Source organism: Strongylocentrotus purpuratus, unplaced genomic scaffold (genome assembly GCF_000002235.5).
Source record: "Strongylocentrotus purpuratus isolate Spur 01 unplaced genomic scaffold, Spur_5.0 spur5_scaffold_16, whole genome shotgun sequence".
NCBI lineage: Eukaryota > Metazoa > Echinodermata > Echinoidea > Camarodonta > Strongylocentrotidae > Strongylocentrotus > Strongylocentrotus purpuratus.
The window spans coordinates 3,681,858-3,824,299 of NW_022145601.1; the positions used below are offsets into that span (position 1 = coordinate 3,681,858).

Genomic DNA, 142,442 nt, shown 5'->3' on the forward strand with positions numbered 1-142,442 from the left:
CGATAATGGCGTGATCAAGGACGCCCGGCGAAAAATAGGTCCTCAGGCTGGAATTAAAAAAAAGATTGAAAGTGATTCCAGGAAATAAGAGATGCAATATACTTCCAAATTTGTGTAGATTATACAATAGAAGTATCCCCCGGATATTTTCATTTGATAGTTTATAAAAATACACCAATATATTATTCTTAGAAAAATACGATGTAATGAAATTTGTGTCCGATGTTTTAAGCGTCAGCACATCAAAATTACAAAACTTCAGCATTCCAAACGTTAAAAAATATGTTTAAACTATTCAGTTTACACATTTGAAGACAGAACTTACCTCAAAATTAATGTAGGTCTGAAAACTAGAGAATACACTTCTAACTATGACTTGCCTACCATGGCAGATTAGCCACTCCTTTGGGGATTTCACAATGTGGAAATAAAAGCGTATGATCGGTTAAGTAAAGTGGGTAAAGCCTTAGATATAAACAAGACATATTTTCAAAAGGTTAACATGACCAAAGTGTTTTATTTTCTCTCCTTAACCCTATAAGGCCGGGGGCCATTATGCCCCCCCCCCCCCCTCCACGATTTTCCTGATTGTTCTGGAACGCATATGGATGGCGCCCCGCCGCTCGCTGACTTTTTTCTTTCGAGTCTTGCGCATCTTTTAAAAGATTTCTTTTGAAAACCGGACCTACAGTTACAAGGTCATGTGACATTTTGTCTTCGCATGTCAGCCCGAAAATCGCTCATTTTTTGTGATTTGTGTACAAAACATATGGAAATATCATTTTTCCTATAAAAAAAATAGATCAAACATTGGTTATTGGGTCTTGTTTAAAGTTTAGGTGGTTGTTTTGGGAGTCAAAATAGTTGAAATGTAGTAAGAAATGAAATAAAACAACAAAAACAATAAAATACATAAGTTGATAAAAACAATTAAATACATAAGAAATATGAAAACAAGAGATAACATAAGGAATAAGCTAGCTCTTCATAATTTTGTTATCGTATTGTTATTCCAAATGGTGTAATGAATATATGAAGTGAAAAAGAATTGTTAAATATGAATAATGTATGATTTATGGGTAAAAATGTAATTTTATGACCATATTTGCATAGATTACCATAAATATGCAAATGAGTGAATTTTTCAGAAAATTTGAACTATCATATTATTCTATACACTTCACTTGACACGCATGCACATTTCACGGCCGAGATCTGTTACACCCACAAATGTAATAACGCCCACAAATGTAATAACACTTTACCCACAAATGTAATAACACCCACAAATATAATAACACTTTACCCACAAATGTAATAATTTCACCCACAAATGTAATAATTTTGAATCACCCACAAATGTAATAATGACCTTAGTAAGGTCATTATTGGTAATACCAACAAATACCAACAAATGTAATAAATTTGAAGGGATATTTTGTCGAATTTGTTCAAAACTAAAACCCTGAAATAAAGCATGGGTATAGTGCGCAGTCTTTACTCCAGACCCGGTTATTTCAAAAATTTAAAAAATCTTCAAAACTAAGACCCCATAATCCTTTTCCTGTGGAATAGCACGAGAATCGAGCGTAGTCTTTCCTCCAGACCCGGTTATTCAAAAGTTAAAAAAAAAAAAAAAAAACCTTTTAAACTAAGACCCCACCATCTTCCAAACTAAGACCCGGTAATAAAGCATGGGTTTAGAGCGTAGTCTTTACTTCAGACTCGGTTATTTAAAAAAAAATCTTCAAACTAAGACCTCACCATCTCATTCCTGTGGAATAACATGGTTATAGGGTGTAGTCTTTCCTCCAGACCCGGTTATTTCAAAAGAAATATAAATTTAAACAAATCTTCGAAACTAAGACCCACCATCTTATTCCTCTTTTTTTCATTAAAAAATAAATCACATTATTACATATGTGGATACAACACGTCACAATCATACGAACACTAATCATATACACATAGAGCTGTTTATTGTCGTGTATTTTCACTGTATACCGACAGGTTAAGTACACTTTTCGTGATAACATTAATAAACAAGGTATTTTTGTGGGCATTTCAAATGTTCACTTGTTAATTCAAGTGGGTGTACATCTCTCTAGATATGTGATATGGGTCTGTTACTCCTTTATATCTAAAATCCTTGGATTATTTCTGTCTAAACTGTGTCAATGTGTATAATTTGGCTCCCAAGAGAACGGAATTAAATTGATCTGTATTCTATTCGAACTTATAATAAAGATAATTATTTTTCAGTGCTTCCAGAGTTGTAGAGTCATATCAAGTGATTTGTTATATGAAAGTATGCGTTGTTATTTGCTTGTTAACCGATTATCATTTCAGACTTGTTCTTGTTTATATAGCTGCTTGAGTGTTTCAGAAGTAGGGAAAACTGTAATATAAATGTGTTTTGTTTGTATTTGCCTTTGAATAAATGTCGTTCTCATGAATTCACACCGTGTACCGTGTACCGCGTACCAATTGGTAGTCTTCAGTATAAGTAATTGATACGTTCATCACATGAAGAAAGGTAATTCATTCACGCACTCATAAAAATATAACATCGCAATCCAACGTTTCAATGTCACTAATAGCGTACATATATATATATATATATATATATATATATATATATGTTACATATCGTGAACATATTTCATAATCACATGCATAAAACAATCAGCGTCAATATTTAAATACATTTAAGGTCACTTATTCGATTACTTTTTTTTCTACGAACATTGAATTCCAGGATATTTGTGGGCGTTAGAATATTTACATGATTACAAAAAAATCGTCGACGGTCAACGAACCATCGAATCGGTCCCTCCTCTCCCAATAAACAAAATCACGTGAAAATCACGTCAATATCAAGGTATCGACTTGAGGAGAGTTACGTTCTTCAAACACCGGACATTTACGTAAATGTGTTAATACGTTTACTGCACTAGGTCACTTAAAACACACGTACAGTAAATCACGCAATTGTCACTGCAATATCACCATTATAATAACGTGATTATCCCTACCTTGGAGATCATGGTTTGGAAACCTAATACTCCCGTGTTTTTTGGTTATGAAATTACATCTTCATAAACGAAATTATCGCGTCACAGAAACACGTGAAGCGTTAGTGATAGTTTTAGTCAAAATACCTGCGTGAAATTCACGTGAATATTACGTCGAAGAGGAAATATATTACTGTAACCCGCGTTCAACCCAATAATTACGCAAATGTTACACAATAAATAAACCAAAATAATGACGTTCTCATCCCGTTTCTGAACATCGTGTTTTGGATCTTCCATAATTACGTCCAGGCGCGCCGGAAGCAGTTTGGGATTAGAGGGGGGGGGGGGGGGGGGGGGTCGGGGTGGTTGCAAACATCCCAAAGGAGAAAGCTAGTTGCAACTGGTCCAGTTGATGAACCAGTTAATGCCAACTGGTAACCCCGGAAATTGAAATGGGCTAAATGATCCAGTTGGTCCAGACCAGTTAGAATTCAACTGGTCTAGCTGAGCCATTAAAACCATTTGGTAAAACTTCCAACCAGTTGAACGACAACAACACTTCAATACTGGTACGTCTGTATTTCCAATGTAAAGGCATTGGTAATAAGTAGACTTACATAATTTAATTAATCGAAATTTTTTCATATACTTGTATTTTATTGAAATTATTTTAGTTCTAGTTAATGTTTTTCTTATTCATGTTTAATTAAATGTAATTTATACGAAGTAGCGAAATGTGCTAATAACTGGTAATTTATATTTGTAGTATTTTCGAAATGAATTGCATATAACTAAATCATCAGTAATTAAGAAATATGCTGTAAATTCAGATAAACTGTTTAAAAAACATAGATCTGCACGCACCCCATATCCAATATGCAAATTAATTTGTGTCAGCTGGTTCAACTGGAAACATGCCAACAGTCAGCCAGCAGTCATCAACTGGTGCAACTGGAAATATGCACACAGACCGGTTATCAACTGGTGCAATGAAAAGATGCCAACAGTCAGTTATCAACTGGTGAAAATAGAAATATGCCAACAGACACGGGATTATCACCACGGAACTTAAATGGTAACTGTGAAACCATCAAGACACCCAGAAATAACTCATTTTTCACACCTGGAAACCACGGAATACCCAGCTTAGATTAATAATCCGTTTGAGTCACGAGATCATCACAGCGGAACTGCTGGCAACTTTGACTACCATTTACATAGGTGTTTTAAGACACCTAATAATTACTAATTTTTCACACCTAAATATCACGGATACAGAGCTTAGATTAGGAATCAGTTTTAGCTACGTGATCATCACCAATAAAGTTATGGTAACTTTGAAACCATTTAAAAGGGTGTTTTAAGACACCTAGTAATTACTAATTTTTCACACCTAAAAGTCACTTATGCCCAGCTTAGATTAATAATCCGTTTGAGTCACGAGATCATCACCGCGGAACTGCTGGCAACTTTGACTACCATTTAAATAGGTGTTTTAAGACACCTAATAATTACTATTTTTTCACACCTAAACATCACGGATACACAACTTAGATTAGTAATCAGTTTTAGCTACGTGATCATAACCAAGAAAGTTATGGTAACTTTGAAACCATTTAAAGAGGTGTGTAAGACACCTCAGAATTACTAATTTAATATAACCAGAGATTCACGGACAGAACAATAAGACGATTAGCCGGTGTAAGTAACGTGATTATTACCATCAACCTTGGTTAACCTGTGAAACCAATCGATTAAGGTGCTTACAAGACCAAATAATTACTTATTTATCACCACCATCGGTTAACGGACAAAAAACTCGTTGCTTGGTCAAGTGGTTATTTGGTCATAAACACTTGATTTACAGAGGTAAGTGGAATCACGTTACTCCAGTCGCGTGATAAATTGGTGGTTTTTAGGTTAGATGAAAACGTGAACAGGAGTACCTTTTTTTTTTAAATGAAAGCACGTGTCGATAACGTTTAAATTTAGTTCAAAGGGCACCATACTTTAAAATCACTTAAAATACACTCCCAAAAGAGGTTACTTTTTAGTGTTTTGTTTATTGGGCTGTGTGTTATATATATGGACCATTTTGACTGATTCGTCAGTTCGTGTGACCGCCCACCAATCATTTATTTGTGACGTGTTGTATCCACATATGTTATAATGTAATTTATTTTTAAATGAAAAAAAAAGAGGAATAAGATGGTGGTTCTTAGTTTCGAAGATTTGTTTAAATTTCTATTTCTTTTGAAATAACCGGGTCTGGAGGAAAGACTACGCTCTATACCCATGTTATTCCACAGGAATGAGATGGTGAGGTCTTAGTTTGAAGATTTTTTTTTTTTTAAATAACCGAGTCTGAAGTAAAGACTACGCTCTAATCCCATGCTTTATTACCGGGTCTTAATTTGGAAGATGGAGGGGTCTTAGTTTAAAAGGTTTTTTTGTTGTTTTGTTTTGTTTTGTTTGTTTTTTGTTTTTTTAAACTTTTGAATAATCGGGTCTGGAGGAAAGACTACGCTCAATACTCATGGGTGGGGGTACATGTACATGTACGTGCGAAGTACACATGTGCATAGAGAGGTGGTATGTGAACGCGCACGTACGTGCGCGAAAACACAAGTACGTACAACTCGCTAGGCTAGGCCATCTCTTTCCAAATTTATTAATTTATTGAATTTTCTCTAAAAAAAACAAAAAACAAATATATATAGGGTCTAAAAAGAAAATAAGCGGAAGGAAAGGGGATGGAAAGAGAAAGAATCCTAAAAATAGTCATTTATGACATGAAATTGTACATATAATGTATATATATAAATAATTCATAAAATAGTGTGTGGCAAAAATAGTCAACTGTGACTGATTGCCAAACAAAATCAAATCAAGAAGAAGAAGAAGAAGTTAATCCACAGGAAAAGGATTATGGGGTCTTAGTTTTGAAGATTTTTTAAATTTTTGAAATAACCGGGTCTGGAGTAAAGACTGCGCGCTATACCCATTCTTTATTACAGGGTTTTAGTTTTGAACAAATTCGACAAAATATCCCTTCAAATTTATTACATTTGTGGGTAAAGTCATTATTACATTTGTGGGTGATTCAAAATTATTACATTTGTGGGTAAAGTGGTTATTACATTTGTGGGTGAAATTATTACATTTGTGGGTACGGTGTTATTACATTTGTGGGTGTTATTACATTTGTGGGTAAAGTGTTATTACATTTGTGGGCGTTATTACATTTGTGGGCGTTATTACATTTGTGGGTGTAACAGGGCCATTTATAGGTGATTCAAAATTATTACATTTGTGGGTAAAGTGGTTATTACATTTGTGGGTGATATTATTACATTTGTGGGTAAAGTGTTATTACATTTGTGGGTGTTATTACATTTGTGGGTAAAGTGTTATTACATTTGTGGGCGTTATTACATTTGTGGGTGTAACACCCCCCCCCCCCGGCCGTACTAAGACCTCAAATAGCCCGGCATTTTTAGGGTTAACTAATCCTACTAGTGCAATTTGTTTACGCCCTGCCATGTGCAATATCTCTTTGTTGGTTTTCATTCGTTTCCAGCATATTTTCATCATTCATCTGTAGATCCTCATTTCAAAAGATGTTATTCTATTTTCCATGGCCTTGTTTATCGTCCATATTTCTGCTCCATACAATAGAACAGACCATACATAACAGTTTACTAGTCTCAACCTAAGCGCAAATTTTACCTTTCTATTATTTTGTGAATAATCCTTTCATTGCCAGAAATGTATTCCTAGCAATTTCTATTCTTCTTTTTATTTCTGCTTCGCATCTGTCATCATCTGTGATATTTTGTCCTAAGTAGATGTAATTACTGACTTGCTCAATGATATGTCCATCGAGTTTCAAACATATTCTAGGCTTATTCTCTGTTTTACTAAAAATGATTGACTTAGTTTTCTTGACATTCATGCTTAGACCAAGCTCTTCACTTTTGACTTTTACAATATCCAATACATGTTTTAAATCTGCTTCATTCTCTGCGCAAAGTATAGTGTCATCAGCATATCGAAAATTATTAATATTTACACCCCCAATACTAACACCTTTCATATCTGAAATTTCCCTGAATACCAACCCTGTGCATGTTTCCTTTGCTCTTCATAAATACCAACAAAATGATAGTACACACTCAGGTGGTGTGTTTTCCCTTTGCAGGCTGAAAATATAATTTTGTGTGAATCCCATCACAAACAAGAGGTACTGAAAAATCCCCTGAAAAGATTAGAACTGGCAATTGCCTTTTTGATATGTGGAATTATATCGACCGTTAGGAATTTTCGCAACAGTTTTGAAAATTATGAAAGAAAAATAATCTGGTTTTAGACCCTTGTACCGTATGGTCGTACGTTTCGTGCTGCGCAAATATTCAATCAGCTTAATTTTGGCCATTAAAAGAAGTTGGTTAATGAGGTGTACAGAAAATGCTCATGTATCCTTCATATATACAGTTCATTTTATGTATGTTATTACCAAAGAAAAACAGAAGTCAGTCAGTCACTCAATAGTGTCTGAAAGTCAAGTCTAGAAACTAAAACGGGTTTCCTCGCATTATTTGAATACTAGGACACTGCTAACGTATACATTTCACATACAGGACGCACGTGACATATTCATAATTCCTGCAAAGTTCTACATAATTTGTTTTTGGCCGCAAAAGGGACACATTATCTTTAAGAGCAACAAAATGACTTTTCTATCTTGTACTAAATCTCTCAATTTTTTTTCTTCGACTCAAGTCTTTATTCATTTTGTCTCAAAGCATAAAACAGTATAAGCAAATGAACAAAACTGATGGATCAATACATTTGACAAAGAAAGGTACAATGAAAAACAAGATTCTAGTATTTAGATAAATTGGATATACATCTATTTGCGCATAGATTGTTAACTTAATGTCATTTTCAGGGTATATTTCTCATCTTCTGAACAAAACGTACATAAATCAGAATGGGATATACCAACAGCCTTTGAATACTTATTGACACTTATTGTGAGTTATTTTAAACTGAAAATACCTTATTTTTGTCGAAAAAATAACATTTACAAGGAATGATGTAAATTTGATTCCAATTTAATAACAACTGACTTTGAAAGAATACCTTTCCATTTCTTTTGGGAAATTGGAACACACAATTTATGAAATAGTTTACCTACTTTAGTAACTTTGCTCATGCTGCAATAATTCCTTCTTTGTGTTTTTCTTAGATGGGTCTTAGCAAATATGCTTCCATTTCAAAGATATGACCGCTATGATTTAATAAAATTATAGAAAATTACAACGAAGATTGAATTTATCGACAAACTCAAAATATGTGAGAAAAATTACCATCCGCCTGCAGTAATGATGAATGATGACTAGTTTTTTTTTCGTGATTATTTTTTCTTCTTCAGGGAATAGGGGCAAAAATTGTCCCCTCGCCCGCTAAAAACCAATAAATAATTTTTAGATTTTACACAGATAAAGCAGATATTGTGATAAAATCTAGTCTGTTTAAAGCAGAATGGAGTATTGCGTAAATGCGACCATGGACGATGTAGAAATCAACTAATAACGACCCGCCACCCCCAAACGTGTTATATGCCTGTACAATTATGTTGGGGTCGTTTGCACCTCCCAAACCACTAAGGTTTTAAGGGCCTATATTATATAGTCATTCCATAAATGACAAGCTGATATTAAGATATTGTTGTTCTCATACAGGCTGGTCAACCTGTACCTGAACAGGATACCGCAATGTACATCCATCACAAGGAAAGGTTCGAGATGTAGCAGAGATTCCCGATTCGCGGGCGACGCTCCAAAGTGTACCCAGCATCGTAAGTTTATAATTTGTTTATTATATCTTTCTCCACTTGTGGAATTGAAAGACTTTATCCGCATGATACATTTTTTCTTCTTTGGGTTTCCTCACATTAAAAATATCCTGCAATCATGGATACAAGAAGAATAAAATATTGGATGGCTTTAGAGTCAATACAAGGAAATATTGGACGAAATATTTCTGAATATTGAGTTCGATATTTCATGTATTGGCCAAAATAAGCCATTCAATAGTATGACTATTATTTCAAAATAAAAAATATAACAATTTGGAGCCATTTTTCATTACGGCTTCGCATGGTCTATTATGCAAAGTTAACACACCTTGAAAGCCGCAGAAATATAGTGTTTGATCCATCTTGGCCTGCTGCTTACTCCATACCATGTTCATCTTGTTATCAAAATTTAAATGAAATTAGTGTTAGGCTATTGGCGACATTAAATTCAATATTATGGGAAATATCTCCATGTATCTTTTACATGAGATAGCTGGAGAAAATTTCATTCCATGATTTGTCAACGTCAAAATATAAGGAACAGGGCTCTGTTTATGTGCGTATCATAAGTGTATATCTATGCTGTCCCTGTATTAACCCTTACTGTACTGGGGCCTAGGAGCCCCCCCCCCCCCCCATGGAATTTTAAATTGTCGTTTCTACGCAACTACGCACCGAGGTCCTACTCATTATGTTGAAACCATTTTCGTCGAAATCAGATATACTTGTAAGGTGTCACATTATTAGTATGCGCATGTCATCAAAGAGTGCTATAATTGCATATTCATGTACAAGCAAAAATGTGAACACATGTTTAGATTTCTTCAAACAAGTGTGAGATATAAATTGATATCAACTTGCTTTGATATGTTCCCAAGCAAATACATTAGAAATAAAACAATATATATAATAAGAAATATAAAACATTAAAATACATAAGAAAATAAAATGATGAAATATGCGTATTCATAATTTATGCAAATTAACCTTTGCATTTCCAAATATAAAAATGATGAAATGTCATGAATTTGAAATGAAGGAAACGTTTATTCAATGCATTTTCAAGATTCTTCGAAAGTCTTGAGACAAATATGTACATTTTTTTCTGTAAAATGTATGACATTAGCATTTGCATAATCAATTAGGGTTTAATGACAACAACTTGCATATTAGGAAAAACGAATTATACCATCTTGTTTCTTACGTGAATATCTTCAAACATGCAAATTTTCGTGTTCATCGGACATTCGACGGCCGAGATCATAGAAAGGGAGGGAGCCCCAGCCCCCCCCCCTCCCCAGTCAGATGTTTAAAAAAAGCCCAGTGCAGTAAGGGTTAAAAGGGTAACCCAATTTTATCAAAAAATAAACGCAAATAATGTTTTCATTTAATGCATACATTATTGAAAAGATAATTTTTCTCTTCTAGCGTACGGCATCAAAATAATGATTACTAAATCATGCATGGCTGTATTAAGACAGTAGGAGCTCAGGCAGAAAAAAACATTAATTATCAAAAACAAGTCGAGAGCTGCTACATTTGGTTCATAATGATTTTGAAAAGACAGAGAATGAGTTATGATCATTAATGATTAAAAGAATACATCAAATAAAAGTTCATTCTTGGCTTTCATAATGATGACACCATAACGCCTGACTTTGCAGAAACAAGTTGCTATTGGTAAGGCATATCATTAACATGAATTCAACTACCATATTTAATTCCTTAAACGAAATTTCGACGCCCCGCGTGATTTAATATTGAACAAAAAATAACTGATAATGATTAATAATCCCAATTCATTTCGTTTCTTCGCACTCTTTTCCATCGTGGTCTTCAATGTCCGGATCGTTTTTAGATTACGTATGCGGGAAAATATATCTAAAAAGTTGTAAGGGATCCGGGCCTTGTTTGACTGAATTCACATAAATCCTGTGCTTTCATTTATTCGGACTGGACTTTTTTTCCAGATAACATGACCCTGTTTTTAGAAGAAGAGGAAGCTGAATTAGCGGCGCTTGAGGCGCTGGCGGCGGTGGATGCTGATCAGGCCGTAGAAGAGGTGCTTGAGGCTGAGGCAGAGGAGGTGCTGGAGGTTGAGGCCGTAGAGGAGGTGCTGGGGGCTGAGGAGTTCGAGGAGATCGAGTTCGAGGAGATCGAGGTTCACCGGATGGATGGAGAAGAAGAAGGAGAGTGGGGGCACCCCAACGATGACTGGAGACTTCATTGGACGGCTAGCGAGGCGACTGAGGATGAGGAGGAGGAGGAGGTGAATGTGGAGGAGTTTGAGATGATCGAGGTTATGCAGAGGGATGAGGAAGGAGAATGGGGACAGCAAGACGATGTCTGGAGACTGCACTGGACAGCTGACGAGGAGACGGAGGAGGAGGAGGAGGAGGAGAGGGTAGAGTAAGGGTAGGGGGAGTGGTGGCGGTGGGGGAACAGGGGTAGAGTATAGGGTAGAGGGAGGGGTGGGGGTGGGGGAACAGAGGTAGAGTAAGGGTAGAGGGAGGAGTGGCGGTGGGGGAACAGGGGTAGAGTAAGGGTAGAGGGAGGGGTGGGGGTGGGGGAACAGAGGTAGAGTAAGGGTAGAGGGAGGGGTGGCGGTGGGGGAACAGGGGTAGAGTATGGTGTAGAGGGAGGTGGTGGTGGGGGAACAGGGGTAGAGTATGGGGTGGAGGGAGGGGTGGCGGTGGGGGAACAGGGGTAGTTATACATTTATTTTACCCATGTGAGCAATATGTTTTGTTTTATTTTTCTTTACTTTTGTTATTTTGTATTCATGTTATCCACAGTATTATTGCTGGCATTGCAATCATGCTTCATTATTACTATTATTACTTTTGTTCCTATGATTTATTCATGAGAGACAATAGACACACTAATGACAAAGTTTTATCCCACTCAGTTGAGCTTTAAAGGTAAACCACAGTGTTTGACTGATCGCGACGCCGTGGTGTAGTGGTTCAGTCGCTCAACTTCAATGGAGAGGTTGAGAAATTTGAATCCTAGCCTGGCTCTACAGTCCTTTGGCAAGATGTTCAAATCTCTGGTATAGTCATGTCAAGTCATGATGTAGTGGTTCAATCAATGAATTACCCAGTCTGGCATGAATACCGCTTGGCAAATTATTTAATCTGCATATTGCCATTCTTCATCCGGTGTAGGTTGACATTGTCTTGTTCTGCTAGAGTGCTAAATAATTATGGTTTACTCAATTTAATAATAGTTTTATAGAACACATGCTCAGGCATAATATTGTTTCTACGTCCAACTAATTTAGAACACTGTGGTTTACTTTTAAAATGGGGGTAACTACTATATCTAGATATTCAGGAGCACAAAGTGTGAAAACCCGATGTTTACAGATCTTCCCCTAAAATACTACAACAAGTCGCTCTCTCTCCAGTTTATTACGGAATTTATGGCTAAAACAATAATATACCGTGGCAGCGCCTGAAGAAGTATTTGGGACATCCAGATACCCAAAAGCATTAAACGATTTTAAAATTTAAAAAAGAAAATATATTATACTTTCATTTTCCTCCAACATGGAGGAAATTTTCTCCATCAGATGCTCTTAGCTATTTTGCCCCAAACCCTCAGAAAAACTTTTCCACAAAATGCTGAAACGTATTTTAACAGAATAACCTGAAAGCCCTAACCTTTTTATTATTTAGAAATTAGCAAAATAATGTAGTTTTCGAGGACTCGAGGAGAAGACATCTTACGACAAAATATGCTAAATAGAAAAAGAAAGAAAAAATAGCATAAGAAAAGAAATTACAGATAGCATTGGCCCTTTCGGGCAGTTCATTTTAAAAAGGAAATCTACAGCCTGCCCCCAGTGCAAAATGTACGTCAGTTTTTAATCAACAAAAATAGTTTTGCCTTGCCCCTTCCCACAAATCCTTGAAGACCATAATAAAAATCACATTTTCATGGTCGCAGCTACCATTGTATGGCCGTAAGCGCTATTTAATTTTTTTCCAAAATTTAAAATTTATCAGAATTTTCCGGGAGCACCGGTAAGTTTTGATATTCAATTTTTCTCGAATGCAGAAGTTTTCTTGAGGCTAATTTTTTAGTGCTTATAATACATCCACAGGAGCATCCAAAATATCAAAATTGTAAAGAATCACTATCCAGCAAATTTTCAAAATTTCCCAAAACTTTGTGCGAATTGTGCGAAATAATGCAACACTCCTCTTCCGCCTCCTAATGGACTCCCGCATCGTGGAGGTTCCCCTGTGATAACGGGACACCAGGCGTCTCACCCTGGATGTTAAGATCACGTAATCTCACACTGACTTCACCTTTTCCACTCACCTTCATCCATTGGTCAGCGGGTTTAACTTCTTTCTTTTCTTGCTCCCAACCTCCAGGGGCGTCTCCGGCCATTTCATGTGAAGATGGTGCAGAAGGGAATCTGTGTTTGGAGCCATCAACTGTTCTCCTGGATCATGCTTGTCACTTATCTGTGATGACCCAAACATCAGGTTTCGACACTGGATGGATGAGAAGCAGATTTCATTGGATCATGGTGGTAAGAAAGTCATGTGTAGCATTTGCTTCTCATTTTAAGGGTGTTTTAGGGATGGGCCAAATACAGAATACCCCATTTTAGGGGGGGGGGGGGATATTTCGAACCGATTTGCATTTCTTTGGCAGTGTTTGCATCATGCAAACCTTCGTTGGCTGTTCAAAATAAACAAGATAAAAACGAAGGAAAAATGAGAGGAAGGGGGTATTCTATATGTAGGTAGATAAGAATTTTGAATAAGTACTCTCCTTAATTTTTAAAATTCCTGTTACTGTCCTTTTCCGTATATATTCCATTCCTTTGGGATTTTAGGATTCCAGTCATGAAGCCGATATTAGGGGTTTATTAGGTTACTAGCTTTATATGCCTCTTGTCCAACTGCATTGCACGTTTGACACACATACAAGTTAATGTAAAGATATTTCTTCGAGGAAAAGGTACATGAGTAACGCCTGACCGGCTGACTGAGTTTCGCTTTGTATCAAGAGTAGACTATCCCTTTCAGAGGCCTATTGGTATATGCCTTGCTGGAGATAGTGACTTACGAATAATGAGGCTTCGGTTATTATATAGGAATTGTCTTTCGTATATTTACTTTTGATTTTAAGATCCATGATCTTTGACATATTGATATTCTTCGTAATTTCAGGTTTTCTGTTTTTTCTGTAAGTAGTCAAGGTGCTCGATCGTTTATGTAGTTAATTTCTGTCTGGGAGACAGGCGCGTACGCAGGATTTTTTCAAGGGGGGGGTTTTAACATTTATAAATCGGTCCGAAAATTTCGCAACGACTCAGCCAGCCGCTGAATAAGCGGGGGGGGGGGGGGGGGGGGGGGGGGGGGGGGGGGGGTAAGAGGACACATTTTTTTTTTTTTTTGGTCCCAAAAAAAAATCGCAACGACTCAGCCGACCGCTGAATAAGCGGGGGGGGGGGGGGGGGGGGGTAAGAGGACACTTTTTTTTTTTTTTTTTGGTCTCGAAATTTGGAAATTTGACATTTTGCTCCGTTGGGGGGGGGGGTAAGGTCACCTTTTTTAGGTCGGCCATGGGAATATTTTTTTTTTTTTTTTTTTTTTTTAATAATTAAAAAAAAAAAAAAAAAAAAAATCCAAAAGGGGGGGGGGGGGGTTTTAGGTTTTTTTTAGGGGGGTTTACACACAAAAAATTTCAAAAGGGGGGGGTTTAACCCCCCAAACCCCCCCCCTGCGTACGCGCCTGCTGGGAGATGTTCGCCTATCGGCACCCCGGCCCAATCAAGTGGTCTGTCATCCATTATTATTTATAGGGCTACCATTATAGGTTTCCCTGGAATACATAACCCCGAAAATTTCATATAATTATTGAATATTTGTGGACACAGTTTATATTGTTATATTGATAGATAAGTTAGTATTTCGCATGATGTTTAGATGTCCTTTTTCTCAGGTGTTTGTTATTGGGTCTTGAACTGTAGGTCTATGGCACGCCCGATCAGGGACTCTTTATTGACTTTTGCATTTTTGTATTTTTTACAATATGTAAGGCTTTGCAAAAGAATTTAAGGTAGGCAATGCTTGTCTGTGAGATGGTGGGCTGTAAATGACGAACCTACCGGGCCATACCCCTTAAATAAATTGTAGGTGATCAGCAAGCCTAGCCAGTTGCTATTTTTTAAATGTTTTCTATGCTTTCCCTGACACTAACGCGTGGTAACTACATTTTCTTGTAATACATAGTTGAAGCTTGTACCTTCCTTTGTTTCTAATTGATGGTAAGGATCTGGTGTGATGTGAATAATAATTAGCCTACTGTTAAAGGTACGCCCTATCATTTGCCATTTTTGTTTATACGTTGAGCGTGGTTCAGTCATGTACTCGATTCCCTTTTATTCTTTTTTTCTGTAAGGCTCATTAGAACTTAGTGTAGTTAGACACTGGCTGGGGACTGGGAGACGGTGTTCTATGAAAACTGAGCCTACCGGGCCACGCCCTTTAGACTGTAGGTGAACGGCACGCCCAGTCAGTAGCTCTCTTTTTCTTCTCTTATATGCAGAGCTTAGTTCTGTAAGAAACTTCCTTTTTTTCCCTTCTTTTTCTGTAAGGCTAATTAGGGTAGTTAATTACTGGCTGGGAGACGTTATCCAGTGAATAACGAGCCTACCGGGCCCGTCCCATTAACTGTAGGTGAAAGGCAGACCCAGTCAGTTGCTTTTTTATACTTTTATTTATGTAGACCTTTTTTCTGTCAGAAACTTAATCATTTTTTGATGTTGTAAGGCTAACTAAAATATAGGATAGTTTTACTGGCTGGGATACGGTATCCTGTGAATAATGAGCCTACCGGGCCCCGCCCCTTAAACTGTACGTGAACGGTACGCCAGGCCAGTAGCTTTTTTCTTTTCTTCTCTTATTTATTCAGAGCTTTGTTCTGTAAGAGACTTAACTTTTCTTCTTTTTCTGTGAGGCGAATTAGAAGTTAGTGTAGATAACTCTTAGCTCTGACGGTGACCCTTGAATAATAAGCCTACCGGGCCCCGTCCCTTCAACTGTAGGTGAACGGCGCGCCCAGACTGACTGTTCACAAAATAATCGAAAGGCTCACCAGAATTTAGTTTAGTTAGAGTTTAGTCTGGCCAATTTTGAGCAAGATCAGGCATTTTTTCCTTCTTTTGTTTCTTCTTTTTTGTTTCCTTCTTTTTTCTCGCGGTAGGGCTAGTTCGTAGTTTAAGGTGCTTGCTATGTGTCATCATGCCATTCTCTTCATGCTCGTGATGGCTCACTGTATTTGCTTTTTTGTATATTTTTATTTATGTAGAGTTTCGTTCTGTCAGGAACTTAATTTGCTTTTTTATTGCTGTAAGGCTAACTAGAATGTAGGGTAGTTAATCATTTGATAGGAGGCGGTGTCCTGTGAAGAATGAGTGTTTCGCTGACGAAACTGATTTTCATTATGTTTTTTGATTCGCAGATACCGTTACGTAATTCAGTGGTCAACGTGTACGTATGTGCTAATTAATGTAAAAACCGGCAGAGCACTATTGGGGTTTCATAGAGGTGACATCTTGCGATGTTCGCCTACTAATTTTTCGTGCAGAATGCCTCATTCACAATGAGATAATTCGTATTTCAACAGTATATCCTGCCAAGAAGTGAGTACAGCTTGGTGTGAATGTGTTTTTAGAATGTTTTATGCAGACATGAAATTATGGATGTTTTCTTATTTGTTTGAAACGAAATGGAATTTCGCTCAGTGAAAGTGTACACGTGTAAAGTTGATAGTCTTGTGTGCAGAGCATTTGATATAAAGTAGATATTTGACATGTATTTGATACATTGCTAAGAATAAGCTGTATATAAATATTAAAGGGCATTATTTTCAGGGTTTATTGTAGCACTCTTGTATTTACAATTTACAGGGAAAAGGCTGATTTGGTGGTTTATTTATGGTCGTTTTGATAGACTTTCAATTAATCATTGGTCTGAATTAAGACTAGCTTTTGGTATTGCACACGGAGCTTGTTGTTGGCTTTTCAACTACACTAAGTCTTACAAAAGGGAATTTTAGGATATCTGTTATATTCTGGTGAAGCTATTTTATGACATTCGATGAAGTCATTTAAAGGGATTTCTGTATGGGTTTTAATATGAATATTAGTGACTTGAAAAGTGTGTCACATTTGTTATGAAGGTCAAGTGGAATTATTTGACCTTGTGGTGTCATTCATAAAACCTGAATGTTGAAGAGGGATATTTGTAGAAATGTTATGAAAGATATAAGATGCCATTTTGGTCATTTAGTAGTTATATCTATATTTAAATTAGAATAGTGCTTAATTATTCATGAGAAAAAGGATATTCAGGCAGATTTGCTTGTTCTGTTATAGAGGCGACATTATACTTGAAATGATATGAATGAGTCCAGTTGACTTATATACTTATGAATTCTTCAATTGTTCTTTCAGATTGAATAAAATCAGACTACGGTCTTATACGATTCCAAGCGGGATATTCTGTGTGGCTGAGTCATCTTTCTTACGAGCAATCCAATGAGCCTTCAGGGCCCGTCCGCTAAACTGTATGTGAACAGCGCACCCAGTCACTTGCTATTTTGGTGAAGAGGTTAGTTTTGTCAGGTGCTGACTGTTCACAAAATAATCGAAAGGCTCACCAGAATTTAGTTTAGTTAGTTTTTAGTCTGGCCAATTTTGAGTACTTCTTGTCTCGCAATTGTTACTGTAATGCCGTAGACAGTACAGCCAGCGACGTGCAGGGTGATGGATAGTTGTGGGTGCCTTGAGAGTTATGGAAGATCAGGTTGGATGATACATGGTCTAGCTGTAACTAGTAAATAGGGTATAACCTGTCTTACTAGAGCACCTGTGAATGATGTTCTAGCCGGTCTCGTACCTTAAATTGCTGGAGAACGGTGCAGCAAGATCAGGCATTTTTTTCCTTCTTTTGTTTCCTTCTTTTTGTTTCCTCCTTTTTTTCTCACGGTAGGGCTAGTTCGTAGTTTAAGGTGCTTGCTATGTGTCATCATGCCATTCTCTGCATGCTCGTGACGGCTCAACGGCTCGCCGAATCAGTTGCTTTGTTTCATTTATTCATGTGGAGTTTTTATCTGTCAGAAACTTTTTTATTTTTTGTTCTTGTAAGGCTACTTAGAATATAGGGTAGTTAATTACTGGCTGAGAGGCGGTGACCTGTGAAAAATGAGCCTACCTGCCCCGCTCCTTAAACTGTAGGTTTAAACTGTAGCACGCCCAGGCAGTAGCTTTATATCTTTTCCTCTCTCATGTATGTAGAGCCTTGTTCTGTAAGAAACTTTACTTTTCTTCTTTTTCTGTAGGGCTATTTAAAGTTTAGAGTAGTTAACTCTTAGTTGGGAGACGGTGACCTGTGAACAATGAGCCTACCGGGCCCCGCCCCTTTCACTGTATTTGCTTTTTTGTATGTTATTATTTATGTAGAGTTTCGTTCTGTCAGGAACTTAATTTGCTTTTTTATTGCTGTAAGGCTAACTAGAATGTAGGGTAGTTAATCATTTGATAGGAGGCGGTGTCCTGTGAAGAATGAGCCTTCAGGGCCCGTCCGCTAAACTGTATGTGAACAGCGCACCCAGTCACTTGCTATTTTGGTGAAGAGGTTAGTTTAATTTGTCAGGTGCTGACTGTTCACAAAATAATCGAAAGGCTCACCAGAATTGAGTTTAGTTAGTTTTTAGTCTGGCCAATTTTGAGTACTTCTTGTCTCGCAATTGTTACTGTAATGCCGTAGACAGTACAGCCAGCGACGTGCAGGGTGATGGATAGTTGTGGGTGCCTTGAGAGTTATGGGAGATCAGGTTGGATGATACATGGGCTAGCTGTAACTAGTAAATAGGGTATAACCTGTCTTACTAGAGCACCTGTGAATGATGTTCTAGCCGGTCTCGTACCTTAAATTGCTGGAGAACGGTGCAGCAAGATCAGGCATTTTTTCCTTCTTTTGTTTCCTTCTTTTTTGTTTCCTTTTTTTTTCTCACGGTAGTGCTAGTTCGTAGTTTAAGGTGCTTGCTATGTGTCATCATGCCATTCTCTGCATGCTCGTGACGGCTCAACGGCTCGCCGAATCAGTTGCTTTGTTTCATTTATTCATGTGGAGTTTTTATCTGTCAGAAACTTTTTTATTTTTGTTCTTGTAAGGCTACTTAGAATATAGGGTAGTTAATTACTGGCTGAGAGGCGGTGGCCTGTGAAAAATGAGCCGTCCTGCCCCGCTCCTTAAACTGTAGGTTTAAACTGTAGCACGCCCAGGCAGTAGCTTTATATCTTTTCCTCTCTCATGTATGTAGAGCCTTGTTCTGTAAGAAACTTTACTTTTCTTCTTTTTCTGTAGGGCTATTTAAAGTTTAGAGTAGTTAACTCTTAGTTGGGAGACGGTGACCTGTGAACAATGAGCCTACCGGGCCCCGCCCCTTTCACTGTATTTGCTTTTTTGTATGTTATTATTTATGTAGAGTTTCGTTCTGTCAGGAACTTAATTTGCTTTTTTATTGCTGTAAGGCTAACTAGAATGTAGGGTAGTTAATCATTTGATAGGAGGCGGTGTCCTGTGAAGAATGAGCCTTCAGGGCCCGTCCCCTAAACTGTATGTGAGCAGCGCACCCAGTCACTTGCTATTTTGGTGAAGAGGTTAGTTTTGTCAGGTGCTGACTGTTCACAAAATAATCGAAAGGCTCACCAGAATTGAGTTTAGTTAGTTTTTAGTCTGGCCAATTTTGAGTACTTCTTGTCTCGCAATTGTTACTGTAATGCCGTAGACAGTACAGCCAGCGACGTGCAGGGTGATGGATAGTTGTGGGTGCCTTGAGAGTTATGGGAGATCAGGTTGGATGATACATGGGCTAGCTGTAACTAGTAAATAGGGTATAACCTGTCTTACTAGAGCACCTGTGAATGATGTTCTAGCCGGTCTCGTACCTTAAATTGCTGGAGAACGGTGCAGCAAGATCAGGCATTTTTTTCCTTCTTTTGTTTCCTTCTTTTTTGTTTCCTTTTTTTTCTCACGGTAGTGCTAGTTCGTAGTTTAAGGTGCTTGCTATGTGTCATCATGCCATTCTCTGCATGCTCGTGACGGCTCAACGGCTCGCCGAATCAGTTGCTTTGTTTCATTTATTCATGTGGAGTTTTTATCTGTCAGAAACTTTTTTATTTTTTGTTCTTGTAAGGCTACTTAGAATATAGGGTAGTTAATTACTGGCTGAGAGGCGGTGGCCTGTGAAAAATGAGCCGTCCTGCCCCGCTCCTTAAACTGTAGGTTTAAACTGTAGCACGCCCAGGCAGTAGCTTTATATCTTTTCCTCTCTCATGTATGTAGAGCCTTGTTCTGTAAGAAACTTTACTTTTCTTCTTTTTCTGTAGGGCTATTTAAAGTTTAGAGTAGTTAACTCTTAGTTGGGAGACGGTGACCTGTGAACAATGAGCCTACCGGGCCCCGCCCCTTTCACTGTATTTGCTTTTTTGTATGTTATTATTTATGTAGAGTTTCGTTCTGTCAGGAACTTAATTTGCTTTTTTATTGCTGTAAGGCTAACTAGAATGTAGAGTAGTTAATCATTTGATAGGAGGCGGTGTCCTGTGAAGAATGAGCCTTCAGGGCCCGTCCCCTAAACTGTATGTGAACAGCGCACCCAGTCACTTGCTATTTTGGTGAAGAGGTTAGTTTTGTCAGGTGCTGACTGTTTACAAAATAATCGAAAGGCTCACCAGAATTGAGTTTAGTTAGTTTTTAGTCTGGCCAATTTTGAGTACTTCTTATCTTCCAATTGTTACTGTAATGCCGTAGACAGTACAGCCAGCGACGTGCAGGGTGATGGATAGTTGTGGGTGCCTTGAGAGTTATGGAAGATCAGGTTGGATGATACATGGGCTAGCTGTAACTAGTAAATAGGGTATAACCTGTCTTACTAGAGCACCTGTGAATGATGTTCTAGCCGGTCTCGTACCTTAAATTGCTGGAGAACGGTGCAGCAAGATCAGGCATTTTTCCTTCTTTTGTTTCCTTCTTTTTTGTTTCCTTTTTTTTTCTCACGGTAGGGCTAGTTCGTAGTTTAAGGTGCTTGCTATGTGTCATCATGCCATTCTCTGCATGCTCGTGACGGCTCAACGGCTCGCCGAATCAGTTGCTTTGTTCCATTTATTCATGTGGAGTTTTTATCTGTCAGAAACTTTTTATTTTTTGTTCTTGTAAGGCTACTTAGAATATAGGGTAGTTAATTACTGGCTGAGAGGCGGTGACCTGTGAAAATGAGCCTACCTGCCCCGCTCCTTAAACTGTAGGTGAATAGCACGCCCAGGCAGTAGCTTTATATCTTTTCCTCTCTCATGTATGTAGAGCCTTGTTCTGTAAGAAACTTTATTTTTCTTCTTTTTCTGTAAAGCTAATCAAAGTTTAGAGTATTTAACTCTTAGTTGGGAGACGGTGACCTGTGAACAATGAGCCTACCGGGCCCCGCCCCTGAAACTGTAGATGCTTTTTTGTATATTTTTTTTTACGTAGAGTTTGTTTCTTTCATAAACTTCATTATGTTTTTATTGCTGTAAGGCTAACTAGAATATAGGGTAGTTAATCATTTGATGGGAGGCGGTGTCCTGTGAGGAACGAGCCTACCGGGCCCCGCCCCTAAACTATAGGTGAACAGCGCACCCAGTCACTTGCTATTTTGGTGAAGAGGTTAGTTTTGTCAGGTACTTACTGTTCACAAAATAATCGAAAGGCTCACCAGAATTTAGTTTAGTTAGTTTTTAGTCTGGCCAATTTTGAGTACTTCTTGTCTCGCAATTGTTACTGTAATGCCGTAGACAGTACAGCCAGCGACGTGCAGGCCCCGTGCAGGGTGATGGATAGTTGTGGGTGCCTTGAGAGTTATGGAAGATCAGGTTGGATGATACATGGGCTAGCTGTAACTAGTAAATAGGGTATAACCTGTCTTACTAGAGCACCTGTGAATGATGTTCTAGCCGGTCTCGTACCTTAAATTGCTGGAGAACGGTGCAGCAAGATCAGGCATTTTTCCTTCTTTTGTTTCCTTCTTTTTTGTTTCCTTTTTTTTTCTCACGGTAGGGCTAGTTCGTAGTTTAAGGTGCTTGCTATGTGTCATCATGCCATTCTCTTCATGCTCGTGATGGCTCAACGGCTCGCCCAATCAGTCGCTTTGTTTCATTTATTCATGTGGAGTTTTTTTCTGTCAGAAACTTTTTTATTTTTTGTTCTTGTAAGCCTGCTTAGAATATAGGGTAGTTAATTACTGGCTGAGAGGCGGTGACCTGTGAAAAATGAGCCTACGTGGCCCCGCTCCTTAAACTGTAGGTGAATAGCACGCCCATGCAGTAGCTTTATTCCTTTTCCTCTCTCATGTACTGTATGTAGAGCCTTGTTCTGTAAGAAACTTTATTTTTCTTCTCTTTCTGAAGGGCTATTTAAAGTTTAGAGTAGTTAACTCTTAGTTGGGAGACGGTGACCTGTGAATAATGAGCCTACCGGGCCCCGCCCCTTACACTGTATTTGCTTTTTTGTATATTTTTATTTATGTAGAGTTTCGTTCTGTCAGGAACTTAATTTGCTTTTTTATTGCTGTAAGGCTAACTAGAATATAGGGTAGTTAATCATTTGATAGGAGGCGGTGTCCTGTGAAGAATGAGCCTTCAGGGCCCGTCCCCTAAACTGTATAGGTGAACAGCGCACCCAGTCACTTGCTATTTTGGTGAAGAGGTTAGTTTCGTCAGGTACTGACTGTTCACAAAATAATCGAAAGGCTCACCAGAATTTAGTTTATTTGGTTTTTAGTCTGGCCAATTTTGAGTACTTCTTGTCTCGCAATTGTTACTGCAATGTTGTAGACAGTACCGCCAGCGACGTGCAGGGTGATGGATAGTTGTGGGTGCCTTGAGAGTTATGGAAGATCAGGTTGGATGATACATGGGCTAGCTGTAACTAGTAAATAGGGTATAACCTGTCTTACTAGAGCACCTGTGAATGATGTTCTAGCCGGTCTCGTACCTTAAATTGCTGGAGAACGGTGCAGCAAGATTAGGCATTTTTTCCTTCTTTTGTTTCCTTCTTTTTTCTCACGGTAGGGCTAGTTCGTAGTTTAAGGTGCTTGCTATGTGTCATCATGCCATTCTCTGCATGCTCGTGACGGCTCAACGGCTCGCCGAATCAGTTGCTTTGTTCCATTTATTCATGTGGAGTTTTTATCTGTCAGAAACTTTTTTATTTTTTGTTCTTGTAAGGCTACTTAGAATATAGGGTAGTTAATTACTGGCTGAGAGGCGGTGACCTGTGAAAATGAGCCTACCTGCCCCGCTCCTTAAACTGTAGGTGAATAGCACGCCCAGGCAGTAGCTTTATATCTTCTCCTCTCTCATGTATGTAGAGCCTTGTTCTGTAAGAAACTTTACTTTTCTTCTTTTTCTGTAGGGCTATTTAAAGTTTAGAGTAGTTAACTCTTAGTTGGGAGACGGTGACCTGTGAACAATGAGCCTACCGGGCCCCTCCCCTTTCACTGTATTTGCTTTTTTGTATGTTATTATTTATGTAGAGTTTCGTTCTGTCAGGAACTTAATTTGCTTTTTTATTGCTGTAAGGCTAACTAGAATGTAGGGTAGTTAATCATTTTGATAGGAGGCGGTGTCCTGTGAAGAATGAGCCTTCAGGGCCCGTCCGCTTAACTGTATGTGAACAGCGCACCCAGTCACTTGCTATTTTGGTGAAGAGGTTAGTTTTGTCAGGTGCTGACTGTTCACAAAATAATCGAAAGGCTCACCAGAATTGAGTTTAGTTAGTTTTTAGTCTGGCCAATTTTAAGTATTTCTTGTCTCGCAATTGTTACTGTAATGCCGTAGACAGTACAGCCAGCGACGTGCAGGGTGATGGATAGTTGTGGGTGCCTTGAGAGTTATGGGAGATCAGGTTGGATGATACATGGGCTAGCTGTAACTAGTAAATAGGGTATAACCTGTCTTACTAGAGCACCTGTGAATGATGTTCTAGCCGGTCTCGTACCTTAAATTGCTGGAGAACGGTGCAGCAAGATCAGGCATTTTTTCCTTCTTTTGTTTCCTTCTTTTTTCTCACGGTAGGGCTAGTTCGTAGTTTAAGGTGCTTGCTATGTGTCATCATGCCATTCTCTTCATGCTCGTGACGGCTCAACGACTCTCCCAATCAGTTGCTTTGTTTCATTTATTCATGTGGAGTTTTTTTCATGTCAGAAACTTTTTTAGTTTTTTGTTCTTGTAAGCCTGCTTAGAATATAGGGTAGTTAATTACTGGCTGAGAGGCGGTGACCTGTGAAAAATGAGCCTACCTGGCCCCGCTCCTTAAACTGTAGGTGAATAGCACGCCCAGGCAGTAGCTTTATTTCTTTTCCTCTCTCATGTATGTAGAGCCTTGTTCTGTAAGAAACTTTATTTTTCTTCTCTTTCTGAAGGGCTATTTAAAGTTTAGAGTAGTTAACTCTTAGTTGGGAGACGGTGACCTGTGAATAATGAGCCTACCGGGCCCCGCCCCTTACACTGTATTTGCTTTTTTGTATATTTTTATTTATGTAGAGTTTCGTTCTGTCAGGAACTTAATTTGCTTTTTTATTGCTGTAAGGCTAACTAGAATATAGGGTAGTTAATCATTTGATAGGAGGCGGTGTCCTGTGAAGAATGAGCCTTCAGGGCCCGTCCCCTAAACTGTATAGGTAAACAGCGCACCCAGTCACTTGTTTTTTTGGTGAAGAGGTTAGTTTCATCAGGTACTGACTGTTCACAAAATAATCGAAAGGCTCACCAGAATTTAGTTTAGTTGGTTTTTAGTCTGGCCAATCTTGAGTACTTCTTGTCTCGCAATTGTTACTGTAATGCCGTAGACAGTACAGCCAGCGACGTGCAGGGTGATGGATAGTTGTGGGTGCCTTGAGAGTTATGGGAGATCAGGTTGGATGATACATGGGCTAGCTGTAACTAGTAAATAGGGTATAACCTGTCTTACTAGAGCACATGTGAATGATGTTCTAGCCGGTCTCGTACCTTAAATTGCTGGAGAACGGTGCAGCAAGATCAGGCATTTTTTCCTTCTTTTGTTTCCTTCTTTTTTCTCACGGTAGGGCTAGTTCGTAGTTTAAGGTGCTTGCTATGTGTCATCATGCCATTCTCTTCATGCTCGTGACGGCTCAACGACTCTCCCAATCAGTTGCTTTGTTTCATTTATTCATGTGGAGTTTTTTTCATGTCAGAAACTTTTTTAGTTTTTTGTTCTTGTAAGCCTGCTTAGAATATAGGGTAGTTAATTACTGGCTGAGAGGCGGTGACCTGTGAAAAATGAGCCTACCTGGCCCCGCTCCTTAAACTGTAGGTGAATAGCACGCCCAGGCAGTAGCTTTATTTCTTTTCCTCTCTCATGTATGTAGAGCCTTGTTCTGTAAGAAACTTTATTTTTCTTCTCTTTCTGAAGGGCTATTTAAAGTTTAGAGTAGTTAACTCTTAGTTGGGAGACGGTGACCTGTGAATAATGAGCCTACCGGGCCCCGCCCCTTACACTGTATTTGCTTTTTTGTATATTTTTATTTATGTAGAGTTTCGTTCTGTCAGGAACTTAATTTGCTTTTTTATTGCTGTAAGGCTAACTAGAATATAGGGTAGTTAATCATTTGATAGGAGGCGGTGTCCTGTGAAGAATGAGCCTTCAGGGCCCGTCCCCTAAACTGTATAGGTAAACAGCGCACCCAGTCACTTGTTTTTTTGGTGAAGAGGTTAGTTTCATCAGGTACTGACTGTTCACAAAATAATCGAAAGGCTCACCAGAATTTAGTTTAGTTGGTTTTTAGTCTGGCCAATCTTGAGTACTTCTTGTCTCGCAATTGTTACTGTAATGCCGTAGACAGTACAGCCAGCGACGTGCAGGGTGATGGATAGTTGTGGGTGCCTTGAGAGTTATGGGAGATCAGGTTGGATGATACATGGGCTAGCTGTAACTAGTAAATAGGGTATAACCTGTCTTACTAGAGCACCTGTGAATGATGTTCTAGCCGGTCTCGTACCTTAAATTGCTGGAGAACGGTGCAGCAAGATCAGGCATTTTTTCCTTCTTTTGTTTCCTTCTTTTTTCTCACGGTAGGGCTAGTTCGTAGTTTAAGGTGCTTGCTATGTGTCATCATGCCATTCTCTTCATGCTCGTGACGGCTCAACGACTCCCAATCAGTTGCTTTGTTTCATTTATTCATGTGGAGTTTTTTTCATGTCAGAAACTTTTTTAGTTTTTTGTTCTTGTAAGCCTGCTTAGAATATAGGGTAGTTAATTACTGGCTGAGAGGCGGTGACCTGTGAAAAATGAGCCTACCTGGCCCCGCTCCTTAAACTGTAGGTGAATAGCACGCCCAGGCAGTAGCTTTATTTCTTTTCCTCTCTCATGTATGTAGAGCCTTGTTCTGTAAGAAACTTTATTTTTCTTCTCTTTCTGAAGGGCTATTTAAAGTTTAGAGTAGTTAACTCTTAGTTGGGAGACGGTGACCTGTGAATAATGAGCCTACCGGGCCCCGCCCCTTACACTGTATTTGCTTTTTTGTATATTTTTATTTATGTAGAGTTTCGTTCTGTCAGGAACTTAATTTGCTTTTTTATTGCTGTAAGGCTAACTAGAATATAGGGTAGTTAATCATTTGATAGGAGGCGGTGTCCTGTGAAGAATGAGCCTTCAGGGCCCGTCCCCTAAACTGTATAGGTAAACAGCGCACCCAGTCACTTGTTTTTTTGGTGAAGAGGTTAGTTTCATCAGGTACTGACTGTTCACAAAATAATCGAAAGGCTCACCAGAATTTAGTTTAGTTGGTTTTTAGTCTGGCCAATCTTGAGTACTTCTTGTCTCGCAATTGTTACTGTAATGCCGTAGACAGTACAGCCAGCGACGTGCAGGGTGATGGATAGTTGTGGGTGCCTTGAGAGTTATGGGAGATCAGGTTGGATGATACATGGGCTAGCTGTAACTAGTAAATAGGGTATAACCTGTCTTACTAGAGCACCTGTGAATGATGTTCTAGCCGGTCTCGTACCTTAAATTGCTGGAGAACGGTGCAGCAAGATCAGGCATTTTTTCCTTCTTTTGTTTCCTTCTTTTTTCTCACGGTAGGGCTAGTTCGTAGTTTAAGGTGCTTGCTATGTGTCATCATGCCATTCTCTTCATGCTCGTGACGGCTCAACGACTCTCCCAATCAGTTGCTTTGTTTCATTTATTCATGTGGAGTTTTTTCATGTCAGAAACTTTTTTAGTTTTTTGTTCTTGTAAGCCTGCTTAGAATATAGGGTAGTTAATTACTGGCTGAGAGGCGGTGACCTGTGAAAAATGAGCCTACCTGGCCCCGCTCCTTAAACTGTAGGTGAATAGCACGCCCAGGCAGTAGCTTTATTTCTTTTCCTCTCTCATGTATGTAGAGCCTTGTTCTGTAAGAAACTTTATTTTTCTTCTCTTTCTGAAGGGCTATTTAAAGTTTAGAGTAGTTAACTCTTAGTTGGGAGACGGTGACCTGTGAATAATGAGCCTACCGGGCCCCGCCCCTTACACTGTATTTGCTTTTTTGTATATTTTTATTTATGTAGAGTTTCGTTCTGTCAGGAACTTAATTTGCTTTTTTATTGCTGTAAGGCTAACTAGAATATAGGGTAGTTAATCATTTGATAGGAGGCGGTGTCCTGTGAAGAATGAGCCTTCAGGGCCCGTCCGCGAATTTTTTTCCCAAACAGGTTTACCTATGAGAGTAAAATCCTGCCTCCTGATTGGTTCAGAGGTATACGCATCATGAATATTCATGACTGAGCTGAAAGATACTAGTAGTATTACGCATGCTCATCGAAATCCAAGTTTGAGTTCGTTGATGCAGCGCAGCTATAGTACGTAGGCTATACACTGCATGCATGGATATTCATGCGCAGTGATTGGCTCTAAGTTATAACTTTTACATGAGCTATTACTATTAGTATTATGGCGGAGTCTACAAGTAGGCCTACAACTCTCTGCAATTTTGGTATGCATATCAATAATAAAAGCTTGTCTTTGACATGTGTAGAGCCTGTATATATTACTTTATGTCCTTTGTTTTCTTTGGCCAGGTTCATCTGTCACAAAGGAACCAGAACCACTGATATGTTTGTTTGTTTTGTTTTATTTCCACTTTTTCATATCAATACAAAGAAACATACAAATAAATATAATGAATAACATGTAAGTTTGACAAAATTTGTTTCTAGTTAAAATAAAAGTTTCATACAAAAGGAAAAAGCAGGAGACCACATGTCGTAAGCGTAAATGCTTGAACATGACCGTGGCATCTGCTGAGTTAACAAAATAAAAGAACAACCCATGCAACTGCATTGTATTCAATGTTAAATAAGATATAAGTGAAGTGATTAAAAGTGAGCATGGCTAAATTAATTTTGAGTGAAAATAACAAAACAAATTTAGTGAAATATTTCGTGTTGAGAAGTGCATTTGTGCAAGGTGCAAAAATTAGCTTGGTGGAACAAAAAAGAGACTAATACCGTGATATTAATTGTGTGTTGGTTTCAGTTACGGGTGATAATATTAAATGTTTGTCAAGATATCATGCTCAGAGCAACACAGTGACTTTGACCCACTCCAACCATCTCATGTCGGACCATCCTGATAAGATAATTCATACCCTTGTGTGTGTCTATTGTGTATTCTTGACAGCTAGTGTGTGCATTTGTTGCTTATGTGTTTGTAAATACATGAGGGGGGTGGGTGTGTGTTTATAGAGAGAGAGAGAGAGAGAGAGAGAGAGAGAGAGAGCGAGAGAGAGAAAGAGAGAGAGAGAGAGAGAAAGATAGTGTTTGTATGTATAGCCTATGTGTGAAATTGGAATATTAGTGTGTGTACTGTAAGTGAACTCTTTGAGAAAAAAAATCCGCAGTGTAAAACTATATAAACCAAGCACCAGAATAACCAGAAATGTTCACAAACAAACAGACCCCCCCCCCCCTTCCCCCAATAAAAATCCCCTCGCACCACAGCTAGCTCACATACATTTTGTACACCTAAATGGCCAGCAAAACTGAAGTCCACGCGCATGCGTAATACATATACTGGTACTGCAGCTCAGCCACAGTGCTGTGAACTCAGCTCGTGAATATTCATGACGCGTATACCTCTGAACCAATCAGGAGGCAGGATTTTACTCTCATAGGTAAACCTGTTTGGGAAAAAAAAATTCGCGGCCCGTCCCCTAAACTGTATAGGTAAACAGCGCACCCAGTCACTTGTTTTTTTGGTGAAGAGGTTAGTTTCATCAGGTACTGACTGTTCACAAAATAATCGAAAGGCTCACCAGAATTTAGTTTAGTTGGTTTTTAGTCTGGCCAATCTTGAGTACTTCTTGTCTCGCAATTGTTACTGTAATGCCGTAGACAGTACAGCCAGCGACGTGCAGGGTGATGGATAGTTGTGGGTGCCTTGAGAGTTATGGGAGATCAGGTTGGATGATACATGGGCTAGCTGTAACTAGTAAATAGGGTATAACCTGTCTTACTAGAGCACCTGTGAATGATGTTCTAGCCGGTCTCGTACCTTAAATTGCTGGAGAACGGTGCAGCAAGATCAGGCATTTTTTCCTTCTTTTGTTTCCTTCTTTTTTCTCACGGTAGGGCTAGTTCGTAGTTTAAGGTGCTTGCTATGTGTCATCATGCCATTCTCTTCATGCTCGTGACGGCTCAACGACTCTCCCAATCAGTTGCTTTGTTTCATTTATTCATGTGGAGTTTTTTTCATGTCAGAAACTTTTTTAGTTTTTGTTCTTGTAAGCCTGCTTAGAATATAGGGTAGTTAATTACTGGCTGAGAGGCGGTGACCTGTGAAAAATGAGCCTACCTGGCCCCGCTCCTTAAACTGTAGGTGAATAGCACGCCCAGGCAGTAGCTTTATTTCTTTTCCTCTCTCATGTATGTAGAGCCTTGTTCTGTAAGAAACTTTATTTTTCTTCTCTTTCTGAAGGGCTATTTAAAGTTTAGAGTAGTTAACTCTTAGTTGGGAGACGGTGACCTGTGAATAATGAGCCTACCGGGCCCCGCCCCTTACACTGTATTTGCTTTTTTGTATATTTTTATTTATGTAGAGTTTCGTTCTGTCAGGAACTTAATTTGCTTTTTTATTGCTGTAAGGCTAACTAGAATATAGGGTAGTTAATCATTTGATAGGAGGCGGTGTCCTGTGAAGAATGAGCCTTCAGGGCCCGTCCCCTAAACTGTATAGGTAAACAGCGCACCCAGTCACTTGTTTTTTTGGTGAAGAGGTTAGTTTCATCAGGTACTGACTGTTCACAAAATAATCGAAAGGCTCACCAGAATTTAGTTTAGTTGGTTTTTAGTCTGGCCAATCTTGAGTACTTCTTGTCTAGCAATTGTTACTGTAATGCCGTAGACAGTACAGCCAGCGACGTGCAGGGTGATGGATAGTTGTGGGTGCCTTGAGAGTTATGGGAGATCAGGTTGGATGATACATGGGCTAGCTGTAACTAGTAAATAGGGTATAACCTGTCTTACTAGAGCACCTGTGAATGATGTTCTAGCCGGTCTCGTACCTTAAATTGCTGGAGAACGGTGCAGCAAGATCAGGCATTTTTTCCTTCTTTTGTTTCCTTCTTTTTTCTCACGGTAGGGCTAGTTCGTAGTTTAAGGTGCTTGCTATGTGTCATCATGCCATTCTCTTCATGCTCGTGACGGCTCAACGACTCTCCCAATCAGTTGCTTTGTTTCATTTATTCATGTGGAGTTTTTTTCATGTCAGAAACTTTTTTAGTTTTTTGTTCTTGTAAGCCTGCTTAGAATATAGGGTAGTTAATTACTGGCTGAGAGGCGGTGACCTGTGAAAAATGAGCCTACCTGGCCCCGCTCCTTAAACTGTAGGTGAATAGCACGCCCAGGCAGTAGCTTTATTTCTTTTCCTCTCTCATGTATGTAGAGCCTTGTTCTGTAAGAAACTTTATTTTTCTTCTCTTTCTGAAGGGCTATTTAAAGTTTAGAGTAGTTAACTCTTAGTTGGGAGACGGTGACCTGTGAATAATGAGCCTACCGGGCCCCGCCCCTTACACTGTATTTGCTTTTTTGTATATTTTTATTTATGTAGAGTTTCGTTCTGTCAGGAACTTAATTTGCTTTTTTATTGCTGTAAGGCTAACTAGAATATAGGGTAGTTAATCATTTGATAGGAGGCGGTGTCCTGTGAAGAATGAGCCTTCAGGGCCCGTCCCCTAAACTGTATAGGTAAACAGCGCACCCAGTCACTTGTTTTTTTGGTGAAGAGGTTAGTTTCATCAGGTACTGACTGTTCACAAAATAATCGAAAGGCTCACCAGAATTTAGTTTAGTTGGTTTTTAGTCTGGCCAATCTTGAGTACTTCTTGTCTCGCAATTGTTACTGTAATGCCGTAGACAGTACAGCCAGCGACGTGCAGGGTGATGGATAGTTGTGGGTGCCTTGAGAGTTATGGGAGATCAGGTTGGATGATACATGGGCTAGCTGTAACTAGTAAATAGGGTATAACCTGTCTTACTAGAGCACCTGTGAATGATGTTCTAGCCGGTCTCGTACCTTAAATTGCTGGAGAACGGTGCAGCAAGATCAGGCATTTTTTCCTTCTTTTGTTTCCTTCTTTTTTCTCACGGTAGGGCTAGTTCGTAGTTTAAGGTGCTTGCTATGTGTCATCATGCCATTCTCTTCATGCTCGTGACGGCTCAACGACTCGCCCAATCAGTTGCTTTGTTTCATTTATTCATGTGGAGTTTTTTTCATGTCAGAAACTTTTTTAGTTTTTTGTTCTTGTAAGCCTGCTTAGAATATAGGGTAGTTAATTACTGGCTGAGAGGCGGTGACCTGTGAAAAATGAGCCTACCTGGCCCCGCTCCTTAAACTGTAGGTGAATAGCACGCCCAGGCAGTAGCTTTATTTCTTTTCCTCTCTCATGTATGTAGAGCCTTGTTCTGTAAGAAACTTTATTTTTCTTCTCTTTCTGAAGGGCTATTTAAAGTTTAGAGTAGTTAACTCTTAGTTGGGAGACGGTGACCTGTGAATAATGAGCCTACCGGGCCCCGCCCCTTACACTGTATTTGCTTTTTTGTATATTTTTATTTATGTAGAGTTTCGTTCTGTCAGGAACTTAATTTGCTTTTTTATTGCTGTAAGGCTAACTAGAATATAGGGTAGTTAATCATTTGATAGGAGGCGGTGTCCTGTGAAGAATGAGCCTTCAGGGCCCGTCCCCTAAACTGTATAGGTGAACAGCGCACCCAGTCACTTGCTTTTTTGGTGAAGAGGTTAGTTTCATCAGGTACTGACTGTTCACAAAATAATCGAAAGGCTCACCAGAATTTAGTTTAGTTGGTTTTTAGTCTGGCCAATCTTGAGTACTTCTTGTCTCGCAATTGTTACTGTAATGCCGTAGACAGTACAGCCAGCGACGTGCAGGGTGATGGATAGTTGTGGGTGCCTTGAGAGTTATGGGAGATCAGGTTGGATGATACATGGGCTAGCTGTAACTAGTAAATAGGGTATAACCTGTCTTACTAGAGCACCTGTGAATGATGTTCTAGCCGGTCTCGTACCTTAAATTGCTGGAGAACGGTGCAGCAAGATCAGGCATTTTTTCCTTCTTTTGTTTCCTTCTTTTTTCTCACGGTAGGGCTAGTTCGTAGTTTAAGGTGCTTGCTATGTGTCATCATGCCATTCTCTTCATGCTCGTGACGGCTCAACGACTCGCCCAATCAGTTGCTTTGTTTCATTTATTCATGTGGAGTTTTTTTCATGTCAGAAACTTTTTTAGTTTTTTGTTCTTGTAAGCCTGCTTAGAATATAGGGTAGTTAATTACTGGCTGAGAGGCGGTGACCTGTGAAAAATGAGCCTACCTGGCCCCGCTCCTTAAACTGTAGGTGAATAGCACGCCCAGGCAGTAGCTTTATTTCTTTTCCTCTCTCATGTATGTAGAGCCTTGTTCTGTAAGAAACTTTATTTTTCTTCTCTTTCTGAAGGGCTATTTAAAGTTTAGAGTAGTTAACTCTTAGTTGGGAGACGGTGACCTGTGAATAATGAGCCTACCGGGCCCCGCCCCTTACACTGTATTTGCTTTTTTGTATATTTTTATTTATGTAGAGTTTCGTTCTGTCAGGAACTTAATTTGCCTTTTTATTGCTGTAAGGCTAACTAGAATATAGGGTAGTTAATCATTTGATAGGAGGCGGTGTCCTGTGAAGAATGAGCCTTCAGGGCCCGTCCCCTAAACTGTATAGGTGAACAGCGCACCCAGTCACTTGCTATTTTGGTGAAGAGGTTAGTGTTTGTCAGGTGCTGACTGTTCACAAAATAATCGAAAGGCTCACCAGAATTTAGTTTAGTTAGTTTTTAGTCTGGCCAATTTTGAGTACTTCTTGTCTAGCAATTGTTACTGTAATGCCGTAGACAGTACAGCCAGCGACGTGCAGGGTGATGGATAGTTGTTGGTGCCTTGAGAGTTATGGAAGATCAGGTTGGATGATACATGGGCTAGCTGTAACTAGTAAATAGGGTATAACCTGTCTTACTAGAGCACCTGTGAATGATGTTCTAGCCGGTCTCGTACCTTAAATTGCTGGAGAACGGTGCAGCAAGATCAGGCATTTTTCCTTCTTTTGTTTCCTTCTTTTTTGTATCCTTTTTTTTTCTCACGGTAGGGCTAGTTCGTAGTTTAAGGTGCTTGCTATGTGTCATCATGCCATTCTCTTCATGCTCGTGACGGCTCAACGGCTCGCCCAATCAGTTGCTTTGTTTCATTTATTCATGTGGAGTTTTTTTCTGTCAGAAACTTTTTTAGTTTTTTGTTCTTGTAAGGCTACTTAGAATATAGGGTAGTTAATTACTGGCTGAGAGGCGGTGACCTGTGAATAATGAGCCTACCTGGCCCCGCTCCTTAAACTGTAGGTGAATAGCACGCCCAGGCAGTAGCTTTATTTCTTTTCCTCTCTCATGTATGTAGAGCCTTGTTCTGTAAGAAACTTTATTTTTCTTCTTTTTATGTAGGGCTATTTAAAGTTTAGAGTAGTTAACTCTTAGTTGGGAGACGGTGACCTGTGAATAATGAGCCTACCGGGCCCCGCCCCTTACACTGTATTTGCTTGTTTGTATTTTTTATTATGTAGAGTTTCGTTCTGTCAGGAACTTAATTTGCTTTTTATTGCTGTAAGGCTAACTAGAATATAGGGTAGTTAATCATTTGATAGGAGGCGGTGTCCTGTGAGAATGAGCCTACCGGGCCCCGTCCCCTAAACTGTATAGGTGAACAGCGCACCCAGTCAATTGCTATTTTGGTGAAGAGGTTAGTTTTGTCAGGTGCTGACTGTTCACAAAATAATCGAAAGGCTCACCAGAATTTAGTTTAGTTAGTTTTTAGTCTGGCCAATTTTGAGTACTTCTTGTCTCGCAATTGTTACTGTAATGCCGTAGACAGTACAGCCAGCGACGTGCAGGGTGATGGATAGTTGTGGGTGCCTTGAGAGTTATGGAAGATCAGGTTGGATGATACATGGGCTAGCTGTAACTAGTAAATAGGGTATAACCTGTCTTACTAGAGCACCTGTGAATGATGTTCTAGCCGGTCTCGTACCTTAAATTGCTGGAGAACGGTACAGCAAGATCAGGTATTTTTTCCTTCTTTTTTTCCCCGGTAGGGCTAGTTTGTAGTTTAAGGTGCTTGCTATGTGTCATCATGTCATTCTCTTCATGCTCGTGACAGCTCAACGGCTCGCCCAATCAGTTGCTTTGTTTCATTTATTCATGTGGAGTTTTGTTCTGTCAGAAACTATTATTTTTTGGCCCCACCAAATTAAGGGGGACCAAGTCTCATGCACAGGTTTTCCTACAAACAGACACCAGAAATACCATGTCTGTATTGTTTGATCGTGTATATTTTCAATGGGTATCCCTATTGTATACCATGTTCGTCTTTTGCATGATTTCCGGATTTTATTCTATGTAATCGGTCATGAGGTTCGATAGTGTAGATACAGTAGTTCCTGGCTGGGGGATGGTGAGCTGTGAATGATGAGCATACTCAGCTCTACCCTTAAACTATAGGTGAACAGCACGCTCAATTATACACTGGTTTGTTTGTTTGTTTTTATTTTTGTTTTCTTTCTGTAGACCTTTGCATAGTTTTTCGTATATTCAATGACACTACAATGTCTTTATGTATTATTTTGTTCGTGTGAACATAGTTTACCTTTTATCATTCATATTTTGGGATGTAAGCCTTTTGAATGATTCACTTCATCTCTGGAAATAGTCATAGTGCTCCATGGATTGCGTATACACCACAGATATTATTGGCCCCTTCCATCCTGTTTGTAGAGGCATGCATTTCACAATGCTTGTGTCCCATTTTCTTTGTCCCCTTTAGTATTACTCAAGTTTCATACTTTACGATGGCTTGGTACTGTAGGTTTCCAAACGTTTTGAAGTAATGTCATTCTTTCTATTGGGGGCGGGAAGGGGTGAGAGATGGGAATAGGGGAAGGGGAAGGAGGGGAGAGAGTGGTGAGGGTATTTCCGGGGGAGGGCTATTGTACGGATCAGAAAAGTGAGCCCGTTTTATTTTTAGGTTATAGGGTAGAATTTTTACAGCAGTAAATTCGGGAGTAAAACGGGAAAGGGTTGCAAATGCTTTTACACATGACTTTCTTATCTCGTTGGTTCATTGAAATTTGTACCATCCATGCCGTGCCTAACCTTTTGTTTGAGTCTGATCAGTTAAGGTGACAAGCATGATTCTTGAGTGCCGCTGGTGACTTCAAAAGCAGGTTCCCCTCTCTACCACCGGATCATGGAATGGCAGAGACACCCCTAGAGCCGGAGAACAAGCAGAGAACGATGTCAAATCCCCGCTGATGATGGTCATGTTTGTGAGCGTATGATCTATTGAAATAAAGATTTGTGAGGCAAGTGCTTGCTTAGTATGTGCACTGTTTACAGTGCTGATATTCGACAGGCATAGCTTCACATGTCCTTGTTTCAGTCGTAGTCAATGTAGTCACTGTGATGGTCTTAGCTCTAATAACCTAGGTGGAGGATGGCTGGTCCGATCATAGGGGAATGATTAGGGGTTTGGGCTTGATTGAAGGAGGGGCCCAAGCCATCTGAAAAAAATCTTCACATGCTGGGGGCAGGCTGGGGCATTTCATTCATCATTCAGGCAAAGATTCAACCTGGGAATTAATTTCAGTAGATTTCGATTTAAAAAAAAAAATTAATTTTGTGAAAATGAGAATATAATTATAGACTATGTGTTTTTCAAGCAGTCATTTTCATTGTTTATATATATGTTGAACAAGTCAAATTGTATATAAATTCATTTCAGGATCATAAAGAAAAAGATCTTGATAGTTTTGAAATAAATTATCAACATTCTGTTATATACAAGAAAAACTAATTATTTTGACTTATACGCTTTACGTGCGTTACATACCCCCTTTTTACACTTTGATTTGTTTTCAAAATTAAAAAAGTACATTGATAGGACCAAGAATTATTTTTGAACATTTTTTTATCTCTTATAAAACCTTTGATTTGTTATACAAGATGCTAGAATTCTTCATCGATTAATAATGGACGCAATATCAAAATTTCCGCAGATTCATGAATTCACTTAGCTCTGTCTAATAAGATACAGAACTGTGAAGCGTATTGCACCTTACGGCGTCATAAAAGAACCGCCGCGGGTATCTGATCGAGGCTTTAGTGCAGGGCGTTAAATTTGCTCCTTCTGGCTAGAGAGAGCGGGAAGAGTCCTTGATAGAATACTCCTGAAACTCCTGAAACTCCTGAAACTCCTGATTCCTAATCTAGGGGCAGTTTACAGGCCTGGGAATGAAATGACACATATTGTCTTGTTTTCACACTTTGGTATCCAGTAGTTACCCCTCCTCCTCAATCTCTATTAAAGATTAAAGGTCAAACATCTCTAAACATGGTTGATTAGTCAGATATATGATACATTTGGGACTTTGCACTGGAAAACGTAATGATAATGGAGGCTTGTTTTCTTTGCAGGTCTTTCTGAAAGGCACTTTTCTTTCATGTTTGTTTCATATCAAGTCATAGGGTTGCTTACTTCAAATACAAATGGTGATACGTGCTTGTTGCAATTAAGGCAAAAATTTCATTTCAGGAAGTTGGCTTTCTAGCCAAAATGTTATTCTATGTCTTTGGTCATATATCTAATTTTCAGTTTCCCATTTGTAAATGTTAAACTGCCACCCCCCCCCCCCCAAAAAAAAAACAACAACAGACATCAAAACGGTAGAAACTTTTTCGTAGTATACATTATCATTGGAATGATACAGGTGGATGTACTCGTAATGGTAAAAAATGAGCAATACGCATATTTCTTATTCTAAAATACTTTTTCTTTTTTCTTTTTGACCTTTGATAAAAGTGTTTTGCACTTTATTATAGGTAACTACTGTTGCAATTTAATAAAAATCCATTAAAACGTCAAACATTATGTTAGCTTCTGGCTCCAGTAGCAGAAGTTATTTATACATTTTTAAATATGTCTTAAATATAGTAGGTTCTGGGGGCTGGCCACTTTGGCCATTAATGTTCAAGTTTGCACAACACACCTTATGCGACGAGAAATGCCATGGCTAAAATAGCACTAATCTTGTGTTTTGAGATGGGATATATCATGTCCATGGCTTCTCGGTTAATCTATTCCTGTGCTTTAGTCTTTCTTTGGGATGCAATATTATTGTGCACCAGTAACTGAAGTAGGCAACCCGATGACGATCTTTTAACATCAGATTTCTCTACCCCTCCCCCTCACTTTCTTAATCGGAGCTTCGCTGGTTCTTTCTCCCCCGGCTAAACCCTCTTGGATGTTGACCTCTGGTCATCCCCTTATTCGCACTGCATATCACTCTCATACATCCATGGGTTAGCAGGCTAAACATTTTTCTCTTCTTGTTCCCAACCTCCAGGGGCGTCTCCTGCCATTTCATGGGAAGATGGTGTAGAAGGGAATCTGTGTTTGGAACCATCAACTGTTCTCCTGGATCATGCTTGTCACCTGAACTGTGATGACCCAAACATCAGGTTTCGACACTGGATGGATGAGAAGCAGATTTCATGGAATCAAGGTAGTAAGAAAGTCACGTTTAAAAGCATTTGCCATTAATTTTAAGGTTTTTTAAAGGGTTGGTCCAAAATATGTAGAATACATCCTTTCTGTCATGATTGGTCTAACATGACAATTTTCGGCATGGCTGTACATTGTCAAATTTCCCAAATGGTATTCTACATACATTAGTTAGGATTTTGGGGCTTTGTGGACTGATGTAAGGTGGGAGGGGAGGTATTCATACTTTAAAGGGATGGCTTGTTTGCGTAAGTTACTTATAGTATGTCAGTTAGATTCTTCATGGAGGAGGGGGCGCGGGTCGGTTTCACCCTTCAATATCCTAGTGGTTTTAATGATTAGATATTTATATTTGTATGCTTTGAGAGAATGTCCTAGATTCATTCCCTTTGTGCATGGTGTGTATATATTTAGGGTATTCCCGTTGGTTTTTTAAAAGGAGAGAAGGCGGGCCTGCCGTGTCCTTAACTTCGCGAGTCTTATTGATGTAATATCCTTTCTGTTTGCTGGCTTCTTTATGGATATGGTCTAGATTTATTTTCTCCCCTTTTGTTGTTGTATTCTAGATGAAACGCATTGATGGGCCACGCCTGTTAATTTTTTGTTGTTGTATATGTCTGGCCAATTTTGAGCACACCTTGTGTCATAATTGATACTGCAATACCGTAAACAGTACAGCCAGCGACGTGCTTAATAATCAGAGTTGATTATAAATGGTCATTGAGGCAATTATGACTTAAGATCATTATAGTGTCAGCGGCATGTCTTCGAGCTGGAAGACTTTGACTAGCAGTGCCGCAAGGCTTGTGTTTTCACTTCGGACTCACACACAACCTCTTGGACTCAATATGCATTGGTTGCCTGTGCGACATATAATAGCTTTCAAAATCTACGGCTCAGTAAACAAGTCTATTAATGTCCGGAGTGAATAAATGACTGCCTGGTTCGTTGTCCTCAGGTCCATCATTAGAGACTTTTAGATTTGCGTGGACTGATACGTGTGACGTCCATTAAAGACAGTGCATTAAAAGGACGTTGATCGTAGCAATCCACCTTTGTCTTCGTGCAAATCTAAAAGTCCCTATTTACATGCTTACTAATCGTCTCTCTAAGAAAAGTGTGGGAGAATTTCTTACCCACTGATGACATTCTACATAGAGCCGATCGAGTGAGGGACTAGGGACAGACAACCAAACCAATTTGGCCTCTTTCCTCGTTATGACACGCCACATAGAGCCGATCGAGTGAGGAACTAGGAACGGACAAGCAAACCCGTTTAGACCTTTTCCTTGTGATGACATCCTACATAGAGCCAACTGAGTGAGGGACTAGGGACAGACAACTAAACCAGTTTAGACTCTCTCTTTGTGATGACACGCCACCGTCATAGAGCCGACTGAGTTAGGAACTAGGAATGGACAACAAAACAAATTTTACCTCTTTCCTTGTGATGACATCCTACATAGAGCCAACCGAGTGAAGAACTAGGAACGGACAACCAAACCCGTTTAGACCTTTTCCTTGTGATGACATCCTACATAGTGCCGACTGAGTGAGGGACTAGGGACAGACAACCAAACCAATTTCACCTCTTTCCTTGTGATGACATCCAACATAGAGCCGACCAAGTGAGGGATTAGGAACGGACAACCCAACCCGTATATACTTTTTCCTTGTGATGCACGCCACATAGAGCCGACTGAGTGAGGGACTAGGGACAGACAACCACACCAATTTGGCCTCTTTCCTTGTGATGACATTCTACATAGAGCCGATCGATTGAGGGACTAGGGACAGACAACCAAACCAATTTGGCCTCTTTCCTCGTTATGACACGCCACATAGAGCCGACTGAGTGGGGAACTAGGAACGGACAACCAAACCAATTTGGCCTCTTTCCTTGTGATGACATCCAACATAGAGCCGACTGAGTGAGGGATTAGGAACGGACAACCAAACCCGTTTAGACGTTTTCCTTGTGATGCACGCCACATAGAGCCGACTGAGTGAGGGACTAGGAACAGACAACCACACCTCTTGGCCGATCGAGTGAAGAACTAGGGACAGACAACTAAACCAGTTTAGACTCTCTCTTTGTGATGACACGCCACATAGAGCCGACTGAGTGAGGAATTAGGAACGGACAACCAAACCAATTTGACCTCTTTCCTTGTGATGACACGCCACATAGAGCCGACTGAGTGAGGGACTAGGGACAGACAACCAAATCAATTTGAACTCTTTTCTTGTGATGCACGCCACATAGAGCCGACTGAGTGAGGAATTAGGAACGGACAACCAAACCAATAAGAGCCAATCGAGTGAGGAACTAGGAACGGACAACAAAACCCGTTTAAACCTTTTCCTTTTGATGACACGCCATATAGAGCCGACTGAATGAGGGAATACGGCCCAACAACCAAACCAGTTTGGCCTCTTTCCTTGTAATGACACGCCACATAGAGCCGACTGAGTGAGGAACTGGGAACGGACAACCAAATCAATTTGACCTCTTTCCTTGTGATGCACGCCACCACATAGAGCCGACTGAGTAAGGGACTAGGGACAGACAACCAAATCAATTTGAACTCTTTCCTTGTGATGACATCCTACATATAGAGCCGACTGAGTGAGGGACTAGGAACAGACTACCAAACCAGTTTAGACCCTCTCTTTGTGATGATACCCTGCATATAAGAGCCGATGGTGGGACAAATCCTCAGGGAAAACATCAGAACTGGCATATGAAATGTATGGACACTCTTTTAAGCAGCCTCACTGAATTGTTCATAATGAATGTAAATGGACCGTTGTAAAGTTCAGCATAGTCACATCTCTGAAAATACGACAGCCTCGAAGCGTGGAAGTACTGCCGACAGAGAATGCTAGAGTCTGAGGGATGAAAAACAGTATGATCGTCAAAGCCCGATAGATGGCACCTAGAGTATACATCTCAAGTTGATAGTACATGCAGCTTGGCAGGAGACCCTGGTATTGACGCCCTACCGGAATGAGTTCTAAGAAAGACTGCTTAATACGGAATACAGATAATACATACATTGCATGACATAGTGATCAGGGACATCCTGCAATGATTTAGCACTCAACATCCTGGCCGGAGAGAATGAAAAACTTCAGCACTCTGCCAAAGATTGTGTAATGTGGTTGAATGCATGAACTACCAGACTATTGTCTTTATTCACCATACAAGGAAGTATTTGCTACATAATTCAATGGGGGGGGGGGCTAGGCTTTTTACTTGAACCTGAGCTTCCTACAAAGATTAAGCTAGATTCGGAGAGGCTGTGGAGCCCGTGATGATTTTGCAAGCATCCGGCACACTAAACGATGAGATTGTTGAGACAATGTCATTTTGATCCAGCTCATAAATGGTGGAAGCAAGCATATCTTTGCATTGGCAGAGGAGTCAGTGGCTGATTTTACCCGGGAGTGAAGTGATTCAAGTGATACTGTACACTGCCCCATCCCATCTTATCCCTATGCAGGCTTGATGAGACATGACTACATAGACGATGGGGAATCCCATGCCATTTGATTCAGCTCATGAAGATCTTTATGATTGAAGCACACTTAAATTATAGAGGAGACGGTTACTGGTTAGGACAATGCCTAGGACAATGACGAGGGAGGCAATGGTGTATACCATCTCCATCTCATTTCAACCTCTCTCTATACTGCATCAATTGAGAAGAGCAACTGATGGTTTGTTAACAGAAGTCCTGGCTGGAGTCTGAACAACCTAAGATATGCAGAAAACAGCACCCTTCATGCCACACGCATGGAAAAGTTGAAGAACTGTTGGAAACAGTAAATAGAGAAAGCCAAGCTCTTGGGTCGCGTTTCAATGTCGCCCAAACCAATCTGATTCACCAAATGAGTCACATTACAACTTATGCCCGATTTTCGTCAACTTTGTTTCAAAAAGACTGCAAAGAACGCGCGGAAAATTATTCCTGCCTTGTGGATGTGGAAAAATTCGCGAAATTTTCAGTTGGAGGGAGAGGGTGAGAGAGAGGAAAGGGGGTGAGAGGGAAGTGGGAGGGGAAAGGTGAAAGAAGGGGAGAGTAGATTGGGGAGGGAGGGGATCTGGGAGACAGAGAGGGAGAGGAGAGGGGTATCGGGTGGGCGACTGAGACGGAGAGAAGAGGGGAGGGAGGGGATCGGGGGATTGGGGACGGAGAGGGAGAGGAGAGGGGTGGGGATGAGGGACTTAGACGGAGAGAGGAGGAAAGGGAGGGAGTCGGGGGATGGGGACAGAGAGGAAGATGAGAGTTTTTTTTCTCTCTTCATTTTTGGGTGGGGGTGGGTACTGTGTATTTTTTTTTATAATATAGTTTAGTTTAGTTTAGAGCCACATACTTTAGGGAACCAAATATTGGGCAAAAAGGGGGCAAATGCGTTTTTACGTGACTCTTTTACTATGTTGGTTCCTTGAAATCTGCATCATCCATGCAGTGCCTAACCTTTTGGTTGAGTCTGATCAGTTTTAGGTGACAAGCATGATACAGGAGAGCTTTTGGTGGCTTCAAATGCAGATTACCTTCTGCATCATCGGCTCATGAATGGTATTGAGACAACCCTAGAGGAGCAGAGCAGAAAAAGAGAGAGATGTGGCGCACTGTTAACCTGAAAGATGTGTGAGTTTTGAGGCCCAGCGCATACTACATGATCTCACCACGACCTGGTCTCGGGAGAAAAGGCAAAGGGTTTGGTCTTAATTCTTGTTCATGCTAATCTTCCTCATCAAGGTTCTTCACTTTTCAAGAGCAGTTGGAACCTTGATGAGGAAGATTTGACATTGTTAGATATTGCACACCGGGACCCTTTGCATATTCTTCCAAAATCAGGCCGTTGTTGGATCATGTATTGTGGGCTGGGGTAGTGTGAATGGAAGGCTGGAGGTACACAGGATGAGGGAAAGTCATCGGGGAAGGATACCCAATAATCCTTGCAAAGTCTCAAACATGTATTTTTTTTTTAAATTGTGTTTTCCTCTTAGCAGCAACATGATTAGGCAAGGGGAAACCCTCCTTCCGGAGATTTTCTGTTTGACCGTACTTTAATAGGGATTCAAGGTAATGCACAGTGTCATTGGTTTTAAAAACTTAGGGTCAAGTAATGAACAGTTATCTGAAGTGAGCAGCTTGAGATCAAAGGCTAGGCAAATATGACCATCTCATTCAATAGTTAATTGATGTCTCATTGAAAGTATGGTCTGTGCTACTCAAAGCCGGGAAGCTGCATTTTCATTTCTAGACATTGTAGGTAGTCATGTCATGTAGATCGAGTGCGGATCCACCGCATCTCCCTTAAGATTGAGCTAGTATAGGTGGTGAGGTATTCAACAAGCCTCGATGATAGTCCCTCACTTAGCTTGCTCCTCGGCCCCAGCCAGGAGCGGAGGGAGGGAGGGGTGTAATTGTATTTGCCCGTCAAATTGGTGGCTGATACTGACACTGTGCATTACCTTTAGCTGAGTGGGATGAAACTTTTATCATTAATAGTGTTTTATGACGATGATGATGATGGTTTTATTTTAATTAAGATTATTATAATTACTATTAGTTATCATTAGTATTTACATTATTATTGTTGTTGCTTTTATTATTATTATTTTCCATTATCCTTTAAATAATTATTATCATTGTTAAGACCATAATTAATATTTTAATATAATTATTATTATTGTTAAAATTATTTTAATTAATATTTTAATATAATTATTCCATTATCCTTTAAATAATTATTATTATTGTTAAGAGTATTTTAATTAATATTTTAATATAATTATTCCATTATCCTTTAAATAATTATTGTTAAGATTATTATAATTAATATTAGTTATTATTAGTAGTAGTATTATTATCATCATCATCATCATCGTCATAAACATTGATATTATTATTGATATTAACTACGTTGGGTTGCATTCTCATTTGAACCAAACAGCTTTAAGATCAAATCATGTTCTCCGATATCTCTGGGACAGGCGTCTCCTTCAGAATGGCAGAAGAACAAACTCTGCATTTGATCACAACTAGATAAATCTTTGTTGATGCGTCTGGTTGTGACCAAACGCAGAGCTGTTTACTTCCTCTTTCCTGAAGATGCCTGTGCTAGTGACATCGAACTCCATGATTTGGTAAGAGGGGTCTGTTGGGTTGAGATGAGAAGAACTCTAACATCTATAGGGTATTAAGCCCTTGTCATGATAGTGTCTATTGTCTCTCATAGCTTTATTTTATTTACCATAATTAATCATATGTATCTACCTATTATTGCTTAGTATTATAGTACTCTAATTATAATTATTCTTTATTGATTAATTTATATGTTAGTATAATTTACATGTTAGTATAATTTATATGATAGTATAATTTAGTTTATCCCACATACTTAATTAAATTTAATTATCGTTATTATTATATTAGTTTCATTATTTTTATTTTTATTATTATTTATAATGAGTAAAGGATTATTTCGTGACATTGTTACCACTCCCGTCAGATTGCGTGTGTGTAGAGCAGTCATGGAGTGATTTATCTCCTAGCAATTGGTGACGTAGGATACATGGGAGGCGCTCGGTTTGGGAAACTTTCAGCTTCTTTCATTCGTCAGTTATCCTGCACTTGTTCGGTTTGTTGGAGAGAGATAGCAGTGCGAGTGAGTGTGTGGTGGTGCTACGTCTGACATAACACCGCCACACACCCACACGCACTCCTCTTTCTCCTCAACTAGCCGAATTTGTGCATTTTAACCGACGGATGGTAGAGGCTGATCGTGACTCGGATCGGGCGTTCCTGCGTCATCTTTTGTTTGGGGATACAATCACACCATGGCTTGTCTATACACATGCAATGAGATGGGAATGGTAACAATGTGACAAAACTCATCCTTTATCCTTTATCAACAAAACAATTGCTCACATGGGTATTATATGAAGTTATATTATTGTACATATGTTATTTTTGTTATTGTTGTTCATGTAACGAAAAAAAAGAAAAAACCACGAGAAGCAAACAGTAGCTGAACAACAAATAAACCGTGTCTTGAGTCTTTATTTACCTGTTGATGTTCACGTGCTGGTGTCGAGAACGAATGAGAGATTGAGAGAGGGTGATACCGATTCCGATGTAAAACAATGGGAGTGAAAGCAGGGGTGTCGCTAGACATTTTTTCAGTGTGTGTGTGTGTGTGTGGGGGGGGGGGGGTTGGGCCACCAATTACCAACAAAACTAGCCACCGATCACCGACAAATACGGTCTACAAATGTAATCCCATAAACCCGGAGCCGAAAGCTCAGTAAATAATTTTTCCTATGCACTATCTACAATACGTGCGTATGCGCACATTATCATTTTCCTCGACGACATAAATATACGATTTATTTCGTCAACTTAGTCAGCATATTAGCCAGGCACGAAATATTTAAAAAAATATATATATACATATACATGTGTATATATTCTTTTATTTTTTTAATGAAAAAATAAAAAATAAATTAATGAACAAAAAATGGGGGAAAATAATTTTAAGACACAAATTAAAATAACTTTTAAAAAAATCCGCCCGCCTTCCCCTACTCCAGAAAAGTTTGATGGAGATTCCGAACATGATAATGATTTTTCTTAGAAATCATCAATAATTCTGGAATCTAGCTTTAAAAATGACCGACTCAGAACGCTTGAGGAAAAGCCCAGTTTCGGAGCTGTATCGCGCAATAGCACATGACGTCACTGCAGGAGCCTCTTCGGTGAAAAGGAGGGTGATTTAGGCATTACAAAATTTCCCTCCCCTTTTATTCATTTTTCCTGAGAGCAGCGCATTTTATCGACAATATCCTGACAGGTGTGGGATGTCGCACCCCCCATCCACCCCCCCCCCCCCCCCCTGTAGCGACGTCCCTGAGTAAAATGGAAATAAGTTGAAATGCTGATTTAAAAGACTGAAATGGGAGAGAAAATGGAGAGTGAGATAAAAAGCAACAAAGAAAAGGATTGGAGGAGGAGGAATGGTGTAAAAGGTATGCAGCGAGGGGAATGAACTGGGAGGGGGGGGGGGGGGGGGAGGGGGGCACTCGTTTTCCCGAAGGTTCGTTTTCCCGAAGGTTCATAATTCCGAAACACAAATTTCCCATACCTATAGGGGTTCATAATTCCGAACATGAAATAGGGTTCGTAATTCCGAAAATGGAAATGGAAAAAGATACCTGCATGTAAACAACAAACGAAACGTAAAAGGAATTCAGGAGGCCTAGACAGCCCATCCACCCTCTCCAAATAAGAAAGGAAGGAAGAGAGGAAAGTTAGAAAGAGCATGGACTTAATACGGATGGACATTCAACGTGATTCTTTCTTTGATCCAATCATAGTCGGCTCCTTCTGATCATGTGCATCTTAATGAGAACATTCAGCTATTTTAACAATAACGACTGCGTAAGCATTTTCGGTCATTGACAAAGGAGCAGTTTCCCTCTCTTGGGTTTTGTTTGGATGGTGTGCTCTGTAAAAGTGTGTCTTAAATAAAAGCGTCCTCAATGGAGAGCAGCAAAGTTGAAAAGCAGACGATTTTGGTGATATGAAATGTATTATTACTGATTCGCAAACTTTCGCACACACCTATGACCTTATAAAACAATTAGAAGGCCATGATCTGTATCAGCCCTGTGCGTTGTAACTCTGGAATATTATGAGGAAATAGGGGGAAACGGGATTTTAAATCACAACCAAAATATCCAAAAATAACCTCTATCTGGTAATATCAACATGTTTTTCAAAAAAAAATACATGTACAGTACACGGAACAACAATTTCCGATTATAAGCCAGAACTGCACGTCTATTTTCCATGATTTAGGCGAGTAATTATCTTCTGCGCATGTAGATTAACATTTGTAAAATCACTATCTTGATTTTGTCCCGGCTTTTTGCCGGCGACCATGATGAGACCAAAGGGAAGAAACATGTACGGAATGTTATTGAGACGACATTGACGGAGACAATCACAATGAATTCGTTAAGAAAACGATGAATGTCCATCCGTAATAGGTTCATGGAAAGAGGGAATAAGATTGAAATCGGTGACAGAGAGTGAAAGATAGAAGGGGGTATCATGATTGATTAATAAGGTGATATAGGTGATTTTTTTTTTTTTGGGGGGGGGGGGGGGGGCGGGGGGGGGCACGTCCCCCTTGGATCCGCCACTGTCAGTATATCACTTTTATACTGGTTCACTCTTTAATATATGGTGTTTCTTTAAGTGGGCTCTCTATCGTAGGCGTCATAATCATTTCGATAATGGCATCGTAATCAGTCCAACCACTTTCCTAGAATTTAATTAGAATTCTCCACTTGCTTGAATACATTTTGATTGATGAGAATGCATTGCAATTTATTATGAACTACATCTTTCATGCTGCCACGCTTTATATGCTTCGATGCATGTACATTACATCATCATAATTATAATATCAAATACGGAGAGTGGTTGCTGTATAAAATGATTTTCCTCATGCTCCAGCAAACCCTCGCTATTAGGCTAATGAATGTTTATGACATGATCACTGTGAATCATAGGGATTACATGCTGTACCCCCCCCCCCCCCCCACGGTAAACTAACAAAAGCTTACCATAATGCTAAAACTCCAATACAGTTATTAAAAAAATTTAAAAATGCATTGACCCCGCAAGATCAACCATGTAAAATGACAATTAACATGGCCATCTATAAAAAAAACAAAACATGCATTGTAAAATGTAAACAATGCCATTTGTATGATGAATTTCTATTTATTTATCCTTTATCCTTACGTTTACAAATTTTGCACGATCATTGTATCAACAAGTTCTGAATTTATTATTTAAAAAATTCACAACTCGTTAGTGTAATTAATTTTTTTTTTTTTTACACCAAAACAAATTTCTTTTTGTCAGATTTTTTAAAAGTAACAATATATTCGCAAAATAAAAATTATTGGGATACTTCATAAATACTCTCTTAAAACCATAAAATTCCCTTTATAAAGTTCAATATAAACAAAGCAATCCATTTACAAATAAATCAAACATTTAGGTCTAAACAAATTATATGCATAGACTTATATTCATCGATCATTCGTTGAAACACCATCATAAAAATTGTGCAGTACCTCTGCAAATCCACAATACATACAAATCAAACTGACATGAGACAAGACTGAAATAAGGTAAAATTCACAAATTATACAGGATTTCCCGGCCAAATTTGCAAGTTTGTCATTCAAATTAATATGTCTTGCGTTCAAATTCGACGGTTTAAGTGCAATCAGGTATATATCGGGTTTATATTCCTTTTTCTAGTTTTCAAATCTATGGAATTTTCGTTAGAATCTACATATGTTTCATTCAAATTAATGAACAATGTGCTTCTTTCGCTATTTGGTCATTCGATTTGGCGCAACACGATTTTCTGACAACGCGACGATGTACTTTTATCATTCTAATTAATTTGTAGCATTCAAATTAGCACTTTGTGCACTTAAATTGATGATGATGATGATGATGATGAACAGCATTTGTATAGCGCCATTTATCTGCAAAAGCATTCAAAGGCGCCTGGCTCCCTCAATATGTCACATATTATTCGCAATGTTGCCGGAAAAGATAGGTTTTGAGTTCAGATTTAAAGGTATCAATGTTGTTACAATTGATGGTCAATATACATTTCTCGTTTATTACACACTTTTTGTAGCTCATTCTTTTTCTTTTAAGATTGTTTTTCATGTGTATTTCATCATATTTCATTTTCTTGCATTTATATACTTATACTTATTAGATTTATCTGATATTCAGCAGCATTTAAGTTTGATTGTTAAGAAGGAAAAAACGACTTGCATCTACGGACCTGATGGTCTCAATATATTTGTAAATGTTCATGTAAGGAAGTTGTTTGTCTTATGTTTCATCATAAAGTTATCATAATTTCATTATGGACGAAGGGTACAATATTGTGACTAGGGTAGGGACTAGAGTCAGCAATTTGAACATGAGTCATTATTTAGCCAAGTCTTTACCCATCGATCTGCTGGCGGGCAAGTTAACTATGAAACTCTTAAAGAAAAACAGAGGGGTGTGCTGGGTATAAGATACGATGTGAATTACTTTTGTAAAATTCTGAGTCTGTAGTAAAAAGGGGCCGCGGATTGAGGGTACCCCCACTTTTCCCGGGTATATGAACATGTCCGTGCAGAAATGCCACATCCTTGATTTCGCCCCTTCTCTACTTTGTGTCTGACTACGCCCATCTGCATTGTCCTGAAAATGAATAAATGGAATAACAGCTTAGAACCCAATGGCAAATCATGCATTTTAACTGCATAATTTAAAAACTGTAAAAGTTTGTTGCAATTCTTCCCCCTAACATTCCTAACTTGAATAAAAATATTACGAATACGAATGACAGGTGTTAATTTGAATTATAAAAATTACGCTTCGACAAGTGAATATTAATTTGAATGCTAGTTGAGCAGTTTCTAAATTGAATGACAGATCTATGAAACCCTTCGACCAAAATCCTAAATTAAATACAAAAACTGGAAAATTGAATGATAATTGGCATGGCAAAGCCGATCTGCGCTAACTTAAATGCAAAGTAAATGAATTCGAATGAAAAACACGCGAATTTGGCCGGGAAATCCTATATTTAAATGAAATATTGGTCAAAAGTCATTTATTGCACCGGATCAGTTGTAACGATTTTAGAAAATAGGTAAAAATGTGTACTGAGTTTCATATGTTATGTAATCACATAATATACACTGATGCATTTTTAGTGTCATATTATTCTTTATGAGATAAGTCAGTATTGCTTACCGGTACATCATTCCTTTTATACGTGAGCAAAAAATCTTTCTTTCTACATTTTTTTCTAAACAAAGAACTACCTAAATCTTGAAATCTATGGTCGGCTTTTTAAAAAAGTTTTTTTTTTACCGTTTTTTAGAGAAAAAAAAATATCAAAGCATTCAAGCTGAGAAATATCAGCCCAAAGAGGGAGGAAAAAAAAGTTTTAAATTTTTTTTTCTGACCGACCGATCTATGTTTTGGCATCTAAAGGGAAATACAACATTTTTTTTTAGGCCTAACATACTGTCTAAGTCTGATTAATGAGCGTATACACAAATATAACTTCTATAAAATCAAATATGCACTATACAATAAAATACCTGAAATGAATTGGAGAACAATGCAAGACAAGATAAAAGAAAGACCCATGGTAAGGATGAAAAATAATTAGTAAAAGCACACAATACATTATATAGTATCTGATGTGAAATGTACAAATCTTGGAGGTAAAAAAAAACCATACAGACGATCCTCAATGAACTACACATTTTACATAGCAAGGCTTTAAATCGGTCCTATCCTGTATTATTTCATCATTTAAAATAATTTAGAATTAAGTGTTTTTGGCTGGTCTTGTATCTTTGTTGTGTCTTTGCTGTTAAAGAAAAGAGAGAGAAATTTCACTTTTTCCAAATAAATGGGAACAATTTACTTACATTGGTGTAAAACATATTATTATTCACAGTTCACTGAATATTCAAATGGTGATATAAACATGATTATGAAGATCATCTAACATAATACATTCGTTTGGTTCTCCCCAGGTACTCCTACTAGTGACATACTAATTAATGCATCATCACATGAAGGGATATGAACATGTTGAAAAATAATAAAATAAAGTCTTGTTCATGTGGAGTTGGCAAGACAAACTATCTGGCCACACTGTTCACAATTTAAAGAGAAAGGGAATTCTGACACAACAAGAGATTGATAATATTTATCTAGCTGTCTATCTGTCTTTCTATCTTTTTCTCTCTCCTTCTCTTTTTTTTTTTCTCTCTCTCTCTCTCTATATCTAATTGTACCTTCTCTGCCCCCCTTCCTCTCCTCATTTTTCTTCATCTAACTCCCTTTTGCCCTGTTTTCCTTAAATCTATTCTTTCAAGTCTATTGTAGTTGGAATATCATCCATCTCATAATACTGGTGTGTGATACCCTCTTCTTTGACCTTTACAATCCTGATGCCTGGTGTGTCTGTTGCCCTCTGTTGCCAGCCCATCGCAGAGGTCACAACCTGCTCCAATCCCTTGTAGAATCCACCATCATTCTGGTGCTGGTGACCCGAGAAGACCACTTTTACTCCTAACATTCAAACAGAAAAAGAAAAAAATTAGTAAAAAGACTAAATAAGCATCTAACAATGTTCGATGTGTCGACTTAAAGTGGATACTCATTGATTTTAAAAACTAACTTTATTTTCATTAGTGCAAGGTTGAAACTTTGATTCGACAAGGTTATCAAAATTCAATGCTTGGAAACATTTGAATTAATGATTATTATAAATTATAAAACGCTTAAATACAGCTCCGGCATAGCACCTGAAGAGCTCTCCGAAAGCTGCTGAGATGTGTGAGATCACAGTATGGACATGATTCGCACAAGCAGACGATGTCCCATGACATCTCACACATTTTCAGTGCCTGTGTTTTCATCTTCTCTTACTTCACTACCGTCAGGCTAAATGTATGGTGGCCCTGAAGGGACATCGCGAATAGACTAAATCGTTAAAAATATGCGATAAAATTCACGATATCGTCAATTTTATCGCATATTTTTCACGAAGAAATTCACGAAATTGACGATATCGTCAATTTTTTTCTTGAAAAGTTCACGATAAAGTTCACGATAACGTTCACGATAACACCATATCGTCAATTTTTTCGTGAAAAGTTCACGATAAAATTCACGATATTCGTCCATTTTATCGTGTACTCTATCGTGCACTCTCCTGGTGAACGCTTCGTAAACATAACCAACCCTAGCTTGATTGAAGACGATTATTATGACGAGACGTTTTTACGATGATTTCTGTGAAAATGGTAGGTTTAACTTCATATTATGCTCTAGATCTAGACTATTTGTATTTTATGTTTGACAAGATAGTATGGTGGCCCTGAAGGGACATCGCCAATTTTCACGACGAAATTGACGATAATATTATCGTGAATTTCGTCGTGAAAAATTGGCGATAAAATCGACGATATCGTCAATTTTATCGCCAATTTTTCGCGATTTAGTCTATTCGCGATGTCCCTTCAGGGCCACCATAGTTATTCATGCAACAAGCTCTTCAATTGACTCATTTCAATTTAAATAAGGAACATACGATTTAACGAATGGTCATTCCATTCAATTTTTTTCTCGTTTTGACGAATTTTTGCGAAATATTTAAATGAGTCTATTGAATTAACATAAAGAGCATTCAATTTAAGAGATTTGAAATAAGTTCCCTCGTTCGAATTCATTATTTTTGCAACAAATGTTTCAGACGAGTCATTCACATTTCAACAATAGGAGCATTAAATTTTAGAAATGGACATTTGAAATCAGATGCCGATTGCTTCGTCGGCTTTTCTTCAGTCATATGAATTCATGAAAGGGCAAACATGTTTTAACTCCGTGCATTAGATATAAGCATCCGTCTATTACATGTCAGTTAAACATAATAATAATGATAGAAACATGCAAAAGGTCATGCATTTGGTTTAAAACAGACAATCCAGAATATATAAGAACACTGATGGAAATAAACAAGAAATTTAACAATCATAATATACTGTCAGTGTAATTATCGTTAAAAATGTAAAAGTTTTGAAATCGCCTTAGGAATCGATTTAGGAGACAACAAGAAATCCCATCATAAACACAAATGCTCTGGTATTCTGCTAAAATTTGTGTTTACGCTTTTGTACAAAATCGGGTTTAACAAAGGAAGTTTTTTTCTTCCTTTTTCCAGATTCCCTTTTGTTAGACGGGATTTTAGACAAAGGGTCGGGAAAAACTCGGGTTTAACTGTTATTTGTAAATATACGGATCAAAGATAGCTCATTAAGCCTTTGCAAGTATGTATCTATACACGAAAAGGCATATAATTTATATAGAGAGACAAAACACAAACACGCACTATACACTACACTTCACCTCACTACACTACACTACACTACACAACACATACAAACATACGAAATCCATGAAACTAAAATTTAATGAATGAAACGATAAATTGAATTTCCCAAAATGAAAATGAAAGCCAAAACAGGCTTCTCGGGTATATTGTGTTAATTTGAATGCACGGTCCTCGAAATTCAAGGCAGGAAATTCGAAATCCAAATGTTACGACTTCATTATACGTCAACGATTTTTTTTTTAGCCCTAAATTAAATTGATTGGGCGGGTAACAAAAATGGAAATGCCCTGAACAGGAATGATTTTACTGACGAATATATTTGGATGCTCATAAATTAATTCGCGTGTCTCCCCAAGGAATTCCATTGTCAGGATTGTAAATTTTAAAGACCATAGTACAATACAGACCAAAGAGTCGGCCTACTTAAATAATGTTGATGCGATAATGCCATAAGGGTGCGCTGATAAAATGACCAAGTCTTCTAGACCGTGTAAGATCTCTCACTGAGAGAGAGAGAGAGAGAGAGAGGGAGAGAGAGAGAGAGAGAGAGAGAGAGAATGAGAGAGAAGGGAGATTGCTCGACTCGGGAAAAATTATAATACCAACATTTTCTACTTTCCGATTTTCTCTATAGTACAAAATATGGGTGCAATTTATTTTCTGACTAATCAGGCCCTGCCTCTTTACTAAGTTCCCTCATAATGACCTCATATGTTGTCTTTTGTCATGTTTTACTTTAAGTATCCTGCGATGTTTTAAAATTATATTACTTGTAGTTGTCGAACATTATTATACACAATCATGTACAATCATATTTCTTCAATCGTTGTATGGTGTATGCTTTATTAACATAATTATGTTCCTTCTTTTCTATTTTTCTCGAAGGTTTTATGATTCGTGTTTATCTGACTGTTTAGAAAGCATGTGTATGCTTGTAAGTAAGCAGCCAGGGGACCGGCGGTTTTAAGTCCTCTCCGAGGAACTTGTTAATGAGGATAAACGGCACTAGTGCATTGACTTGGTATCGAAACATGGACCACCCGGTTACGAAAATGCTTCTCTATAGGGTTGTTTTAACAATCAGCCTTATCGCGCCTTTTTATGTATGATTATGTCATAAAAGTCAGATGTGGAAATTTGAAATAAACTAAACTGAGATTAAGAATCTCGACTTACCTGGGATTAAGCCCTTTCCCTTGGTAAATCTGATTGTCAGATAACTGCAAAATGATTTTTCCTTTGTCCAGAATTAAATTCGACTTGTGATCAAAGATGGTTTAATACCGTTGACTCTCTTGATACGAATTATCAGGATTGAACTGTGCCAATCAAAACAAAAGCGCGCGAGTGTATTCTAGTTGCCATATGGAGCGATTTCATTTATAATTATACCCGATAATTATTATCGTCGTATTGTGAAGACTATTACGACGAACATGAAGTTCAATCTTGTCTGTACGGCCCGTTGCTGTGGGTCTATACATACTCGGAGATGCTAGTAATTCCATTTGACCTCCCCCCCCCCCCCCCACCCCATTTTTCGCCCTCACGACTATATAGGGCAGCGTTTCATGAAATATTGTCGTAATTACAAATTCACCGACATCTGTGTTGTCATTAACATGCGTTTAAATTCAAGATAATTTAACATCTGATTTAAAAATACAGAAATTCGTCCTCCACTGGCGAGTGACATACATAAACAAGCAACACAAACAATATATAAATACACTCGGGGATACAAAGAAAATACAACAATAATGATAATAATAATAATAAAACTGACATGTAACTTTGAAAACGGACATTAAAAATTGAATCTCGACAAAGCACAGAATGCATGAAATAAAAGTGCTCTGAACATTCACCCCTTCTCTCCTAGAAATGGAGTATGAGGAAAAAACACAGAAAAGAACAAATGAGAGAGAGAGAGAGAGAAAGAGAGAGAGAGAGAGAGAGAGAGAGAGAGAGGGAGGAGTCGCATGGAGTAGAACAGAAATGAAGAGTGAGGGAGAAAGAGAAGGTGACAGAAAACGAGGAGCTCTGAGAGGAATGTCGGTGATCTTGTACTTAAGACGGTTTCACGAAACTATGCCTTAACCATAAAGAAAATGAAACAATTAAGGTCAGTTATGAAAATGTCAGCCAGTACAAAAAATATTTCTGATTAAGATCCCTTATTGTCATATGAACTGAAATATCGAACAGATGGCAAGATGATTCTTGTCGGAGAAGAAACCCGGCCGACTACGAATCGTGGTGACGTATACGCGTCCATGATTTCAGAATTCTGACTCATAATGAAATTAGATAAACTATATTGTGCCCTCTCATGCATATCTCCTTTCTAATGCGCATTTTCTCCTTCCTCATCTTCTTCTCAACCCCTCATGCAGCTCATCCTTTTGCATTATTTTCTGTACCCCGATCTCTTACTTCTTATTTGCAGGCGCGTAGCCAGAGTTTGATGCTTGGGGGGGGGGGGGGGGGCACATACATGTAATCGATCGAGGTAAAAAAAAGGGGTCTCCAGAATTTTAACCGATCCTGGAAATTTTAGGGGGGGCACGTGCCCCCCCCCCCCCGTGCCCCCCGTGGCTACGCGCCTGCTTATTTGGCATTGTCTATTATACTTTTTGTATTGTGACCGTATTCTCCAATAATTTATTGGCCTTAAAGTACTCTCTCTTGTCCAATTCTCGTCTCCCCTTCATTTCCTATTTTAGTTCCTTTTTGTAGTTACAATTTTGTTAATTTAATTTATCATTATTCCCAACTATCATTTGAGGGGACTACAATAATTGTACAAGCAATGCTTTATTTTAGTGGACCCCTCTGTTTCCTTATAGTAAACGAATTATTGATTTGTAATGTTTTGTTGGAGATAGGCATACAACTATATTTTGAATACATTGGACATTATTAACCTTCTAATTTTTTATTCGCTCACTTTTTCTTCTCTCTCTCTCTCTCTCTCTCTCTCTCTCTCTCTCTCTCTCATCCTCTATTCCTCCCCTTTCTCTCTCTCTTTCTCTCTCTCTCTCTTTCTTTTCCTCTCTCTAATCCCCCTTTACCCTGTACCAGTGTTTATTAAATAAGACAGGACAAATGAAATATTATCATTTTTATTTCATCGTTTTATTAAACATCAACCTGCGTGTTTCTTCAACTAAATCAACCCTATATAGAGACCTAAGATAGTATGCCAATTTTTTTTTTTAAAGCAACAATCGACAATACTTAGCAATGAAATTGTACATGACTGTGCCCTCTGGAATTAATTCACTAAGACGGTGAAAGCGAAGGAATCGAGCGTTAGAAAATGTATATTTCTGTGGCTCGTTTATTATCTACATTTGCATATATTTCTAACATGACTGTGTTTCCATGTTCAAATTAGTATCAAAGTATACTCCTAAATTCCTTGCTGTAACAAAGGGTTTCACATTGGAGGATCCAACTCTTATTTTGAAATTTGTTGTGAAGTTCCGATAACCCAAAATGCACGCTCACTATCGTTTAGCTTAAGATTATTATTAAGCATCCATATATGAATGACATTTTTACACTTTTCCAACATTCATTCTTTTATTCATCAATTCATCCATCCATTAATTTATTCATCAGTCATTCATCAATTTATTCATTTATTCATCAGTCATTCATCAATTTATTCATTTATTCATTTTATCCATTCACCAATGCCTTTGTTTTTGATTTTCCTAAATTTCGTGTTTCTATTTTGATCCTTATTACCCTGAAAATATGTTTAAATTATAATTTGAAACAACTTTCAATTACATCTAAATCATTCAAATTTACGTATCCAAAGTTTTGTATGTTTATTTTTTAATGACAGTTAGGCTGAATGGTTTTACTTACACACAGGTTTCGTTCTACCGTTGAGGCTCTAACTCTGACTCGAAGGAAAACATAAAGAAAATGATAATGGTGATAAAAAGAAGAAGAAAATGATCAATTATTACAAAAGATACACTGACTACACTTGACATATTTAAAACTGTATTTTCACATTAACCTATTGACAGCTAAATTTATTCATTACTATAGGCTTAATATAGGGGCCACTCGGTTCCAGTGTAGGCAACGGGTTAAATGAAATATGTTGAGGTAGCAGTTTAACAGAAAAAAAAAACACACAAAAAATGTGTTATAATAATGATAATAATTTGATTTGATTTTGGCTAGATTGATTGATTTCTACATTTTTCATACAATAATAATCAGTAACAATCTGAATATTTTGTACATAGTGGTAATTTTTTTCTTCAAATCACCGTCAATGAATATTATTTGTGCAACAAAGTGTTGGGAACGATTGACATAGCAAAATGCAGAAGAGTTGAAGCGTAAGCCTGCACTTGAAGTGCATGCAGCTCTTTAACTTATAATTGCAGCAACAGCAAAATATGATAATATAAACAGGCAAAAAACAATAGGAATTCACGGCAAAAAATGACAAAAAATAATGATAATAACAATAAAAAGAAATAATAATAGCAATAATGATAATAATTGTAATAATGATAACAACAACATTCAATATATATGTATAAAGCACTTTACAATAAAGTTATTATCAGAAGAGGTGAGCTTTTGGGATATTTTTGGAATGCATTTAGAGATTGCTGGTCGCGTAAAAATCTGGGTAGATTATTCCGTAGTTTTGATGCAGGAGTTGTGAATGCTCTGTCACCAAGGGTTGGTAGAATGATGCCTTGAGAGGAGCGAAGGGAGCACCGGGAAGGCTGCCTGGTATTTACATGTATGCAGGGGGCGTTTCACAAAACTTGTCGTCGGAGACAAATGACATTTTTTGTTATAACCTACTGAAATCCTTGCTTCTGATTGGCTATTAACAGATTTGTCACTGATTTTTGTAATTTGTCATTGAAAAAGGCTTTGTAAAACGGGTCCCAGGAGTTCAGATAATAATGACGGAGCGAGACCGAGGATACATTCGAAGGTGAAAAGAAGTAAGAATAACTTTAATATGTACATAATGTATCTGTTATCATATAGTAGGCATCTACAGGGCACCGTCTTACAAAGAGTTGCGATTGATCCAAATCAATTGGAAGTCCTCCAATCAATCGCAAGTTTGCAATCTCTTATCTCTTATGTACATAGTTGCGATTGATATCAACTCTTTGTAATACACGGCCCATATCTTCATCACACCGTTTAAAAAATGTAAATAACAGTTTTGATGTTTCTTTCGTATTTCCATTTTGTGGTCATTTTCCTGAAATCGCCTATCACCCTTGACAGAAGGGATAATATTTATTTGTTTTGAGATAAAACACGCCTTCGTCATGAATGGGACTTGCAGTGTAACCCATATCGGGACGAGCCATTTTCCGACAGTCCCGGGTCTGTATTCCCTTCTTGTAGTTGTCCCATTTAGGTGCCCACGTGGTGGGCCTGAAGCGGCATGGGGTACTTTTGGAGATGCTCTCGGTGTAGTATGCAATGGCTTTCATATGGTCGCAGATGATGCTGAAGTAGCAATTGGGCATGTCCGTCCCTCCATTTGGGTAGAAATCTTGGTTGCCAAGCTGTAAAAAGATTTAGGACAAAGAATTAAGCGACTGAGTGTTCAGAGAATATAGGGAAATACTGGCAAACTTAGGAGACCACAAGTCCACAACTCGCCCTTGTTTCTACCCTTGAAAATCCCAGGGAATACACTAAAGATTCCTTTCAATTTGAGACCTGAATAATGACTCATCACGGATTTTAAAAAAAGATGTGAAAAAAATATGTCGGTCTGTTGGTTAGTCAATAAATATCCTGAAAACCCCCTTTTCCCCCGGAAATGTGCCCCCCCCCCCCCGCCAAAGTTTTGGAAGTTTTGGGGAAGGCGTAGAACGTGGAATAGTAGGACAGAGGGGAAAAGAAAGAAAAAAGAGAGAGAGAGAGAGAGAGAGAGAGAGACAGACAGAGAGAGGCAGAAAGAAACAGACAGAGAGACATACATAGACAGAGGTAGAGAGAGAGAGATAAAGAGAGGGGATGGGCGGGAGGGGGAAGGTGAAAATGAGGGGGGGGGGTAGAGATAGTACCCCTGTATTACCAAATTAGATTAGAAATTAGTAGGCCTACGTTTAACGTCATGTAGCCCTTGTCTGATTTCCCCCTTCTTTAATCACAAAAAAGAGGAATATCTTTTACAATAGTTTCCATAGTTACCTCATCCATGAGCCCAAGCCCTCCCATTGCAATCAGTTCACCGTCAGTGTGTATGACGTCAACAAAAGTTGCATCGGATTTGTCCAGACGACAGAAGTTCCTCACCCGTTTCCCGCCAAACCCTGGGCCTGCAGGGTCCAAACCTGGTATGAAGATAGAGAGAGAGAGAGAGAGAGAGAGAGAGAGAGAGAGAGAAGAGAGAGAGAGAAACAGGAGAGACACAGACAGAGAGAGACAGACAGAGACAAAGACAGAGAGAGAGAGAGAAGGCGGGGGAGAGATTGGGTCAGTTAATAATGTCAAATTAATGAAGGCCCCATTTCCCATTTTCTTTCATTAGGGGCCTACGTGTATGAGGCTGAAACATCTGTTTGTCATATTGATATACAAAGTGGAGAGCGCCGCCGACATCGGAGGATGTTACAAATGTATACTATATACTAGCAATACCGCTTCAACAAAGACGAAGTTCACTAGTACTCTATTGCATCAGGAAACAGATGTGCATAATTACGTAACAAGAAAATGGAATGTAAAAATAGCTCTAAGTAATTCAAGCTATATGCCCCCCCCCGCAAGTATTATTATATTTTTAATTTAGGGCATTTACTCAGCACTGCGCAAATTAAATGACAAAAATACCCCCCCCCCCCTTTCTTGGGCCCGCAAACTCGGTGGGAAGTACGCCTTATGCCAGACAAGAACCTCAAGTGTACAGCTGCTTATACATTAGTGAGAACAGTGCATGAACACAATTTTAAGGAATGTTGTCACTTTGCCAATAGACCTACTGTTTGATCAATATTTGATCTGCCATATATTCAAAATAGTTTGTATATTGTACTAAACAATTAGAATACACGTAATGTTCTTGGGGAAATATTATTGATATAAAAGTAATCGAATCCAAGACACCTTTCGCCAGAGTGTACATCTTATGGGCGAAGGAAGCGTGCAAGGACCGGAATAGGCTTGAAAAAAATAATGCTCAGTTACGTATTTTATTAAGGGTCCAATTTTACATTGGTCTAATTGGGTGACTATTTCGGGACAGGTTCTTATGGAGCTCTCACACTCTGCCGTGTAGGCCTACCGTCCACCTGCCGGGCTATTAAAAAACAACAGAGTCCAGAACGTTGGGTTTTGAGCGAACTTGTCCCCGGCCGCAAAAAAAAAAAATCATAAAATTAATCTTTCCACCGTTTCGTTGCCATCTTCTGACCGTTCTCACCGGGCGCATACCGGGTGTTGAACGTGCTTCTACCGTCTTCACCGCCCAGATTGACTTTTGTAGAAAATTTTAGCGGTTTCCATACCGGGTCTCGAACGTGTGCACCGGGTTTGTAGCAGCCACCTACCAGTCACTTAGCGTCCCCTCACCGCTCGGAGCGTCCTGTGAGCGAGTCCCCGGACTGCTGACGTCATGACACGACTGCCATAAATACCCCGATTTGAACGGCAACGTTCACAACCCGCTTACAACCCGTTGCAGACGGTGGATTTTTTTTGCCCGTTAATCACCGTTCTGTAACGGGTTATGAGCGTGTTGTGAACGTGTTCATACAGTGTGACCGTTTTCATAACGTATTCATACCGTCCTCATACCGTTCAACACCGTCCTCTTGCCGCTTACTTGCGGCCGGTGCCAGCCGGCCAAAGTTTTGAACATGCCCAAAACTTTCGCCGGGTCCCACCAGGTGTAAATAAGCGCCAACGCCCTATTAACGTGTTGCCCGCTTTAATAACGAACCACCGTGTGCCCTCGCCGTTCTCCACCGTCCGCAGACATTTTCGCGCACGGTGGCACACGGTAGGCCTACACGGCAGAGTGTGAGAGTCACTTTAGACTATGTCAGTACTTTCCTGATAAACTCACCTTTTTCCCCAATGATCTATGTGATATACTCCCTGTACTGTACTTTTTTGTCCTCTTTTCATATATTTGTATTGTAAGCGCTATGGTACTTATTGTTTTTAGCGCTCCTAAATATTCGATATTATTATTATTATTATTATTATAAAGAAAATGGTATCAAAATGATGAACGGACCGGGAAAATGTTGAGTGTCAGGTATGCAAACCGTTTTCCAAAAATCAACTCAAGGGCATTATCAATACGCTATTGACTCCTACAGAAATCATGTTGAGATTACGTAATAATGCGTCATTGTCATGATCAAACATTTTAATTGGTGACTCACAAGGCTCTTGAAACTTGTTTTCATGATGGTGCATCTTATTTTTTTACCAGAATGTCGGTAAGCCCACTATCATTCTTATTATCTTTTTAGGGGGGGGGGGCGCCACTCTTTGCTTGATTTAATGTACAAACATTATACATATAACAATTGTATTGTACATAACTACTCTTACTTATTTATTACATATTAATAGGCTCACAGATAATATAGACATTCTTTCTTCAGGCCTATATAACACTTATATTCTCTTTATACTTGTATTTTACATCATTTATACACTTTCATTTTGATACTAGACCCCTTGCATACCGTAAGCTTTATATCCTGCGTCTTTACTAGATGCATTATGTGATTTTTCTCAACCCTGTTGAAGATACCAGATTCCTGTTTAATTCCTCATTACTCTAATATAATGCTGCTTGTATCATAATGATTTATAATTGTCTTGGTACATCTGAATTATATCCTTATTTGTAGGAATATGCGATATGTAATAAATGTGTCATTTTAGTCTTAGTTTTTGGAGGGAGGGAGGAGTTAAGATTTTTTTTCAAACAATGTGCAATATTATGTATGTGACAATGTTATGTTTATATTTAAGTTGATTTGGGAGCAACATTGAGGGCTCACATACCTCCGGGTAATAGTGTTGAATTTCACTTTTGTGAGCCCTGGCCCACACGCTGCTCCCTCCCTTTTCCTCTTGTATTTTGTATGTATTGCATGATCTGTCAAAATGTAATTGTATTGTGCTTTTATGATTGGCCGAATAAATAATAACAATAATTTTTAAAAAAATCACGTACCTGATATTCTTCCGATCATTTCATGGGTGGATGACCCTGCGTAGCCCCCAATGTGGGCGCCCAAGCTGTGCCCAATGATATGGACGTCGATATAAAGAGCCCCGCCGTGTACATTGAGGGCTTCGATTAACCTGGCGACCTGGCGACCGACCACGCGAGAGTTGGCTCTCGACGTCGGGTATTGTCTTCGAGCACCCAAAGACCAGTCGACCATGATCACGTTGACGTCTTCCTTTGTGTTTTTATAAAGGTAAAAGTGGCGAAAAGTGTCAAAATACCGAAATATCAGCCCTTATTAACATTCAGGGCTGAATTGCTTTAAAAAGAACACATGACGCAACCATGGAAACTTTACACAAGATCGCAAATTATTTATTTTTAAAATTCAATAGCCTGATTGTGATGCTTCAACTGTTAAATGTTAAAAATAAAGATTATGACACATCTTCTTGTCATCCGAACTTTATTTCTGTTGGTTGTAAAAGAAGGTATAGAAATAACCGATAAAGTTAATTACTTATATAGTTTGCGATCGTGTATATCTACAAATAAATTCAAATTAATGGGAAATAATGAATTAAGGAGAGACTGGCAGTTAAAGAGGGAGTGGGAAAGGATGGTACCAAGAAAGAAATTATATTAGAGGTGAAAGAGAAGAGGAAGAGGGACGAAGATCGAGAGTGGGAATAAGAGGAGAGAGAGAGAGAGAGAGAGAGAGAGCGACAGAGACAGAGAGAGCAAGGGAGAGGGGGAGGGAGAGAGGTGAGGGAGAAATAGCGAGATAGAAAGAGAGAGTGGGGGGGGGGAGATATTATGGAGGGGAAGCAATGTATTACTTCTGCACATGACAGTATTACAATTTCTCATAACAACTTCTGTTAAAATAATATTCTCTTGTCTTCCACATACCCTCAAAAGCAGAGCGTCCCTCATACCAGTCCACCTGTATCCCTCCATACTTCCCTTCCAGCCGTGTATCAGAATCTTCGTACCCCTCCTCGCATCGAACTTCGACGCTGTAATCGTTGACGGAATTTTCCTGTCCATCGACTCTCCAACTCCGACGTCGCCGGCAGTCGAGCGGGTGAAGAGAGTGAACGTCGTGCCGATCTTGGCCGGCGAGTCCGGGTGTCGATGATGGCAGGTAAAAAAGACTCGACTAAAGCAACCCACATCGTCGTAGCAAACTTTACAGAGCGCTAGAAAGAGGGACAGCAGGATAATATTTCTTTTATAAGTATTACATCTGTAAATAAAGATTACTCAAGGGTGACAAGAAATGTGGTCTGTATAAAAGCAGGTGATCTATATGCACATGCAGATGTACCTTTTGTGCATTTCAGAGGGGAACACTTCTCAGAACGACCTGTTTAGACAGGTGGTCTTTCTTTACAGGTGGTCACAAATTGGGTTCCATTGTAATCCGCAAGGGAAAATACCTGCTTCATGGTAAGACATTGGGAAAAACAAAATACGTGAAGATTGTTGCATTCATGAGCTCCAAAAAGGTCTAAGCATAAATTTCAATACTTCAATCTGTAAGAATAGCTCAAAACCATTAATGACCCATTAACCCAGAATCGGACTGTCTCGAACTGACCAACAGGCTGACGCCACTTGCCCGAATATCATCTTTTCTTTCGCGAAAGAGTAAGAGTTTTGATCATTTATAACAGTACGAAAATTTGTACTCACAATCAAATGGAATCTGCAATCATCTAATAACTCTTCTATTTAAATTATATAGGAATAACAGTAAGGTTAGACATAGTGCTAAATGAATAATGAGATATAATTGGGTTTCGTTGGCCGAGGGGGAGCCACATCTGTATTTCCCGCAGGCCCTGCAATAGACCAGTTCACGGTTAGCACATTACTGCAATGACCCCGAATATCCACAGATCTTCAAAACATGAAGAGGTCCCACTTTGTACATTGTGAAATAATCATTCCTACAGCGACGAAGGTGCTATATAACATAGCCTTTGTTTTCCCCTTTGAAAGAATACATCCACCTGTGTATCATGGATTGCACTGAATGTGCAAGAATGAATAACGATTACATAACTTTCATGAGCACGTATCCAGTATTTCGTCTCCGTGTATTTCACAATTTGTTCTGCAATGACCTTGATCTGCTCATGCTCAGACTGCAACCGTGAACTCGCTTATTAGCACTGTCCCAGCCAGGGGCGTACGCAGGATTTTTTCAAGGGGGGGGGGGGGGGGGGGTTTAAAATATTTTGCTCCCGAAAATTTGAAAATCGCGCCGGCCGAAAAGTCGCTCAGTGGGGGGGGGGGGGACACTTTTTTTTTTTTTTTTTGTCTCTAAATTTCAAAATTGGACATTTTTCTTCGTTTTTTTAGGGGGGTTTACATACATAAAAATACCAAAGGGGGGTGTTTGATCCCCCAAACCCCACCCCCCTCTGCGTACGCCCCTGATTTGATGTATAAAACCCCTAAACTTCTATTTTTTTTGGAAGAAAAACAAATTATAGCTCACTACCCCCCCCCCCCCCCCCCCCCCACTGAGCTAAATATTTGTCGGCACGACTAATCCTAAATAATCCACCCCTAATTAATCCTGGATCCGCGCCTTTAATGAAACGTCCATTGCAGCAATGGGGCGATGGAAGAACTTAATTTAATTTAACTTAATTTAATTAAGGAACTTTACATAACTGACACGAACGAACGATTCGTATGTTGTTCGCTGCCAAAGATTTTCTTGTTTTTAAAGATTTTCTGTGTTTTTTTTAAATATCATTTTTGAACATTTCTTCCATTCCCCAGAAGGGGCCGTTAAAGAAATACAAATCATTGTCATTGTCATTGCTGCAATATAATTATGTACGATTTCTGTTGCCCTCCAGGGAGGTAGGATTTACATTTAAACCTAAACTTAAAGGTGAAGATGATGTTCTATGGCAATGTGGAACACATATTACGGCTGACTACTAAAAAAACAATTATTCTAAAAATGAACAGGTGACTGAAATAATTTGTAACTGATAAACATGGTATCAAATTGTTCGGGGAAACATGAGGAATACTGTGTCCCAAAAAAAAATCCAGGATGAATTATTTTGCGTTCGGCCGTGACAAACGAAAACGCGCGCGCGATTCTTTATGAAATGCTGTTGCTAATAATGGCGTACGCTCGCGTTTTTTGACGTGAAATTGACCGGACTGATATTGACCTTGATCCTGGTAAATATGAATGAGAAATGTCTTTTCGTTATGAAGATATGATCATATTTTGATTTTCACAAAATTGCGCCTGGGTGACGTTATCAATCAAGGTCAAGGTTGAAAACCTGTGCTCTTTCCTCATGCCTATACAAATTTCAAGGCATTTGATTGAGCCATTTTCAAGTTATCGTGCTAACAAAAAAGTGGTTAGAAATAAGAAAAATATTCTAACGAAAACACAAGATGATCTGTATTATATACAGCCCACCTGATAATACATTACATTAATAATGCGCTTCATACAATGTTTCTAAACGCAAGAGAAAGAATAAAGGATAATGATGTGGGAGGAAAAAGGAGTTACCTAGAAGTCATTTCGAATATACTGAAATAACTTTCCATTTATCACTGTACGTCCCACACTGAACACTCATTCCATGTCGTGGGAAGTTTTTTTTTTTAAGTAGAGCAGCAGCAAGCCACATTCCCCAATACGCGCATACCTCCTAGTTAGCTCAGTCAATATGTAAGACCTGAAATGACCTCAATGCAATCAAGCACATGCATCTTACTAGGTAAACCATCTGCAAGTAAAGCATTACAGGGGCGTCGCCAAAGGGGGGGTGTGGGGTGTGGGGGTGCGACACCCCCCCCACCTCTCAGGATATTATCGGTAAAATTGCGCTGCCGTCGGAAAAAAAGAGAAAAGGGGGAGGGAAAAAAGAGGGCAAGGGAAAGAAAAGAAAAAAGAAAAGAAAAAGAAAAGAAAGTAAGGAAAAGAAAGGAAAGAAAGGAAAAGAAAGGAAAGAAAAGAGAAGAAAGAAAGGGAAGGAAAAAAAGAGGGAGGAGAGGAAAGAAAGGAAAAGAAAGAAAAGGAAAAAAAAGGAAAACAGAGAAAAGGGAAACAAAAGAAACGTGGGGGTGTGAAAGAGAGGAGGGGGAAGGTAAGAGCCTGAGAAAGCAGGAGTGGGGGTAAAAGAAAGGGGGGTCGTTGGGTGGAGTCGTTTCGTCAAGGAATAAAAAAAGACACGGGTAAATATGTTGCTGTGTCGTGTCAGCTGTGTCGGTATTTTTGCTCGATCCTCGTGTACTATATCAATGCAGAAGTTTGAAGTCGGTGAGATGTATATTGTCGGTCGGCCGACAATTTTTTTTCCCCTACGAACTGTGACTTTGTATCCGCTGTGACGACTTCGAGAGTGACTACAACTACAATACTTGTATTTTCTCGAAGTTTCACTTTCCTATAATTATCAGCTAAAGAAATCAGAGATTTAACATTTTCAGGGAAACTAAATCCAAACAAGGATTTAAGAGTCAACAACGATACAACGAATCGTCTTCCTTTCTCTATATTTTGATAAAACGCCAAAATTTCCGCGCTTCGCGCGGGAGGGGAAAACTTCATTTAGACGGGTCGAGAACGGTACAATAAATCGTCTTCTTTTTACTAATAATTTAGGGAAACGTCTAAGCTTCCGCGCTTCGCGCGGAAGGCCTAACACCGACACCCCCTAACGAGCGCGCTTCGCTTGCTCACTAAAATAAAATAAAATAAGATCCTAGCTCCGCGCCTGCATTAAAATATATAGCTATGATGTTGACTAAGTTGACAAAATAATTAATAATAATATTTGTGTCGTCGAGGAAATTGATCATTTGCGCATACGCAAGCACTATAGATAGTCCATAGGAAAAACAATTTAGCCTTCGGCCCCGGGTTTATAGGGTTATTTGTAGATATTGAGACACTTAATTTTGTCGGTAATTGGTGGCTAGTTTTGTCGGTAATCGTTGGCCTCTACACCAACCCAACCCCCCCCCCCCCCCTGAAAAAGGTCTAGCGACGCCCCTGATACAATGTATTAGGTCATCGTGGAAGTTCTAGAAAGCAACAGGGGAGGGATCAAAATAAGCTTCGAAGGGCACTTATACGTAAAGAAGAGAACCCTTTCAGACGGGAAAATTAGATGGCAGCCTTTCTGCTTATTCCTATTTATACAAATCATTTTGTTGCAGTTTGATGTCAGTTCTTCACGATAAGCCAATTGCTCTTCTTCCGGTGGTTCCGTGAGCCCCTTAAAGTCAGTGAAAACAAAATACTCGAATGAGGCGGGTGTTTTACACACTAATATAAAGCTACATGCACTTAACTGAAGGAAAGAAACCTATACTATAGAAAACGGACTGGATATTATTGAAAATACTATTGTAAACAAGAATGTACTACATGTACCAGTGGCGTAGACAGGTTCGTACACCTGGGGGATGACTCAGGGACGGATCTAGCTTTTTGACGCAGAGCATCGTCCACGAGCCGCGAAGCGGCGAGCCGATTTTTTTGGGGGGTGTTTATTTGAACCCCGTAAGTGATGTTTTCCTGGCATCTACATGTATTAACACAATAGAGACCATAAAAAGCAGTGCATGATAACGTCTTTTTAAATCAAGTAACAGTTAAATACACAGTTATATCCAGAGTTATCATGTGTTTGGTTAAGTACCAGATGAGCTGAATATCTTCTCACAATATTTGCACTTGAAAGGGTTTCTCTCCAGCGTTTTTTTTTTTTTTTTTTTTTTCTTCTTTTTTTTCCCTTTTTTTGTTTGTTTGTTTTTTGGGCCGCCCAAGGGGGGGGGGGGGGGGGGGTTTAAACCCCCTAAACCACCCCCCCCCGTAGATCCGTTCCTGTTTAATCTTGTGGTTATCTTGTGGTTTCCAAACCACAAGATAACCACAAAATACTTGTAAGATTTTCTTTTTTTTTACCGTCTGAATTGGCTTTCACCGTGTGAATGCGGCTAATAACAATAAACACAATTACAATAATGATGAGGATTATTATTATCATCATCATAATTATTATTATTATTAATATTATAATTGTTATCATTATTATTATTACTATTATTATCATCATTATGACTTATTAAGTAAGCAAATATCATTCCCCAAAACCTGGGGGGGGATGATTGTACATGCCATCCCCCCCCCCCCCCACCTTGTGAGGTGGGGGGATGCATCCCCCTCATCCCCCCGTTGTCTACGCCCCTGACATGTACTACATTACGTTAGAATTTCACGAGAGAAATAGAACTCGAGAGGGGAAAAAAAGAAGAAGTGATGAAAATGAAAGAAGACTAATAGCACGAGAGGAAAGAAAAGAGCTAAGAAGACAAGAAAAGGGTATAAAAAGGAAAAGGAAGAGCAAGAGAGAGAGAGAGAGATAACCTTGAGCTTTGGATCGGCTAATGAGTAATAAATGAAACAGATTTTGAGCGGAGTAATTATCTTTCTCCGGAGAACTTGCATAAGGAGCTAAAACTTGATGTTTTTTTTAAATCAAACATTATGGGGAATAGCACAAAACTGTTGAGCATTTATTGCACTAATTGCCAAAGGAGCATTCATGTCTTCCACGAGGCCGCACTTTTGGATCAGAGAGCAATTTAATTGTCGGCGGAGCATTGTCTTTTGCGGGGTACTTCTGGGGAGGAGCAACAATAATATTGTCGTAGTAGCATTTGTATTTTACGGGGCACTTTTTTAGCGGAGCAAATGTCGGCGGAGCAATTGTCGGCGGAGCAACTGTTGTCCGAGGAGCATTTGTCACCGGAGCAATTGTCGCGTTTTGCGGAGCAATTGTCGGCGGAGCAATTGTCGGCGGAGCAAATGTCGGCGGAGCAATTGTCGGCGGAGCAATTGTCGGCAGAGCAAATGTCACCGGAGCAATTGTCGCGTTTTGCGGAGCAATTGTCGGCGGAGCAATTGTCGGCGGAGCAACTGTCGTTCGAGGATCATTTGTCACCGGAGCAATTGTCGCGTTTTGCGGAGCAATTGTCGGCGGAGAAATTGTCGGCGGAGCAAATGTCGGCGGAGCAATTGTCGGCGGAGCAATTGTCGGCGGAGCAAATGTCGGCGGAGCAATTGTCGGCGGAGCAAATGTCGGCGGAGCAAATGTCGGCGGAGCAAATGTCGCGGAGCAATTGTCGCGTTTTGCGGAGTAAATGTCGCCGGAGCAATCGTCGGCGGAGCATGTGTCATGGAACCCCTAACAGCTATGAAGGAAACCAGGACTGCGCCGAATTTCACGCGTCCAACAAATATACGTGGAATGATCTCGCTTGTGATACGGACGGTGACAGTCAATTAGTTGCGACAGCTTATGTGTGTAAATTACCACAGTGGTAATGTGTGTAACGACCACGGTGGCAATGTGTGTTAGTGACCACAAATTGAATTTGAAATGGAAATTGAAATTAATTATATATCGTCCATTCGGAAATTTGTTAAAATTGTTAAAAGTTAATACAGAGATCAATAAATAATCATAATCATAAACAGTTGAAGTAATGGTAAACTTAATTCACAATATCTTTAGTTGGATAAATTACATGAAATACGTTTCGGCATCACGATTCCGACAGAGCGAGAGAGTTGAAGAGGACCAAACGAAGTTATGCAGAGGAGATGGGAAGAGCTGTGAAAAAAAAGATATAAAGAGAGATAGTCAACATCAGATCGTGGATGATAATAAACAGGGAAAAAGGATATATGGATATACTGTATGTGGATATATGTTTTCAAATTACCACAGTGGCAATGTGTGTATTGTTTAAAGCCACCATACTGTTGATGTGTTTAAAGTATTACAGTGGTGATATGGGTAAACTACCATAGTTGGAATGTGTGTAAACGACCACAATTGGAATATGTGTAAACTACCACAGTGTTGATGTGTGTAAACTACAACAGTGGTTATATGTGAACACGATTACATTAGTAATGTGTGTTAACGACCACAGCAGTAATATGTGTAAACTACCCCAGTGGGAATGGGTTTAAAGTATGACAGTGGTGATATGTGTACACGGCCACAGTGGTGATATGTGCAAACTACCACATTATTATTACGTGTAACCTACCACGGTGGTAATGCGTGTAAACTACCATAGTGGTGATATGTATAAACTACCACAGTGGTGTAACGACCACAATGTTGGAGTGTTTAAGGTACTACAATGGTAATACTAGATATGAACGACCACAGTAGTTACGTGTGTAATCGACCACACTAGTAATTTGTTTAAAATACCATAGTGGCAATGTGTGTTAATCGACCATATTCGTGAAGTATATAGAATACCATATTGGTAATGTGCGTAAACTACTACTTTGGTAACAGTCATTTGTAAACGACCCCGTTTTATATCCTTCACAAAGTTGACATAAAAAACAAAATTGCCTGTAAGATTACAAAATGTTTGGCTAATCAGATGTATCATTTTAAGAATCCAATCAAAGTAGAAAAATAGTTTGACCTAAATTATGAATAGGTAAGAAAGATATAGGGATATCTAATAGACGAGAGGAAGAGAGATAGAACGATAGGCAGATAGAGAGAGTGTATGTATGTATGAGAGAGAGAGAGAGAGAGAGAGAAAGAAAGGAAATTAGTCTATTTAACTGGAGCGGATTTCCTACATTTCGTTATCTTAGTGCCAACATCCGTCATATTAAAAACTTTTTTTTAAATGTAAAAACTTACGCTTTATGGGCGTATACATTAAAAACAACGAAACAAGCTCAGCCTTCTATAGATTCTGAGTATCGGGATACATTTTCTCATTATAGGGGCAACATCCATCATATTAAAAACATATATTTTGTTATATTCTTGTGAACAGTTGCTAAAGAACAGACGTTTATTTGTAGCCAAAATGTTCATCAAGATAGTCACGATCTTGGTCATCGCATCGTCAGCTGTGATGCTGCCGGTCCTACCGGGCTGCCAAGCCGGAGGGTGTGGGTGTCCTCCTCTGTGGACAGCCTTCCAGAATAACTGCTACAGGTAAGCATACATAAAAAAAAAATAAAAAAAAAGATTTTATAAATAACGATTATGATAATAATGATAGTAACAATAATAATAATAATAATGATGATATAAATAATGATAATAATGATGGTGATAATGGTAATAATAATAATTATTTAAAACAAAATAGTACTAAATGATAAAAGTCACATTAGTATTGCGCCCAATACTGTGTTTCTATACAGTGTGAGTCAAAAACAAGTTTACACCTTGAACATTGCTAATTATTTAAAAAAATCATCTATGAACAGTAAATTATTATTATGAAAGAGTGTTTTATCCCAAATCCTTTAGTATCATTTTTGCGTGGTATGTGTTCACGCTTGGATGAACAGGAGGCATTTTTTGCGAGAGTGATGTTTGAATTATACAATTGGTAATTGGGTATTAATTCGCCCTTTGCGGATCCAAATAACAGCCCTAACATAATTAATCATGCCACACATATCAAATATCGAATATTAAATATCAACGACATTTGTGCGCGCGTGTGTGTGTTTGTGTGACTTTGCTTCTGCAAAAAGCATATGCGTTTGCATTTCATTCGATACATTCAATTCATTCTCCCACTCCGCTAATCCGCACGTAATACATGCTGTGGGCATCACTTTGGCGCAAGTCGATTTGTGCACTCTCGCAAACGATGCCTCCTGTTCATCGAAGCGTGAACACATACCACACAAAAGTGATACCAAATGATTTGGGATAAAACACTCTTTCATAAGATGTATAATGATATACTGTTTACAGATGATTTTTAAAATAATTAGCAGTTTTCTACATGTAGGTGTAAACTTTTTTTTGACTCACACGGTAGTGAATGTGGATATTCAAAGCGTTTACATTGTAATGATTACCCCGGTCATTGGATTCATTTGCTAATCTGCACATGATAGTGCACACGTTCAACTTCGGGGGGGGGGGGGGGGGGGGGGGGTAATCCGGCAGGCGCCATTTTACAAGCGCACACTTGCCAATCAAACCACATTAACATTCGCCTCCTACCGGGTACTCACCCATTTAAAGGGACTTGGTAACATTGTTCAGATGAGAGATAGTGGTGCTAAGGTATTGACTTCAATGCTAGATGTACAATTCATGATAATCTGAAAATTTGAGTGAAAAACGGACCATTATTCATTGTATAAATTGGGAAAAACTGATCTGATCGATTCCTTAATTCTCCCAACTATATTATTACAATTTAATTACATTTTAGGTGAATGTAAATTGTCACAAAGCAATAAAATGGCTCTACATTCCATTCCAGACATTTAAGTGTTGACAGATTTTTTAAAGCCTGTTTTATGTCTTTTTTTCATGGAAAAACGGTTGGGAAAATTCAAAAATGGTTGGGAGAATTTACTGTTAATCAGTGTTAGAGGGTGTCATACATTGACGCCTTCAAAGAAAACCATAGATATCTTCGTGGTTTGAGAATTTTTTCAGGATTTTTTGCTTGTCAGAGGGTTAGTACAGTAAAAGGAATATAGTATGTAACATTTTATACAAAAATTAAGCAATTTTTTCATCAACCTTCAACAATGTTACCGAGTCACTTTAATACCTGGTAAATGTAGATCATTGTCTTGTCAAAGGACATTAGTACCGTGGTGGGACTCGAACCGCGAACCAGGGGGATCTACATTGACGTATCCACTAGACCACGACACCTCTATAGATCAGGAGACTATAAATTTTCAGTTTTCAAGAGAAAGTTGAGTTCTTGTAATATCGAAGAATAATTTTTGGCTTTGTCATTCTTTTTATGTCTGTTTGGAAAACACAGAAATGTGTATGAAAAGGATTGCTCTCGCTCTCATATTCAAAATGACACGAAATGGCTTACTCGGCCAAGCAGTGTTGCCACCAGCGTAGCACTTACGTGTACAGTGCATTTGCTTTTCCTGCTTTTAGATATGGCTAATTTATGAATGTGTTGATTCCAAAACCCCTGTGGGGTATTTGTCATGGGGATGATATCGGATCAGGGGCGTACGCAGGATTTTTTTCAAGGGGGGGGGGGGGGGGGGTTTTGCTCAAGCGGACACTTTTTTTTTTTTTTGGGTCTCGAAATTTCAAAATTTGACATTTTTCTTCGTTGGGGGGGGGGTGAGGTCACCTTTTTTAGGTTAACCGTGGGTATAATTTTTTTTTTTTTTTTTTTTTTTTTTTAAATAATAAAAAAAAAAAAAAAAAAAAAAAAAAAACCCTAAGGGAGTGGGGGGGTTTGGTTTTTTTTTAGGGGGGGTTTACACACATAAAAATACCAAAGGGGGGGGGGGGGGTTTGAACCCCCAAACCCCCCCCCCCCCCCCTGCGTACGCCCCTGTATCGGGCATAATCAGGAATACCTGTCCAGATTCGTTGGTGCTGAATCTTACATAAACACTCACTACATCATTTTACGTGTTTTTATTCATTTTTTTTTACCTCCTCAACCATTTTATCGATGTATTTCTTTGTTTCCTATCTCGTTTTTTTATGACCATGTATCTTGTTATATATGATTACTGTAAGAAAGGTGGAGCAAGCTTGCCAATAAGTGCGTAGAGTTCTGGCACTATAATTTTTTTTTTTTTTTTTTTTTTAAACTTAAGTGTTTTCGTGATTCTTGCCGAGCAGGCGTGATAACGATTCAGTTTAGGAGAATATGAGCAAGTGAAGCGAGTGAACTATTCTATTCTATTCTTCTGGCACTGCTTCAAATTGACATTTTTTTAAGTTTAGAACAAAAATCTTTCAGATTCGTTTGAAATATTGTCATCTTCCTAATTATCTTCCTAATTTCTCGCTAGGTATTTCTCGGTGAAAAACATTACTTGGCTTGGAGCTGAGATGCACTGCTCTGGTTTCTCCGTTCCTTGTTCTGATGTTGACTCTACCATCAGCCTTGGACATCTCACTTCTATCCATTCGAAAGAAGAGATGACCTTCCTTTCAGTGCTTTATGAAAGCATCCGCAGTAAAGTGGTACGCTTTTAACTTCCCTTTTCTGTTCAAAGTAGCCTTTAATTTCTTCCATTTTATCACATTAAACGGTACTCAAATATTAAATACATAATGATATACATGTAAGATGGGTTGGGAACTGATGCATAACAACTGTTAAAAGGAAGAGGGCGTAAATCCCATTAAGAATAAGCTCGTTAGGGTACTCATAATATGGAAATGAAGGGCTAAGAAATAAGGGAAAGAAAAGGAGATGGAATATGAATAATATAACATTTGATAATGAAATGGCAAGATTTAAACAACGAAGAATACTAGAATGATACTGTTTCATAAATTGGATGCTCGAACGATTTAAAAGGGAGGTCTGAATTGGGAGACTAGCCCAATTTGGGCAGGGGTTTTGGAAGTGTGTATAAAGTTTGGAGCTGAGGTAGTTTTGGGGTGAGAACGGTTTTCGAACTTAGAAGGAGCTGGGAAGATGTTGCTCGAGAGCTTTTAAAGCCAAAGGGCAAGAACCAGTATAAATGTGAGTTAAAGGTATTACAAAGTTTTGGTATGGGGTCATGAATTTGGTTCAAATTAACAATTTAGGAATACATATGCGTTCCTAAAATATACATTGATCGTTGTCGCGGTTGAAATCGAGTCTAAAGATATGAAATTATAAATGATAAACTCTTTATGTTGTATAGCTCCCTCTCAAGGTCAATATATTAATTTAGCTATAAAACAATGTTTCTTGACTAAAATTGACCGATTAGCTATTCCTGTTTGGAAATTCTATATCACAACTACATATTCTGAGATTTTCATGGTCGCAGCTACCATTGTACGGCCATAGGCGCTATTTGAAATTTATCAAAATTTACCGGGAGCACCGGTAAATTTTTATATTCAATTTTTCTTGGAACCAGACTCGTTTTAGGGGCTAAATTTTCTAGTGATTATAATACATCCACAGGGGCATCTAAATATTAAAAAATTGTAAAGAATCCCTATCCACCCAATTTTCAAAATTTCCCAAAACGTTGTATTACCTTTAAATGTAACTGTAATTAGGTTGTGGCAAGTAAATACACTGTTGGTCATAATGGTAAAATATTTGTTTTATCATACTTAAGGGCGTAGGTTCCCTAGTTGATAAGCATATTGCATACCCATGCTTTAGCAGTCACGCAAACACACATTGGCAAATTATTATTCAATAAAATCTGAGAATGTATACTACACTGTTGGTCATAATGGTGGAATAATTATTTTTACCCCAGTTTAGGGAAGGATTTAAAAAATGATTTTTTTTTTAGAGCCATTTTTTTTAACCATAATGCATGGCCACACAGAGGATTTTTTCCTGTGGGGGACTGGGGGAATGTGCAATTAATTTTTGATAATTAATTGCATTTTTTCGTTTTGGGGGATTTATGGGGGCGGCCGCGTACCCTAGCATCCGCTGCGTGCAGTCATGATTCATCGGCTAAGCAATGGCCTCCTAACTGTGAGGTCCCAGGATCAAAATCGTGTCGATCAGCCATATTATTGCTCTTTTATGAGGCATTAATCCTCATTACTGTCAATCATGAATTAAGGACGTAGTTTCCCTAGTTGATTATCATAGTAGCACATAAATGATTTAGCACTCACACAAAACAAACACTCGCAAATTATTATTCAATAAAATCTAAGAATGTATGCCATTATCTAGATCTATTAAAAATAAATCATTTTTTAAATCCTTCCCTAAACTGGGGTAAAAATAATTATTCCACCATTATGACCAACAGTGTATTATCTATAGATCTATTATTTTTAAATTATTTTTAAGATAATTCCATAAATTGGGGTAAAACAAAAATATTCCAACTATATGAGCGACAGTGTGATTTTTTTTTGCATTATAAGGCTCTCGGTAAAATAAGTTTTTATGTGATCACCGTATGTAGAATGAAACCCCCCCCCCTCCCTCACTCTCTCTCTCTCTCTCTCTTGTATACTCTACCTTTCCACGTTTTCCCACCCTTTTCCTTGCTTTATCCCCTTTTAAATAAGTGCTACACACTTTTTTGTTAATAGGTTACATCCACTACCTATGTATGGATCGGTCTGCATGACAAGACTACGGAAGCCAGCTGGGAATGGAGTGACGGCTCGAGTCAAGACTATGAGATATGGGCGAGTGGACAGCCTAACAACTATGGTGGAAACCAGGACTGCACCGTGTTCAGTTCGACTTCAGAATATAAGTGGAATGATTTCGCTTGTGATTCTGACGGTGACAGTCCACACCATGCGACAGCTTATGTGTGTAAACTACCACAGTGGTAATGCGTGTAAACATCCACGGTGGTAATGTGTGTAAATTACCACAAATTGAAATTGAAATTAACATTGAAATTAAGTATATATCGTCCATTCTGAAACTTCTTTTTCATTGGTAAAAGTTTACAGAGATCAATTTACTAAAAGAAATACTCATAATCATAAACAGTTACAGTAAAGGTAAACTAAATTCATAACAGCTTTAATTGGGTAAGTTACATGAAGTAAGTTTCGTATGATGAGGATGCCGTCAGAGCAAGATAGTTGAAGAGGACCAAAGGTAGGTCTAGACAGAGAATATGGGTAGAGCAGTGAAGAAAAGATAGATAGAAAAAGAGATCGTAGATGATAATAAAAAAGGAAAAGGATAAATGGATATATGGATATTATGTGGATATAAAATTATGTGTAAATTACTACAGTGGCAATGTACGTCATCTACAACAATGTAGAAATGTTTTAAGCACTACAGTGGTAAAAGTGTGTAAACGATCACAATGTTAAAGGTAAAGACCAGTTTTGGAAACGCCCCAATTTCAAAAAATGAAATGGAAGCTCTCATTACCAATCATGTGAAAGAATATGTTTTGACTAATACATGATGATAAAAAAATTGCCGGGAAACCGCCTACTAATTCATATATTTGGTAAATTTGTTTCTCTCATGGTCTGTGAGAGATATAGGGTAGTCCCATATACATCTTTCTGTGTATAGTGCTTGTAACTTTACGAAGAATGGGCCAAATTTCTTATCATTTTGATGATTCCAGAACCTTGCAGATGCTAGATGCTAGATGATCCACCTTTTCTGATCGATTCCACAACGTTTCTTTCACAATGCAATCGCATGACCATAACTGGTCTTTACCTTTAATATGTGTAAGCGACCACAGTGGGAATATATGTAATCGACCACAATGTTGATGTTTTGTAAGAACTATAGTGGTAAATATGTGTAAATGACCACTGTGGTAATGTGTATAAACTATCACAGCGGTAATATGTGTAAACGAACTAAATTTTGATGTGTTTTAAATACTACAGTTGTAATGTGTGTACGTGACCACAGTAGATTATCACAGTGGTGATGTGTGTAAGCAAGTGTGTGCTAACGACCAGAGTGGTCGTTGACATAATCAATAACAGTTGCCTTTAAGGTAAATCAGATGTAACATTTTAAGAATCGTGTACAACAACAAAATATCATGCATATTTTGAGAGTAGCTAAATATATAGTTTGACCTGAACGTGAGAAGGTAAGAGAGATAGTTAGAGAGAGAAAGAGCGGTATTAGAGGGAAGCAGAGAGCAAAGGGTAGTGAGCAACAAAGACAAACAAAGATAGAAAAGGATCTATTAATGAAAGAATGGAAGAAAGGATGATGAAATGGGAGAGATAGAAAAGTAGGAGAAGGGTCGGAGAGTTAGAGAGAGAGAGAGAGAGAAAAAGGAGAGTGAGTGCGAGAAGGTAAGAGAGATGGTAAGAGAGAGAAATAGCGGTATTAGAGGGAAGGAGAGAGCGAAGGGTAGTGAGCAACAAAGAGAAACAAAGATAGTAAAGGATCTATTAATGAAACAATGGAAGAAAGGATGATGAAATGGGAGAGATAGAAAAGTAGGAGAAGGGGCGGAGAGTTAGAGACAGAGCGAGAGAGAAAGAGAGAGAAAGCAAGATATATAAAGAGAAAGATGGGAGAGAGAGAGAGAGAGAGAGGGGTGGGAGAGAGACAGATGAAAAAGATATATGACAGAAGAAAAAGAGATAGAGAGAGAGAGAGAGAGAGAGAGAGATAGAAAAGGAGAGTGAGTGCGAGAAGGTGAGAGAGATAGTTAGAGAGAGAAAGAGCGGTATTAGAGGGAAGGAGAAAGCGAAGGGTAGTGAGCAACAAAGACAAACAAAGATAGAAAAGGATCTATTAATGAAAGAATGGAAGAAAGGATGATGAAATGGGAGAGATAGAAATGTAGGAGAAGGAGAGGAGAGTTAGAGAGAGAGAGAGAGAACGATTAGGGGGGAGAGAGAAAGGTGGGAAAGAGAGAGATGAAAAGAGATATATGACAGAAGAATAAGAGAGAGAGAGAGAGAGGGAGAGAGAGAAAGATCAACCTAACGATGACGTTCGATTATATTTCGGAACCTGGTATAAAAAGTATTCCTACAGCGTCAAAGTGTAAAGCTGGAATATTGAACCTTAAATCCAAATATTGCAGATGAAACCCTGTCGTAAGCAATTAATATATATAATATAACAATGACATGTTTAAATCAAGGATTAGGGAGTCTCAGTATCCACACATAATGGATGTGATAATGCTATGTTATGTTGCTTGGTACAACGCACTGTTGGTTTTAAATGCTTTACATGAGGTCGGATGAGTAGGAGGAGCCTATCGAGGCCAAAAAATGGAAGCCTGCAAAAAACTAAGAAAACTGACCCGAATATCATCAGTTCATTTATGCAACAATAGATTAAACAATTATTAACAAGAGAGAAACATGATAGCGGGTGGACATTTTCTTTGGTACAACTAAATGTAAACGACCTTCATCAATTATTGGTGATTATTATACATCCCAGTAAAATTATACAAGAACACGGAGCTACCCTACAGCTTCACGTGCACATGGTTAAGCCTATGAAAAGCACTATTTGCATTGTATTTGAATAATTCTGTATTAGCTTCTGTGGGTGGCCGCTGTCTATAAAGCTCGTCATAGCCTTATTAGGCCAATTTGGTAGCATCGGGTTTTTTTTTTTTAGCAATAGGTATGTATATATCCACGGTTTTGGTATACTGCAGTGATTCGACACCTAGCGGCATAATATAGCGCTCAGGTAGTTGCTGAGCACGGAGAGATGCAACATCGGTAAGTAAATCACGCGTGAATAATTACTTTGTATAGAGAATTTCAATTGTAAATACCTACTGAATTTCCAATCCATTTATGACAGTAGTTTCAGGTCACTATTGACTAATCTAATTCAAGGTACAGTCACACTTGTCTCAGTGGCCACCTGTATATAAAGGCCATCTGTCTATAGCAGGCTAGTCACCTATAATATCTTCTCCCATGAGAAACCTGGATTATAGAATCCACATCGCCCTCTTGAATTGGGCCCAACGCTAGAAAATCTCTGATTTCTATCCGGTACCTAAGTGCAAACGATGCTCAATGTCAGGAGGAGATCTGATAACCGTTCGATCTTGCAATATAACTATATATATGAACATTAGTATTTCCTCCCAAAGCAGGGGCAGCAATTTCGAGACGGGGGAACACCCCCTAGAATTTGTTTGGGGAAAAGATTGACCCATAAATATTGCGTGCTATTTCACCCTGGTAAATAATCACTATTCCGAAATGGAATATTCTCACTCTAAATAAGCAAAACGTTTCCGCTAGTGAAGAGTATATTATTCCGCATTGTCACGATCATTAAAGTAGATTGAGATTAATACACTGGTTCACTTAGCTTGTCATCCATACCAGCGATTGGTTTAATAATGCAGTCACACCATGTTTAAGTGAGTATTATACAATCAGCCAATTGAGAGAGCTGTCTACAGAAAGTTGATTGTTCTATGCAATCCCCAGGCATTAGTTGATGGTTTCTTTTCTTTTGTTATTGTATTTGTTTAATTGTACATCATTTTCCCGTATTTTTGTTATTAATATACTCCTTTATGTTCCTCAAAATGACAAAATATGAATACATATATATGAGATGGGCGCGGGGTTAGGAGGATATAATGGGGTAACTGTGTGGGGTATTTGTCATGGGATGATATCGGGTATATTTGTCGGCATAATCAGGAATAGCTGTCCAGATTCGTTGGTGCTGAATCTTACATGAACATCATTTCAAGTTAATGAAGTTACATCATTTTGTGACAGTACTCATTTATCTTTTAAATGATGAAGGATGAGAAAATTCACACTCTATAATACTGATGATTTGCAACCTTATTCTATTTCCACAGATGAACGTGTTCTGATGTGAGTGCATGCCACAGACGTAGACCGGCTACAAGGAAATACAGGCAACCTTTCCTGAAAGCAAAGTTCCGTATGATAATGATAGTGATTTGCAGAGAGTCATGGTGTAACGTGCCGAGGTGACAGGTCATTTAGAGCTTAGCAAAAGCACTCACCGTTTTTTTTTAAATCTCGCAAACTGCTGTTAACCTTAAATCATCATGGACTATGACAGCTCAAACTACTCGTACACTTTTCTCTCTAATGACTGGCTAGATTACGACACTAAAGGCCCCATTAGTATTTTCGCGATCATTTTCTTCGTGCTTGTCATCTTTTTCGGAACCACTGGAAATATTCTGGTCGTCGTAGCTGTCTGGATGAATCCTCCGCTCCGGGCGCACTCGATTAATATATACATGGTCCAGACGAGCATCGTCAACCTTATCATGTCCGCTCTTATCAACCCTGTCTATATCATTACCATCTTTCTCAATTTTAATGATGATAAAACATTGATTGCCGTCGACTATGCCAACCTGGCCGTCATGCACCTTGGAAATACTCTGTCGATGTACAGCCTTTCCGCCGTTGCGACCAACCGGTATCTCCTTATAGCGCGTCCACAAACAACTTTTCAGAGCTGGTGTGTCCCTCGCCGAAGAATAGCCGTTGTGGTTGCTGGTCTCTGGTCAGCAGCGATCCTGACATCCTTACCTTACTGGGCGTTCCTCTACTACGACCTTTATGTTGTCATCGACTCATATGAAGTATACGGAAGACTCGAAATCGCAGGGTACGTGCTTAATTCCATTTGGTATGTACCTGTTATCATTGTTCTCATCATGCATTTGGCAACCCTTCGCGTAATAAGATCAAGCAGAATGCGCATTGAAGGGCATAGGAGCGAAGCAGTGATGAATATGGAGAGAAATGACGTCGTTGTTGATGTTGATCCAGCTCACCAACAGCATAATGGGCTCCACGAAACAATCGCCGTCACCGATGATCATGATGATACCGAATCATCTCGAAGGATAGAGACAGGGATAGGTCATGCAGAAACACCTACAGTGCAGGCTACAACCAGGGCTGCAATCACGGACGATGCAGATTTGCCACATGGGGAACACCGCGCCCCAACCTGCTGCTCACGATTCTGTTGGACAACGCACGGCGCCCTCAACGTACAACCTCAACGAAATCGTGGCCTGGCCACAAGTGAGATGCGACTGTTGAAGATGATGTTTCTCATGTACATCATTCTCCTTATCTCCTTTTTACCAGCCATTTTATCCTTCACTCCGATCATTCAAAATGGACCTGCAATTTACCTCGGTTACTTCGGGTTTTTGATTCCGATCTACCCGGCCACAATGCCCTACATTTTTCTTTGGAGCAACAAAAACTTTCGCTCAGCTGCTGCTAAAGTCATCCTGAGTGTTAGAAGGCATTTTAGAGGACAAGTTGAGCCACACTAAACGAAGAACAATGCTCCTCATAATAATTGATTTACATATAATTTATGTGCATCTTTATTTTGCGCAAGTTCGCATCGCTGTATTCAAATACAGTTAACAACTAAATTATTCATACCCTTAATTACTAAGTTTTGTTATTCTTTAAGTACGTTTCATAAGAATGTGACATAATGAAGCTTACGGTTACGTTTAAGTATTCAACGAAGGCCCCAATTCGATCAGTACACCTCTCATTCTTGAGTTACGAAAACACACACAAAATATACAATTTACAAGGGCTATGAATAATTAAGTTGTTAGCTTTACGTGTACTTGTACCACTTTGAAATGCGATATGAATTGCACGAAAAAGGCTTATGATGGATCAGGATCCCTTAACAGACTTTTTCTTTTCTTTCTTCATTTTTATGAAAAATAATTTCAATCGGTTATATTTTGCATTCAGCTGCAGCTATATATAAATATTATACAAATATACACTGCCTTGAGAGGTTCCGGTTAAAACTATGCGCAAGAGGTTACTCCAATAGTACTATTTGCTGAGGGGCGCAAATGGTACTTTTGGAGTCACCGAGGCCAATAGTTTAACAAGTACCTCGAATAGAAGGCATGGTATATTTGTTTTATATCCTGCATCAAAAATTTATTTTAAAAAAATTATTAAAAAAAACATTTTTGGGAGAAAAAAAATTTAGAACAAAAAAAAATCTAAAGATATTTTGTTTTCATTAACCCATATCCTGCCATGAGGCTGCATGCACGCTACCTATTGAGTGCCATGTGCGTGCAAGGGCGCTTTCGTAAGAGCAGTTATTGTTCATGCTCATTGGGCTGTGCTGTGTGTTTTGCACTCACCATTCATAGAACCTTCGCGTTAATCAGATTATCTCCAAAACAACCTGGCACAATGGGGATTGTACTTGTGGCACGATAAGAGTTAAATTAAGATTTGAAAAAAAAAAAATTGATTCAATTAAAAAAAAAAAATTCACATTTTTTTTTCAACTCCCAAATAGGAAACCAAAATAGTACTCTCATATAGTACTTTCTAAAAATAGGTCAAATATTTCTGGTCATGTGACGAGCTCTCAACCAATCAAAAGCCAACAAATTTTTGATGCAGGATATAATGATTAATAATATTGATTTAACGGGGCAAATATTTATTTAGACAAACGTATTCTATTAGGATGGCTTTATCAAGATTTACTTTTTAATCGATGCTGAGTAAAGAGCTGGCAGCTTTTATTTATTGTCGTTTATCAATTCATACATAAACATGTAAACATAGAAAACGCGTTTTGTCATAAATGGTGATTGACTGATTTATTGATTGATTGATTGACAACATCTGACGAAATAAATTGACTTTTCAGGAATCGAAGAAAGCATTTGGGAACGGGATTCATTTTCCATTAATGGGACTGGTCTATTCTGAATGTAACCATAATAAAATCTAAGGAATATTTTAAAAGGTAAGCGCGTACATGCCATGTTTCGTAACGCAGCATTACAATTACACGTTCAATATAAATTCAGTATATTCATTATTTCATATTGCTGAATGTAGCCATGTCATTATATGTAACAATTTGTTCTGATATCATACTCATAGTTACATTAAAAATATTATGGATTCATGTTTTTAAGGTAACGGTAGGGCGTAGGCGATATAATTCTTTCGAACGTTTGGAAACATGTGTCATACTGATCTCTTCCTTATCTCCACCATTGACTGGCCAAAGACTACGAGACCGACGGGCCACGAGACGCCAATTGATCTGCTGAAAATGTTTTCCCCACTGTTCACTAGACCAATGGCCAGCGAGACCGACAATTTATGTCTCGTCAACCTTGTAACAACCTTTGTTTAATGGTTCACAAGACTGATAGCTCTTGAGGATGCCAGTTTTACCCACGAGAACTACCATTGGTAACATAAGCTGTTGGCTTGCTGGGATGACCATACCAGGGCCAGTACTGTCACATTGATTGAGTCCACAAATACTTTTTATCTTGCAGTAACTGCGCTAGATCTTCATTGAAAGGTTTGTAGAATTCGTCAAGTAACTGTTGTGATGCCGGGAGCAATTTTCCCAGTGATCTGTCCTCTTGCTTTCTCTGATTCTCTCTGAAGGATGATGTGATGTTGAAGAGTGCTTCTTGAGAGAGTGAATCTAGCGAAAATAGAATTAAAGGGGGATGAGAAGATGATGTTCATATGAATATGGATTACGATACCAAGTAAAGGAGATATAATTTATAGTTGAAGGTAGGAAGAGAGGGAGACGGGAATTATATGCTGTGGGGGTCAGAACGGTGGAAATTGGTAGTGTAGATGTTTAAACATCGTACACCCTTTGGGTTTTGTATTTTTGGATAATCCGACATTTGTTCGGCGATATTTTGTCAAGTTTTTTAAAAATATATTTCGTTTAAGTGAGAGGCTTACACACGAGTTGCAATCGTGTTTTGGGTTAGGTTTGGAGCTACCATGAGGGTTTCGTGTGAAGCCAACGATTGATACGGTCAATATTAACAATTGAAAACGGAGCAATTGCCGCCGGATTTGACTGTGTGTCGTCCAATCTTTAAAGAGCAAATTCACCGCACCTACCTATTTCCAAGAAAATGAATATCCTGCTCAGTTCTTTTGCCGGATCTTTAGCCCAGTCTTCGGTTCTTAGGATGTGGATCTGTTCCCGTGGGTACCTCTTCAACCAGTCTCGTATGAAGACAGAATACATTCCTACTCTTAATCTCTGTGAATGGAAAAAGGAGATGTATGCAGTCTTTCATCCATTGCTGCATTGTACACAGCGCACTAAAAACTATACAGTACAGTCATCTTGGTCATAATTATGCACTACGAAAATCATACAACTGGTGAAATATCAAACGAATGAAATGTTCTGATGATACAGTTGGCACCCTGATCGTTGGGTATCTTTCCGGGCTCATGTATTTAGCTTCTTCTTTTTTTCTTCAAAATTGCTGCCAAGGGTTGTCGATGAAGAGGGGGGGGGGGGGGATCCCTTCATTCTGTCAGCACATGTGTAACATTGTTAAATGATTTAGTGTAAATTTGATGACTGACTGTGTTGAAAAATGACAAATCTCGGGACCACGTTAAGGTATCTTGAGTTTGTATGAATATTCGGTAAAGTTGTTTACAAATCGGCCATTAATAAGTATCTGACAAAGTTGTGAGCCACTTACCATATTAAATTTGAAATTAGCACACGTCTCCAGTGGATATTTCTTCATACAGCGGCCGAAATCTTGAAGCGACTGTACAAGACGATGGTGAAAGTCCTGTGGTGATTTGACCCCATGCCACTCCAAGTCAAACGCCATATAACCCGAGTACAGTCTCTCCGTCGGTTCCCTGAGAAGCAGAAGGAAGCGGGATTCAGGTAGAACTGCTCTGAGGACGTCGGCGTGGGTCCACCGAGGAGGCTGGTGGATGGAACCGAATTTACCAAGCGAGTAAGTATTATCCCAGAGTGTACTGGCGGAAGCATCCACTGTAACATTGAAGGTTGATATCTTGTAAATGTTAAGCATAATTCATGAGCTCTCACATTTAATTTTTGTTATTACGTTGTGGAAGAATATCGTTAGATTTGTCACCTGGAAAGAATAATCTTGGAGTGACCCCGTGTTCTATATTTGAAAATAAGAAATATTCAAGATATTATTCCTATTCTTGTATAATACATAATCAATCGTTAAAAAACGACTTCTAGACAGTCTCATTTAAAATGTAATAGCACTATAGGACGATCCAATCCTTATAATAAGTTCATTTGTATGAAAGTAGAAAAATAAGATAAACAAAAGAGATCAAGTTTTACATGAATCGGACTAATAAGAAGAGAGTTATGAATGTTTGAAATATAAGATCACTAAGTCTATGCGAATCTCAAATTAGCAGTTGGTTAGTAAATTGTGACGTAGTCGCGGATTACTCTCCCGTATGTCGAGTACACAATTATCATTAATTTATGTTTTTCTCCTAAGTGCATTCTCCCTTGGGGCACTACCTGTTATATATATAATGGATAGCATATCATTATAGGACCTCTAAAGAGAAAAGAACCTCCTGAGTCATACATGTTTTAATGTCTACTTATCTGACTTTTCTCGAGTCTCGGAGTAGATTTTTTTTGCTATCAAGGTTGGATTACTTTTTAAACATAAGGCCATTCTCTTGAAAAATAAGGCCATATGGCGTATATTTTAAATCATTCATTTTTTTCTAAATTTCTTCCTGAACATGATTGCCAAAAATCCCGCTGGGAGAGATGTTTCTGGCATGATTTGTTTCCTTCGGGGGGGGGGGGGCACCCTGGATATCCTATGCTAATGCTAGGAATCATAATGACCTAATTAAAACCGAACGGTAGATTAATGGAAAAATCTCCTTAAGAGAATTAGTTTAATTAATGCTTCCATCGGTTTGTTATTTTAGGGTATATTATTAGGGATTTACATTGTATTTGTGATGTTAATTGAACTCAGGGAGTCACGCTTTATAACCATGTCGAGGTCATCTATTGATGTATCGACTTCCAGGTAGAGGGGAGCATTTCACAAAACATATCATCAATGACAGTTTTTGTTATGAGCTACTGAAATCCTTGCTTCTGATTGGTTATCAACAGATTTGTTATTGATTTTTGACATTTGTCATTGAACAAAGGCTTTGTGAAACGGGTTCCAGAACGGTGATTTCAACTATTGCAATGAGTAGGATCATCCAGTCGCGTCAAAGGGAAATCCAATTTTAAGCAAACAACGAAAAACAGTTAAAAGAAAGCAGAAAAGTCAGAGACGTAGACTGGTAACAGTTTTAACGAAATCGGACCCCCCCCCCCACACACACACACACACACAAAAAGAAGAGGAAGAAGAAGAAAGTTATGGCATTTTGAACGTTGTAATTACTATACCTTTGGAATCGAGAATATCACTGTGATAATAGTGCCGGACAATTTTTCTATTCGTTCCAACACAAAAGTCACTAATTTTTTTTTTCAAACTCGAGAGTGTCCTTTCTCTTTAGAGGACCTATAATAATATACTATTTATAATACATGTTGGATAGTGCCCCAAGGGAGGTGGCAATTGGGAGAAAAACAGAAATTAATGACATGTTTGCGCGAGTCAAACGGTATAGTAGTCCGTGTCTACGTCACAACTCACTGACAGAATTGATCATTTGAGATACGCTTAGATTTAGCGATGTTATATTTTAAACACTCTTAACTTTCTTTATATTGGTTCCATCTTCTTCAAAATATTCTCCCTTTTGTTTCCTCTTTATTTCTGCTTTTATACAAATTAAATCATTGCAAAAACGGATTCGCCTTTAATTTAAACTGTTCAAGATAAGTCGTGAGTGCTACTAATGGATTTGTTTTTTTGGATGGAAAATGTAAACCAACCACGACTCTGAAAAACACAACACAAATTGGCATATAGGAGATCTTCACGGAACTACACTTTTGATTTGTGATATTGATGAGTTTCAATATAAAGGGGAGTAGCCTTGACAGGGCAATGACCTTTTCTACTCCCTCACCACTTGATCACACCACCTTCATCACTGTGCACTCATTTGATGAATTTGAATTTGAATGTAGAGTTGTAGTATAATGTCGATTTCACTGGAGATAACATTATGTCTAATAAACCGTTTTTTACAAATCGTTTTGCTGATTATCTTGTTTTTTGTTTCGTCTTGAACAATCAATGTACAAGTGTTGTTAGTTCTATTAAAACTTATTGATCGTTGTTATCAGTTTCGTCGTTTTTGCTGCCATAGTTGATATTATTACTGATGTGGGTGTGTGTGTGTGTGTGTGTGCGTGTGTGTGTGTGTGTGTGTGGGTGTGTGTGTATCGGGGGGGGGGGGTAGTTGATAAGTAAAGGGGAAAATACACACATAGCGTACTGCTAGTACAAGGTTCATCGATGTTTTTAATGTAGTGGGTGTGGTAATAGTGGTGGTGGTGGTGGTGGTGGTGGTGGTGGTGGTGGTGGTGGTGGTGGTGGTGATGGTGATGGTGATGGATATGGTGATGGAGGAGATGATGGTGAAATGGTGCTTGTGGAGATGATGATGATGGTGGTATTATTGTTGGTGATGATGATGATGGTGTTGCTGATGGTTATGGTAGTGATGGTGATAGTGAAACTGCCGATGATGATGGAGGTGGCGGTGGTGGTAGTGGTGCTGATGGTTTTGTAGTGGTTTAGGTGATGAGCGTGTGTATGTTGAAACAATGCGCTCAAATCACTCGAAAGAAAAATTCAGAAGAGGTCAAATAAAAAATCTACCTCAGAGGAAAGATATTGAAATACATTCAGACCTGAAACAGATTGATCTTGGAGTAGCTTCTATATCAAAGCGACTAGTGCATACTTTAGTACATGTACTTACGAGTGATTAATCGTCTGTTACCGGTGTCTCGCATCTGTCTCACGAGGTTGGTCTGGTGTTTCAAATAGTGCAGCACACTTTCTCCTTTTCAACAACAAAACATGCAGAAAACAACGTTATAGACAAACAACCTCACTGCAAATATATGATATTCATCATTCTCACTGAAAGTCTTTATCTGACTAGACCGTGCTCTCACATCTTTCAAAAATACTTTTTCGTACTAAATTTTCAAAGAAGTAAAAAAAAAAAAATTCTCGGAGGATCTCGTTATTCTTAAACCACTTTTAAAGGGATCGCCTAATTTGCTGCATGGTAATTGCTGTGACTTATTTGAAATAAAAATCGACATGTTAAAATCAAAAAGTGTATACTAGAGAGGGATAATGGCCAGCATCGCCCACGCCACCCATGGCCATCGGACACTCATGAGTGTCCGGTTGATAACTCGAATCGTTGATGGGAGTATATGCTGAGCATAGACACGTTCCTCTTCCCAATTTTGTCTTGTCTTTTTTATTTTCTTCTTTTGTTTTGTTCTATTTTTAGCCGTTCGAGTGCCGGGAGCGGGGGGGGGGGGGGGAGGGAGAGAGGGGGGTTACCCCGATAATCTACCCCCTTCCTACGTAGCCCACATCAATGGAATCTTACTTGTGAATCTTGTGCGGGTCCACCAGTGTGGTTCTTTGGACGTTGGCACGACGTCAGGATGACGAATCAATTTCTTGAACAGGTCGGTGGTGGCGCACTTTGGAAATCCGGCAAGAAATACATTAGGGAGACATGCCAGGCTCGACCTATCTTCTTCGTGTAAATTAAAACAAGGACTGCGGTATTCGGGTAAAAAGTTTTCGGGGACAACTCGGAAGATCTGTAATGAGTTTAAACAAAATTTAAAAAAACATGCACCACGTTCAGAACGTTCGGAATTATAAAACAATTGATGCAGAATTTTGACGGGAAACTGAAAACCATTCGAAATTCCTGATTTTAATTTAAACATGTTTCAAACACAAAAAAGGGAAAAGAAAAGTTTACGTATTGTTAACCCATTCACACACACACAACAGAAGACATAAATCCTCATCGAATTTGTTCCTGTCTGAATACTTATGATACTTATTGCTTGAAATATTTTCTACCCCCTAATATATTTCTGGAGATCTTAAAGATCAACCAGTACCTACCACCTTAACATTTTTACCCCCTACAAAAAAAAACACGGTTTCCAGGACCCGTCGATCTATGGTCTTTAAACATTTGAATCGGGGGATTCAAGCAGAAGAATATTACTGACACTTACTGCTTTGCCGAGGAGAGTCAGGTTTCTAGGAAGATTAGCTCGATCAAAGACCAGAACTGACTTCCGTTCGAAGTCTTCCCTCATCTCTCTCAGCTGATTCCGTATACTGCCCATCAGATCTGCTGGCAGAACTGGACTATCCTCTTGAATAGCATGTCTCCAGTTTGTTTCATTCAGATATGAGAAATTGTCCATCGTTTTCATAATTCCAGGGGGACTGTAACTGTCTGCTTTTTTCTTGAGTTTCCACAATTCAAGGTCCTTAGAGTGTGAAGGAGCAGAAATTGTAGTTTCGTATTTCTTCCTATCGCGGAAATCCAAGGGCCGAACTTTTAGAGACATTACCTTCTGGAGATCGCCTCCCATATAACCATCCGCGCCTTGTGGAACAACATCGACAGGATCCGCTCCGGAATTCATGACGCCGTTACCATGGTTACGTGATGATGAGGGTCCAGTAGAGTGTCGAAACGTCAAGGACTGCTCTCTACCGGTATCGATCTCTCGAAGATCCTCTCTTCTCAAGCGATCTTCGGCATTGTCAGCTGGTTCTTGACCTGAAATCACGATGTCTAAGTAAGATGCCCTCGGTAGTGATTGGCCCTTTGAAACCTGTCCGTACATCAGCGAAAAGATGCCAGATAATACAATCACCAGACAGATTATTTGTACCTAGTCGATAAAAAAGAATTACAACAGTCACATCATTGCCGTCAGTCTTAAAGGTACTATGTCCCTTTTGCAGCCAACCTCAAATGCTGTAGAACTTTGCAGGAATTATTAATATGTCATGTATGTCCTATCTGTAAAATTTAAACGTTAGCAGTGTCCTCATATTCAAATTATACAAGGAAACCCGTTTACTTGATAGACTTCACTGTCAGACACTATTTAGTGACTGACTGGCTTTTTTTTCTTCTTTGGTAATGACATACATAAACAGAGTTGTAAAGGGTACATGAGCATTTGTCTACATCAATAACCCACTTCTTGTGATAGCCAAGATTAAACTGATTGAATTTTGGCGCAGCATAAAATGTATGACTATTCGGTACAATTGTCTGAAAATCAAGACTATTACTTTTGGGCTCTATAGCCCTAAAGTCGATTCGACAACTAATAGTCGTTATTTTCGCACTTGAAGACATTTTCAAGCCCCACCTTTTTTAGGGAAGTTCTAAATTAGTATAGGATTTCCCGGCCAAATTCGCGAGTTTGTCATTCGAATTCATTTACTTTGCATTTAAGTTAGCGCAGATCAGCTTTGCCATGCTAATTATCATTCATTTTTCCCGATTTTGTACTTAATTTAGGATTTTGGTCGAAGGATTTCATAGATCTGTCATTCAATTTAGAAACTGCTCAACTAGCATTCAAATTAATCGTCACTTGTCGAGGCGTCATTTTTATCATTCAAATTAACACCTGTCATTCGTATTCGAATTATGTTTATTCAAGTTAGGAATGTTAGGGGGAAGAAATGCAACACACGTTTACAGTTTAAAAAAAATGCAATTAAATACATGATTTGCCATTGGGGTCTTTTCTGTTATTCAATTTATTAATTTTGAGGACAAAGCATATGTGTGTAGTCAGACATTAGGTAAAGAAGGGGCGAAATCAAGGGATATGGCATTTCTGAACGGACATGTTCATATACCCCGGAAAAGTGGGGATACAAAAACACCTACCCCAGTCACAATATTGTACCCTGCCTCCATAATGAAATTGTGATAAATTTATGATGAAACACAAGACAAGCAACTTCCTTACATGAAAATTTACACAAATATTGAGACCATCAAGTCCATAGATGTAAGTCTTCTTTTTTTAATCAAACTTAAAGGCTGATGAATATCTGATAAATCTAAAATTATATAACGAGTATAAATGCAAGAAAATAAAATAGGATGAAATACACATGAAAAAACGATCTTGAAAGAAAAAGAATGAGCTATAAAAAGTGTGTAATAAACGAGAAATGTATATTGACCATTAATTTTAGTGCACAAAGTGCTAATTTGAATGCTACAAATGAATTAGAATGCTAGAAGTACACCGTCGCGATGTCAGAAAATCGTGTTGCGCTAAATCGAATGACCAAATAGCGAAAGAAGCACTTTGTTCATTAATTTGAATGAAACATACATAGATTCTAACGAAAACTTCAGAGATTTGAAATCTAGAAAAAGGAATATAAACCCGAGATATACCCGACAGCACTAAAACCGTCGAAATTGAACGCAAGACAAATTAATCGTAATGACAAACTCGCGAATTTGGCCGGGAAATCCTATATTATCTTTCAAATGCAGTTGGAATTCAACGTTTTCATTTTTTTGGCCTGCAAATGGGACATAGTACCTTTAATGAAAAAATGAGGAAAGTGATTATCATATATTTTCATGAAGCCGGGGTAAAAAAAAAAAAAAAGCCATCGTTGTTTGTCAAAAAAATTGGGTTATCACTTGCCGATTGTAATATTTTCACTCATATATATATATATTTATTTATATATAGCAGTTTATCATTTTTACATATTTTAACATGATGTAAGTAAAAAGATGAATTATAGGCAATCGTACCAAACGTAGTGGAGAAGATGTGGGGGGGGGGGGGGGAGGTCATTCCCATCTGATACCCTAACCGCTGATGAACCCAGTATAAATTCGTATAAATTACATTAAACTCAAGGCCCGTAATACACGGCTTTTCGATCGTGACCTACCCTTCCAAATTCGGAAATCCTCGCTCTCTACGTTTCCCATCCCTTCCCCCATTGTCCCGTGGTTACGTGGCATTCTTTCGTCTAACCCACCTGTTCATGACGATTACACTGAGCACGCGAATAATGCTCAGGAATTTCACTTGAACGCAAAAAAAAGATTATGACCTTAATAAAAGAAAAATTCTCTAGCAGCTGTGTACTGTGAATGTATGCTCAACATTGCATACAATTTGATATCCTACCATGCCATTCATCGAAACATTTCTCCAGCTTTTTGTTTTGTGAATGTCATATTGGAGGTTTAAGGTTCAGTCCGATATTTTGCCCGACTGTGCTACATGTACGTTCCCTGATTTCTTATATTACCTGACAGCATTGACTGTTATACAAAAACGTACACTACCATGCAACCACCATCACTCCTATTCCTGTTACTACTAGTAGTAGTACTTTAACTACTACTTTAGTTACTACTACTACTACTACTACTACTACTACTACAACTTCTACCATATTTATGTATTCTGTATCAATACTACCTCTACTGTTATTTCAGGTAAACTATTAGCTTACCAAGAGTTTGAAGAAACGTCGCCTGAGCTCCATCATGAATTTCTTCCCAGGAGCTACCGGAAGCTAGATCTGCTTCAGTCTTTATTTCAATGTAGGACGGCGATTATTCCCTTTAAAGAAATGATTAAAACATTATGAGGATAGTATAGCTAGATAGATCTAAAGGATAATAATAATATCACATTCTTTGAGATGAGCCAATTCAGAATTTAAACGGGGGAACCTAAAATCCCATCAATAGAAACCCATGAAAATTTGGTTCGTAGGGTTTGACACAATAGAAGAGCGATTTCCGGAATACAGTCATTACAGGATCTTAAACGATTTGCTAGAATACACATACAAGTCTGTCACATCCCGTTTACCTACACAACAAGTTCCGGTCTGAGACGCGGAGACAATGCCAAAGATATATTTATATATTTGTTTCAAATGAAATCATAGAAAATGATCAGACAATATATATGGTTTTGAAATAAACAAATCTTTCTTATTATTTTGCTGATGATCTTTTTGTGTCTTGACCACAATCATTAGCTTCTTCTTCTTTTCCTTCTTCTTGTTCTCCTCTTCTTCTTCTTCTCCTTTCCTTTCTTTTTCTTCTTCTTCTCCTTTCCTTTCTTTTTCTTCTTGTTCTCCCCTTTCCTTCTCTTTTTATTTTCTTATCCTTCTTCTTTCTCTTCGCTCTCCTTTTCTTCTTTTACCTTTTCTTCTTCTTTTTCTTTCTTTTTTCTTTTTCTTCTCCTTCTTCTTCTTCTTCTTCTTCTTCTTCTTCTTCTTCTTCTTCTATTTGTTCTCTTCTTCTTCTCCTTCTTCCTCTTCTATTTCTTTGGTTCTTGTTCTTCCGCTTTTGCTTAATAGTCATGATATTAATCTTCTTCCATTTCTTCTTCTTTTTCTTTCTTTTTTCTTTTTCTTCTCCTTCTTCTTCTTCTTCTTCTTCTTCTTCTTCTTCTTCTATTTGTTCTCTTCTTCTTCTCCTTCTTCCTCTTCTATTTCTTTGGTTCTTGTTCTTCCGCTTTTTCTTAATAGTCATGATATTAATCTTCTTCCATTTCTTCTTCTTTTTTTTTCTTTTTTCTTTTTCTTCTCCTTCTTCTTCTTCTTCTTCTTCTATTTCTTCTCTTCTTCTTCTCCTTCTTCCTCTTCTATTTCTTTGGTTCTTGTTCTTCCGCTTTTTCTTAATAGTCATGATATTAATCTTCTTCCATATCTTCTTTTTCTGCTTCTTTTTCTCCTAGATCATCACCATTTTCTTCTTCTTATTCCTCTTCTACTACTACTACTACTACTACTACTACTACTACTACTACTACTACTACTACTACTACTACTACTACTACGAGAGAGAGAAGAGAGAGAAAGAAAGGAAATTAGTCCATTTAACTGGAGCAGATTTACTTCTTATAGGTGTTTACAAACAACGAAACGAGCTCAGCCTTCTATGATTTATGAGTATCGGGATATATTTCGTTATCATAGTGCCAACATCCATCATATTAAAAACTTCTTTTTTTTTAAATGTGAAAACTTACACTTTATGGGTGTATACATTACAAACAACGAAACAAGCTCAGCCTTCTATAGATTCTGAGAATTGGGATCCATTTCGTTATCATAGTGCCAACATCCGTCATAATAAAAACTTTTTTTTTTTAATGTGAAAACTTACACTGTATGGGTGTATACATTACAAACAACAAAACAAGCTCAGCCTTCTATAGATTCTGAGTATCGGGATACATTTCCTTATCATAGTGCCAGAATCCATCATATTCAAAACATATATTTTTTCATATTGCTGTGAACAGTTGCTAAAAGACAGACGTTTATTTGTAGCCAAAATGTTCAACAAGATAGTCACGATCTTGGTCATCGCATCGTCAGCTGTGATGCTGCCGGTCCTACCGGGCTGCCAAGCCGGAGGGTGTGGGTGTCCTCCCCTGTGGACAGCCTTCCAGAATAACTGCTACAGGTAAGCATACATAATTTAAAAAAAGATTATGCAAATAACGATTATGATAATAATGATAGTAATAATAATAATAATAATGATGATATTAATAATGATAATAATGATGATGATAATGGTAATAATAATAATTAACAAAAATCATTATAGTACTAATGATAATAGTCATATTGGTAAAGCGCCTAATACTGCGTTTCTATAGTGAATGTGGATATTCAAAGCGTTTACATTGTAATGATTACCCCGGTCATTGGATTCATTTGCTAATCTGCACATGATAGTGCACACGTTCAACTTCGGGGGGGGGGGGGGGATAATCCGGCGTGCGCCATTTTACAAGCGCACACTTGCCAATCAAATCACATTAATGTTCGCATCCTACCGGGTACCTACCTATTAAATACTTGGTAAATGTAGATAATTGTCTTGTCAAAGGACATTAGTACCGTGGTGGGATTCGAACCGCCAACTACGGGATCTACATTGATGTATCCACTAGACCACGACACCTCTATAGATCAGGAGACTAACACATTTCAGTTTTCAAAAGAACCTTGAGTTCTTGTAAAATCGAAGAATAATTTGTGGGATTTGTCATTCATGTTACGTCCGTTTGGAAAATATAGAATGTGTATGAAAAGGAGTGCTCTTGCCCTCATATTCAAAATGACATGAAATGGCTCAGGTGTTTGGACCAAACAGTCTTGCCACCAGTGTGAGAAGACCTATATAACCACTTACGTGTACATTATATTTGCCCCCCCCCCCTCCTCGAGCGTGCGCAAAACAAAATTTATGAAAATAGAAATACGGCAAAACCATAAACATGGGCTGCGTTTTGAATGGAAGTCCCTAATAATGGGTAATATTTTCTGCCAAAATGACCTTTATAATAATAATAATGATATTGGATATTTATATAGCGCACATATCCACCATGCATGGTGCTCAAGACCCTTATAAATAGGTATGGGTTTAGACGCTTCAGCCGCACACCCCCGTCCAAATTAAATCTGAGTACCCCGCCCTCGGGTGGCTTTTTCCTGCATATGGATATGGCTAATTTCTTATGAATTCGGTGATTCCGTAACCCTTAAGAACACTCACTACATCATTTTTTTGTTTTTATTCGTATTTAATATTTTACCTATTTGACCTATGTATTTCTGTGTTTCCTACCTCGATTTGTGTGTAAGAGGGTTGATCTACTTTGCCGATAAATGGGTAAAGTTCTCGCACTATAGATTTCTAGAGTTATTTTTACTATTTAAATGTATTCCTGAACATTGCCGCGCCGGCATGATAATTATAGATACAGTTTTGGGAGAATACGAACAATTGAAGCAAGTTAACTTCTTTAAAGGCAGTGTAGTCTTCTGACACTACTTCAGATTTACATCTTTAAGGTAAACAAAAAATCTTTCAGATTCATTTGGAATATTGTCATGTTCCTAATTTCTCGCTAGGTATTTCTCGGTGAAAAACATTACTTGGCATGGAGCTGAGATGCACTGCTCTGGTTTCTCCGTTCCTTGTTCTGATGTTGACTCTACCATCAGCCTTGGACATCTCACTTCTATCCATTCGAAAGAAGAGATGACCTTTCTTTCAGTGCTTTATGAAAGTATCCGCAGTAAAGTGGTACGCCTTTTCCTGTCCAAAGCAGCATATCATTATTTTCTTCTCTATGTTCATACTAACAAAGTACTCAAATAATGAGTACATATAATTATGTAAATGGGTTTAAAATGCAAAGTAACTAAAGGAAGAGGGCATAAATCTCATTAAGAATAAGTTTGTGTAGGGTTCTCTTGTATATAGAAGAGAAAGGCGAAGAAATTACGAGAAGAAAGGGAAATGGATCATGAGTAAAGATAAAGGAAACGTTTTGCAACAAATTTCATGTTAGGCACTGATCTGCATGGATTCATTATTGATAATGAAATGGCAAGATTGAAACAAATACGACTTCTAGAATGATCCTATAAACGGATGTATAATCAGCAGAGGCACAGTCCCAGCCAACGAGTAAAGAGAAAGATCCATGTCCTGATTAGGGCTATAGTTAATTCTAAAATCAAAATCAATTTCGAAACTGCGTTAAGATCGAATAGGGGTATATGATAGTAAGTTTCCATTGGCCTATTAAATTATCATCATATTATGTTGTTCCCCATTTTTGATAATTTATATTTGCTTTATACGTATTAATATGTAAGGCACTCTCTATAAATGGTTTTTATGTGATCACCCTATACGGTATGAACTTCCCTACTTGTTTTCTCTAGATCTCTCTCTCTCTCTCTCTCTCTCTCTCTTTCATACTCTTTCTCTCTTGTTTCCCCACCCTTTCCTTGCTTTATCCCCTTTTAAATAAATGCTACACACATTTTTGTTAATAGGTTACATCCACTACCTTTGTATGGATCGGTCTGCATGACCAGACTACGGAAGCCAGCTGGGAATGGAGTGACGGCTCGAGCCTAGACTATGAGAACTGGAAGAGTGGACAGCCTAACAACTTTGGTGGAAACCAGGACTGCACCTTGTTCGGTCCGTCCTATAATTGGCATGATTTCCCTTGTGATTCGGACGGTGACAGTCAATACCATGGGTCAGCTTATGTGTGTAAACTACCACAGTGGTAATGTGTGTAAACTACCACAGTGGTAATGTGTGTAAACTATCACAGTGGTAATGCGTATAAACATCCACGGTGGTAATATTTGTAAATTACCACAAATTGAAATTGAAATTAACATTGAAATTAAGTATATGTTGTCCATTTTGAAACTTCTTTTTCATTGGTAAAAGTTTACAGAGATCAATTTACTAAAAGAAATACTCATAATCATAAACAGTTACAGTAAAGGTAAACTAAATTCATAATAGCTTTAGTTGGGTAAGTTACATGAAATAAGTTTCGTATGATGAGGATGCCGGCAGTGCAAGATAGTTGAAGAGGACCAAAGGTAGGTCTACGCAGAGGAGATGGGTAGAGCATTGAAGAACAGATAGATAGAAAAAGAGATTGTAGATGATAATAAAAAAGGAAAAGGATAGATGGATATATGGATATTATGTGGATATAAAATTATGTGTAAATTACTACAGTGGCAATGTCTGGCAACTACAACAATGTTGAAATGTTTTAAGCACTACAGTGTGTAAACGATCACAATGTTAATCATGTGTAAGCGACCACAGTGGGAATATGTAATCGACCACAATGTTGATGTTTGTATTACTATTATAGTATTAAATACACTATAATAGTGTATGATGTGTAAATGACCACTGTGGTAATGTGTATAAACTATCACAGTGGTGATCAGGCGCGTACGCAGGATTTTTTCAAGGGGGGGGGGGGGGGCTTAACATTTATAAATCGGACCGAAAATTTCGCAACAACTCAGCCAGCCGCTGAATAAGCGGGGGGGGGGGGGGTGGTAAGAGGATTTTTTTTTTTTTTTTTTTTTTTTTTTTTTTGGTCTCGAAATTCGAAAAATTGACATTTTGCTCCGTTGAAGGGGGGGGGGGGGGGGGTAAGGTCACCTTTTTTAGGTCAGCCAAGGGAATTTTTTTTTTTTATTATTTAAAAAAACAAAACAAAACAATCAAGGGGGTGGGAGTATTAGGGGGGTTATGGGGGGTTTATACACATAAAAATACCCAACCCCCCCCCCCTGTTTACGCGCCTGGTGGTTATATGTGTAAACGGACTAAATTTTGATGTGTTTTAAATACTACAGTGGTAATGTGTGTAAGCGACCACTGTAGATTACCACAATGGTGATGTGTGTAAGCAAACAATAAATAGTGTGTGCTAATGACCAGAGTGGTCGTTGACATAATCAATAACAGTTGCCTTTAAGGTAAATCAGATGTATCATTTTAAGAATCGTGTACAACAAAGAGAGAGAAAGAGCGGTGGTAGAGGGAAGGAGAGAGCGAAGGGTAGTGAGCAACAAAGAGAAACAAAGATAGAAAAGGATCTCTTAATGAAAGAATGGAAGAAAGGATGATGAAATGGGAGAGATAGAAAAGTAGGAGAAGGAGCGGAGAGTTAGAGAGAGAGAGAGAGAGAGAAAGCAAGATATATACAGAGAAAGATGGGGAGAGAGAGAGAGAGAGAGAGAGATAGAAAAGGAGAGTGAGTGCGAGAAGGTAAGAGAGATAGTTAGAGAGAGAAAGAGCGGTATTAGAGGGAAGGAGAGAGCGAAGGGTAGTGAGCAACAAAGACAAACAAAGATAGAAAAGGATCTATTAATGAAACAATGGAAGAAAGGATGATGAAATGGGAGAGATAGAAATGTAGGAGAAGGGGAGGAGAGTTAGAGAGAAAGCGAGAGAGAAAGAGAGAGAAAGCAAGATATTTAGAGAGAAAGATGGGAGAGAGAGAGAGAGAGAGAGAGAGAGGTGGGAGAGAGACAGATGAAATAAGATATATGACAGAAGAAAAAGAGATAGAGAGAGAGCGAGAGGGAGAGAGAGAGAGAGAGATAGAAAAGGAGAGTGAGTGCGAGAAGGTAAGAGAGATGGTTAGAGAGAGAAAGAGCGGTATTAGAGGGATGGAGAGAGCGATATGAATCCATATGAAAACAATAGGGGTCACCTTACATTCTAAAGAGCTACAATGGATTTTGTATGGGCATATGAGCACAAGAGCTCGCACGCACTGATATGTATCTTAAACGGACCCTCACTCCGTTATTAATGGTCAGAAAAAGGTGAACAAGGTATTAAAATGCTTGAAAAATGTGCTAAATATGATGACGAAGAAAATTTGGCGATTCTGTTTTGCAAAATGTCAGAACGCGCGAAAACGCGCGCGCATGCGCGTGTGCGAGATATTTTATAAAATGCTTTAAATGGCCTAAAACGTATGCTAAATGATTTGAGTTTTTTTTTGTGCATTTTAAAATTTTTGCGCGCCACCGACGCGCGCATTTTTTGACCTTATATTGACCGGACGAATATTGACCTTAATCATGATAAATATGAATCAAAAATGGCTTTTGGTTATGAAGATATGATCATGAGTTGATTTTCAGAAAAATTTACAAAATGGCGCCTAGATGACGTCATCAGTGAAGGTCATAGTTGAAAACGTTATTGTGTTTTGTACATATGCCTATACATATATGTGTGCCAAATTTGAGCCATTTTCAAGTAATCGTGCTTGCAAAAAAGTGGTTTGAAATAAGTAAAATAAATAATAAAGGCAATTCTAATGAAATTATAAGGTGTTCTGTACGCTATACAGCCCACCTGATAATAAAGGCAATTTTAACAAAATTATAAGGTGGTCTGTATTAAATACAGCCCACCTAATAATAAAGGAAATTTTAACAAAATTATAAGGTGGTCTGTATTAGATACAGCCCACCTGATAAATAAATAAAGGCAATTCTAACGAAATTATAAGGCGGTCTGTACGATATACAGCCCACCTGATAAATAAATCAAGGTAATTCTAACGAAATTATAAGGTGGTCTGTACGATATACAGCCCACCTGATGAATACATAAATAACAAATGCAAATCTAACGAAATTATAAGGTGGTCTGTACGATATACAGCCCACCTAACAATAAAGAATAATAAAGGCGATTTTAACAAAATTAAGATACAGCCCACCTGATAATAAAGGCAAATCTAACGAAATTATAAGGTGGTCTGTACGATATACAGCCCACCTTATAATAAATAAATAAATAAACAAAGGCAATTCTAACGAAATTATAAGGTGGTCTGTACGATATACAGCCCACCTGATAATTACAAAAATAACATTAGTAACACCACCAACCATAATAATCATTGTTGTCATTATTATTGTGATACTGCTTCTAATACTACTCCTACTACAGGTACTAGGAAGAAGGAGGGGAAGAGGAAGAATCTTATTGTTTATTTGTTGTATTATAAAAAATGCACAGGGAGGTAAAAGAGGGAAAAGTAAGGCGATGAAGAGGGAGAGAGAGGAAGAGAGAACGAGAGGGGATAGCCTATGGCCCGGGTTCAAATTCAGTTCTCTTTAATTTATTTGACCCAGTACTGATGATCATAATTTTATCTACCATGTGATTGCCATGTGTACGCCACACCGAATAGCACTAGCTCACATTTTGTTATTGTTGTCAAGAACTTATTGGCATGCAGCCAGTAGATTTTCATTATGTGTTTGATCTTGTATTGAAAAAAAGATCAAACACATCATCATAATCTACAGAGTGCAACCAAAAATTTCTTAACAATAATTGAAATTTCTTTCAGGAAGCCTAACACTCAAAGCTGTTTTTGATTCAAAGAGCATCGTAGAGACGATGAACAAATAAGAATAATAATACATTCACTTCTATTTTCCCCGCCAAATAATCCGAGCAAAAGAATCAACCGAGGGTAATCAACTGTTAAACGAATTTATCATGAGTCCTTGAAAAATTAATTAATACTTCTTGTCAAATATTAATGAAGAACAGCCAAGGCGAACGCGATAGTCACTACAATTCAGAAATCATTGCTTGCATTGCTTTTCTCTCAAAATTACCGTGAGATATCAAGCTACATAGAACTATGATCGACTCTTGAAAACAGTCAGAAACATTAGAACTTGAATGAATAAAACATAATGCAAATGAATAAGACTAGAATGAATAGGACACAAGTTAATTTCTACCATTTAAATCATCCAGTACCAAATACCTGAGCAAAATTCGAACCAGATGCATTTAATGGTAAACTTAAAGACAATGATTCATGACAATTGTCAATTGTCATGAGTTTATCGTCTAGACGTATTGCAAAAGATAATCAGAATAATAATGATCAGAATGATACCTCTACTATAAGGCCTAATTCTACATGTACACTCTAAGAAAAAAGGGTGCAAAAAAGGGTGCAAAATAAGAGTTTGCACCCTTTACATAAAAATGAACCCTATTAAAGGAAAAGGGGTTCAAAAAAGGGTGCAATATAAGATTTTGCACCCTTCCCTCAAAAATGAACCCTAACAACCCTTAAAGGTGCAAAATAAATGTTTGCATATCGCATGCATATTCATGATTACTTTCCACGTATTCACATAAAAATACATTTATCATATGATTTGTTAAGCAAATTATGACAATGCACATCAATTATGTGATTTTTATTTTCCTTAGGCAATCATTAACCAATAGATTATTTTGTCTGATCATGTTACAATTACATTCACGTTTTAGCAATATATATATTGATTATATTTTTACTAACCAAGAAACATCATGCATGTTTAATATGTATATGTGTACGAGCAAATATCACGAGTATTCCTCGATGATGGGTGCAGGATTGCACCTTTTAAAGGGTGCAGGATTGAACCCCTTAAGGTGCTGCTATTGCATCGGTTTGCACCCCTAAAGGAGCAGGATTGAACCATTAAGAGTACTAACATGTCTCCTAAAAGGTGCATTCTGGCACCCTCCTAAAGGGTGCAGGATTTAACCCCTAAAGGTGCTGCTATTGTTGCCTCGGTTTGCACCCCTAAAGATGCAGGATTGAACCATAAAGGGTACTAACATTTCCCCCAAAAGGTTCAATCTGGCACCCTTTTGAAGGGTGCAGGATTGCACCTTTAAAAAGGGTGCAGGATTTAACCCCTAAAGGTGCTGCTATTGTTGCATCGGTTTGAACCCCTAAAGGTGCATAGTTGCACCATTTTTTCTTAGTGTGTACTACACTACTGACATTGTAGATTATGCTGATAATACAGATGATAATAATGATATGATAACAATTATAATAATACTATATACTTATACTAATCGTCATCAAAATCATCATGTTCATATTCATCATAATGATAACAATAATGATTATAATAATTACAATAATAACTTATCTTAACGATAATAATCATGATAAGGATAATAATCACAATAACAAACATAATAATTACAAAAATAACACTAGTAACACCACCAACCATAATAATCATTGTTGTCATTATTATTGTGATACTGCTTCTATTACTACTCCTACTATATGTACTAGGAAGAAGGAGGGGAAGAGGAAGAATCTTATTGTTTATTTTGTGTATTATCGAGGCATACAAATGCACAGAGAGGTAAGAGAGGGAAAAGTAAGGCGACGAAGAGGGAGAGAGAGAGGGAGAGAGAACGAGAGGGGGTAGCCTATGGCCCGGGTTCAAATTCAGTTCTCTTTAATTTATTTGACCCAGTACTGATGATCATAATTTTATCTACTATGTGATTGCCATGTGTACGCCACACCGAATAGCACTAGCTCAAAAGATTTTACTCACTAATATATATATATATATATATATATAGTAAAGCTACATACACTTAACTGAAGGAAAGAAACCTATAGAAAACGGACTGGATATTATTGAAAATACTATTCTAAACAAGAATGTACTACATGTATTACATTACGTTACAATTTCACGAGAGAAATAGAACTCGAGAGGGGAAGAAAAGAAGAAGTGATGAAAATGAAAGAAGACTAATAGCATGAGAGGAAAGAAAAGAGCTAAGAAGAAAAGAAAAGGGTGTAAAAAGGAAAAGCAAGAGCAAGAGAGAGAGAGAGATAGCCTTGAGCTTTTGATCGGCTAATGAGTAATATATGAAACAGATTTTGAGCGGAGTAATTATCTTTCTCCGGAGAACCTGCATAAGGAGCTAAAACTTGATGTTTTTTAAATCAAACATTATGGGGAATAGCAAAAAACGGCTGAGCATTTATTGCACTAATTGCCAGAGGAGCATTCATGTCTTCCACGAGGCCGCACTTTTGGATCAGAGAGCAATTTAATTGTCGGTGGAGCATTATCTTTTGCGGGGTACTTTTGGGGAGGAGCAACAAATATTGTCGTAGTAGCCTTTGTATTTTACGGGGCACTTTTTAAGCTTTTTTTTAGCAATTGTCGCGTTTTGCGGAGCAAATGTCGGCGGAGCAATTGTCGGCGGAGCAACTGTCGTTCGAGGAGCATTTGTCACCGGAGCAATTGTCGCGTTTTGCGGAGCAATTGTCGGCGGAGCAATTGTCGGCTGAGCAAATGTCGGCGGAGCAATTGTCGGCGGAGCAATTGTCGGCGGAGCAAATGTCGGCGGAGCAATTGTCGGCGGAGCAAATGTCGGCGGAGCAAATGTCGGCGGAGCAACTGTCGCGGAGCAAATGTCGCGGAGCAATCGTCCCGTTTTGCGGAGTAAATGTCGGCGGAGCATGTGTCATGGAACCGAGATTAATACACTGGTTCACTTAGCTTGTCATCCATACCAGCGATTGGTTCAATAATGCAGTCACACCATACCTTATTCATGTTTAATTAAGTATTATACAATCAGCCAATTGAGAGAGCTGCCTACAGAAGTTGATCGTTCTATGCAATCCCCAGGCATTAGTTGATGGTTTCTTTTCTTTTTTTTATTGTATTTGTTTAATTGTACATCGTTTTCCCGTATTTTTGTTATTAATATACTCCTTTATGTTCCTCAAAATGAAAAAATATGAATACATATATATGAGAAGGGCGCGGGGTTAGGAGGATATAATGGGGTAACTGTGTGGGGTATTTCCCAGGACCAAAATCCAATTGAAACCAGTTGAAATCTCCAACTGGTTTCAATTGGCTTTAACTGGTTTCAATTGGTTTCAATTGGTTTCAATTGGAATAGAACATTTCCAGTTGAAACCAATTGCCGAACTGGAAAATATTGTTATAGGTACTCATTTCCAGTTCAAACCAATAAGAAGTGCAACTGGAACCAGTAAGATAATTTTTCCAGTTACTCAATTGGTTCCAGTTAGAAGTCATTTCCAGTTACCCAACTGTTTCCAGTTAGAAGTTCAACTGGAAACAGTAAGATATGATTTTCCCGTTACTCAATTGGTTCCAGTTAGAATTCATTTCCAGTTACCCAACTGGTTCCAGTTAGCATTCATTTCCAGTTAGAAGTCATTTCCAGTTACCCAACTGGTTCCAGTTAGAATTCATTTCCAGTTACCCAATTGGTTTCAGTTAGAAGTCATTTCCAGTTACCCAACTGGTTCCAGTTAGCATTCATTTCCAGTTAGAAGTCATTTCCAGTTACCCAACTGGTTCCAGTTAGAATTCATTTCCAGTTACCCAACTGGTTCCAGTTAGAATTCATTTCCAGTTACCCAACTGGTTCCAGTTAGCATTCATTTCCAGTTAGAAGTCATTTCCAGTTACCCAACTGGTTCCAGTTAGAATTCATTTCCAGTTACCCAACTGGTTCCAGTTAGCATTCATTTCCAGTTAGAAGTAATTTCCAGTTACCCAACTGGTTCCAGTTAGAATTCATTTCCAGTTACCCAATCGGTTCCAATTGGAAATATTTCCAGTTACCCAACTGGATCCAATTGAAACCAGTTAATTTGCATATTATCTGCTTGTGTGCAGATCAATGTTTTATGTAATTTATTTTGATTTACAATGTATTTATTAATTAATTTTCATTTGCAAGTAATGCATTTGTTTTAGATAAATATAAAGATTAATTAGCAATGATAAGCATGTTCATTAGTAACATATTTTTGTAATTACACAGATTAAAAGTTGATTGGTAAAACACTAACCATGTACAAAATACATCAAATACAAACATATACTAGATTTGTAATACTTGTTTGAAACAAGTATAGGTGGGCTGGTCCAACTAAAATTTAAGACAAAATAAAGGGCACATTTGAGATAGCGTATTGTCTCAGCTACAACATACTCGAAGTTCAGCGTAAACAAAGCTAAAACGACAGAGATATTGCTCGCGAAAGACGGAAATGTAGAATCCAGTTTTGAGAAAAACTCATGTCCCTTAGAGAATACACGCAAAAAGTGAAAAATTGACATGCCTCCTTTAATCGCACAAATACGTCCTGATGCCTTTGTCAAAATGAAAATTTATGGCAGCCATATTTGTAGAACATTGTCTCAGGTAGAACATATCAAAATTTGGAAGAAAATTGATCAATATTTTTAGAGATACAGTCAATTTAAAAAAAATATGCTGACATCATAATATGCAAATTGAAATTTTGAGTTCGGAGGTCATCATGATGACGTCATGAGTTAATTGAGGGTCAAATGAAACATGAAATCATATCTCCAATTTATTTTCTATCAAAATATGAAAACAAAATTGGGGTCACCTTGCAGCCTAAAGAGCTACAATGGATTTTGTATAGTCATGTTTTTGCCCATATATGCTATGTATTACAAGAGCTCGCGCGCACTGAAATTTATGTTAAACGGTCGATCATTCCGTTATTAATAGTCATTAAGAGACAAACATGGTATCAATTTGTTTGTAAAAATATGTGGAATATTATGAAAGAAAAAAAATGGCGATTCTATGTTGTGTAAAAGTTTTACGCGCGAAAACGCGCGCGCATGCGCGTGTGAGCAATTTTTTATAAAATGCTTAGAATGGCCTAAAACGTATGCAAAATGATTTTGAGACGATTTTGAGCATTTTAAAAATTTGCGCGCGCATTTACGCGCGGACGTACGCGCACGCGCGCGTTATTTGACCTGAAATTGACCGGACGGATATTGACCTTGATCATAATAAATATGAATGAGAAATACCTTTTGGTTATGAAGATATGATCATGAGTTGATTTTCGTAAAATTTTACAAAATGGCGCTTAGATGACGTCATCAGTGAAGGTCAATATTGAAAACGTTATTGTGCTTTGTACATATGCCTATACATATGTGTGCCAAATTTCAAGGCATTTGATCGAGCCATTTCCAAGTTATCTTGCCAACAAAAAAGTGGTTAGAAATAAGAAAAATATATAATAATAAATAAATAAATAAAGGCAATTCTAACGAAATTATAAGGTGGTCTGTACGTTATACAGCCCACCTGATAATGGCAATGCCTTACTTGTTAAGTATATTATATGGTCTGCATATTATAATGCCCTTTACATTGTAGTTAATGTAGACACATATAGCAATGCTTCTGTGTTGACATGAGCGATAATTAGTGCAAGAGCTAATTAACTTATAACTAATTAAGTTTATGCCAACTGTAAGTTTCAATTGGATCCAATTGAAACCAATTGAAACCAGTTGAAACCCATTGAAACCAGTTGAAGCCAACTGGTTTCAATAGGGAAAATGGAACAACTGGTTCCAGTTGAAACCAATTAGGCAACTGGAACCAGTTGGCAATTGGTTTCAACTGGTTTCAATTGGAACCAGTTGGCAATTGGTTTCAACTGGTTTCAATTGGATCCAGTTGGCAACTGGTTTCAATTGGAACCAGTTGTTCCAATTTCCCTATTGAAACCAGTTGGCAACTGGTTTCAATTGGTTTTGCTCCAATTGGTTTCAACTGGATTTTGGGCCTGGGTTGCCACGGGGATGATATCGGATATATTTGTCGGTATAATCAGGAATAGCTGTCCAGATTAATTCGTTGGTGCTGAATCTTACATGAACATCATTTCAAGTTAATGGAGTTACATCATTTTGTGACAGTACTCATTTATCTTTTAAATGATGAAGGATGAGAAAATTCACACTCTATAAGACGATGATTTGCAACCTTATTCTGTTTCCACAGATGAACGTGTTCCGATGTGAGTGCATGCCACAGACGTAGAACGGCTACAAGGAAACACAGGCAACCTTTCCTGAAAGCAAAGTTCCGTATGATAATGATAGTGATTTGCAGAGAGTCATGGTCTAACGTGCCGAGGTTACAGGTTATTTAGAGCTTAGCAAAAGCACTCACCGTTTTTTTAATCTCGCAAACTGCTGTAAGCCTTCACTCATCATGGACTATGACAGCTCAAACTCGTACACTTTTCTCTCTAATGACTTTCTAGATTATGACACCATAGGCCCCATTAGTATTTTGGCGATCATTTTCTTCGTGTTCGTCATCTTTTTCGGAACCACTGGAAATGTTCTGGTCGTCGTAGCTTTCTGGATGAATCCTCCGCTCCGGGCGCACTCGATTAATATATACATGGTCCAGACGAGCCTCGTCAACCTTATCGTGTCCGCTCTTATCAACCCTATCTATATCATTATCATCTTTCTCAATTTTGATGATATTAAAACATTGATTGCCGTCGACTATTCCAACTTGGCCGTCATGCACCTTGGAAATACTCTGTCGATGTACAGCCTTTCCGCCGTTGCGACCAACCGATATCTCCTGATAGCGCGTCCACGAACAACTTTTCAGAGCTGGTGTGTCCCTCGCCGAAGAATAGCCGTTGTGATTGCTGGTCTCTGGTCAGCAGCGATCCTGACATCTTTTCCTTACTGGGCGTTCCTCTACTACGACCTTTACGTTGTCATCGACTCATATGAAGTATATGGAAGACTCAAAATCGCAGGGAGCAGCTGTATAGGGCCTTTGAGGGAGTTTTTAATCCGGGGGGTATTAATCCCTTTTAATTACTTAATCCTTTTTAATGACTTCCATAAAACAATAGGGAAGAGGAAATGAAATTTAACGAGGTATTTCCGGTCAGGATGTGTGTTAATTAATGCAGGTATTTCCTGTCAGGATGTGTGTGAATTAATGCAGGTAGTTTTTTTTCATGGGAAAGGGGGGCATCTGGGTCATAAAACTGGAATTATGAGGGTCTTTCCTCTGGAGGAAGTGTTTACATCATGAGTCATCATCATCATGGGAGAGGTCTGGGGATGGACGTGTTACTGGTAGGACGGGCAATGACCAAATGACCAAAACAATGGGCCTGTGCCAGTTATGTTGTTTGTACGCAGGTACGTATTTCCGACCAATGAGAATGCGAGGATCCTTGTTGGAGTGACGTCACCATTGTGCGTGCTTGTGATTGGATGAGGAAAAAGGATGGGGTGACTGAGAGGGGCGTAACCTAAGGGGTGAGGTAAGGTATAAACGTCGGAGGATTCGCACCATTTTGTATCATAGACAGCGCTAAATTAGTGAATCATGCATGAGCTATTCATAGCTAATTAGCATTAATTAAAAGAACAATAGACTAATTAAGAGCTCCTTCCCCCTTAAAGGAGTGCGTTGTGATTGGTCGTGGGGTGTGGTGCATTGAGACGTGTAGTGAAGAGACAAAATATACACCAGGGTGGTGTTGAGATAAGGTATCACATTCAGCACTGAGCTACAATTCATTCTTTGAAAGCATCTCTATAGCATATACCACACGTAGGTCTAACTCTTTATATATAACCATGGTGGCCACTCGCTCACCGAAAAAGTCTACCACTACAACAGCCACCATCCACAACACTGTGTTAAACACGCCTAAGATCAGGATGATACCAGAGAACAACGCCACCAATGTCTTACATCGGGCCAGTTTTTCAATGTCTCCGGTGGAGCAGAAGAAGCTCAAACCAGCAATCCCTCCTGAACTCTTGGCAATGAGGGTAAGTGTCCATAAGTCAAGTAATATACTGATTTGTTTTTACAAATTCAATATATCATGTTATGCTATGTGTTATTAATTTTTGTTTGTAAACTTTTGTAATTCGGCTTAATGCCGCGATGACAGTTTTATTTGAAATAAACCATTTTGAATTGATTTGATTGAATTATATTATATGTATACTCTTTAATTTAAATGTTACTACTATACCTTACTGTCTTTGAAAATAAGAGTATCTTTGCATTAATAGATGCATTGCAAGTGAACTGCGTGAGAGAAGTGAAGCATGCGTATGCATTCCAACAAACTCGATTTAAAACAATTATATTCACGGTGTTGTCTTCTTTTCTTCTTTTTTTTTGTTGTTGTATCATAGGCACAAGGTGACAGAAAATGCGAAAGTTGGATTACGGGTAAGGAAGAGGCGGGGTGTCATTTTAGTCAGGAGATAATTAACGTGGAAAAATGTAAATTTGAAGCAGGTTCGAAACCATTTCATTTGGGTGGGAAGCGTTTTGCTGTAATCAAGAAATTCAGGGGAGTCCCATACGTGAACATTCGAGAATACTACAACACGAAAGGTACTAACAGGATGCTCCCGGGGCAGAAGGGTATCAATTTAACGGGAGAAAATTGGTGGAAATTGGTCAAGGCCAAATTTGAAATCAGCGATGCTGTCAGAGATTTGAGTAACGTGAAGAAATAGTTTTACAACTTGATGTTTTTGTTTTGGGTTTTGGTTTTTTGATAATACAACATAATAAACAAAAAGGAAGAATAAAAAAGAAATTAAAAAAAGTAGATAGTTCAAAAAATACCTGATTGACGCTCCTCCCTTTTTCCGTGACCAGGATACAATCGCCGAAAATGAATCAAAAACTTTCAAGATCCTTGCTCACTGCACATGGACAGCTATCTCCTTCACCACCACTCACACCAGAAGTCGCGATTATCGGATATTCTCCATCGAGACCCCCAGTTGTCCGCCAACTGCGGAGGCAGAATGCAGTCATAGAAGGAGTGACTACCCCAAGGGGAACAAGCAGACCTCCATCTCCATCATCCTCCTCGGGTCAGATGGAAGTAGACGTACCTGAAAAGGTCCTAGAAGTCTCCAGAAACTTAGCAGAAAGCGAGGAGATGGAGGTGGCTGCGGAGGAAGAGGAGGAGGAAGAGAAAGACGACAGACTAGACACAGATGTCAGATTGCAGGAGACGGTGACGATGGAGGCGAAAGACGGCATACATTTTCCTGTAGCACCTGTGCTACACTGTAATAGCCGTCAAGGCAGTTTCGGGTCTTATAAACGAGGCGGTGCATCAGTCGTGCACAGGATGCAGACTCAACTATCCTAGCCAGAAAGACCATGAGGACTGTATGTGGTTAGAGTGGCCAGACAAGACAGACAAGTATTTCGATGAGGCCATCACTAAGCTCACCGAGGAACGATACTTTTGCATCGTTAAATTGCTTTACTTCGTGATCGTGAATAAAATGTTTGAGGAGGAGTTGGACGCTTGCGTGCATGAAAGGAGCCACACATTTGTTCACAACGAACTGAAAAAGAAGGACGTTTTGTCAATCATCATGAGCAAACTAAAGGAGCTTTAACCGGAAATTTTTAAAAGTGGATTTCGTTTACCCTTTTGAAGTCATGTATCCACGTTGTTTGTTTTTTAAACAAAAATTCTTTATAATGTATAGGTTTAATAAAAGTAGCAATGACGATTGCGAATGAAAAAAAAATAGAACATTACTTTTGTTGCATTCTCATATTTTCGTGCAAATAGTTTTCCCGCTTGCAACCAGATTGAAGTGTATGCTGAATGTCATTAGTGATGTGCACGTGGACGTGACGATTGGGTATTGGAAGAATACGTGGGAAAGATATACTCATCCGAAGCATGAAACTGGTTTTAGTGGTGGTGAGAAACTATTTCGATTTGTCAAGAAAGAAGGTGTGATTGAGTTGTCGAGAAAACAAATAAAGCAATGACTGGAAAGTGATGTTACCTCGGTGTTACCTATACTATTCATCGTCCGTTGTGAGACGGAAATTTACGAGAAGTAGAGTCATAGCGTATGGGATAGTTGATGTATAGCAGATGGACTTGGCGGATTTGCCACTTGAAATGACATATGTAAAGGTAGCAATAGGAAAATGATTAGACGTTATAATTTTGACAAGACACTGTGATTCGTGTCTTCGCGTAACGTCTCTTTCAATTATGCGATTTATTTTACCTACTTGAGACAATGATCAGCAGTCTGATTTTTTTATTTTTTATAAGCGGTTGACACGAATTAGTTCTCTCTTTTATTAGAAATGTAAACAAAAATTGATCAACCTTTTTGCACTTTTATTTATGCTATGGCGTCATTGGTTTTCTTAAGACAAGTACATGTATTTGTCTCTTGTAATGTCTATTTAGTGTAGACACAAAGCGCGTATTGATACCAAAAAGAAGAAGAAAAAAAGCGATAACAATTACCAATTGAGAACAAATACAGGTTATAACAGGTTATGGAATCGCTAACTGCAAATGATTTTTTTTTAAACAGAAACATAAATAATGTGTACGACAAAACGGCAGAGTAATTTTAAGTCTATAGACGTTATGATATTCGTATGACATACTTATATTTAATTACGTCTTGCTTTACGTTCTGCCTTATAAAGAACTTTCAAACTATGGAAACTTGTGAACCCACAGTTGATTGATTTATTATTAAATTGTTGACCACTATCTTTTGGACAAAACAAAATCAATTTCACAAACCAATAAGTTTTTGTTTTCACTTTGAAAAATTGATGCAAAAAAAAAAGTGTTAACGCCTGTTCGCTTTTTTTTAAATTTGGTACTCCATTCTTCGACAAACCGATTGACAAGAAATTTCAGATAACATAAAAAACATGAGTTGTAGAAATCTGCGTTCAATACAAGTCTTGCATAGTAGAATGCGTTGAGATGTAGAAGCATCTCGCCTAGCGAGATGCGCGTCTTCGTGATTTTACGGAGACACATCTCTTGTGTCGAAGAATGGAGTACCACATTTTATCTACAATATGCATACAATCCACACACCAATTTTTGTATACCTTTGGAGCTGAAAACAATTATTATTCCGAGAATTCTGTACCAATGTTCATTTATACGAGACATGCGGAACATTCCCTACTCTTAATCACAAGACCTACTAAGGTTCACTCATGTGGAGCACCCTATCGCCTGAATTACGTACAAGTATATTATCTTTATTATCATTGAAGATGTAATATGAACAGATAAGTATTGTGAATGCCCTCTGAGAAACGATTTCTGTCTTTTGATTCATATTTATATTGATATTGTATGACTGTATTGTCATATTTTGTAAACCTGTTTTTTTTGGAGTTATGCTGTGTCATTGTTCTAAATCTTAGTTTTGAATATTGTTGTACTTTATTCTTGTTTCTATTGTATTATAATTTATATAATATGTTTTTTCATTATAAATGCATTTGAACTATAAAGACGGGGCCCCCTTCGAAGATCATTATTCGATATTGAAAGGGCCGTCCTGGCTATTAAAAAAAAATGACAAAAAATAAATAAAAATAAAAAATAAAATAAAAATATATACAATTCGTTTCTTAAACATGCATCCATATAAAAGTAGCTCTCAATCTTGTCGGAACTTGTACATTATTACGAGAGAAAAATTCATGTCGGGTCTGTATAGAAACAAGGAATAACGTCTTGACGGAAAGTAAAATATAAAAATAAAGTAAGAAAATGTACAGGTATTAATACTTTTTGCATCAAGTCTTGAAATGGGGTTAAACATATCGAATCGTACAAAATGATCCAACAAATTATACAAAATGTTAAAGAAAAAAAAATAACGTAATGAAAGAAAGTTTTAAAAAAGAAAAAGAAAGAAAGTGTACAGACGTTGATGCTTTTTTGTACATCAACTCTTCAAAGGGGTGGGGGAATGATCGAGTTTTGCAAAATAATCTTATAAAGAAAAAGAAATAACGTCTTGACAGAAAGTTAAATCAAAACAATTTAAAACAAATAAAAAAAAGTCTACAGGCGTTAACACTTTTTTTTTTTGTTTTTTTTTTTGCATCTAGTCTTCAAAGTGGTAGGAAAAAAAAGATCGGTTGGTGCAAAAATGATCTTTAAAAAAAAAAAAAGGTATAAAATCTATTTCAAAGAAAAAGAAATAACGTCTTGAGAGAATCAAAGTGGAAAAAAGAAATGATCGGTTCGTGCAAAATGATCAACAAAAAAAAAAAATGCTTTTTGTACATCAAGTCTTCAAAGGGGGAGGGGGAAAAAATGATCGACTCCTGCAAAATAATCTTATAAAGAAAAAGTTATAACACTTAATAAAAAAAAATAAATAAATAAAAAAAAAAGCATCTTGACAGAAAGTTAAAACAAAACAAAAATGTTAAAACTAAATTTTTAAAAAGCGTACAGGCGTTAACACTTTTTTGCATCAAGTCTTCAAAGTGGAAAAAAAGACCGATTCGTGCAAAAATTATCTTTTAAAGAAAAAGTTATACATCTTTTTTAAAGAAAAAGAAATAACGCCTTTAAAGAATCACGTCTTCAAAGTGGAAACAAAAATATGATCGGTTCGTGCAAAATGATCTACAAAAAAAAAAAATATATATATTATGAAACTTTTTAAAACGTAATGACAGAAAGTTTTTTTTTTGTTTAAAGAAAAAAATTTAAGAAGGTGTAAAGGCGCTAATGCTCTTTGTACATCAAGTCAGGCGCTAATGCTTTTTTTTTTGGTTCTACATCAAGACTTCAAAGGGGGAGGGGGAGAATGATCGACTCGTGCAAAACAATCTTATAAAGAAAAAGTCATAACACTTTTTTAAAGAAAAATAAATAACGTCTTGAAAAAAAGTTAAAACAAAATTTTTAAAACAAATTTAAAAAAAAGCGAACAGGCGTTAACACTTTTTTTTTTGCATCAATTTTTCAAAGTGAAAACAAAAACTTATTGGTTTGTGAAATTGATTTTGTTTTGTCCAAAAGATAGTGGTCAACAATTTAATAATAAATCAATCAACTGTGGGTTCACAAGTTTCCATAGTTTGAAAGTTCTTTATAAGGCAGAACGTAAAGCAAGACGTAATTAAATATAAGTATGTCATACGAATATCATAACGTCTATAGACTTAAAATTACTCTGCCGTTTTGTCGTACACATTATTTATGTTTCTGTTTAAAAAAAAATCATTTGCAGTTAGCGATTCCATAACCTGTTATAACCTGTATTTGTTCTCAATTGGTAATTGTTATCGCTTTTTTTCTTCTTCTTTTTGGTATCAATACGCGCTTTGTGTCTACACTAAATAGACATTACAAGAGACAAATACATGTACTTGTCTTAAGAAAACCAATGACGCCATAGCATAAATAAAAGTGCAAAAAGGTTGATCAATTTTTGTTTACATTTCTAATAAAAGAGAGAACTAATTCGTGTCAACCGCTTATAAAAAATAAAAAAATCAGACTGCTGATCATTGTCTCAAGTAGGTAAAATAAATCGCATAATTGAAAGAGACGTTACGCGAAGACACGAATCACAGTGTCTTGTCAAAATTATAACGTCTAATCATTTTCCTATTGCTACCTTTACATATGTCATTTCAAGTGGCAAATCCGCCAAGTCCATCTGCTATACATCAACTATCCCATACGCTATGACTCTACTTCTCGTAAATTTCCGTCTCACAACGGACGATGAATAGTATAGGTAACACCGAGGTAACATCACTTTCCAGTCATTGCTTTATTTGTTTTCTCGACAACTCAATCACACCTTCTTTCTTGACAAATCGAAATAGTTTCTCACCACCACTAAAACCAGTTTCATGCTTCGGATGAGTATATCTTTCCCACGTATTCTTCCAATACCCAATCGTCACGTCCACGTGCACATCACTAATGACATTCAGCATACACTTCAATCTGGTTGCAAGCGGGAAAACTATTTGCACGAAAATATGAGAATGCAACAAAAGTAATGTTCTATTTTTTTTTCATTCGCAATCGTCATTGCTACTTTTATTAAACCTATACATTATAAAGAATTTTTGTTTAAAAAACAAACAACGTGGATACATGACTTCAAAAGGGTAAACGAAATCCACTTTTAAAAATTTCCGGTTAAAGCTCCTTTAGTTTGCTCATGATGATTGACAAAACGTCCTTCTTTTTCAGTTCGTTGTGAACAAATGTGTGGCTCCTTTCATGCACGCAAGCGTCCAACTCCTCCTCAAACATTTTATTCACGATCACGAAGTAAAGCAATTTAACGATGCAAAAGTATCGTTCCTCGGTGAGCTTAGTGATGGCCTCATCGAAATACTTGTCTGTCTTGTCTGGCCACTCTAACCACATACAGTCCTCATGGTCTTTCTGGCTAGGATAGTTGAGTCTGCATCCTGTGCACGACTGATGCACCGCCTCGTTTATAAGACCCGAAACTGCCTTGACGGCTATTACAGTGTAGCACAGGTGCTACAGGAAAATGTATGCCGTCTTTCGCCTCCATCGTCACCGTCTCCTGCAATCTGACATCTGTGTCTAGTCTGTCGTCTTTCTCTTCCTCCTCCTCTTCCTCCGCAGCCACCTCCATCTCCTCGCTTTCTGCTAAGTTTCTGGAGACTTCTAGGACCTTTTCAGGTACGTCTACTTCCATCTGACCCGAGGAGGATGATGGAGATGGAGGTCTGCTTGTTCCCCTTGGGGTAGTCACTCCTTCTATGACTGCATTCTGCCTCCGCAGTTGGCGGACAACTGGGGGTCTCGATGGAGAATATCCGATAATCGCGACTTCTGGTGTGAGTGGTGGTGAAGGAGATAGCTGTCCATGTGCAGTGAGCAAGGATCTTGAAAGTTTTTGATTCATTTTCGGCGATTGTATCCTGGTCACGGAAAAAGGGAGGAGCGTCAATCAGGTATTTTTTGAACTATCTACTTTTTTTAATTTCTTTTTTATTCTTCCTTTTTGTTTATTATGTTGTATTATCAAAAAACCAAAACCCAAAACAAAAACATCAAGTTGTAAAACTATTTCTTCACGTTACTCAAATCTCTGACAGCATCGCTGATTTCAAATTTGGCCTTGACCAATTTCCACCAATTTTCTCCCGTTAAATTGATACCCTTCTGCCCCGGGAGCATCCTGTTAGTACCTTTCGTGTTGTAGTATTCTCGAATGTTCACGTATGGGACTCCCCTGAATTTCTTGACTACAGCAAAACGCTTCCCACCCAAATGAAATGGTTTCGAACCTGCTTCAAATTTACATTTTTCCACGTTAATTATCTCCTGACTAAAATGACACCCCGCCTCTTCCTTACCCGTAATCCAACTTTCGCATTTTCTGTCACCTTGTGCCTATGATACAACAACAAAAAAAAAGAAGAAAAGAAGACAACACCGTGAATATAATTGTTTTAAATCGAGTTTGTTGGAATGCATACGCATGCTTCACTTCTCTCACGCAGTTCACTTGCAATGCATCTATTAATGCAAAGATACTCTTATTTTCAAAGACAGTAAGGTATAGTAGTAACATTTAAATTAAAGAGTATACATATAATATAATTCAATCAAATCAATTCAAAATGGTTTATTTCAAATAAAACTGTCATCGCGGCATTAAGCCGAATTACAAAAGTTTACAAACAAAAATTAATAACACATAGCATAACATGATATATTGAATTTGTAAAAACAAATCAGTATATTACTTGACTTATGGACACTTACCCTCATTGCCAAGAGTTCAGGAGGGATTGCTGGTTTGAGCTTCTTCTGCTCCACCGGAGACATTGAAAAACTGGCCCGATGTAAGACATTGGTGGCGTTGTTCTCTGGTATCATCCTGATCTTAGGCGTGTTTAACACAGTGTTGTGGATGGTGGCTGTTGTAGTGGTAGACTTTTTCGGTGAGCGAGTGGCCATCATGGTTATATATAAAGAGTTAGACCTACGTGTGGTATATGCTATAGAGATGCTTTCAAAGAATGAATTGTAGCTCAGTGCTGAATGTGATACCTTATCTCAACACCACCCTGGTGTATATTTTGTCTCTTCACTACACGTCTCAATGCACCACACCCCACGACCAATCACAACGCACTCCTTTAAGGGGGAAGGAGCTCTTAATTAGTCTATTGTTCTTTTAATTAATGCTAATTAGCTATGAATAGCTCATGCATGATTCACTAATTTAGCGCTGTCTATGATACAAAATGGTGCGAATCCTCCGACGTTTATACCTTACCTCACCCCTTAGGTTACGCCCCTCTCAGTCACCCCATCCTTTTTCCTCATCCAATCACAAGCACGCACAATGGTGACGTCACTCCAACAAGGATCCTCGCATTCTCATTGGTCGGAAATACGTACCTGCGTACAAACAACATAACTGGCACAGGCCCATTGTTTTGGTCATTTGGTCATTGCCCGTCCTACCAGTAACACGTCCATCCCCAGACCTCTCCCATGATGATGATGACTCATGATGTAAACACTTCCTCCAGAGGAAAGACCCTCATAATTCCAGTTTTATGACCCAGATGCCCCCCTTTCCCATGAAAAAAAAACTACCTGCATTAATTCACACACATCCTGACAGGAAATACCTGCATTAATTAACACACATCCTGACCGGAAATACCTCGTTAAATTTCATTTCCTCTTCCCTATTGTTTTATGGAAGTCATTAAAAAGGATTAAGTAATTAAAAGGGATTAATACCCCCCGGATTAAAAACTCCCTCAAAGGCCCTATACAGCTGCTGCAGGGTACGTGCTTAATTCCATGTGGTATGTACCCGTTATCATTGTTCCCATCATGCATTTGGCAACCCTTCGCGTAATAAGATCAAGCAGAATTCGCATTGAAGGGCATAGGAGCCAAGCAGTGATGAAAATGGAGAGAAATGACGTCGTTGTTGATGTTGATCCAGCTCACCAACAGCATAATGGGCTCCACGAAACAATCGCCGTCACCGATGATCATGATGATACCGAATCATCTCGAAGGATAGAGACAGGGATAGGTCATGCAGAAACACCTACAGTGCAGGCTACAACCAGGGCTGCAATCACGGACGATGCAGATTTGCCACATGGGGAACACCGCGCCCCAACCTGCTGCTCACGATTCTGTTGGACAACGCACGGCGCCCTCAACGTACAACCTCAACGAAATCGTGGCCTGGCCACAAGTGAGATGCGACTGTTGAAGATGATGTTTCTCATGTACATCATTCTCCTTATCTCCTTTTTACCAGCCATTTTGTCCTTCACTCCGATCATTTTAAAGGGACCTGCACGTTACCTCGGTTACTTCGGGTTTTTGATTCCGATCTACCCGGCCACAATGCCCTACATTTTTCTTTGGAGCAACAAAAACTTTCGCTCAGCTGCTGCTAAAGTCATCCTGAGTGTTAGAAGGCATTTTAGAGGACAAGTTGAGCCACACTAAACGAAGAACAATGCTCCTCATAATAATTGATTTACATATAATTTATGTGCATCTTTATTTTGCGCGAGTTCGCATCGCTGTATTCAAATACAGTTAGCAACTAAATTATTCATACCCTTAATTACTAAGTTTCATAAGAATGTGACATAATGAAGCTTACATCTAAAAGTATTCAACGAAGGCCCCAATTCGATCAGTACACCTCTCATTCTTGAGTTACGAAAACGCACACAAAATATACAATTTACAAGGGCTACGAATAATTAAGTTGTTAGCTTTACGTGTTCTTGTACCACTTTGAAATGCGATATGAATTGCACGAAAAAGGTTTATGATGGATCAGGATCCCTTTACAGACTTTTTTTTGTCTTTCTTCATTTTTATGAAAAATAATTTCAATCGGTTATATTTCGCATTCAGCTGCAGCTATATAATGATTAATAATATTGATTTAACGGGCAAATATTTATTTAGACAAACGTATTCTATTAGGATGGCTTTATCAAGATTTACTTTTTAATCGATGCTGAGTAAAGAGCTGGCAGCTTTTATTTATTGTCGTTTATCAATTCATACATAAACATGTAAACATAGACAACGCGTTCTGTCATGAATGGCGATTGACTGATTTATTGATTGATTGATTGACAACATCTGACGAAATGAATCGACTTCTCAGGAATCGAAGAAAGCATTTGGGAAAAGGATTCATTTTCCATTAATGGGACTGGTCTATTCTAAATGTAACCATAATAAAATCTAAGTAATATTTCAAAAGGTAAGCGCGTTCATGTCATGTTTCGTAACGCAGCATTACAATTACACGTTCAATATAAATTCAGCACATTCACTATTTCATATTGCTGAATGTAGCCATGTCATTGTATGTAACAACTTTTTCTGATATCATACTCATAGTTACATTAAAAATATTATGGATTCATGTTTTTAAGGTAACGGTAGGGCGTAGGCGACATAATTCTCTCGAACGTTTGGAAACATGTGTCATGCTGATCTCTTCCTTATCTCCACCATTGACTGGCCAAAGACTACGAGACCGACGGGCCACGAGACGCCAATTGATCTGCTGAAAATGTTTTCCCCACTGTTCACTAGACCAATGGCCAGCGAGACAGACAATTTATGTCTCGTCAACCTTGTAACAACCTTTTTTTTAATGGTTTACAAGACTGATAGCTCATGAGGATGTCAGTTTCGCCCATGAGACCTACAATCGGTCACCTAAGTTGTTGGCTTGCTGGGATGATCACACCAGGGCCAGTACTGTCACATTGATTGAGTCCACAAATACTTTTTATCCTGCAGTAACTGCGCTAGATCTTCCTTGAAAGGTTTGTAGAATTCATCAAGTAACTGTTGTGATGCCGGAAGCAACTTTCCCAGTGACCTGTCCTCTTGCTTTCTCTGATTCTCTCTGGACGATGATGTGATGTTGAAGAGAGCATCTTGAGAGAGCGGATCTAGCGAAAATAGAATTAAAGGGGGATGAGAAGATGATGTTCATATGAATATGGATTACGACACCAAGAAATGGAGATATAATTTAGAGTTGAAGATAGGAAGAGAGAGAGAGAGAGACGGGAATAATAACTTGTGGGGTCAGGAATGTGGACATTGGTAGTGTAAATGTTTTAACGTCGGATACACTTTGGATTCTGTTTCTTTAGATGATACGAAATTTGTACGGCGATATTTTGTCAAGGTTTTTATATATTTCGTATAAGTGTACACTCGAGCTGCACAAGTTGCAATTGTGTATTTGGGTAGGTTTGGAGCTACCGTGGGGGGGGGGGGGGGTTCGATGTGAAGCCAAAGATTGACACGGTCAATATCAATGTCCTTTGGCAAGACATTAATCTACATTTGCCACACTCAACCCAAGTGAGATAAATGGGTACCTGGCAGGAATAAGTCCCTTGAACTGCTAGAGTGCCGAAATGGCAGCCATGCTAATCCGGGGTTATAACTTCCAAAGCTCTTTGGAAGCGCATAGAGACGTTGTAATGTGATATGCGCTATACAAGAACCAAATATTATTTAGTAGTATTAGAAATTGAAAACGGAGCAATTGCCGCCAGATTTGACTGTGTGTCGTACAATCTTTAAAGAGCAAATGTGTCGCACCTACCTATTTCCAAGAAACTGAATATCCTGCTCAGTTCTTTTGCCGGATCTTTAGCCCAGTCTTCGGTTCTTAGGATGTGGATCTGTTCCCGTGGGTACCTCTTCAACCAGTCTCGTATGAAGACAGAGTACATTCCTACTCTTAATCTCTGTGAACGGAAAAGGAGATGCATGCAGTCTTTTATCCATTGCTGCCTTGCACAAAATGTACTAAAACTATACAGTCATCGTGGCCATGGACTATGAAAATCATGCAACTGGTGAAATATCAAACGAATGAAATGTTCTGATGATACAGTTGGCACCCTGATCGTTGGGTATCTATCCGGGTGTATGTATTTAGCTTCTTCTTTTTTCTTCAAAATTGCTACCAAGGGTTGTCGATGAAGGGGGGGGGGGAGGAGGGAAATCCCTTCATTCTGTCAGCACATGTGTAACATTGTGAAATGATTTAGTGTAAATTTGATGACTGACTGTGTTGAAAAATGACAAATCTCGGGACCACGTTAAGGTATCTTGAGCTTGCATGAATATTCGGTAAAGTTGTTAACAAATAGGCTATTAATAAGTATCTGACAAAGTTGTGAGCCACTTACCATATTAAATTTGAAATTAGCACACGTCTCCAGTGGATATTTCTTCATACAACGGCTGAAATCTTGAAGCGACTGTACAAGACGATGGTGAAAGTCCTGTGGTGACTTGACCCCATGCCACTCCAAGTCAAACGCCATATAACCCGAGTACAGTCTCTCCGTCGGTTCCCTGAGAAGCAGAAGGAAGCGGGATTCAGGTAGAACTGCCCTGAGGACGTCGGCGTGGGTCCACCGAGGAGGCTGGTGGATGGAACCGAATTTACCAAGCGAGTAAGTGTTATCCCAGAGTGTACTGGCGGAAGCATCCACTGTAACATTGAAGGTTGATATCTTGTAAATGTTAAGCATAATTCATGAGCTCTCACATTTAATTTTTGTTATTACGTTGTGGAAGAATATCGTTAGATTTGTCACCTGGAAAGAATAATCTTGGAGTGACCCCGTGTTCTATATTTGAAAATAAGAAATATTCAAGATATTATTCCTATTCTTGTATAATACATAATCAATCGTTAAAAAACGACTTCTAGACAGTCTCATTTAAAATGTAATAGCACTATAGGACGATCCAATCCTTATAATAAGTTCATTTGTATGAAAGTAGAAAAATAAGATAAACAAAAGAGATCAAGTTTTAAATGAATCGGACTAATAAGAAGAGAGTTATGAATGTTTGAAATATAAGATCACTTAGTTTATGCGAATCTCAAATTAGCAGTTGGTTTATAGTAGATTGTGACGTAGTCGCGGATTACTCTCCCGTATGTCGAGTACACAATTATCATTAATTTATGTTTTTCTCCTAAGTGCATTCTCCCTTGGGGCACTACCTGTTATATATATAATGGATAGCATATCATTATAGGACCTCTAAAGAGAAAAGAACCTCCTGAGTCATACATGTTTTAATGTCTACTTATCTGACTTTTCTCGAGTCTAAGAGTAGATTTTTTTTGCTATCAAGGTTGGATTACTTTTTAAACATAAGGCCATTCTCTTGAAAAATAAGGCCATATGGGGTATATTTTAAATCATTCATTTTTTTCTAAATTTCTTCCTGAACACGATTGCCAAACATCCCGCTGCGAGAGATGTTTCTGGCATGATTCGTTTCCTTCGGGGGGGGGGGGGCACCCTGGATATCCTATGCTAATGCTAGGAATCATAATGACCTAATTAAAACCGAACGGTAGATTAATGAAAAAAAATCTCCTTAAGAGAATTAGTTTAATTAATGCTTCCATCGGTTTGTTATTTTAGGGTATATTATTAGGGATTTACATTGTATTTGTGATGTTAATTGAACTCAGGGAGTCACGCTTTATAACCATGTCGAGGTCATCAATTGATGTATCGACTTCCAGGTAGAGGGGAGCATTTCACAAAACATATCATCAATGACAAATGACAGTTTTTGTTATGAGCTACTGAAATCCTTGCTTCTGATTGGTTATCAACAGATTTGTTATTGATTTTTGACATTTGTCATTGAACAAAGGCTTTGTGAAACGGGTTCCAGAACGGTGATTTCAACTATTGCAATGAGTAGGATCATCCAGTCGCGTCAAAGGGAAATCCAATTTTAAGCAAACAACGAAAAACAGTTAAAAGAAAGCAGAAAAGTCAGAGACGTAGACTGGTAACAGTTTTAACGAAATCGGACCCCCCCCCCCCCTCCACACACACACACACACACACAAAAGAAGAGGAAGAAGAAGAAAGTTATGGCATTTTGAACGTTGTAATAACTATACCTTTGGAATCGAGAATATTACTGTGATAATAGTGCGGGACAATTTTTCTATTCGTTCCAACACAAAAGTCACTAATTTTTTCTTTTCAAACTCGACAGTGTCCTTTTTTCTTTTAGAGGACCTATAATAATATACTCTCTATAATAAATGTTGGGTAGTGCCCCAAGGGAGGTGGCAATTGGGAGAAAAACAGAAATTAATGACATGTTTGCGCGAGTCAAACGGTATAGTAGTCCGTGTCTACGTCACAACTCACTGACAGAATTGATCATTTGAGATACGCTTAGATTTAGCGATGTTATATTTTAAACACTCTTAACTTTCTTTATATTGGTTCCATCTTCTTCAAATATTCTCCCTTTTGTTTCCTCTTTATTTCTGCTTTCATACAAATTAAATCATTGCAAAAACGGATTCGCCTTTAATTTAAACTGTTCAAGATAAGTCGTGAGTGCTACTAATGGATTTGTTTTTTTGGATGGAAAATGTAAACCAACGACGACTCTGAAAAACACAACACAAATTGGCATATAGGAGATCTTCACGGAACTACACTTTTGATTTGTGATATTGATGAGTTTCAATATAAAGGGGAGTAGCCTTGACAGGGCAATGACCTTTTCTACTCCCTCACCACTTGATCACACCACCTTCATCACTGTGCACTCATTTGATGAATTTGAATTTGAATGTAGAGTTGTAGTATAATGTCGATTTCACTGGAGATAACATTATGTCTAATAAACCGTTTTTTACAAATCGTTTTGCAGATTATCTTGTTTTTTGTTTCGTCTTGAACAATCAATGTACAAGTGTTGTTAGTTCTATTAAAACTTATTGATCGTTGTTATCAGTTTCGTCGTTTTTACTGCCATAGTTGATATTATTACTGATGTGGGTGTGTGTGTGTGTGTGTGTGTGTGTGCGTGTGTGTGTGTGTGTGTATCGGGGGGGGGGGGGTAGTTGATAAGTAAAGGGGAAAATACACACATAGCGTACTGCTAGTACAAGGTTCATCGATGTTTTTAATGTAGTGGGTGTGGTAATAGTGGTGGTGGTGGTGGTGGTGGTGGTGGTGGTGGTGGTGGTGGTGGTGATGGTAATGGTGATGGTGATGGTGATGGATATGGTGATGGAGGAGATGATGGTGAAATGGTGCTTGTGGGGATGATGATGATGGTGGTAATATTGTTGGTGATGATGATGATGGTGTTGCTGATGGTTATGGTGGTGATGGTGATAGTGAAACTGCCGATGATGATGGAGGTGGCGGTGGTGGTAGTGGTGGTGATGATGATGCTGGCCATGAAGATGATGGTGGTAGTGATGGTGATAGTGATACTGTCGATGATGACGGTGGCGGTGGCGGTGGTAGTGGTGCTGATGGTTTTGTAGTGGTTTAGGTGAGCGTGTGTATGTTGAAACAATGCGCTCAAATCACTCGAAAGAAAAATTCAGGAGAGGTCAAATAAAAAATCTAGCTCAGAGGGAGAGAAATTAAAATACATTCAGACCTGAAACAGATTGATCTTGGAGTAGCTTCTATATCAAAGCGACTAGTGCATAATTTAGTACATGTACTTACGAGTGATTAATCGTCTGTTACCGGTGTCTCGCATCTGTCTCACGAGGTTGGTCTGGTGTTTCAAATAGTGCAGCACACTTTCTCCTTTCAACAACAAAACATGCAGAAAACAACGTTATAGACAAACACCCTCACTGCAAATATATGATATTCATCATTCTCACTGAAAGTCTTTATCTGACTAGACCGTGCTCTCACATCTTTCAAAAATACTTTTTCGTACTAAATTTTCAAAGAAGTAAAAAAAAAAAAAAAAAAAATTCGGAGGATCTCGTTATTCTTAAACCACTTTTAAAGGGATCGCCTAATTTGCTGCATGGTAATTGCTGTGACTTATTTGAAATGAAAATCGACATGTTAAAATCAAAAAGTGTATACTAGAGAGGGATAATCGCCAGCATCGCCCACGCCACCCATGGCCATCGGACACTCATGAGTGTCCGGTTGATAACTCGAATCGTTGATGGGAGTATATGCTGAGCATAGACACGTTCCTCTTCCCAATTTTGTCTTGTCTTTTTTATTTTCTTCTTTTGTTTTGTTCTATTTTTAGCCGTTCGAGTGCCGGGGGCGGGGGGGGGGGGGGGAGGGAGAGAGGGGGGTTACCCCCGATAATCTACCCCCTTCCTACGTAGCCCACATCAATGGAATCTTACTTGTGAATCTTGTGCGGGTCCACCAGTGTGGTTCTTTGGACGTTGGCACGACGTCAGGATGACGAATCAATTTCTTGAACAGGTCGGTGGTGGCGCACTTTGGAAATCCGGCAAGAAATACATTAGGGAGACATGCCAGGCTCGACCTATCTTCTTCGTGTAAATTAAAACAAGGACTGCGGTATTCGGGTAAAAAGTTTTCGGGGACAACTCGGAAGATCTGTAATGAGTTTAAACAAAATTTAAAAAAACATGCACCACGTTCAGAACGTTCGGAATTATAAAACAATTGATGCAGAATTTTGACGGGAAACTGAAAACCATTCGAAATTCCTGATTTTAATTTAAACATGTTTCAAACACAAAAAAGGGAAAAGAAAAGTTTACGTATTGTTAACCCATTCACACACACACAACAGAAGACATAAATCCTCATCGAATTTGTTCCTGTCTGAATACTTATGATACTTATTGCTTGAAATATTTTCTACCCCCTAATATATTTCTGGAGATCTTAAAGATCAACCAGTACCTACCACCTTAACATTTTTACCCCCTACAAAAAAAACACGGTTTCCAGGACCCGTCGATCTATGGTCTTTAAACATTTGAATCGGGGGATTCAAGCAGAAGAATATTACTGACACTTACTGCTTTGCCGAGGAGAGTCAGGTTTCTAGGAAGATTAGCTCGATCAAAGACCAGAACTGACTTCCGTTCGAAGTCTTCCCTCATCTCTCTCAGCTGATTCCGTATACTGCCCATCAGATCTGCTGGCAGAACTGGACTATCCTCTTGAATAGCATGTCTCCAGTTTGTTTCATTCAGATATGAGAAATTGTCCATCGTTTTCATAATTCCAGGGGGACTGTAACTGTCTGCTTTTTTCTTGAGTTTCCACAATTCAAGGTCCTTAGAGTGTGAAGGAGCAGAAATTGTAGTTTCGTATTTCTTCCTATCGCGGAAATCCAAGGGCCGAACTTTTAGAGACATTACCTTCTGGAGATCGCCTCCCATATAACCATCCGCGCCTTGTGGAACAACATCGACAGGATCCGCTCCGGAATTCATGACGCCGTTACCATGGTTACGTGATGATGAGGGTCCAGTAGAGTGTCGAAACGTCAAGGACTGCTCTCTACCGGTATCGATCTCTCGAAGATCCTCTCTTCTCAAGCGATCTTCGGCATTGTCAGCTGGTTCTTGACCTGAAATCACGATGTCTAAGTAAGATGCCCTTGGTAGTGATTGGCCCTTTGAAACCTGTCCGTACATCAGCGAAAAGATGCCAGATAATACAATCACCAGACAGATTATTTGTACCTAGTCGATAAAAAAGAATTACAACAGTCACATCATTGCCGTCAGTCTTAAAGGTACTATGTTCCTTTTGCAGCCAACCTCAAATGCTGTAGAACTTTGCAGGAATTATTAATATGTCATGTATGTCCTATCTGTAAAATTTAAACGTTAGCAGTGTCCTCATATTCAAATTATGCAAGGAAACCCGTTTACTTGCTAGACTTCACTGTCAGACACTATTTAGTGACTGACTGGCTTTTTTTCTTCTTTGGTAATGACATACATAAACAGAGTTGTAAAGGGTACATGAGCATTTGTCTACATCAATAACCCACTTCTTGTGATAGCCAAGATTAAACTGATTGAATTTTGGCGCAGCATAAAATGTATGACTATTCGGTACAATTGTCTGAAAATCAAGACTATTACTTTTGGGCTCTATAGCCCTAAAGTCGATTCGACAACTAATAGTCGTTATTTTCGCACTTGAAGACATTTTCAAGCCCCACCTTTTTTAGGGAAGTTCTAAATTAGTATTATCTTTCAAATGCAGTTGGAATTCAACGTTTTCATTTTTTTGGCCTGCAAATGGGACATAGTACCTTTAATGAAAAAATGAGGAAAGTGATTATCATATATTTTCATGAAGCCGGGGTAAAAAAAAAAAAGCCATCGTTGTTTGTCAAAAAAATTGGGTTATCACTTGCCGATTGTAATATTTTCACTCATATATATATATTTATTTATATATAGCAGTTTATCATTTTTACATATTTTAACATGATGTAAGTAAAAAGATGAATTATAGGCAATCGTACCAAACGCAGTGGAGAAGATGTGGGGGGGGGGGGGGGGAGGTCATTCCCATCTGATACCCTAACCGCTGATGAACCCAGTATAAATTCGTATAAATTACATTAAACTCAAGGCCCGTAATACACGGCTTTTCGATCGTGACCTACCCTTCCAGATTCGGAAATCCTCGCTCTCTACGTTTCCCATCCCTTCCCCCATTGTCCCGTGGTTACGTGGCATTCTTTCGTCTAACCCACCTGTTCATGACGATTACACTGAGCACGCGAATAATGCTCAGGAATTTCACTTGAACGCAAAAAAAAGATTATGACCTTAATAAAAGAAAAATTCTCTAGCAGCTGTGTACTGTGAATGTATGCTCAACATTGCATACAATTTGATATCCTACCATGCCATTCATCGAAACATTTCTCCAGCTTTTTGTTTTGTGAATGTCATATTGGAGGTTTAAGGTTCAGTCCGGTATTTTGCCCGACTGTGCTACGTTCCCTGATTTCTTATATTACCTGACATCATTGACTGTTATACAAAAACGTACACTACCATGCAACCACCATCACTCCTATTCCTGTTACTACTAGTAGTAGTACTTTAACTACTACTTTAGTTACTACTACTACTACTACTACTACTACTACAACTTCTACCATATTTATGTATTCTGTATCAATACTACCTCTACTGTTATTTCAGGTAAACTATTAGCTTACCAAGAGTTTGAAGAAACGTCGCCTGAGCTCCATCATGAATTTTTTTCCCAGGAGCTACCGGAAGCTAGATCTGCTTCAGTCTTTATTTCAATGTAGGACGGCGATTATTCCCTTTAAAGAAATGATTAAAACATTATGAGGATAGTATAGCTAGGTAGATCGAAAGGATAATAATAATATCACATTCTTTGAGATGAGCCAATTCAGAATTTAAACGGGGGAACCTAAAATCCCATCAATAGAAACCCATGAAAATTTGGTTCGTAGGGTTTGACACAATAGAAGAGCGATTTCCGGAATACAGTCATTACAGGATCTTAAACGATTTGCTAGAATACACATACAAGTCTGTCACATCCCGTTTACCTACACAACAAGTTCCGGTCTGAGACGCGGAGACAATGCCAAAGATATATTTATATATTTGTTTCAAATGAAATCATAGAAAATGATCAGACAATATATATGGTTTTGAAATAAACAAATCTTTCTTATTATTTTGCTGATGATCTTTTTTGTGTCTTGACCATAATCGTAATCTTCTTCTTCTTCTCCTTATTTTTCTTTTTCTTCTTGTTCTCCCCCTTCTTTTTCTTTTTCTTTTTTGTATCCTTCTTCTTTCTCTTCGCTCTCCTTTTCTTCCTTTACCTTTTCTTCCTTTACCCTTTCTCCTTCTTCTTCTTCTTCTTCTTCTTCTTCTTCTTTTTCATCTTCTTCTTCTTCTTCTTCTTCTTCTCCTACTCCTTCTTCCTCTCCTTCTTCTTTGGTTCTTGTTCTTCCGCTTTTTCTTAATTGTCATGATAATAATCTTTTTCCCTTTTCTCTTGTTCTGCTTCTTCTTCTCCTAAATCATCATCATTTTTATTCTTCTTCCTCTTACTTCTTACTACTACTACAACTGCTACTACTACTACTACTACTACTCAGTGGCGTACGCAGGATTTTTTTCAAGGGAGGGTGTTTGAAAATTTGAAAATCGCGCCGCTCAGTGGGGGAGTGGAGTAGTCATTTGTTTCCAAAAAAAAATTGAGGGGGGTTCAAACCCAAACCCCACCCCCCCCCCCCCCCCCCCCCCCCCTCTGCGTACGCGCCTGCTACTACTACTTCTATACTGATTCTACTACTTTGTCTTCTTCTTTTTCCTCTTCCTTTTCTTCTTCTTTTTCTTCCGCCATGTCAATTTTGGCTTGATAGACGTTATGACCAATGAGGAAATGCAATTTCCCCATGTGGCTTGTACTTGGAACATGTCTGTATAAATAATCCCATTTAAAAACAACATGTGCAATGAGTTTAACAAATCAAGGAAATGTTATTCAATAAAACTCGAGTGCTCGAAGGGACAATTTGACTAGTTTAATGTTGTAGAGACGGCTTCCTGGATAACATTGGCTATGACCTTGCAATTGTCGCTCTTTATATTTAATGGATAAAGAATGTTCTGGGCAAATGTCCGAGTCCTGTATTCTTTCTGTCTTTCTATCTGACTTTCTTTCTTCCTTCTTTATTTTGTTCTTGCTTGCTTGCTTCTTTACATAGCGATGAAACATCTTAACCCGAAATATCTTGAACGGCAATATGCGATCATTTAATTGCTACAGTTATAATGAAATTTATTAAAGATGAAGTCCATTTGGCAATGAACATGATTAAGGCTACTGTAACAGTCACCAGAGTGTATAATGATAATCTATGAAACTTAAGTTTATTAGATTATGAACTTGTGAGCGCTCTCGAAATGAGTATGGTGATAATATATAATACATAGAGATTGATATTTATTCCCTCCCTTTAATTGTTTCTTGCAATTCTTGCCACTGATTTAAAATAGCAATGATATATCAAAGATAAAGGTAGGTAGATACATATATAGGTAGATGAGTAGATAGAAAGATAGATAGATAGATAAATAGATAGATAGATAGATAGATAGATAGATGTATAGATAGATAGACAGATAGATAGATGTATAGATAGATAGACAGATGGATAGATATATGGATATATATATATATATATATATATATATATATATATATATATATATTGACAAATAGAACTAGAAAGAAACTGAGAGAGATGAGAGAGGGGAAAATTAAATTATAGAAATATAGTAGAGAGGAAGGCAAAGAGAGAGGGTGAGAGATAGAAAGAAATAGAGAAAGAAAGACTATAGACAGAGAGAAGGGGGAGAAAAAAAGTGGAAGGAAGGTGGTTATGGGGATTGGTTGGTTGATCATTTATTACGTTTGGCATGAGGGATTTTAGATTTGCACGAAGACAATGTAGATTGCTACGGTCGACGTCCTTTTAATGCACTGCCTTGAATAGACTTCACACGTATCAGTCCACGCAAATCTAAAAGTCCCTGTTATCAGGCTGTCAACAACAGTCAAACTTGACCATAGTGACATTGTATGGTATACCCATACCAGGATAATTGAATTCAGTTTGATCGATTTTATGGATGCTGCTTCCCAATTCCTCTTGTACAAATTGAAGACTTTAACCATGTTAACCTTGATTGCAATTTGCTATTTTAGTGGAAGCAGCAAAAATAGGGGATACCAGCTAAACATTTGACCAAAAAAAAGAAGAGACAGGTATATTTTATAGGCCTAAAATTGAAAACATAATCACTAAATCTAACAACAATTTGGCATGAAGGTTTTATATGAATAGTGAATTCTTTTAACATCGAATCTAGCAATAACTGGGCATGGAGGTAATATAAATAGTGAAATGTTTAAAAACATTTTACAGCATGATCTTTGCTCGTATCATTGTATATACGAGTTTAACCCTCTTTCCCGAAACGTTCATGATTCAATATACCTGTTATTAACATCATGCATGTAAACACTGCACTCCCTTCGAAAACTAGCAGAGGGCTTGCAACCCCTTTGCATATGACACTTTTTGTCAACAGTGTTACATTTATTCTCTATTTAGTGGTACATTATCATTCAAGTATTCATGACTTTCTTGATGATAATGTTATTGTTATTCAAGTAAATTTAATTGCAATAACAAACTATCAGATCTACTACTACTACTACTACTACTACTACTACTACTACTACTACTACTACGAAACCTACTACTACTACTACTACTACTACTACTCCTACTACTACTAATACTACTACTACTACTACTACTACTACTACTACTACTACTACTACTACTACTACTACTTCTAATACTAATACTACTACTACTTCTAATACTACTACTACTACTACTACTACTACTACTACTACTACTACTACTACTACTACTACTACTAATACTACTAAAAACTACTACTACTACTACTACTACTACTACTTATAATAAAAAATATTTTGTTTAGCCAGGGAAGTCTCATCAGCATCAGCTAGTGCTGTTCTTCATTTGGGAAGTCTGATGTATTTGGTCTTTTTGAATCCCACACGTTATTTACTTGGAATGTTGAACATAATTTCATATTAAATAAATTATTCTTGATAACTGTCCCAAGCTGGAGAAAAGCAACAAGGCAATCACTGCCATTAAACATATACAAATCGTGTAGCCTGGCCCTGCCGTATTTAGATACTGTAATAAATTATAACGGTTTTTACATTGATTCAACTGAACGAAGGATGGAACAAGGGAAACAAATTAAAATTAAAATACTTATTATCGAAAAGTAGCAACGAAAGCAGACTACTAAAGCTTTTCGTCTTGCCCTTATCGGAGGGTATCGCAATAATCATTATAATCGTTCACTCACCTTTTGTATTTCCGTTTAGGATAATAATCGCACCCATGAACTGGAGTCTTGCTTTCAAACCTGAAATAAGTTCCTATTTACAATCCGACATCAGACGTCTTCATGCCTTTCAGAAAACCATGCAAAACAAGCATAGCTCCTCGTAATCACGGCTTTGTTTCATTACTGATCTCTTATTCGAGGTGTGATTCCGAATCGATGACTGCTGTTCAGCTATAGTCGCTGTAATTTATCAGAATGTTTTCGTTTATATCGCATGAGGTATCAGGAGGCGGAAGTTCCGAGGCTGTTCATCCGACATATATATCATAATGTTTCTATCCACTTTTGGTGATGCGAGCGAGACAGAATCCCGAGTCTGCTCAAGGAAGGACGCAATCTAGCTATGAAGGGCAGCTAGGGGTGGGTATATGGTTTAAATTTCGCCGGAGGAGGGGGGGGGGGGGGGGGGTCTCAAGTCCGAATATTAACATGCCAGTTTCTAAATAATGCGAGTAAGCAAAGCCGGCGAATGAATGTTTACCTTTTTGATTTGAGATGTATATCATTTCATAAAGAATACAACAAGATAGCAAAGACTTTCGAAAAATCAACAAAGGGTAATTTAAATAGCCTTGTCCATCACATATAGGCTTATTGCGAACACCATAATGACGTATTACGGAATACGTATATCATATCTATATGATGTACTCGAAGGATAATGAATTATGAACGATTTTTCAAATGTCTTTGCGATCGTATTCATTGATGTACTAAAAACGGTGTAAAAAAATTCAGTTCAAAAATATTTAAACATATCCTAAATCTAGTATATGGAGAACAATCATTTTTGGAAACAAGAAGTCCACATACCAAGTGTAATAAAATATTGTTTTTGTGTGTGTGTTTTTAATCACTAAAACTTTCCAAAACAGAAGTTGAGACTAGGACAGGCAAGAGGTGTAATTGAACGTTTTCCCACGGTAATATCTCTCGGTATATATGCATGCTGTTCCGACCGCACGTGTGACATGCTTGAACTTCATAGGTTAGTTAACGATTAATTTTGAGAGGGAGCACAGATAACTTGACACAGGTGTCTCAACATCATGCCTAATTTATACCAGAAAGTCTATTTCTAGACGAGCAGCGATTTAAGGAAATTACAATCAAGCTTTAAATACTTTGCTCTAAAATTAGTGCCGTCTATTTTTGACAGAAAGTTTAACAATTATTAAGTAATCTACCCATAAATAACACTTTACACTTTACAAGTCTAATAACAATGAGAATAATTATGCCTTCATCAGCACAAAAATATAAAGTGTAATGGAAGAGGGTATGGGTGCACGCACATGCGTGTCTGTGTGTGTGTGGGGGGGGGGGTGCGGTGTCACCCGTCAACCTGTCCTCTTATGGTCTTTACAGTTCGTGGAACATAATTACATGTATAACCAAAAAAACAAAAAACCGCAATGCGTTAACAAAACTTACTTACTATAGTTAGAGGCAGATTAAAGTGTAGATATTGCTTATGCAATAAATATTAAACACATAACAACAAAAAAAGACACACAAATTTTGAAGTCGATTTTCGGATTTTTGTTCATAATTTGTTATGCATCCGCGGCATAGCAGTCTGTCTCTGTAAAGATGGCTTGCTAGTCAGGAGTCAGGTCAAAGGAATATAATTAACCCTGGTTTGTTTACGAAGTTGGACTGTCTTGATCTATTAGGGGTCAAGGGTGACTTTATACAGGTAACCCTCGTCAACCTCACGATTTCACAGCGTGCAAGGAATTTCAATATTGAGGTCGAAATAAAGGAAGAAAAATAGAGTGCGAAGTAGACAGAAGAAAGAGAAAGAGAGGGACAGATATAGAGGGGGAGAGAGAGAGGGGGGAGAGAGAGGGGAGAGATAGAGAGATAGAGAGGGGGAGAGAGAGAGATAGAGGGGAGAGAGGGAGAGAGAGATAGAGAGATAGAGAGAGAGAAAGAGAGGGAGTGGGTGGGATGGGGAGACTGAAGGGAGGGAATGAAAATAAACAGAAAGAAAATGAGAGATAAAAGAAAGAGACAGAAAGATAGGGAGAGAAAGAGAGAGTGAGAGAGAGAGAGAGAGAGAGAGAGAGAGAGAGACGAGGGGGGGGGGGTGGGGAACTTCTCACCCCCCCCCCCCCCACCCCCTGCATGTGTCTCCCAGCCCCGAACCTAATAGTCGCGGTATCCCCCTTGAGCGAAGGGGGGGGGGTGCATAGATTCGCTAGGCCCCCTTGGATGAAGAAAAAGCAAATCTGTTCTTCGCCAAAATAACTTCATCTATCCGGGAGAGGGCAGTATGATGTTCGCCATGGAATGAAACATCAACATCAATCCAAAACTAAATTCCTCGCAGGCTAGACTATCACCTTGTGCAATGTTATTTCAGATTTCATTGTCATTTTGTACCATCTGGTGCACTATTCATGAATTCTAAAAAACTACTTTTCTCCAATCAAACAGTAAAGACTAAGCTATGCATCAACAATTGCAAAAGTTACTACTGTTTTTTTAAAAATGCATTGGATATCAGTTCTTACATTATCGTCGCCTTTAACGTCGCTACTTGTATAACATTGTATTTAACATTAATATCATCAAAATTATAAAGTACGTTTTTTTTTAACCATTTTTGTTTAGCGTCATAATTTGTGTTGTTTTAGTTTACTTTATTTTAGTGAAGAAAGTTATATGTTATGCGCCATATGAGAGTGAAACAGAACAAAAGTGAATGCAAAGTAAACTGTGCAAAACAAGGCTTTTAGTAGCTAGTGAGTGGGGTAATTGCCCTCACAGCACTGGCTAGATACGCTCAGGAATTAACGCAATGACAATTATTGGTATGACGACTCTTGCGCATCGTGCATTCATTTTATATAATACGAAACATGAACGCAAATGACTCGTTCAAAACTGTGTTGAATTACTGACGCTCCGATTCCCCTCCACAGGTTTTAATTGGCATAGGTAGTGACGCAATCTAGATGACGCATTATGATTTAAAGACAAATGAGACTTAAAACAACACACATGAATTGAGACGAAAGCATTGAATAACACACGCTATCACGCCAATGATTACAAAACGCGAGGACAAAAATTGTATTGATGGGAATCGGATATCAACGCATTAAATCTGAGTCTCTTATCAGCTAAATCAGATATGATGAGGCCTATGACTCGCTTTCACCTAATGAAATAGCGCTCTTTTACATGTCAATTTGACGTAATTGCTTTTCTCCCGCTCCCTGCGGGCTAATTAAGTGGGGAAATTAATTGGGCGTATATAGCGCCCTCGACCGTCTCCTTCCCATTTGGCTTGGGTAAGCTAATAGGCGATTTAGAGAGAGAGAGAGAGAGAGAGAGAGAGAGAGAGAGAGAGAAGGAGAGACAGAGGCAGAGAAAGAGACAGAGAGAGAGAGAGAGAGAGAGAGAGAGAGAGAGAGCATTAGAAATGGAGATGGTTGAAATGGGTGTGGCCTTAGATGCTAATGAGCATTTAATGTTTTTTTGTTTTTTTTGTAGCATTGTTTTATTGTATTCATTCAGTACAAAATATATAACAAACAAACATACAGCTTCATTGATTTACATATCATATCAAAATATAAAGAAAATTGTACATCGCTCAAAAAATACATAAGATAGTTTAATACACAGTACATGATGACTGGAGGGTGGTGATTAAGCAGATGAGTGAGTTAGAGAAAGAGAGAGAGAGAGAGAGCATTAGAAATGGAGATGGTTGAAAAGGGTGTGGCCTTAGATGCTGACGAGCATGTAATGATGACGGGATGATGATGATTAAGGAGATGAGTGAGTTAGAGAAAGAGGGAGAGAAGAGAGAGAGAGAGAGAGAGAAGGGGGAGAGGGGGTCGTGCCTCTTACAACAAAGGTCGGTCAACCATGGATGTGATTTAAACAGCTCTATAGACCCACATCCATTAACCTTAATGGATGCATTATCCAATTAAACTTAAGTGGAAAATGTAAATTGTAATGACACGTGAGTGATTCTCAGTTCATTCCCTCCTCATTTCAGGCATTTCAAGAAAGTTTACCTTTTACCTTTTAATGATTTCTATGGCTGTATATCTACTTACCTGTGATTTACTAATTGCAATCTATAAGAAGGAGAGGTATGGGAAGGATAATGGATTTCAGTTACAGGTTATCCGAGTTCTCTTTATAAAACTGCATTTTAAGATGAACAGCAATTAGAAGTCGTTTGAATAAGTTCATTAAAAAGTTTCCATCATTAGTGATCATGTATCTCGGGATCCTATCAGCCGAATACCAACTATAAAAATAATTTGAAAAAAAAATCACATACAGGGTTAATATTACTTGTAACAGCTCCAAGGTCATGGCGTCTTCTGACTTCTATAATACTTAAGGTTCATTTACCAAATACGATAATTATTTGTAGTGTTCAACAACATTTGTCAATTTAACAAGGTTCTGGAAAGATTTGATTTGCTATCCTCTATAAAATATGTATTCATTGCCATTGCCAGACGTGACAAAATAGTGACCTTTAAGTAAAGAAATAACTGTTCGCTTTGCCTCGATAATGGGTGTTATAAAAAAAAGAGTGGACTAGAGGGAAAACACCGTTTAGGTAAAGAACACGTTCTTACCTATTGCATTTCATTCTGTGCTATTTTGGTATTTGATGCATTTATAAATAAATACAAACTCACAGTAATAATAAATAAATCAACCCTTTGCTCTGTGAAATATAAAAGATGATAATAAGTTTGAACTTCAATGCGAAATGTATCTTTGAAAAACACATCAATATTTTCAAAGTGAACAAACGGTGTGTTAATTTTTCAATAAATAGAAATATTATGAATATAATCTAAACAAATTACACGATTTTGATTTCCTATCAGTCGATCGATAATTATGTGATAAATTTATGAAATTAATCTTAAGTTTGGAATATACTAAACCAGATTTTTCTTTCCCTGAAATGCAAGTAATTATAATAATAATAATATTCCGCGTTGATGATTATGATTTGTATACTTTTAAATAAATGATTGATGCAAAATATGTTTTTTAAAATGATATTTTTAGACCCAATTGATGGAATGAACATTGTGAATAATTTATACCAAGCTTTATATTAATAACTCGTTCGTCTATTCCAATTTCTTTGAAGACTGATCAATTGTTTGTAAACACCAAGGGCGTATCCAACAAAGAGCGGAACGGATGTAGCACCCTCACTATTCAAGGCCCATATATTATACATGATACCTCGACCTCTCCTTCGTTAGGGAGAGATACCACTGTCAGTCCCTGACGGCGGTACCTGAATTCAATGAACGGGGTAAAAGTATATTTGTAAAGCGCTTAGAGACATTTGTATTAACTTAAAGCACTATATAAAAATTAAATATTATTATTACTATTACCTCGAAATTGGAATAATCATCTACCGAGAGCAAAAAAGGTGGTGACTAACTATTTGAAACCATCCTGAATGCATCTCCAAACAAGCTAATCTATTTAGTTTCGCAATATACCTGGCGCCCTTTTTTAAAATACTTATTCATCCTTTTATTTCGTTACTCGTTTTACTTCTGGCTCTCTGCAGATGAAATGTAGTTTGGTCTGGAAGGAAGTCTACGTCCCTCAGTGAATGATATTTAATGGCGCTGCCGGTTTGTTGAACGTTCGTTGAATTGCTCAAGACATCTTAATTGCGAGGACGTGTTGAGGCTTCTTCACTTCTTGTTTCAGTAACGCACATGAGGTGATCCATAACAATGGACCGTATATGTGTGAGTATAGCCAGAAAGATAATCACTTCCACCCCCCCCCCCAAGCCTCATCCTCCACTACGTATGTCATCCTATGATGGTTGCCATGGTAACTGTACTGGATGGTGATGATGCATTCCCTCCAACTATAACGGCTTAGTCGGAGCTTACGTCCGAGTAGCGAATCATGTTTGGATTAACCTTTTGTCGTCGGCTTTTTCAGAAGTTGAAAGCGAGCCCTTTTATACGTTTTTGTTTGTTAAAAGTGTATGTAAGCTTGTTAAAATCAACAGGTCTTGTATACAGCGGGAAATAATGTTACTGTACATGGTAGGGGAGGCTTCATCGTATATGTCATGCAAGATACATTTATAATTTCGGTGCTCATTATACACTAATATGCATTTTTCTAAATCTCCTTTCATCCTTCTGAATCAAAGTTGATTATACTTTATCTGTATATTTCTGTTTTAAAATGGCCATACATGCAGGCAAAACTTAAATTCCGAATTACTTGAGAATTTCGTAAATTCATGAGAGTGATCACATGGATCGCGGTTAGAGTCCCGCCGCGGCACTAATGTCCTTTGGCAAGACATTAATCTACATTTGCCACACTCGACTCAGGTGAGGTAAATGACAGGAATTAAGTACTTGAAATGCTAGAGCACTGTAATGGCAGCCATGCTAAAGCCAGGGTAATAACTGCGGAGCACCAGGTGTGTCATGTTTGACAGGCGTAAGCGCTACACAAGAACCCACTATCATTATTAATATAGTTTTCCAGAAATACTTTATACGTTGGTGACATTGGTCGAGCTAGAAATTCAATTGGAATCGAGGAAAATCACCACCTCTCCAAAAAAAAAGAACATAGAAAGAAAGACAGACTCACGGACGGAGAACACACATGCAAACATATATACAGAAGGACGGATATATACAAATCATATCGGCGATCGAATTTCAGGATGACAAAGGGATTACATGGATTAAAGGGAAGAATCCAAATATACACCCGTAATAAATGTAGCCACAACCTTCCCCACCCCCGCAACACGGGATGGATGGTCTCGGCAGACAAACGATTGAGTGTGTGCAATCAATCCAGGCAAGAAAATATTACAAGAAACCAAAACATAACGACTAAATAATCGACTGGCATATTATGTGTATAGACTGTGATCAAGAAATGGGGATGCAGACAGAAATAATATTGATTCGAATCATTCTCGAGGTGACTGGGTAATTATTTGATCAAGGAAAAGTAGAAAAGATTATAGAAGGGAGTAGAGATGGAGAGAGAGAGAGAGAGAGAGAGAGAGAGAGAGAGGAGAGAGAGAAAGAGAGAGAGAGAGAGAGAGAGAGAGAGAGAGAGAGAGAGAGAGAGAAAGGAGAGAGAGAGAAGGAGACAGAGAGAGAGAAAGACAGAGAGAGAGAGAAGGAGAGAGAGAAAGAGGGAGAGAGGGGAGAGAGAGAGAAAGAGAGAGAAAGAGAGAGTGAGATATAAGGAGAGAGAGAGAGAGAGTGAGATATAAGGAGAGAGAGAGAGAGAGAGGGAGAGAGAGAGAAAAGGAGAGAGAGAGAGAGAGAGATAAGGGGCAGGGGCGAATTAGATTGACTGATGCAAGTGATTTATTGTAACGATAATTGAAAAGAAATAAAAAGGATTGAGGGACAGGTTGAACGATTGTGTGTGCACTAGAAAGAATGAGACTGCCGGGTAGCTAGGCCTACTAGGGGCGTACCACGGATCATGATATTGAGGGGGCGCCGATATTTTCGGTGGACTTAACCGATGGATAAAATGCAATTTATCATTGCCAGAAATTAGGGGAGGGTTTGGGAAGGAATCAGCGTATTCATTTGGCGCTCCCCTTTTCCCTTCTTTTTCATGTTCTTCTTTCTCTCTCCTCTTTTTCTCTGTTGCATTAGAGGGCGCGTGCCCCGTGCCACTCCTACGCCACTGCTAGGAGCGATTCGGAGAGAGATAGAGGGAGAGAGGGGGAGGAGAGGGAGAGAGAGAGAGAGAGAGAGAGAGAGAGAGAGAGAGAGAGAGAGAGAGAGAGAGAGAGAGAGAGAGAGAGAGAGAGGGGGAGGAGAGAGAGAGAGAGAGATAGACAGTGAAAGAGTGTGGGACTCGAATTGAAAGTACATGAGCAAACCTTGCACTGATGGGAATAGAAAGGCTGAAACTGATTCGCTCTCGATGCAATAAGCACTTTAGAATGAGGTAATCGCTATTCATCTCCTTTTCGTTTTAATGAAGGAAAGGGAAAAGTCAATAAAAGGCCCACTCCTAAATCCGACTAGTTCATCTAGCTAATCACCGAGCTCTTTCACTCGCTTGACTTAAGGGTGACTTTTGCCTTGACATTTCTCACCGACCCAATAGCGTGATAAATCAGGAGGTTTATTTTTAATATGCCTAGGCTATAGGTGCTCACTCACTCTTTTCATCCCCCTCTTTCTCTCTTTCTGTTTCTCCTCCAATTCAATGTCCCCATCTTCCCTCTCTCGCTCTATTCCCTATATCGTTTTCTCCTCTCCCCCCCTCTCTCTCTCTCTCTCTCTCTCTCTCTCTCTCTCTCTCTCTCTCTTCAACTCACTCACAGAAGGACACACGCACAACACACATACTTAACCGTGCACATACATTTGTTTTTTTTCAACCAAATTTCCTTTTTCATCTATCCCATTACCTCTCCGATATTCTCACTTTTCTTCATTGAATGCCCCTCTCATGTCTGTTACTCCATCCCCATATCAATCCAACTCTTTCCATCCTCTCACCGCGTCTCCATGTACGTTTCTCTCACTTTCATTGTATTAAGCGCTATATAAAAATTAAATATTATTATTATTGTCTTTTCCCACTGTATCATCTGTACCATTCCTTCCCTCCCCTTTAATTCTATTTCCATCCCTCCGAATCTCTCTTTCTCCTTCTCCTCTCCTCTCTCTTTCTCCTCTCTTTCTCTTTCTCCTCCCCTACTATCATCAGCCTTTTCTTACACCGTACTGTCTCTCTTTTCCCAAAATACCCGTCTCCCTCCGTCCGAATATATATCTAGGAACGTTAATAATTAGAATATAAGCGGGGATGTTATATTGAAAGTCCTATAAATCAGAAGTTCTAATTTCATTAATTAAAAATGAGAATGACGGATGATGAATCCAGGCTCCTGACGTGTAATATAATGAGATTTTGTTTCTGATTATAGCTTGGTCATTGTCCAAGATGGTTAATGGATAATGCTGTATACCGATCACGCAATCAAATTGTCAAATAAACTTCTAAAATTTATTCTGAATGATTTATGATGTTTTTTAAGTAATAGAATGAAATCAAATTGATTAGATGTTGCTAAAATTACAGACAATTGAAAGCGTTGGGCAATTATGGGTACATTTGGTCGGCTACATTACAAATGGCGTCGTAATTTGATCATCAGTCATCAGCCATTGGTAGTGCTATAGGAACTAGAAGAACATTTTAATAGCAACACTGTTCGTGGGACGTTTCTTCTTCTTCTTCCTCATTTTCTCTTTCTTCTTCTTGTACTTCTTCTTCTTCTTCTTCTTCTTGTTCTTCTTCTTCTTCTTGTTCTTGTTCTTCTTGTTCTTCTTGTTCTTCTTGTTCTTGTTCTTCTTCTTCTTCTTCTTGTTGTTCTTGTTCTTCTTCTTCTGCTTCTTCGATTTCTTATGTTTTTTAGCTGCTAACAATCCCTCGTTTATATTTGATTTTCATATTTATGATTCGTAGGTTAACAGTAGTAACGATCTGTTAAGTTATGCTCCTCCGTAAATGATGTGACAGATATGTATGATGTTAATCTATGAGAATGCAAACAAAACGATAAAGAGAAATAGAAAGAGAGACGAGGAGAGAGAGAGAGAGAGAGAGAGAGAGACGAGAAGAGAGAGAGCAGAGAGAGCGAGAGAAAGAGAGATAGAGAGAGAGAGAGAGAGAGAGACGAGAAGAGAGAAAGACGAGAAGAAAGAGAGGGAGAGAGAGAGAAAAAAAAGAGAAAGGGGAGAGATGTGAAAACATGTTTATTTTCATAAGGCTGTGTTCACATCTAATGATGATAGTAAAACATATTTTAATAAGCCTCAGAAGCCACACACTATATAGATATAGATACATGGATAGATGGATATAATTATGTATAATATATATATTTATATACAGAGATAGAGAGAGAGAGA

At 38.3% G+C, this 142,442-nt stretch overlaps 7 protein-coding genes across 9 annotated transcripts; 3 read left to right on the forward strand and 4 right to left on the reverse strand.

The window, feature by feature from the left end:
• Positions 1-51,088: 51,088 nt before the first annotated feature.
• On the reverse strand, positions 51,089-63,800 carry LOC584480 (pancreatic lipase-related protein 2). Its single transcript, XM_030987660.1, has 6 exons — positions 63,782-63,800; positions 63,252-63,541; positions 62,343-62,574; positions 59,336-59,478; positions 58,470-58,701; positions 51,089-51,297 (listed from the first exon to the last, which is right to left on the reverse strand). The coding sequence occupies exons 1-6, from the start codon at positions 63,798-63,800 to the stop codon at positions 51,089-51,091; spliced, it is 1,125 nt and encodes a 374-aa protein (XP_030843520.1).
• Positions 63,801-71,070: 7,270 nt separating this feature from the next.
• LOC585363 (echinoidin) lies at positions 71,071-77,254 on the forward strand. Its single transcript, XM_030987581.1, has 3 exons — positions 71,071-71,389; positions 74,215-74,389; positions 76,442-77,254. The coding sequence occupies exons 1-3, from the start codon at positions 71,259-71,261 to the stop codon at positions 76,691-76,693; spliced, it is 558 nt and encodes a 185-aa protein (XP_030843441.1). The 5' UTR covers positions 71,071-71,258; the 3' UTR covers positions 76,694-77,254.
• A 6,027-nt stretch (positions 77,255-83,281) lies between these two features.
• Positions 83,282-85,563, reverse strand: LOC115918672 (carbohydrate sulfotransferase 15-like). Its single transcript, XM_030986554.1, has 3 exons — positions 85,366-85,563; positions 84,764-84,908; positions 83,282-84,323 (listed from the first exon to the last, which is right to left on the reverse strand). Exons 1-3 carry the CDS (start codon positions 85,501-85,503, stop codon positions 84,130-84,132), a joined length of 477 nt encoding a protein of 158 aa, XP_030842414.1. The 5' UTR covers positions 85,504-85,563; the 3' UTR covers positions 83,282-84,129.
• A 9,374-nt stretch (positions 85,564-94,937) lies between these two features.
• LOC756818 (echinoidin) lies at positions 94,938-98,544 on the forward strand. The gene is made up of 3 exons (XM_030986555.1): positions 94,938-95,173; positions 96,637-96,811; positions 97,573-98,544. Exons 1-3 carry the CDS (start codon positions 95,043-95,045, stop codon positions 97,816-97,818), a joined length of 552 nt encoding a protein of 183 aa, XP_030842415.1. The 5' UTR covers positions 94,938-95,042; the 3' UTR covers positions 97,819-98,544.
• A 10,866-nt stretch (positions 98,545-109,410) lies between these two features.
• On the forward strand, positions 109,411-111,083 carry LOC115918673. The gene is made up of 3 exons (XM_030986556.1): positions 109,411-109,596; positions 109,972-110,008; positions 110,447-111,083. The coding sequence occupies exons 2-3, from the start codon at positions 109,989-109,991 to the stop codon at positions 110,949-110,951; spliced, it is 525 nt and encodes a 174-aa protein (XP_030842416.1). The 5' UTR covers positions 109,411-109,596; positions 109,972-109,988; the 3' UTR covers positions 110,952-111,083.
• Positions 111,084-115,902: 4,819 nt separating this feature from the next.
• LOC754487 (putative RNA polymerase II transcriptional coactivator) lies at positions 115,903-117,839 on the reverse strand. Of its 3 annotated transcripts, XM_030986558.1 has the most exons (3): positions 117,390-117,839; positions 116,978-117,014; positions 115,903-116,539 (listed from the first exon to the last, which is right to left on the reverse strand). In XM_030986558.1, exons 1-3 carry the CDS (start codon positions 117,585-117,587, stop codon positions 116,520-116,522), a joined length of 255 nt encoding a protein of 84 aa, XP_030842418.1. In that variant the 5' UTR covers positions 117,588-117,839; the 3' UTR covers positions 115,903-116,519. The 3 variants fall into 3 exon arrangements, with proteins under 3 accessions (XP_030842418.1, XP_030842417.1, XP_001185847.2); XM_030986557.1 differs by lacking the exon at positions 117,390-117,839 and having other exon boundaries at positions 116,978-117,181; XM_001185847.4 differs by lacking the exon at positions 115,903-116,539 and having other exon boundaries at positions 116,620-117,014; positions 117,390-117,748.
• An 802-nt stretch (positions 117,840-118,641) lies between these two features.
• LOC100892845 (carbohydrate sulfotransferase 15) lies at positions 118,642-127,081 on the reverse strand. The gene is made up of 6 exons (XM_030986559.1): positions 126,502-127,081; positions 125,851-126,070; positions 125,195-125,278; positions 121,856-122,163; positions 121,264-121,408; positions 118,642-120,595 (listed from the first exon to the last, which is right to left on the reverse strand). The coding sequence occupies exons 1-6, from the start codon at positions 126,919-126,921 to the stop codon at positions 120,402-120,404; spliced, it is 1,371 nt and encodes a 456-aa protein (XP_030842419.1). The 5' UTR covers positions 126,922-127,081; the 3' UTR covers positions 118,642-120,401.
• Between the last annotated feature and the right edge of the window lie 15,361 nt (positions 127,082-142,442).

Excerpts from the sequence above, each read along its gene's own strand:
- LOC584480 (XM_030987660.1), bottom strand. Across the intron at positions 62,575-63,251 it reads GGGACGCTCTGCTTTTGAGG|GAAGACGTCAACGTGATCAT; the intron begins GTATGTGGAAGA and ends AAAAACACAAAG. Across the intron at positions 58,702-59,335 it reads GGCTTGGGCTCATGGATGAG|CTTGGCAACCAAGATTTCTA; the intron begins GTAACTATGGAA and ends ATCTTTTTACAG.
- LOC585363 (XM_030987581.1), top strand. The coding sequence starts at position 71,259 with ATGTTCATCAAGATAGTCACGATCTTGGTCATCGCATCGTCAGCTGTG. Across the intron at positions 71,390-74,214 it reads TTCCAGAATAACTGCTACAG|GTATTTCTCGGTGAAAAACA; the intron begins GTAAGCATACAT and ends ATTTCTCGCTAG. Across the intron at positions 74,390-76,441 it reads AAAGCATCCGCAGTAAAGTG|GTTACATCCACTACCTATGT; the intron begins GTACGCTTTTAA and ends TTTTGTTAATAG.
- LOC115918672 (XM_030986554.1), bottom strand. The coding sequence starts at position 85,503 with ATGGCGTTTGACTTGGAGTGGCATGGGGTCAAATCACCACAGGACTTT. Across the intron at positions 84,909-85,365 it reads CTAATTTCAAATTTAATATG|AGATTAAGAGTAGGAATGTA; the intron begins GTAAGTGGCTCA and ends TTCCATTCACAG. Across the intron at positions 84,324-84,763 it reads ATTCATTTTCTTGGAAATAG|ATTCACTCTCTCAAGAAGCA; the intron begins GTAGGTGCGGTG and ends TATTTTCGCTAG.
- LOC756818 (XM_030986555.1), top strand. The coding sequence starts at position 95,043 with ATGTTCAACAAGATAGTCACGATCTTGGTCATCGCATCGTCAGCTGTG. Across the intron at positions 95,174-96,636 it reads TTCCAGAATAACTGCTACAG|GTATTTCTCGGTGAAAAACA; the intron begins GTAAGCATACAT and ends ATTTCTCGCTAG. Across the intron at positions 96,812-97,572 it reads AAAGTATCCGCAGTAAAGTG|GTTACATCCACTACCTTTGT; the intron begins GTACGCCTTTTC and ends TTTTGTTAATAG.
- LOC115918673 (XM_030986556.1), top strand. The coding sequence starts at position 109,989 with ATGCGAAAGTTGGATTACGG. Across the intron at positions 110,009-110,446 it reads ATGCGAAAGTTGGATTACGG|GATACAATCGCCGAAAATGA; the intron begins GTAAGGAAGAGG and ends TTCCGTGACCAG.
- LOC754487 (XM_001185847.4), bottom strand. The coding sequence starts at position 117,587 with ATGATGGCCACTCGCTCACCGAAAAAGTCTACCACTACAACAGCCACC. Across the intron at positions 117,015-117,389 it reads CTGAACTCTTGGCAATGAGG|GCACAAGGTGACAGAAAATG; the intron begins GTAAGTGTCCAT and ends GTTGTATCATAG.
- LOC100892845 (XM_030986559.1), bottom strand. The coding sequence starts at position 126,921 with ATGAATTCCGGAGCGGATCCTGTCGATGTTGTTCCACAAGGCGCGGAT. Across the intron at positions 126,071-126,501 it reads TGACTCTCCTCGGCAAAGCA|ATCTTCCGAGTTGTCCCCGA; the intron begins GTAAGTGTCAGT and ends AACTCATTACAG. Across the intron at positions 120,596-121,263 it reads ATTCAGTTTCTTGGAAATAG|ATCCGCTCTCTCAAGATGCT; the intron begins GTAGGTGCGACA and ends TATTTTCGCTAG.